General features: G+C 37.9%; 5 protein-coding genes across 9 annotated transcripts; 4 read left to right on the top strand and 1 right to left on the bottom strand.

Annotated features, from left to right (window-relative positions):
* The first annotated feature begins 636 nt into the window (after positions 1-636).
* Positions 637-15,833, top strand: lars1b (leucyl-tRNA synthetase 1b). The gene is made up of 32 exons (XM_066716854.1): positions 637-781; positions 2,642-2,763; positions 2,963-3,050; positions 3,229-3,309; positions 3,428-3,565; positions 3,857-4,018; positions 4,162-4,274; positions 4,547-4,610; positions 4,697-4,764; positions 5,028-5,253; positions 5,344-5,431; positions 5,962-6,038; positions 6,336-6,389; positions 6,487-6,627; positions 6,894-6,971; positions 7,176-7,261; positions 7,517-7,582; positions 7,920-8,002; positions 8,144-8,282; positions 8,495-8,707; positions 8,998-9,055; positions 9,142-9,205; positions 9,873-10,056; positions 10,209-10,299; positions 10,536-10,676; positions 10,963-11,103; positions 11,747-11,857; positions 12,515-12,625; positions 13,084-13,188; positions 13,356-13,451; positions 14,038-14,170; positions 14,375-15,833. The coding sequence occupies exons 1-32, from the start codon at positions 776-778 to the stop codon at positions 14,578-14,580; spliced, it is 3,534 nt and encodes a 1,177-aa protein (XP_066572951.1). The 5' UTR covers positions 637-775; the 3' UTR covers positions 14,581-15,833.
* A 1,045-nt stretch (positions 15,834-16,878) lies between these two features.
* plac8l1 (PLAC8 like 1) lies at positions 16,879-19,316 on the top strand. The gene is made up of 4 exons (XM_066716862.1): positions 16,879-16,983; positions 17,109-17,301; positions 17,650-17,786; positions 18,229-19,316. The coding sequence occupies exons 2-4, from the start codon at positions 17,175-17,177 to the stop codon at positions 18,358-18,360; spliced, it is 396 nt and encodes a 131-aa protein (XP_066572959.1). The 5' UTR covers positions 16,879-16,983; positions 17,109-17,174; the 3' UTR covers positions 18,361-19,316.
* sh3rf2 (SH3 domain containing ring finger 2) lies at positions 18,507-45,542 on the bottom strand. 4 transcript variants are annotated; one of them, XM_066716857.1, is made up of 11 exons: positions 45,452-45,542; positions 41,470-41,894; positions 34,073-34,327; positions 30,402-30,707; positions 24,996-25,129; positions 23,809-23,979; positions 22,691-22,953; positions 22,346-22,438; positions 21,900-22,222; positions 21,016-21,284; positions 18,507-20,658 (listed from the first exon to the last, which is right to left on the bottom strand). In XM_066716857.1, exons 2-11 carry the CDS (start codon positions 41,851-41,853, stop codon positions 20,478-20,480), a joined length of 2,379 nt encoding a protein of 792 aa, XP_066572954.1. In that variant the 5' UTR covers positions 41,854-41,894; positions 45,452-45,542; the 3' UTR covers positions 18,507-20,477. The 4 variants fall into 4 exon arrangements, with proteins under 4 accessions (XP_066572954.1, XP_066572953.1, XP_066572952.1 ...); XM_066716856.1 differs by having other exon boundaries at positions 45,380-45,502; XM_066716855.1 differs by lacking the exon at positions 45,452-45,542 and adding an exon at positions 42,857-42,962.
* grxcr2 (glutaredoxin and cysteine rich domain containing 2) lies at positions 43,587-45,777 on the top strand. The gene is made up of 3 exons (XM_066716859.1): positions 43,587-44,150; positions 44,944-45,150; positions 45,468-45,777. The coding sequence occupies exons 1-3, from the start codon at positions 43,803-43,805 to the stop codon at positions 45,633-45,635; spliced, it is 723 nt and encodes a 240-aa protein (XP_066572956.1). The 5' UTR covers positions 43,587-43,802; the 3' UTR covers positions 45,636-45,777.
* Positions 45,778-46,844: 1,067 nt separating this feature from the next.
* On the top strand, positions 46,845-111,607 carry LOC136763119 (PRELI domain-containing protein 2). 2 transcript variants are annotated; one of them, XM_066716860.1, is made up of 6 exons: positions 46,845-47,001; positions 49,659-49,716; positions 52,430-52,503; positions 53,574-53,734; positions 56,873-56,978; positions 111,326-111,607. In XM_066716860.1, the coding sequence occupies exons 1-6, from the start codon at positions 46,927-46,929 to the stop codon at positions 111,392-111,394; spliced, it is 543 nt and encodes a 180-aa protein (XP_066572957.1). In that variant the 5' UTR covers positions 46,845-46,926; the 3' UTR covers positions 111,395-111,607. The 2 variants fall into 2 exon arrangements, with proteins under 2 accessions (XP_066572957.1, XP_066572958.1); XM_066716861.1 differs by lacking the exon at positions 111,326-111,607 and adding an exon at positions 62,396-63,772.
* The last annotated feature ends 5,720 nt before the right edge of the window (positions 111,608-117,327 follow it).

Below are 117,327 nucleotides of genomic sequence, written 5' to 3'. Positions count from 1 at the left end.
CTCCTTCCTTTAAATGTGTTTTATGGACCTTTTAAAATATTATTATTGTTGTTGTTATTTATGTATTTGTCTTAAAATGTATTTTATTTTTCTTGTCATGATTATTCTTGTAAATGTGCAACAATCTGTTTCTGTACTCGTACGACACACACAGAATAGCCCATTTGAGGTCAGCGGTCGTGTGCTGCGGAATCCCAGCGATCCCATTGGTGCAGCAGCGCAGATCTGCGCAGAACTGCGGAAATCTGCGTCACACGACCACGACCAGCGTTTGCACGTTCGTGTGCCCTGCACACGTCTAGCGTGCCCGTGACGTAGCCTTACACATGTGTTGCATGAGACTGATGCAACTTTTTACCACTGCATGCAAGCATTCCGTCTTAATTGTATTTTATTTAAGAATCTTTATTTACGTCTTTTCGAATGTATGCTTTTAATACTACTTAAGAAATTAATGAACGGCAAAGAAAAGCACCAACCAAAAACACTTTCCACATTTCAATGCGACCAAATGTGTAGTCTCACTGTCACTGACGCATTCTGGGACTTGTAGTGTGTTTTCTCCTTGGCCTTTATTTGAGCCATAGACATCAGTCTAGATCTGAGGAGTGAACACAAAATATAGACTACAATTCCCAGAAAATAGGGGACTCGTATTCTTTTTCCGGTTGTGTGCGTCATCACTCAGCGCTGTTTCAAAGCCGGTGGCGTGGACAATTTAAAATTTTCAGCTATTCAAAGTTTCAGAGAAAAAGGTCAAACATAAAACAGCACCATGACGGTAAAACAGATTTTCTTTCAATTTGAGTAGATTGCATTTATTTCTTAATTATTATTGTTTAATTATATGTTAGGCCTAGTGCTGTGAATTGGCTCGTATGGGTAAAATGTGAAGTGTCAATGCATGCACGATCTGCCATCAAGACATGATATTGTTATGCAGGTTATTTTTAAGTTGTGGTTAAATTGGAAATGTTGAATGAGTGCAATCATATTCCGCATTTAGTGTTTTCCGAAATCATGGCGTACATTAATTCATAATATGTATGTCCATGCTTGTGGACAATCTCTTTACACAGCACACCATGACAGTACATTGGAAGTATCTTTGTTTTCTGAATTTCCTATGTGCTAATTTACACAAACGCATACAGTGCCTTGCAAAAATATTCAGACCTTCTCGCAGTTTTCCCATTTTATTGCTTTAAAGTTGCAGTCATGACACTTAGAAGTAAGAATTAATTTTATATACACAACCTACTCCACACATTCGAGCCAAAAACAAAAGGAAAGAAGTAAATGGGTAATTAATATTAAATATAAACGAAAAGTCACGATTTCATAGCTATTCAAACCCATTACTGCGGCAAACCCAAATTAATTCACTTGCACAACTTGACCTTAACAAGCCACACAATTAGTTGAGTGGCCTCTGTCTGTGGTATAATAACCATAATAGTGGTTCTCATGATTTCAGACTAATAATAAATAAATAAATAAATAAAATATTTTTGAGGTTCCTTGGTCAGGTAGTGAATTTCATGCAAATATTCAACCATGAAGACCAAGGAGCTTTCAAAGCAAGTCACGGATAAAGTCATTTTAAATCTGACTTTATTTTATAAATATTAAAAATATCTCTTGAGTGGTCTTTGAATGTCCATGTGAACACAGTCTACTTAATCATAAAGGAATGGAAGGTGCATGTACCACCCAGACACTGCCTAGATCAGATGGGCACAAATGGGGACACGAGGGATGCCACTCTGAGGCCAATGACAGTTAAAGAGTTGGTAGAAAGTGTGCATCAGTCAACAATATCCAGAACACTTCACAGAACTGACCTGTATGGCATGGTGGCAAGAAGGAAGTCATTACTAAAAATATGCCATGTAAAAGCACCGGAGTGATCCTGCAAAAATGTGGCAAAAGGTGTTGTGGTCTTACGAGACCAAATTGAAACATTTTGGTCTAAATGCCAAGCACTAAGTGCAGACCCAACACAGCACATCTCCCATTCAACACCATCTCTGCAGTCAAGCATGGTGGTGGCAGTATCATGGTTTGGGGGTGTTTCTTCTCACCAGGGACTGGAAAGCGTTGTTTCGGTTCGGAGGAAAAATAGATGGAACAAAGTATATGCACATACTAGAGGAAAACATGTTTGTCTGCTAAAGACTTAAAACTGGGGTGAAAATTAACAGAACGCCAATGATCAACTGCAGTGGCTTAAGAAAGTGAATGTTCTCGACTGGTCCATAGTCCTGTCTTGAATCCTATTTAGAATCTGTGGATAGTTTTTGAAAATTGCTGTTCATAAGCAATCCCTTAGCAACCTGAGAGAGCTTGAGAATATCTGCCAAGTAGAGTGCTTTTACCAAATATTGAGGTCTGAATAAGTATGCAGTCAACATTAAAACAATTATTTAGTTTTTGCTGACATTCACTGCAACTTATCTTACCCTTAAAAGTCTTCAGTTTTAGCATTCAAGTTTTGCATAAAATATTAAGTAAAATAAATAAATGTGTGCACACCATAGGAAGGGTCTGAATACTTTTGCAAGGCAATGTATACATATGTTTATTTTTCTACCCTGTATATATGTTTGTGTGTATATATTGTTCTGTTACTCTTTTTCAGGAACGAAAGGGAACAGCTAAACTCGACTTCATTAAAAAGATCGAAAGAGAAATCCAGCAGAAATGGGACAAGGAGAAGGTTTTTGAATCGGATGCCTCCAGTCCTGACAGTGGAAATGATAGGTAAAAGTTCATCGTAACACTTTTGCAAATACAAAACCGAGACTGTAATGATTTGATATGAATGCCTTTAAATCGGAAATAGCTTTCCGAATATTGGCCCATAGCCCTGTGTTGATCGTTATTGAAGGTATGCTAATGCAGGTCAGATTCCATTTTAGGGATCACATGCATGTTTTAAACTTAACATTTTCTTTTACAGCAAAGAGAAGTTTTTTGTCACCTTTCCCTACCCGTACATGAATGGAAGGCTGCATCTTGGGCACACATTCTCCCTTTCAAAGTGTGAGGTAAGGTAGATTTCTATCTAACATTTATCTTAATGAAGATACTTTTATAGTTTTTAAAGTTTTTTTCCCTGCAAGAATTAGTAAGGATTTAAATGCCCCAATGTGAAGTATAATTTAATTTAGTGCATCTGGAAATACACTGTAGTATGTAGTAACAGACCTGTGTTTGTGTGTGCAGTTTGCTGTTGGATACCAGCGCTTGAAAGGAAAACAGTGCCTATTTCCCTTTGGGCTGCATTGCACTGGGATGCCAATCAAAGTAAGTGGTCTGTTGTTTTTTTTTTTTTTTTTTTTTTTATAGATGACCTGATGACTGTATTTGTTTTCAGTGTTGTACCTTTTGTAAAACGTCACAATTACAGTGCTTATTTCTCTAGGCCTGTGCAGACAAGCTGAAGAGGGAGATGGAGCTTTATGGCAATCCCCCTGAGTTCCCAGATGAAGAGGATGAGGAACAACCTGCAGATAAAACAAGCGAGGAAATTGTCATTAAAGACAAAGCCAAGGGCAAGAAGGTACGTCGTAGGTAACCAGGTGGTTTCATATGAATGAATAACAGAAGATTGACATTCAACAACCTTTCCTTTCACACCATCAAGCTGAATGAGTACAAAGTAGCGAGTCTGATTTGCATTTTTTTCCACTTTTTTCAGCTTTTTCCACTTGCTGAATTCCCACATTTTTCAGGGAAGATTAAAGATAAGGAAATGAGCTATGGCTAGATTGATAATCGAGTTGCTAATTACATTTCAGAATTTAATTATTTAAATTTTGTAAACATGCTTGTTTTTATGTGTGTCCTTTAGAGCAAAGCTGCTGCAAAGGCTGGAGCTGCCAAGTATCAGTGGGACATCATGAGGTCTCTGGGCCTGCAAGATCACGACATTGAGAAATTTGCTGAGGCAGATTTTTGGCTGGATTACTTCCCACCACTGGCTGTTCAGGATATGAAGAGCATGGGTGTCAAGGTAAACTGACAATTTGTAAATGTGTAAATATAGCATCAAAAAAATAAACAGATGTCCAACTTATTTTTATCTTATTGGCTATGCAATTTCTCTTGTGTGCACTGAATTCATTACATGATTATTAACACTAAATCATTCTTCAGGTGGACTGGCGTCGTTCCTTCATTACTACGGACGTGAACCCATTCTATGACTCCTTTGTAAGGTGGCAATTTGTGACGCTTAAGGAAAGAAAGAAAATCAAATTTGGGAAAAGGTCAGTCTCCTTTTGCTTTCTGAAGAGACACTAGAATGGGATTGGGGGGTTATTTAGGAAATCATGAATAACTGAAGTGTCTTTAGAATAACTAACGCTGTGTATTGAGTTGGCTTTTGGGAAAGAAGAGTATTCTGAAGAAGATCAAAAGGAAGGAGAAAACCAATGAACACTGAAGCACAATGGTCTTGTATTATAATGATTTGACATGCAATTACTTAATTTAAGTGTTTTTGCTAACCAGTTTTTAATTCCACTGCTTATGTATATAGATATACCATTTACTCACCAAAAGATGGACAGCCTTGCATGGACCATGACAGACAGACAGGGGAGGTGAGAACACGGTCGACCATTGTTATTTTGATTGATTAATGTCATCACAGGCTTTGGAAAACTCACTCTTATTCTTGTCTTTTCAGGGTGTTGGTCCCCAGGAGTATACATTAATTAAAATGAAGGTGGTTGAACCATATCCCTCAAAACTAAGGTACACATTTGTGTCTGGTGTGGTTTGCAGAAAAATAATTTGCTTATAATAATCACTTGTGACTGGACTGCCAATTGCAGATTACAATCCCAGTAATGGCCTGGTTTTCTTTGGCAGAAACAAGGGTGAAATATTTTCTTATTGAAAATAAACAAATTAAAAATTGTGTTTTATAATTTACAACCTGTGGAGGGGGTTTATGCATTGGTTTAGGCCAGATCTTACTTTGTATGTTTGATCCTATTGAATTTGTTTTTGTACAGTGGCCTTAAAGGTAAAAATATCTTCTTGGTGGCGGCTACTCTCAGACCAGAGACCATGTTTGGGCAGACAAACTGTTGGGTCAGGCCCGACATGAACTACATTGCCTTTGAGACCGTCAACGGGGACATTTTTATCAGTACTCGGAGATCAGCAAGAAATATGTCCTTCCAGGGTTTCACTAAGGAGAATGGAGTAGTTCCTGTGACTGTGGAGCTCTTAGGAGAGGTAATAAAAACAACAACAGTGCAGTATTTTATTGTAAAGCCTCGTCTTTAAAGATGAAGGAGCTAACGAGTGACCCTGTTTGCTTTTCAGGACATTCTGGGATGTGCACTAGTGGCCCCTCTCACCTCTTACAAGAAGATCTATGCTCTGCCAATGCTCACGATCAAGGAAGACAAAGGTATTTGACCTGTTATTCAGTGTTTTGTAACTATAAGGGGATACAGAGATGCAGAGGATTGTGGATTTGGGTACATTAAATCTTGTATACAATCTTTTGTTTTTTTATCCCATTTTACACTAACCTGAAAAGAGGAGCATGTATTTCCACCAATTTGAGTTTCACTTCAAATTCATTTCTAATTTTGAAGGTACGGTGCATGAGAATAAAATGCAATTGCAGCAAAAAGGAAAAATAAAGTCACAAAGTTTTATTCAGGTTATGGCATCATCTTTGTATTGCACTCATATTACCTCGCTTGAATGGAGTAATTGAGCCAAGGTATAACGGGGACCAAGTGGTTCTTGTTTATTTCTAACTGCAATTGACCTATTTATTGAGTTGCCAAGTGGAAGACACCGAAGTTCTAAAAGATTCCAGAATGTTGGATTTCGTAAGTGTCAGATTTCACCGATGCCACAGAGCGGGGTGAATTAAAGCACTGTTCTCTGTGTTGGCTGAGACTGAATTGTCCCTAATGACGATTACAGGCACCGGAGTGGTCACCAGTGTTCCCTCTGATGCTCCCGATGATATTGCCGCTCTCCGAGATCTGAAGAAGAAGCAGGTGAGTCACAATACCATTTGAGCGGCTTGGCAGTTACTCATTCAACCTCCTCACCAGTGGGCCACATAACATAGTGCGTGCTGGCTTTATTTGCATGTATCCTGATAGTCCTTTTTAACTCATTTAAAGCAATTTGATGTTTTCTTGTTCAGTACAGGGAAATGAGTCTGCTTTACTAGAGCATTTTTCTACAGTAATAAACTGGGGACTGCACTCCAGTATGCAATACAGGATTTAATCTCTCGCAGGTGTCAAAATGGTATCTTTTCCTGAAGTTCATGTCAATTCCTTTTCTAGGCACTCCGGGAGAAATATGGGATCAAGGATGAGATGGTTCTACCATTTGAACCAGTAAGTTCAATCTGAATTCGTTTTTTTTTTTTTTTTTTTTCTGTTATGACCATTAATGCTACATTTCCTGTCTTCCTGTCTGTGCTGTAACATTCAGATCCCCATTATTGACATCCCCGGCTTCGGAAACCTGTCGGCTCTGCAGGTGTGTGATGAGTTGAAGATCCAGAGCCAGAATGACCGAGAGAAACTGGCAGAAGCAAAGGAGAAGGTGTATCTGAAAGGATTTTATGAAGGAGTGAGTTTTAATATCCGTACACTTCTGTCACAGAGTTCACTTATCTTGGCTTATCTTGTCTTATCTTGTAGAGTAATGGATGCCATCAAAGGTACATTTTTGCAATAATTAACATGCTATTTACTCCTATATTGGTGGGGAATTGCAAAAATATATTTATTGTGGAAGTTCCTAGAAGGCCTTAAATAGTAGTAAAATAGTTTATGTAAACTGTCTTGTACTATTTTGGATTGCATAATAATGGAATATATTTGCCCTATTAACAGATAATGTTGGTGGATGGATACAAGGGACAGAAAGTTCAAGATGTGAAGAAACCTATTCAAAAGAAGATGGTGGAGGATGTAAATATGCTTCAGATTCCTAATTCCCCTTCTTTTAGTTCCCCGGAAATATGGCTTTGATGTAGTACATTAGTTGAAAAAGGGGGTTAGCCTAACTTGTATGTATGTATTGGATCTATCTGAGGAGAATGTGTCCAAGCTAAGTACATAGACTACAAGTAAGTAGACTACAGTGTGAACAGCAGCACTGTGCTCTTCCTGTAGGGTGAGGCTCTGATCTACATGGAGCCGGAGAAACAGGTGATGTCGCGCTCAGCAGATGAGTGTGTCGTGGCTCTTTGTGACCAGTGGTAAGTTCTTAAACCTCTCCCAAAATCCATCTCTCTATAAACACCTTAATCTCTACCACTTCCCAGCCATGGGGAATATGTGTATAAATGTACAGGCGTTGTTTTGTATGTATGTTGGCTCTGTAGTGTCAATAGATGTGACAGCCAGGTAATTGAGCTCTGTATCCTCTTAAGGTGCTTGCATTTACTGTTAATTTGCTAAGCTGTTGCAAGGGAGAAATCCTGTACCTTATTTGTGTCATGGTGTTTTGCCAGGTATTTGGACTATGGAGATGCCGAGTGGAAGCAGCAAGCATGCGAGTCCCTGAAATCTCTAGAAACGTGAGTCCTCTCGCCTTGAACCAGGAACCTCATGGTAATACAATGTCCTGTTTGGTCCATAGAAGTTTTATATTCAAGTATTAAAGCTCAATCCAAAGGCTTCCGTTATAATCAGGATGTATCTTTTCAAAAAACAGCAGACGTATATGGGAAAATGAAATGATCCGGGGTTTAATGGTCTTTTCAGAATTTCTGTTTGTGGACAGTCTGTGACTTGATGCGATCTTTTTTGTTCTCCATTATCTTTGAGTTTCATTGTTCTTATTCCCATCAGGCAGTGTTTCTATTAGGGGTGTTGGAGAGTGTGTTTCACAAATGCTTTGTTGATCCCCTTCAGGTTTTGTGACGAAACCAGGAAGAATTATGAGGCCACTCTGGCTTGGTTGCAAGAACATGCCTGTTCTAGAACCTATGGCTTAGGTGAGCGGGCACTGAACTCCTCTCACTTAAAAGATAAATATATTGATACATCTAGAAAGGATGAGGAAAAAAATAAATCCCTTCAGGGAGTGTCTACATTTCCTGTCTCGTCATTTATGTTTTTTCCTGTTTTCCCCACAGGAACTCGTTTACCATGGGATGATCATTGGCTGATTGAGTCCCTTTCAGACTCCACCATTTACATGGCCTACTACACTGTGGCTCACCTCCTGCAAGGGGGAGTGCTCAATGGACAGGGTCCCTCACCTATCGGAATCCGGTACGGCTGCTTCTCACGTTCAGTACTCTGGGAGACTTCTTAAATAAGACATCTGATTATATGACGCTTTTGTATGTACCAAGATTCTCTTTGCCATTTGAGCCGTCTTGTGTTCAGAGTTCAGCACCCTGCTGGCTTCTAGAATATAGAACTAATCATTCAATTTTGAACATGTTGTTGAAAAGGTTTTGTGTTTTTGTATTATTACACAGACCAGAGCAGATGACAAAGGACGTGTGGGATTACATTTTCTTTAAAAACTCGCCCTTCCCCAAGACCAGCATTCCCAAGCAGCACCTGCAGAAGCTGCGGCATGAGTTTGAGTACTGGTATCCTGTAGATGTGCGAGCCTCTGGAAAAGACCTTGTGCCTAACCACCTGTCATACTACCTCTACAACCATGTAGCCATGTGGCCTAAAGATAGGTTAGTACTACTGTACAGTATCTCGAACATTGATACCCTGAGGTTTAACGATGGATGACTGCAGAGATTATTATATGCTGGCGATATTACAAAGAAGCACCAAGCCATACCAAATTAGCAAAATATGTGTGTTTCACAAAGTTAATAAATCAATATAAATCAATCCTTCTTCAAACCTGGGCTAGGTAATTGCTTTTTATGATGCATGATTCACTTTCAGTACTCAGTAGTTTTAAGGTTTGATGTGACTAAATGAATCAGTGTAACGCTTGTTTCTGTGTGTTACACAGTGGGAAGTGGCCAGTCGCAGTCAGAGCCAATGGACATCTTTTACTGAATTCTGAAAAGGTAAAGCTTCATCCGAATATCCATTTCATTCAGTAACAAGGGTGTCTTTGTAAGGGATTAAGTGTCTTTATATTTTTACTCCTTAGATGTCAAAGTCCACTGGAAACTTCCTCACCTTGAGTCAGGCTGTCCATAAGTTCTCTGCAGATGGTAAGCTTTGAAAATAAATGTTTTTCACATTCTAATGAAGTAATTGTTGTCTATTTATCATCTGGGAATGCTTTCTTTTTGAAGCTCGAGTTTGTTATAGTTAAATATAAAGGAATACATACACTATTAATATTCAAGAAATTCATTTTTTGTAGATGTATATACATATTTAGAATATAGTCCTCCGTGATTAATTATCACTGTCTAAAACCAATGTGATGTCAAAGTTCTTCTAATTAGTCCCCCATGCTAGTATTAGTTGGTTCTGCATATGAGCTTAAAATAAGTTATGTCTTTTAATGAAGGTTTCTTTTCAGCCAGGATATATTTGGATTTTCTGAATGGTTGAATTCCTTTCATTAACCCATTGATTGGGTTTTCTCTGCTGCTTTCATCACCAACCTGTAATGTTTTGGACAAAGAGGCGACCGTATATTTTCCCAGTTAGGAGTGGAGGATTTTATCATTTTGCTTTTGATTATTTCTCAAAGGTAACCTGAAATGCCTTACATTTTTTGGGCCAATTAAAAATGCACCCCACCCTGGCAGCTTTTGACTAGCAGTTTCACGTCCGCGGCCGTGATGGAGGGAGGCCTGGTGGTGTATTTCTGTATCTGGGAGCAGCCTGTGTATCAGCTGTGTGCTGTCTGTTTGGCGTGTGTGGCAGGGATGCGACTGGCCTTGGCAGACGCCGGGGACACGGTTGAAGACGCCAACTTCGTGGAGGCCATGGCCGACGCTGGCATCCTGCGCCTCTTCACTTGGGTGGAGTGGGTGAAGGAAATGATCGCCAATCAGAACAGCCTGAGAGACGGCCCCGCTGACACCTTCAATGACAGGGTCTTCGCCAGGTACTGAGCGCTCGGCTGCAAACCGAGCACTGTAATGTCAGGTTATGTAACGTGAGACATGCATTAATACTCCTGTGCAGGTGTAGTGTGGTGGGTGGGTCACATTTCGGGAGTATCTAATAGCACCTGATGTATATTTTTCTTTTGTGCAGTGAAATGAATGCAGGCATCATCAAAACAGAGCAGCATTACGAGAAGATGATGTTTAAGGAAGCTTTGAAAAGTGGCTTCTTTGAGTTTCAGGTGTGTTTGTATTGTGTTATAAAGTACTATATTGGTGTCCTATTTAAATACACATTTGTAAAGAAATGCCTTTGAAGAACAAGATATTGTTTGAACAAGGGCTCTTTGTCACTGTGTTTATATACCTTACTTGTTGATACCAAAGTCATTTCAAAAGCAATACAAAGGAACTTACTAAAGCCACTGTGCAGATGTATTCAAGGTTCGTTTTTTGACTGTCTGGTATCTTTCTGCAGGCAGCGAAGGATAAATATCGAGAGCTGGCCATTGAAGGCATGCACAAGGACCTGGTTTTCCAGTTCATAGAAGTTCAAACTCTCCTGCTGGCTCCAATCTGCCCACACCTCTGTGAGTACACCTGGGCACTGCTTGGAAAGGTAAGAGAACAGCATTATGTATGATCTATAAAATAAAGTTTGTTGTGGCAACAAAACTTGTGTGTATATGTATAATTTATTTATTTTTTACCATGGAAAGGGGTTTCTGTTTTTGTCTCAATGCATAAGTGGATGAGGTTCGGAGGGCCCATCCCAGGTATGGCTAGCTAATGAAGCCCTGAAATGAGTATTGAAGTATACACAAGTAGGCTGTTGCACGTAGCTTTGTGATGCCCTGTTTCTGTTCGAGTCGGGCTCTGACCTCCCTTGCTCTCGGCCCCTGCAGAGCGAGTCGCTGATGAAGGCCTCCTGGCCCATTGCCGGCCCTGTGGATGAAGTCCTGATCAGATCCTCTCAGTACCTGATGGAAACGGCCCATGACGTGCGCCTGAGGCTGAAGAGCTACATGCTTCCCGTTAAGGGAAAGGTAACCACAGGCACCGTGACACGTTTCCAGCAGCATGCGACCCACAGCACAGGATGAGCCCCTTCAATCAGCTCCTTCAAACAGAGGAGCTTGTGCTGAGGATGTCCACGAGCTTTTTGCACTGCTTTTACTTTTGAAGCACATTGTTCATCTCTTTCAACAATGTTTGCATTTAAATAATTCAGTACAATTCCCAAACCGATTGCCTTTTCTTTTTTTTTTAAACCTTGATTATACTGTCCTTTGTAGTCCTCTGTAATGTTAAGCTAACTAAGGTTTTCAGCATTGGTGCACATCAGCCCTCTCCCCCCGATGTGAGAGAAGCCAGTTAAAAAGTATACTTACTGTGACTTGAAGCAACTCGACAGCTGTCATGTAAAATGAGTTTACGGGTACCCAAGCTGTGTTTTGCTGTGCTTTTAAGAGAAAACACTCCCCCTCTTTATTCCAGCGGATTATATAAATTACTTGCATACGAAGGCTCTCATGAATCATTAAGAAACGCATTCCCTTTTTGGTTTTGTATTCCAAGCATTGCAGTATTGGACATTGTAGCATATTAAAAATACTTTGTAGCTTACATTTTGTGTTGTGTTACTGCATTAACTACTTCCCAACCCCTCCTGCCCCTGTTTTCTCCCAGAAAGCAGACAATAAGCCCCCGCAGAAGCCCTCACACTGCACCATCTATGTGGCCAAGAATTACCCACCGTGGCAACACAGCACTCTGACTTTACTGCGCAAGCACTACAAGGCAAGTCTCTCTCTCTCTCTCTCTCTCTCTCTCTCTCTCTCTCAGCTAGTGTTGGGTAATTGATTTCCCTTTCTCACTATCCAACTCCACTTTCTGAGGTTTGCTTCTCTTGATGTGTTATTAATGTGACTCTAAGCCACGTGTTTCATCCATGTCTTGAAATATTGAGAAACGGAATGACTTCAAACTGAGCTGCTGACATACCAGTGCTGTTTTAAATCCACTGCTCTGTGAAAATACAATTCATTTATAAAAGCAAAAATATATCGCACAAGTTCCATAGTTTAAAATGGCATATCAGTGCAAATTCAATTTATTTTAATTCTCCTAAATGTTAATAAGGCTGTTAGAATGCATCCTTTCCTTATTATAAATTAACAATAGACCTGCAATTCAACTGAGCTCGTACATCTTTTCCTTTGAACTGAGATCAAATACAAAGACAATTAGGTTTAATGCAGTATTATAGAAAAGGTGAATATTAACCTGTAGTGCCCTGAAGGGGAGTCAGATTTGTATGTCCCGTGTTGTTTGGCTTGTGGTGTTATTAAGGATTTAATGTCCTGTGTGTAATTGGGTACTGATGGATTTGTGTTATTTATGTGATGTGTTTCTGTAAGAGAGAAAATCGAATGTAATACTTCATTGTATTATCAGGCAAACAATGGACAGCTTCCAGAGAACAAAGTGATCGCTAGTGAGCTGAATACGCTGCCAGAGCTGAAGAAATACATGAAGAGGGTGATGCCGTTTGTCGCTATGATTAAGGTAAGCCGGGGATTTCGAAGTTTACAGCTAGGCTTCTATAAGCGGCACAAAGACCTGCACCTCACAGTCAGAGCAGTTAATAGCTGACATGAATTCCCTAATCTAGATTCCACATCTTCAGCACCCAATTCTAAGAAGCACATTTATTTTATGTACACAAGGTTCCGTGGTACAATGAAAAGCATATCCAGTAAATCCGTGGGCCGAAGAAAGCAGAATAATTTGCTGTCGTATTTAAATAATTGTTTTTGTGCATTTAATTGTTTTTCCTTGTTCACATTTATGTCACGTAATGAGAGAAATGCTCTCATTCTGCCTACATGAAAATGAATTGTAAGATTAAGTCTGTTTTTGCCAAGACTGACAGCGTCCTCTGCAAGAAAGCCAAAGAAACGTTTGAGGATTTTAGAAAATAATTCCCACAATCTGAAGCTTCAACTGAGCACTTTGTTCTGCAGGAAAACCTGGAGAAGAATGGAGCTCGGGTTCTGGACCTTCAGCTGGAGTTTGATGAACGTGCCGTCCTGCTGGAAAACATTGTTTATTTAACCAACTCCCTGGAGGTAATTTTACTCCTATATTAACTGCTTATGTTTCATCTGATTGGAAAGTTGTTTTAAAAATAGTTGACACATTCGACAAGTTCTTTTTTGTATGCATGGCTTGTATGTTTTACGCAGCAGATGTTACTCAAATATTTGTCGCTGACGGTTTCCTCTTTCTTGTGTAGCTGGACCAGATAGATGTGGTTTTTGCATCAGAAGCAGAAGACAAAATAAAGGAGGACTGTTGCCCAGGGAAGCCATTAAGTGTCTTCAGATCAGAGGTAAAGTATAAAAACAAAGCTTTTATCAAAGAGGCCCCCTTTATTCTCTTTGTTACCTTTTTATTTATTACAATTCAACAACAAGGAACAAACGCATTCCTCGTATCTCCCTGCCTCTTTCTAGGCCAAATTAATTTTTCAGTTAGACTTGTTGGCCTAGTGATATGCATGTCAGTCAGCGTTTTTATTCAACCTATTAGTCTTGCTCCATTGGATTTTCCATTACTGGTTTCCTGGGGATGTCTTTGGTAATATTGTATTTAAAGATTATATTCCCGTGTGTGTAAAGCAAGGAGTGTGAGTGTCAGGGGGCGGGGGGGTAGATTCAGTATGGTTCATGGGAAGTGATTTGTTTTTATAAATAATGTGGCTGTGATCAGAGGTGTGCTGTGAAAGCTGTGCATAACTTTGGTCAGCTCCACGTGATCTAGATGAAATTCCAAATAAGAGTTTGCCATCCGTACTGCCATACAAATGAGTCTATGTATCCAGTGTGTGACGGTCCAGAACCCTAGCTCCATTCTCCATTCTTTTTTAATTCAAAGTCTGGGTTTATAAGTGGTTTTCACCCCCCTGTGTCCCACAGCCTGGCGTCTCCATCACCCTGGTGAATCCCCAGCCTGCAAACGGCCTGTTCTCCACCAGGATTGAGATCAGGCAAGGAGACAGCAGGGACAGTGTAGTCAGAAGGCTGGCCAAGGTAAACAGAGCCATCAAAGGTACGTTGCACCTGGTAGCTGTCATTTTGACCCATCGGATCTTCTCACTCCCAGATTACTTGAATAAATAATAAGTCTCCAAGAAATAACCAAAAAAAACAAACCGCTTGTATACAAAATCTATAATATTTTTCTCTAGAGGAAATCAAGCTTCCTTGTCCACTTACTGTTTTAAAGATGGCCCTCTTCCCCTCCATATTTCAGACATGTCCAAAGTCAAGCTGATGAGGTACGACGATCCTGTCCGCGGGCCTCGCCGAGTTCCCATTCTTGGAAAAGAAGAGCTGGCGAAGACGTCCATTTCGGAGAAGTGCACCTTTCATGTCGACCTGAATGCCAGGAAGATTCACATTACAGACAACGGGCTAAAAGTGGACATCGGAGATACTCTGGTTTACTTGTTGCAGTAGTCTCCGAAGAGGAGATGTTGCCTTTACCTTGTGACCGTTTAATTTCACGGTGAAGTTGTGTTCGATGAGATGGGAGAGAAGCCAAGGGCTGACAGTTGGTGCTTCAGAATCTGTTACCTACCCTTCAACTTGTTCATTGACCTTTAAGTGCCCATTTACCTATTTCTAATCCTACAACATTTCAGTTCACATTGCAAATTAAGATCACACCCTTGTCCTTTATATCCTGGGGATTACCTCCCACTACCATTCTAGTTACATGTTCATTCCACCCTGCTTTTATAAATACAAGCTGAGGAAACCAGTTTAATATGACCAATGACAACAAATCCTTTTAATAATGAATCTTTAAATAAATCGTTAACTTTAAAGTTACTTTAGCCTGACCTTGTAAGTATACAGTTGTGTTCACAGGGGAAATAAGAACACAGATGTAACTACTAATTTCACTAACTACTAACAGGATGTAATAGAAAACCACTGTACCTATAAAGCAATTCATGATTAATTCTTTATTTTTATATACTACTAAAAAGCCATGCTCTAAACTGCACCTAAAAATACTTTTAAAACGGGAAACACTGAAGCATGTTCAACTCTATTACCCTTCTAGGCTGTTTTTTGTATTTCTAGCTTACTGGGATTGTCAAATGTGCTCAAGTTCAGAAATGTTGGCTATTTAAAGAACCATTGGATGTCTTATCTATCTTATAGATGGTCCGATTCATAGTCATTTCCAGATATTGGAGTGTGTTTAAATCTGGTTTGTTTAGATGACAAAGAAGGGGCTGAAGTGCTTATAAAGTGCTTAATTCAGACTTTGTGTGGGTAGTCCTTATGTTACCATGATCATGAAAGCACCCATTCCTTCACAGCTGCTCTTAATAATTGTTGGTGCTTACAGAAGCATTGGGAAGGAGTAGAAAGGACTTATTAATGTATGAATATTTAACTTTTTAATATTGGTTTGTAATGAATGCATTAGTTTAAATGGTAATGTCTGAGCATAAACCCTGTCTTTGGTATATTCTTTTGGCCTCCCAAGGGATACTGCAGATGTATCTCCTTCCATGGAAGTTGTTCAGAGTTTCATCCAGCACAAACCTCGAATGACGTTACATTTTATTTTCCCGAGCTTCAGCCTGTTTGCCTCCAACAGGATCCTCTAACTGCATAATTCAGATGAGGCTTCAAAGGACAATTTCTGTTCTGTTCCCCAAAAAATAAAGGCATCTCGTGTACATTGTTCACAACTTGAATGTTTTATGTTGTTTTTCAAAGGTGGAACCCATTTCATCTCAAATGTACTAAACTAAAATGTTTGAATGATTTGACTTATTTTTGTTCACCAATGCGTTTTCAAAAATTTCACTGAGGGGAAAGGGAAGACGCTCGATTTGAAGACTCTCGCTGCCTGTGTCAGTACATAGGAGCAGTTGCAGCGTGGGCGCGATGAAAGGAAGTGCTTTAATGCAGGATCCACAGTGGTACATACATGCTCTAAATCCCCCATGGGTGTTTAGGGTGCACTGGACATGAATATTTATATGTAATGTGTGGAGACTTATTTCTGTCTCCAGGTTTTGAAATGTATATTTTATATACTTCAATATTATTTTATATTAATTTAAATGTTTCTATACATGTGCATTAGTTTTAGCCAACAGTGCCATTGTGTTCAATGCAAACATTTGCTGAAATTATGCATGCTGCCTCTTGGACTGTTACTGGCTTAAGCTCAAAATTATGAAATCTTTATCTCTGACAGTTTTGTCTTGTTCAGCCTTCGTTTTGATAGAAAATTATTGGAGGAACTCTTAAGATTGGCTGTATATATGTTTCGTCAGCTCTCATGTCTGTTTTATACGTTTTCTGGAAATACTTTAAATGGCACAGATTTGTACAATTCTGTATTTATATTATTGTGTATAATACTAGAACTAGGCATATACTTTAAGAAATCACCAGTTTTTATGATTGGAGAATCACTGAAAATATATACATATTTTATTTTACAAATTTACTGCAGTGCTTCTTAGAGAGCAGAATGTCAAACGTTTGTTAAGTATTCACGTCTGAAGGTGTGCAGTGGGCAGTATGTGATATCTGGGTTATTTTTAGATCTCTTAGTGGGATGCTTTGTACAATTAGTCTGCTTTACAAAATAAATAAGTTCAACGGTCCAGGCCTTCAGATGTGGAAAATAGTTGTTATCTACAGCAGCCAGATGCTGGAATATCTGAAAATGGCAGCCCTTGCGCTATCTGTTGTAACACACCCGTTTTCAGAGAACACGCTCTCTCTTCCCCATTCTGGTCTGGTTTCTTCCAAATTCGGTCACAGAAGTGTTTGCCTTCAGTCGTACAGCTTCAATGGCAGTGCAGTTATGACCCCAGTGATCAAGTAAGTTTTTTTTTTTTTTTTTTTTTTTTTAATTCTGTCAGCATGATATATATTTTTTCTTTAATTACATACAAATAGTGTATAACTATAATTGTGCTTATTTTCCTTGCCTTTCTGCTTGCAAGGCTTAATTTGAGAGACTCCGATGCCTCTTGTATCTGACTGACTTGGTCCCTGAATATACGGGGACGATGGCAGACCTTCCTATCGTCACTCAGCCGGGCCTGGGCGTCACCACGACCACTGTGACGACCATCACTCAGACGGGGGGTGACTGGAGCACGGGCCTCTTCAATGTGTGCAGCGACAAGACCATCTGTAAGACGACCCCCAGACCCTGTTCATGCAAATGGACTGACCGTGACCGTGCTAAAAACTGTTATAGTACATTAACTTGCATGAATACCCTGATTCTAAGGGCTAATATTTACAGAACAGTATGTGTAGCCAGTAGGTCTCAGGGGGGTTGCATTAATAATTTATCAGTCAGAGAACTATTTTTCTGTTCTTCAGCCATCATTATGTACACTTAATACAAATAATCTGCTTCAAATGGACTCTGTTTAGCAAAGCAAGTCTTATTGTCTTCAAAGTAGAGGGAACACATTGTGAAAGTCATTTAATTTTGTTGGATCAAACCATATATATATTTTTTTAATGTTTTAGGTGTTGTGGGTGCAGTGTCCCCCTGCTGTTTGGACCTTAGCTTGGCGAACCAGTACGGCGAGTGCCTGTGCTTACCGCTGCTCCCGGGCTCCACGTTTGCCATGCGCGTAGGGATTAGGGAAAGATACAAACTACGGGTAAGATTCAAATCGAACCTACTTGGGTATAACCGCTGTGTGCAGGGAAGGGATCGCAGTTTGTTTCTGCTGTATCATGTCTTAGCAGATGCCCTTATCCAGAGCAATTTACAATGGTTACAATATATCACTTTATTTTATACAACTGCCCATTTATGCAAGTGTCCCCCACCTGGGATTGAACACGCAAACACGCTCCACTCGAGTCCTGAATCCTCCACATTGCTGCCCTTACAATGCTCCACAGTGTGATGCGGGAATGCAAATGTCTACATTTACAATTATGGGATAACGACCACATGCAAAAGGATTGCTACTACACATTTTCTAAGAATGGTTAGCTAGTTCATTTTCAATAGAGGATTACTTTTGTTTTCATATGTCTACTGCAGATTATATAGAAGATGACTCCTCTCTCATTGTTTCTGACCATCCTTTGCAGGGCAGTGTCTGTGGGGACTGGGCCGCAGTGTACTTTTGCTATCCCTTAGCAGTCTGCCAGATGATCCGAGAGTTAAAGAGAAGAATAAGGACACATATCTACCACGTTTCAACAACCCTTGAGTGCTCCTGATTCTCCTGGTCCATCAGACAGCTCACCTTTTCCCTTTCAATTTAGCTTATTACAGAAAATGAAATCTAATTTTCTTTGAAATCTCTGTGATGTATTCATAATCAGGTACAGAGTATGGGTGGTGATAGAATCCATTCAGATCTTGCTTAATTGTGACAAAACAGTTTAATCAGTATTTATACACTTATGTTTTATGAATGCAGCATCAGATGTTTAGGAGCAGTAGACAACATGGCTGAGAAATTGAAAACATGCAAACATATTTAGTTTTATTTTCTGAAATTAAAAATAAAAACTGCTGACCTGTCCATACCTTGTCCAGTATGCACTTGGTAACAAACTCCTTTAAATCTCCCTCCATATTAAAAAACATTTTCTCAAATGTACAAAAGTTTCATCTCTTCTAGACATTTCATTTGGAGAAAATCCTCTCCCCCATAGCATTTCATAAATATTTCACATTCAACTTTCAATGACAAAGGATGGAATTTCTCATGGAGATCTATATTACAAGTGTATATTTACATAGTCTTTTCTATTCTATTCTGTGGCATTTTGACATTTAAGAAGGCTGACAACATATTTAACTTAGACATTTTACTCAGATGAAGCCAGTGTGAAGTATGAACTGTTGAAACAATATTCTGCTTGTTGTCTGTGCTTATCAAAAATATTTAAGTTACTGCTATTACTTATTAACTTGGCAAGTTAACATTAGTATTGCTAGTGTCACTTTTGACTTCCTCATCACTTTCCACATACCCCACAATAGCTCACATTTTCTCTTTTGATTTCAGTGTTAGACTTGCATGCATTTTAATTTATTTCTTGGTACTTCTGGACAGTTTTGACACACTGATTGTTACGCATTCAACAAAACAAATTCTAGTATTCCTTTGTTAATTTTTTTTAACATTATTGCAGTATCATAAGAATAAAATGTATTTTAAATGTAATCTATTGCAATATGTTGGACTTGTCGTCATGAGTTTAAGAAACCCATCTGTTAAAGTGTGCATTTTACAAATGTACAGCTTTGTTATGATGACCACAGTATGATACATATTAGCATTCATAAATGGCATTCATGTTTTTAATGATTGTTGGTGTATATTTGTGCACTGAGTGATATGGTTCAAAGTGCAGTAAAAGGATAAGGAGTTTAGGATCATCCTAGCCCTTCTTTGAAATAGTCCAGTTACATCAAAGACTCTACCTCCTGGTAAGGCAGAAACCTCACAAATAAGGTGCATTTTAAGTGCATGGAAGAATAACTAGGATCCTAAATATAAATAATAATGTAAATATCCAAATGTATACTTGAGTCACAGAAATACACATTTTCAGTTTTCCATTTAAATAGATATTATGGCTTGCAAGGCACTAAAACAAACTGTTCACTGACTGTTTTCCCCACCAGATTTTGCCATGTCCATGCACTGGGAAGGGTAGCGTAGATTACGTTTACAATGAGCTTACAAATGTCCAGATTAATGATGATGCATTTTAAACTTTGGTGTACAGCCATCGTTTACAATGGAAAAATACCCAGTGTGAAAATATAATGCTAAATTATACATTCAAAGTAGGCACTGTGGGCTGCATTTGAAATATTAGGCAATCTGTATAATGTGAAAGGTATTAGGCAAGAGACTCTGCTATCACATAGCGTACAGTCCAAAATCAGCATCTCTACCCAGGTCCACCACCTCCAGCTTAGAGATGTATAGTAACAATTACGCTTCTAGTGATAGGGGATGTTCACTCCAACAGGGGTGCTGACTGGACAGAATCTGGTATGTGCAGACTGGAGGTAGAGTTCACTTCCTTTAATGCTGTAAAAACATGGGCTGGCCCAAGCCCAGCTTACTCTATATCAGTATTTTGCCCCACATCATAGTTTAGGGATTCCTCCGTTTGTAAACCAGTGGCAGGGATTTCATGGCCCAGTTCACACAGACTTTGATGACTATAGTAGTGCAGTTGTGTTTAACAGTGATAAACATCAAAACATATTTTAAGTGTTTTGGACACCCGTTTACTATATTGAAAAAGGGTCCTTCTGTGTCAAACTATTTCACAAACTGAGAACAAATATCTTAAAAGGTGCAGATCAGTCAGCTCTGTTTCTCTAGAAATTCCAAGATGTTACTTTGGAAGAGCCCGGTTTTCCCACTCTTCTCTTGGGTGACCAGTAGCCTGCCTTCTGGTCGTGTTTTCTGTACCTGGACACAGTCTCCTTCCTTCAGGTGCAGTTCAGCATCACTCTGAGCTGTATAGGGCACTGCCACCCTGTATCTGAAAACCAAAAAGGAAAATGGCTTGCTGTCAGAATTGTATCACATTTATAATCATGGCATATCCGAGACAGGTACAACATGCTGCAAGCTGCTAATCCCGTTTCCAAAACATCTTTTGGCAGCAATGACGAAGTGTTTGTTTCCAGCCCTGGCTATATTCCAGTGCAGCTGGAGGAATGACAATCATTATCCTTTTTGGTTTGCTACACTGACCAGGGTGTGGAATATAGACAACAGAGTGTGAGAATGGAAGTAAAATGACCCCACCGAAACCAGCACAATGTAGCCGTTGAAAAGTAAGTTTTCCTAACAAGCAAGTCACATGCATGGTAGTTAATGCAGGTAAAGGTGATACCTGTTGGCACTGGAAGATGGCTTCTGGCCTTGTGGAGGGAAGTCTGGACTAGAGATGTCCAGTGAGCTGCCCTTCTTGAGTGTTACAATCTTAGCATCTGTGCCTGCTGCCCCCCTGCTCTGGTAGACAGTGGCCTGGCTGCCCCGGGGCTCCTGCACGGATGGGCCCGGCCTTGGGGTGGGGCTCTTCTGTGCTGCTGGTGGCTGAGAGCTGCTCTTCACTGTCGGAGGAGGGGAGTCTCGGGTCCGAAACCTCACCGTTTTCATAGGCTGCACATAAAACACGTTTACTACAGTTTCACAAACACAACCTTTGAAAAGAAGTATATACAGTTAGGAACATAAATATTTGGACAGTGACACAATTGTCATCATTTTGGCTCTGTATGCCACCACTATGGATTTGAAAGGAAAATCAAGATGTCCTTTAAGTGTAGACTTTTATCTTTAATTTGAGGGTAGTTACATCCAAATTGCATGAACGGTGTAGGAATTACACCCATTTTTATATGTGGTCCCCCCAATTGCAGGGGCTCAAAAGTATTTGGACAAACTCACATAATCATGAATTAAATTGTGAGTTTCAATACTTGGTTGCAAATCCTTTGCACTCAATGACTGCCTGAAGTCTGGAACCCATAGACTTTAGTTCCTGCTTGTTCTTGGGGTGTTTCTTTTCAAATTCATTGTGGCGGCATACAGAGCCAAAATGATGACAATTGTGTCACTGTCCAAATATTTACAGACCTAACTGTAAGTAGTGGTTTTTCTTACATTAATATTAACAACAACCATGCCCACATCTGTACTGCCTCCTTCAACTAATAGTGTTTTGACATTTGGAATACATAAAGGGACTTAGCCTACAGTCACAGCAGTCGTTACCTTTTCAAAAATACTTTTGTAGGAGTCTGGCTTAACCAAGATGGACTGCGGAGGCCCTGGCGGTGCTTTACTAGGTGCTTCTTTGGCAACAGTGTCTCTGGTGTCCAGTGTCAGTGTGTTTCCAGCAGAGGGCGCTGTGGCCTCAGTAACCCAGCACAGAGGCCTGGCAGAGTGGGTGGGTTGGTTCTGCTTCACTCCAGCTGTAACAGGTGCAGGGCTGATGCTGTGAGTCTGTGCTGTGGTCCCGCAGGGCTGAGGCTGCTGGGGTCGGATAACAGCTGAGGAAGCCTGACGTACAGAGCCATTACTCGGCAGCGACGGCCCTGACAACACATTAAAACTCACATTGATACAGTTTACTGTAATGTGCAGGCCCTGCTAAAGACCTAATCAGCGGCTATCATTGCTGAAGTGCCTCTGAGGTGAAATTAAATCATGAAACTTACAACTTGTATACACTAGTGACTGACCAGATGTTACACATCTGAAAAGGGCAGGTATGTTTTGCTCCTCGGGGTGATTGTGGGAGTACTCTGCAGCTGGAAAGTAACACAGGTATTTAAATGTAATACCAACACAACCTCTCTGAATGACAGGTCAATCCAGAGTCAGTATTTATACTTTTCCTTGGTTTTTGATTGACACTTTGCTGTACACTTCTATAACGTATGTAACTAGGACAGGCCTGCTCCCCTGTGCACAAGGGCTGTGTGATTCGGGGAACAGGCTCTTCAGCACAGTCTCCAGAGCACTGACGGCTGCCTGTGGGAGTGTGCGCCGCCATTGCTTACCCCTGTGAGCAGCGAAGGCTCGTCGCACCGAGCCTCTCCCTAGAGCCCCCTCCTGCTGGGCTGCCGCTCTGGCTGCGCCGGCTGACATCACCGGGGCTGCCATGGCAACAGAGTGCACCTGGCTGACTGGCCGCGTCGTCCCGTTTGGAGCAGCTCTATCCAGGGCAAGCACTGCAGCCGGCGGTGCGGATGACAGGGGCCTCTTCCCTGACACGGCAGGGGCGGCAGGGGCCAACTGGGGATCAAAGAACCTGGCCGACGTTCTGTTTCCAAGACAGTAAAATGAGACGGTTCTCAAAATAAACACTTCTCAGAACAGGTTTACCTTTTTAAAGAAAGCTAAAAAATGTTTTTTCTTTTTACTTATATTTGTCCACAGCCTTCCACTTTCTATACCATTAAAAACCTTCATTAATCACACAAAACTGACCTGTGTACCTGGGTAAGGACTTAGAAAGGCAGAAACTCCTGTTAAAATGTGTCCAGTAATGACAGGAATTATAGGTTTACAATTATACTGTACAGAAACAATGTTTTTAGCATTCACAATAGACCAAATCCGATGTAATAACCACACACAACAGTATTACCAAAATGTTAATCTTAAAAGTAGTCCAGAAGAGAGATCCCATCTTTAATGCTGCATTAAGAGAAAACCATAGACTATACATCAATAAGAAGTGCGGTCAATTAAAGTAAATAGGAAAAGACTAATAGTCTTGCCTGCTGGGCTTCCACTTAAGTGTGTCTCTTTGCACAAGGAACATTATTTTTCACCAGGCAGAATTAATATTTAATTGGTTGCAGACGGGCGGACGTTCTAGGTCTCCCTGGCATCCTTTGAAGGATAGCAGGCATCAAATTGATGTCAGACCTCCCTTCACAGAGGACAACAGGGGCCTACAGCATTACATTAACTCCCTGCCAATGTCAGCCTTCAGCCGACTCCGAATGATCATTAAAACTATTTGCATTATCAGGCTATGAATAGCTGAAAGCTCTTGAAATGTCTCTCTGTCTTTACATGTATATCTTTCAAGCACTTGACTGAGCACTGATATAGTAGGTGAAATAATTTGAAGTATTTGACACTGACAGTTTTGAAACCAGCATCTTACCTCAGCACCGGGGTGACATAGTTACCCGGGAGGATGCCAATTTTGCCCGTTCTCAGGGAGAGGCCTCTGAGCCAGCCCTCCTTGTACTTCCCATAAACTCCCACCATCTCTCCCTTGCGGAGCTCCAGCTCCTCCGGGCGGCGGGGGGTGTAGGAGTACAGGGTGGCACATCTGTGAATCACACACAGGCTCAGAGACTGCTGCCCTACTGCACACGCACTGCAGGTAAAGCACTTGAAAATAACCCTCTGAATGTTTTCATTTAGAGTGATTGTTCATTGAAGAAAATTAAAATCTGGTATTTGTTGTACCAACATTAGGATTTGGTCTAGGCTTTAGACTCATTCAAAGCTGTCATGAGGAGAAAGGCTGCAGCCTTCTGCAGAGAAATCCACCAGAAAAGAAAGCTGAGAACAGCTAAAAAGACAGGAAACTTTTTATAACTTCATTCAAGGAAACTTGTCAGACAAAATCAGTGTTCCGCAAGCAGCTGTTTAATATTTGAAGTGTGTTGAGATTAAGTGATACAGTGCCATGCTACACTGGCTTATTCTAAGTGGCTAACACTCATTAGCATTTCACTGTGGTCTATAATACTTTCTATTTTGGGGAGGGTAAAAGGAATAGCAAAGAGTGAGACCTTGTTTATTTCCCTTTGGGGGGAGAAGGATGCAGGCAGATCGTAAATTGCCTGGGTGACTTGTGAATTTTCCTTAAAATGCAGACATAATTTGCTCACTCACTCATCTATTCATAGACAGAACATTTGCATATAGAAAAACAAGACGGAAAGCAATACACAATCAACAGACTGACAAATTGTCTTAATTTTGTATGTTTTCATTGTTATAGTTAATTGACAGAATTTCTTAGTTTGCAGCTTTTGTTAAAATTAAACATGTGCAAAACACCGTCACAAACAGGAGACCACGCCAAACATCCTGGGGCATCTAGAAAAGTATTTACATTTGTTCAGTAATGGACCTTTTCAGCAAAACTAATTGAGCTCCTGAATAGGGCTGTGTAACAGCATGCTTAGGTCATGCTTAGGTCTCTTAAGACAAATGTTTTTTGTTTGTTTATCTTTATTTATTTATTTCTTGTTCTTTATGGATCCTTAAAGAACATCCCTAATCAGGACATGCCAGTAGGGCCCCCAGCAGAATCAAATAGGCAGCATTACTTACACACTGATGGAGACTTGCTGGCGTGAGTATTTGTTCTCTACAGACATGGCATGGGACTGCGGGTTAATAAGAGCCATGGCGATGGCTGGTGAAGGCTCTGTGGCGACTGTTCTCTCTGCAGGAACACTAAGCATCTAAAAATCAAACATGTGAAACCACAGGAATTTACTTAATTTTCTTTCACACTGTGCACTCTTGTTAAAAAATATTGTTGATAAAGATGCTAACAGGCAGTACAAACACAATTATGGCTGTTCAAATCTAATCTCTTAAAACCTGAGTTATTGGGCGATTAAAGCTGCTAAATGGTTTGCAAAACAACTATTTCAGAGCAGTTGCACGTTACTAGACAAAGTACAGGTCAGTACTCAACTAGTTACATTTTATTCCAGCACATTCCTACGGATGCAAATATACTCCCTCTCCCGAAAAAAGCTAGGCAGGATTCCAGAGTGAGTAGGATTAGAGTTTCACTGTGCTGAAGTAATCACTTTCAGAAGTGTAGCCCTTTATAAGAAAAAAAAATATTGCCCCCTTGCATTCTTGCATGTTTGTGATACTTGCTTAGGAATTACGCTGACGAATGAATAAAGGGTGTAGTTAGATGGGGTGTTGCTTCCAATCAGAACCATTCAAAAGCTCAGTCAGAAAAAAAAGTTCAGGAGCTGGTCAAAATAATCTTAAAGTACCGTATTTCCCCCATGTACAGTGTGTAACATTCATTGTGCATCTAAGTGATGATGGGCTTCGATTGCCTGAGGCTTCATGACGTGGCGGGGCGTCTTATATCGCTTTCACATGCATGCTAGTTCAATCATTGAAGTTGATTGGTAGGTAAATACTGTGAACTGCCTGCTTTTTCAGGAAAATTGGAAAATGATAACCTATCACTCCTGGAGAGTCTGAAATATTCCAGGTTTGGCTAATGAATCTGTTGCTGCATCTGAATCATTGCAGACTTATAGCATTATTATTAGTAGTAGTAGTATTCATTTATTTTTTGTTGGCTGGTACCGTTTCTGGAGAGGAGAGAGTCTAAAATCCCCAGCCAGGGTGTGAGAATTATAGATCTATTAAGAAAAGTCCCAAGCGAAGAGTGGTTTTCACAGAGGGAATAAATCATTAGAGCACCACCTGGAGTGGACAGTTGTATTGATAGCACAACATAAAAACATCTGTGTCCATGCTTGAGAAAGGGAACATCTTCTGGTGAACTGTACACTTGCCAAGCCCTCTAAGACAAAACAGTATTAAATATCATTATCTTGTATGCATTCATCTTCTCTAGATGATATTTCTTCATCTAGAGTATAATTACTGAAAGAATGGGCCACATGGAAAGAGATGTTTGCTTTTTCTTAATTATTCCATTAATCTCCTGGCTGCTGACCAATCACTATAGAGGAACAGGCCTATAAATACTGTAAACAAAGCACATTTAATTAGCACCAGCAATAAACTGTTCATATCAAGGCAAACTAAAAATCACTGGCGTTGAATTAATTCCACTTATATCCAGTTTTGTTGAGCAAAGTAGCCATCCTTTAAGACTCTAAAGCAGGCAATTTGTACTGTCATTTAAAAAGGTGTCAATAATTGTTTGCCACAAGGGAGGGCAGCCTGGAAATGGGTCGAACTCAGGATATTGTATTGTGTAGTAAGATGTTATTGTCTTGTTGACAAACAAATAATGGTATTACAGACAAAACCAATGTTTCATATTTCACCCATTCCGTACTTACCAGTCTGAATTAATTGGGTTAACAAATGTTTAAACATGAAAAAAAGGACCTTGGCTAACTTATATGCTATACATAAGAGTGTAGCATGATTCAGTTGAGCAAAAATGTGTCTGATTCTGCACATGTAGGTTTCAAGCAAGCTGGTACAGGTAATCCAAAACATAGGTCAAGGAGAGTGAACAAGGGATGAAATTACATCACATTTGTGCTGGTTTCCATACTCCCGTGTATTACACAATATCTGTATTGGAAGCTGTGGTTTTCCACTTCGACTTAATGAAAACAGCTAGCAAAACCCTTGACCATTGAATATGGAACACATCACACAGATGAAAGGGGAGTCTGTTCAGACTCCTGACATGAATTCCACATGAGCTGCAGTGAGTCGGAGGGCGAGCGAAGGGGCAACGACACGTATGTGACGGATGACGTGGCTGATTTGAATGGAAGTCAGGTGCAACCAGCACAACATACTCTTAACCTCAAATGCATTATAATCCTCATCCTAATCAAATTGTTTGTGAAGCCCCAACCCCCACACAAATTAAAGCAAGCTTAAAAAGTCATCAGAAACACTTCAAATACTTTAAATTCTTTCCTTCTTTGTTTTTTGGGATAATTTATGATAAGGAATGTGAAGTAACCAGAAAAAATGATAAGGGTGTGCAGCTTGAAGGCAAAGCTGTGTATGCAACAATATTCACTGAACCAAGATAGCTTTTCCACTACAAGATGCCAACACCAACCAACCAAGCTCGATATACGCAATGCTAGCTTCCCGTCATCTCTGAGGATCAAGGGCATTCTGTGCACACAATGTCAGTAGAGCAGGCCTGCAGTATAAAATTACTAATCACTACCTTTATCACTCATCTAAGGTGCCACTGTTTAGCATCCTCCCTGTCATGGCAAATTTACTGCAGAGCCTCAGTACCACAGTAGATTGGTGAAGGATTTTCTTTTTTAAAGCCCTCACACAGCAGAGTAATTTCAAGTGCCGAGTCCCTACCTGCTAAGCTTTGGGTCGTGTGAAATGACAAGGCACAGGCTGGACCCTAAGAAACCTATTTGTAAATGCTTTCAGTGTGCTGTTGTTGAACTGTTATTTACCAGCATTTGTGTGTTGTAAAAGGCATCGCAATTCATATCCACTTTGCCTATTTTCAGTGCATTTTGTCAAATTAACATGATGCTGAAGTGTCAAGACTAGGCAGTTTTTGTCTCATACATGCCTTGCAGTTGAGAGTGATGGAATATTTGGCGATTGTATGTATCCAGGATGTCACTGCTTTCTATGCTAAAGGATCAAGAAGAAAAACAGATCTGTATAAACTTCCCTCTGGGCAGGTCAAACATTTGGTCCTTGATACACTTTTTACATCAAGTCCATTTCACTCCTTCATATAAATCAATTGCACAGCCTTCAATAATTGAAGATTTTAAACACAGCCAAACAGCTTCACAATAATCCCAAGCAAGTGAAGGAACAAACAAAAAGAAAACAAATATACAGCAGAATTCTTTCAGCGTGCCACTATATTTCCTGATTTTCTTTCCATAATATATTATCAATTTCCTGATTTCTTGTTTAACAATTGTAATGCAAAAAGTGGTTGTACTCATGAGGAAAAGGGAAAAACAAACACAATAAACTACTCTAATTAATCTGTACAAGACAAAATGCCCCATGCATTACTGTTCTAATTCATACACTTTTAAAAGCACTCCATGATAGAACAGGGAGTTGTCAGTTTTCATACTGTGCTGGGTTTATAATTTGCTTCGGTCCTAACCAAGCACTTTTCTTCCCTGACTCAGGGCTTTATTGAAGACAATGATATACATCATATTGCACCTTCAGATGCATTTCTTACTGTGGGGCTTGTAATTAAAATGCAGATGCCTTCCCAGATTGCAATCCTGACTTGGAAACCTGGCCGCACTCCCAACATGTGCTGACAGGCTGAAAACATCAGCCCAGGATTTTTAAGATGTTTTTATTTTTGCTCTACTTTTGAGTTTGCTTCCCACATGGTTTATACTTTCCTGGCATGCATACAGCCCTGTAATCTTGTATTAACCTGCCTCCAGTTTCTCCCACGCCTTAAAGAATGAGATGACAGTAAACAGTCATTATTAAAACAATTTGTAAATTACACTTCCACGTACACTGAAAAAAACAATGCATTATTTAATTGTTATTTATCGTTTCTAAGTTGCTAATGATAACTAGCCTTTAATCTAAACACATGAGGAAGGCAACTGTTCTACTAAGCTATAGTAGTCAGTTAAATAGGATGGGCAGCTCTTTTTAGGGTCGTTTACACAGCTGATAAACTTTGTGTCCAGCAAGTGATGTGGCCTTATTGGCGAGTTATAGGAAATATGTTGCACAGACATTTTATACATTTCTTTCTGTCCAGTTTTTCCACACACAGTGCACATTACAGTCATTTTCCTTTTAGAAATAAAATGTATGATAAGTCTGTTCAAAGACTTTGATAGATTGAACCTGCTGTAAAATCTCAAATTACATTTTATTTTTTATTTTTTTTATTGAACACTATTCTCTCTGTACTTTACATTTTAAGAGCTTCTAAGGCCTGCATGTTTTTTTTCTTTACTCTCTATCCTTTCGGATTGATGTGACACACCTAATCAGAAATGAATATTTGATCATGGAGGACTTGAAAAGAATAATACTTTTCAGACTGTGTGCTTGAGCTCTTCAAAGCCTGTTGCTGGGAGAGCTCTGTTTCAGCTTTCAAGCTAAAAGGAAAACTCTGGATAGACTGTTAAATTATGCAAAGTTTAATACATGCATTTTGGATCCTGTACAATTCTGCTTTCTTTGCCTGTCCCCATCACTCTCTCTCTCATATCCATTGACTGTTTTCAGTTTCAATAATAGTGATGAATTTTAATGGGATTATCATGTGGATATGTCATCACGATCCCCTGCCTTCCCTTTTCTTTACTGGACCTACGATCACATGCAGTGAAACCAAGAGAAAAAGGAAACACTGCAGATTCAAGAGTGAACATGTTTAGATATTCCTAGCCAGACAGTCAAATTGGTTAAATAATTAATATGCTTTGTCATTCACAGATCACTGCTATCATAACAGCCATGAAATTCGCATTGCTCACATAACAACCTAGATAATTAAATGTTTAAGAATGCAACACTATTTTCATATCCAGCACTCACAGGGTCTCTCAAGGTTCGAGGGTTTCTTTCGCTCTTTTTCCAATTCCAAAATAAACTTCAGCTAATCTTATCAAAGTATGCTTAAGATAATTACAAGAATAACGTATGTTCTATGTAGCTACATAACCTCTGGTCTGACATTCAGTATATGTTATGAAGATAGGAGAGTACATTTTGTCCTGGAACATAAAGCAAATTACCTTGATATTATGAGCACAGCATTCTTAAAAAATGAAAAACACACGATAGAATCCTGCAGCTGTTTTATGCATTTCTTGAAAAGAAAGTCTCTCAACCCCTAGGATAGACAGTGGTACTTTTTTAACAACTACTACATCCTACTAAATTCATGTTAAATGTAATGGGGGGGTGGGGTAAAATGCTGCATGGCAACTATATTAAAAATGGAAGCTTCCATGCATCCCCCCAGCTAAAACAAGCACAGGCAGTTACCTGAGCCAGGGCGGCCGGAGAGCGCTCGGAGACGTGCTCGCTCGGCTGTGCCACGACAGCGGGGTTGCCGGAGCTGGTGAAGGCAGGGGTGCTGATCTCCAGGGATGGCCGCTCCACCGAGGGGTTCAGGGCTTGCCTGTTGAGTCGATTCAAGGTGCTGGTCACTGAAGTCTGTCTGGGGCTCCGTGGGCTGCTGTCGCCCAGCCTGTGGCAAACCACCAAAGTGGCTGTGCTGTTCCCCAAATTGCTGCGGCTTTCCGGGGAGCTATTCACCTTCCCTGTAAGCCTCACAGCAGCAGAATTAGTCTGAAAAGAAAATAAATGTTATGTTTCCTTTAACTATCACTATGTATACAGAAGAGGCAGCTTTTAGGAATTTCACTGCATGTTATTCTTGTTACTTTTATTTGTTCTCAACTTTCCGCATTACCCGACACCTTTCGCTCCTTAGGTCTTTTGGAGAAGCTTAGGGAGTTAGTTGATATACAGTGCTTTCTTGCCCTTTCGTTTACCCCTGCGCTACAAAGTCAAAGCTAATTGAGGGAGGCAGCCCAAGCTGGTGCCGTTAACCGAAAGAGGCAGAATGGACTGACACATTTAACTGAAACAGGCAGGCTGGATTGATGCATTCTCCTAATGTGCTGGTGTGCCACCGAGGAAAGAGGGGGGGGGGAAAGCTAAAGGGAAAGAAAAAAAGCATTTCTGTGTCTTAACGCGTCGGTGCCCAACACCACTGCAGTCACACAGACGCGGTGATGCTCATAAAGACAACAGAAGCCTGCGGTTGAGTTCTCCTTTCATCACAAACTGGCAGCAGTTGGTGAATTTATGGATATGGATGATGGACCTGCCTTGGCATATTCTATATAGTATAGGGTTCCTAATGACAGCAGGGTGAATTCTGCCTTTAAAAATACAGTCGATCAGAAATATAGCCTTTATAACCCAAGGCAAAAACCTCATTAGTAGAAATGTGCCGATTCCTGCAGAGGCAGCAAATGATGAGGAATCAACTGGACATTCCTATTTCCTTAAAGTAGGGAATTTACAGAAAACCTATTTAGATAGGTGTCCCAAGAGACACACTGGAATCAAATAGCCAGACATCCTCCTACACACCGAGAGAGAGAAATAATGGTGTTGCGCAGTGAGTGCCCTTATCATAAAGCAGCAGGGTGGATCAGTTCATCTCTTCAATTACCTCCAGGAGCTGGGAACAAATCCAGCTTGGGTTAAACAGGAGAAAACTCCATCTGATCTGATTGCTGTAAAAGGTCACATTGTAAAATCAGCTGTTTTTTTTTTCTTTTCTGTACTGGGTACCCATCATAAGGGCATGGGAGATTTAGGCATTGATTTTACACCAAAAAAGAAAAAGTTTGCATATCCTTGCACCACTGGTTTACATATGGACATGGATTTCAGTTAATTGCATCATCAGATAAAATACATAGCCTATATAAATAAATGAATTTAGTCTTAGGTAACCTCAGCAAAACTGAAGAGAAATATAATCCATCTTCATCTCTTTACTGTTCTTCAACTCAGCTCTCATCACTATTCCATTTGCCTGCACATTAAATGGCACTGTAACTATATACTTGGAGAGTGGCCATTTCCCACCCCTTTACTTATTCTATCCCTGCTAAAAGTTCTTCCACATGAGCACAGATGTGAGGGTTCAGGTGTGATATCAACAGTAAAAGTAAAAGTGGAAAAAGGCTGAATGTTGAGGTGTTACTATGAATCCTAAAGTCAGATCCAAATGGATTTAAGCAAGCCGAAGAAAGCTCTGGTGAAGTGAACCAGAAATAGCATCATATAAGGCCACAGTCTTATTCTACCAACAAAATATTCTAGTTAAAATATGGCATAAAGTTCCCAAAATGGAAACAGATGTCCCAAGACACTTGACTCTTGACCCACAGATTGTAGAATCATGTACAGCAAGCAAAGGCATTTATTCAAAATATGGACTTCTGATGTGAATACACTTTGTAAAGCTCCTGAGATCCATGATTCAAGACAGTCATCTAGAAAACTGACATGATGCATGCAGGGAAAACACAAATATCACTGCAGAGGAAGTGAACCAAACACCAGAACGGCACAGTCTTGAGTTTTCCAGAAGATTAATTAATTCTAAATGAAAAAGCACTTACCCCCAGCACACACAACCTAAAACAATGCTGTTATTACTGAAAATAGTAGAGGGACCCAGGAAACCAAACATACAGTATGTAGCTGAATTTCCATCACTAACCATAGCAAGCCTGCAGATCACATTAAGTAAAAGAAAAAAAAATAGAAGCTTATGATAAAGAAACACCCTTAGAAAAAAACCCATATAATAATAAAAAATTAAATCTTGGTACTTGGGCGACTTAATTGCTTTTACCCCTTTTTGGTGCTTAAAGCTACACAGTCTGATCATCATTTATAGCCTGTAATTAAGTGTAAAATATATATTTTGTCATTCCAAGTGAAGGCAGTTGCCTTATTTAGATTCTCATGTTGTCTACCTATGAAAAGGTACTAGATTACTACACTGCTAAGCTACCAAATTTATAAAATGGGGTACTGTAAAAGACTTATACAGGTTTAATTTGACACTCGTAATGCAAAATCATTTGGGGAAGTCCTGACGAATACATCTGTGACCTCTCTGTAATGACTAATACAAAATACATCTCTCTCTGTCTCCTTTACCTTCTCCAATAAGAGTCTCACAGTACACTTCAGGTGAGTGATTACTGATGTTCAATTCAGTCTTAAATCGCAAAAGCAAAAGAAAATCTCAGAAGACATGTAAACTGTAACGTTTCATCAGGTCTCAGTGTTCTAAAGAAATGTTTGCTTTTCACAGAGAATAACAACCTGCAGCCTCATTACAGAGCATTCATTTCAGGCTAAAAGTGTCTCAGTGTGCACAACAATGTTCTACACTGTTCCTGAATTCACTGACACACAAAGCTGCAGAAAACATTCTGAACAAAATGCGTTTCTTGGCGATTTCATTCCCCAATGTGTCATGTAAGTTTTGTTCTTCCCCCCGGATTATGAACTGTGATGGCAAGTATTTGTGAGCATTAATGTATAAAATAAATAAAATGCCATCTTTAAACATCTGGAAATTGATAAGGTGAACTTACTGCCTCAAAAATCAATGACTTTACCCAAAGAATCATTTCACCTTTTTCTCAAGCCTCACATCTCACACTACGAGTAAAAAATGCTTAGTCCTTAACATAAACTGATGTTTGTTTTACTGTGGGGTCTGAAAATAGTCAGAGTAAGCTTCTGCGCAATACGCCTGTATGTCATGATTTGCAGAAAGGTATATGGTTTCTTCTTAGTAAAAGTTCTCAGTGGACATTTTACAAACGTATTCCTGGGAACATATGTGCAGTCTTGCATCTAAAACAGTGTACCTTACAAATGCAGATCCAGAAGGATAAACTGAATCACCTGAATTAATCATCCAGCAAAAAAAAAATCGAACTTCATCAAGTCTGGCAGTACACTACAGACCACCACCTGTATCTGCCTCCTCAGTGCTACCAGCAGTATTTCCCAACATTGCAACACCAGCCCTCTTTCACAACAGCTCTGTTTCAGCATGCCACACAGTATTTACACTAACTCCACATACATGGTAACCAAACACAGACCTTTAGGGACATCAGGTTGTTCTTATTTTCATCCTTGTCCTCAGAGTCAGAAGGGGGTCTGAGGTGCAGTGTCTGGGCCAGCGGATGGATGACTTGGACAAAGCTGGCAGGGACAAGACCACTGTTGCCATTGGCTTCTCCGTGGTACCAATCATCATCAACTTTTTGCCTCAGGATGATGAGATCTCCTGGTTTTACAGTCAGCTCTCCGGGGCTGGTACCTCTGTAATGATACAAAGCCCGGGCACATGGCACCTGGAAATAATAAACAAAGATACATTGAGTTCTGCAGCCCAAGCTTAGGTCTCATTTATTTTGATAACATGGCAGAATGGTATAATTCACTTAGTCTTGTTTACACCCTGACATGTTTTTAAATGTATGGAGGCCAAATTCAAACACTTCTATATAGGTTGTTTCTCCCAAAGGCAAATATCCTTAAAAAATGTAAAAACAAAATTAAATAAATCTAAATGATCAAAAACCCCATCATCCTCAAACTGCATGAGGATCATCAACTATAGTTATGAAACAGATATACTCCCAGTTGGCAGTCATACCTATCTCTTTACCTCTTTCTTTGAATGTAGCATTTATTTAATTATTATACATTTTCTATAAAAGTTTTGCCAAACATTTAATAACCAAAAGGGACACATCGACTGGCCACTTTGGGTTACATACGTGGCAATACGGTACACAGGGTTACATAGAGCAGTGATATTTAAAAGCCCAGAACTTCTTCTGTTGCCAGCTATTTAGATGCCTGCAGTTATTTTAAGTAGTTTTCTTTGATAAATACTCAATATGCTGACAGATGGTTGGATGAAGTCGCAACTTTTCAGATTAGTTTTCATCATAACAGCTGACAGGCGAAAGTTGCTTGTTTGTCCTTGCTTGCACTTGGCTAGTGATATCCTGGGAAACTCCAGCTTTTATTGGATGCTGGAAGTGCTTTTGAACAGCATTCACCTTAAGGTTAGTCTATTCTGATAAAGGTAATCCAAAAGGCATTTTCCAGGATGTCATAATGTAAAAGCCTATTGTTTAACATGTCAAGGACCTAGAGAACATCTGTGGGTGTCTGAGGAACATCACCTTTCTTTACAATACCATAAGATTTCTGTTTTATCAGAAGCTGCAGATCCTATAAAAGACCATGCTGTGCGCCCTGCGAACTGTGATTTGCATGGCATTTTATGGCAACAAAATATACAGTACGCAGATACACAAAATATTGAATATAAATTTAGAGAACCATCTGTTTTATTTGAGATAAAACAAGCCACTTTAAGCACTCAACAGCGTTTGCTTAACAATATAGTGAAAAACAGTCCTGCAGTTTAGAAGTCTAACAGCAAGGCGCAGGCACTCATTAATAAAACATACATCAAAACACACTGGCACACAAGATAAATAATTGATAGGTGGCAATTCACAAATGGAAGGAAAATATTTAAATAAATAGTCTAGGACTGGAACAATCCAAGCACACGTGAATGCAAAAAGAAAATGTTTAAGTGCAACAAAAGTGTGGTTTTAGGGCTTCTTCTGAAATATGAATACAATATACATTTATAGAGATTTGGTGTTTGAGGGGGCATGGGAAGGGGGAAATCACCCCTAGGCACTGTACAGGTCAAAGCTACAATACAGTTTAGAACTTTGTTAAACATAAAAGGAATATGAATTTTCGTATTGATCTGGCATATATATATTATTCTGAATGCTCCCCAAGTCTAAGAGCTACACATTTCAGTCAAACACTCAGAATTATCATACATCCCTTTCGAAATAAAGCCCACTGAATACAGCCTACCCACACACCGGTTCACACAAGAACTGGGTGACTACTGCTTCTAAAGTTGTGGTACAGTCACTTCATTTTTTATAATCCACAATATGATTATAAATCTCCAGATATGCTTTTGCTTCAGTGCTGCTTTTTGAACATTTTAGCTGGAACAACGGTCTCCCTAATCAGAGTGGTTTGACCGTCCCTGCACTCAGTCTTTCAGAGCTAATGAGGAAACTGGCAGCAAGCACAGACTGGTAGAGAACAACCCCTTTGTAGGAATGTGTGCTTCTTGGCTCCCAGCTGCTTTCCCTTATCTCTAAAGGGCTATCTGGTGGATATCTGATCTCATTTAACAGCATCTGTGAGCTTCACCATGCCAAGACTGTGAATTCAAAATAAAGACCTGGCTTTTATATTCACAGCATTCTTCTGTGCTACATACACTCAGATATTTCCTCTTCTATATACATTTTTTCAGGGTTACCATAAGAGAGACAGTACTTTTGCTGTAGTTCCTCAAGGAGTCTGCTTGTCACTCAGTCATTTTATTAATGGTCTGAAGATAAGTTTATCTTACAAACTCCGCATCTGTCTATCTGTAAACTGGAGTAAACTTTAATCTAAACTCTATCAGGCCACACCCATGGGGGCTTTTGATTCATCCAAAAATAATGACAGCACTGAAATGAGCTCTGCCTCCACAGTAAGTAGTAAGTAAATAGCCTAATGCGGAAACGTTTCTCACTGGATTGGTTATCCATTTATTATTCCAAGCTGTCAAAAACTATTATAATACTAATACTTGAGAAGCAATCAGTCTTTTTTTAAATCTTTGATGAGGAAATTATTTATTCACGTCATATTACCAGTCTAATAAGTGACATGCCTTACAGTGGTTAAATATTTCATGCATTTAAACTCCCCCCTTACTGGATTGTTCAATATGTATAGCCATCCATAGTAAAGGTTACACTGTACTTTTTTTCCTCTTCTTCAGAATAAACATCCTCTACTCCATCATTATGCTGGGGGTAATTTTCACCCTGATTCCCAGTCCCAGGTTATTACATGTTAGCTTTATTTACAGGTAATTTAAAATGCATATGAATATTTCATGTTTGCTGTAATGTTTTCTACTGGAGCTGAACTACGGTTACTATTCTGAGATAATTCCCTTTGCTGTATCATAATTTCCTCAGTACACTGGATACACAGCATGAAACAAGTCACTTTGAGATGCAGACATTAAATACATTCATGTTAGAGACTTTTTTCATAGGATACAAAGGTAATCTGGGACCACACAGGAAACATCTCTTGACAACATTATCATAACCCGTGTTGTGAAATTCACATGGGCTAGTGCAAACCAATCCACAATAAGTATGTAAACTTTTCAAATTAATCATTCATGGTCTTTTATGATCATCGGCAACCTCATTTATTACCATAATCTACAGTGTGTGTGTATATTATATGGCACTGGACAAATAAGACACAGAGGATAAGAACTGCAGACTGAATAATGAAACTTAATTCCAGTTACTAGTCTAGGAGGGAACTTCCACTCCAGGTATACTATTTGGTGGATTGATTACACCACCCAAAACACTGTGCAAAGCAACAGCTAAGAAACAAAGCAAAGATGTAACAAATAATTGACAGGTTTGCCTAATATGTATACATTTGTGGGTAGCCAAGAACCAAGACGTTAACACAGTCCAAACAACCAAGACTAGTTTCACAAATACCTAACCAGACAAAACATTTACATTCTCACAGAGGCATGCAAACTACCTACAACTTGTAATACAACCTAATCCAAACTGTTACACAGATCAACTGCTGAAACATGCAGGGACCATTCAGGACACCAACTAAGAAATAAATGATAAATACAGTAAAGCACATTTGAGCATCATAACACTTCTACACAGGTGCAGTTTTATGAGGATTTGGTTTATTTTTTTTAAACAATTCTAGGATCTTATCAAAAGCATTGTGTGTGTGTGTGTGTGTGTCATAGGCTTAATATAAGTTTTCAGATCTAATTCTAGGATTGTATCAAAAGCCTTGTGTGTGTGTGTGTGCCTCTCTCTCTCTCACACACAGGCTTAATGTAATGTATTGAGTTTGAAAGAAAAAAAAGAAGAAAAAAAAACAACAAGAACAAAACAACTAAAAAAACTGTATATAGCATAAACAAGAAAAACAAATGGCTACAATATGTTCCATAGCAAAGCTCTTGCATGGGAGCAGGTCTGAAATGTTGTTGTCATAACAATTACTCTGGCCTCTGAACTTCAAAATTGACCTACTTCCTTTATTTACAAGCACATCAGTGTAAGCATATATGGCATTGTAATCCAAAATAGAAGCGTGGTTTTTAAAGCAGCCCAATTTATAACTGTGACACCCTAACATCTACAAATTTCTAAAAGGGATTTATAAAAAAGGCAAGGGATAGAAGACAGCTATTTTTTTCCAAAATGAAACAAGAATCAACATTCCTCCCTGTGCTGAAACCAAAACCTGACCAAGTCTGACAAAAACCCTCTCTCTAGTCTCTACTGACCATTTAGTATAGTCACGCCCCACAATAATAAGATTACAAGATTAATAATGGTAAAGGTATTGCAAATGTGTTCCCCACTGAAAAGGATGTGAATTGTTTACTTGCTGGAACAAAATGAAAATGTATTTGTCAAACTCAGGGCCCAAATGTCTGGGGAAATATAATGAGTTGGAGTACCTTGACATATCAATACAGAGAGTGTTTTTTCCAAAGACATCCTCCATCCTCCAAGATTTATTAAGACTTTATTTAGAGAACAATAAATAATTAAATAAATAAACAAACACAAACTAATGACAAGGCCCATATGACTAAATTCCATAATATATTACAAGATATCTGAGGGGATTTCAATCATTTTCAAACCATTTTAATGTATTATAAACATAAATGACTTTTCTCACATCAGAGCTCGCATTGTTCTGCTACATATCAGATTAGCTGGATTCAGAAGTAAAACATAGCTATTGCAAAGAAAAGGATCATTTATGCATTCATTTAGGGAACAAAGTTAGCAGAAATAACAACAAGACTGAGCTCGTCATTAAAGGTTGTTGGGTTAATGGCTGATACTTGTTGTAACACAGTTGGTATCTTTTATTTATTTAATAATCTGGAAAACTACTGACACAAATGCTTTTCACAGATCTTAAGTGAATGATGTCATACGCATTATCAGCATCTGGTGTTATTATTCCTTGTGTGGTAGGTCTTATTATGGGTGTCTAAAGTGAGGCATTGTTATATCTGTTTAAAGAGCAGAACAGCGCTGTACTCTGAACTGTGTGCACCTGCCACATTAACCACTCTACCTTGCAAAACCAGAAAACAGGAAGGCATGAAGTGTGTTTTAGTAACCTCAACTATCATGACCAAACAGGCCTTCTCAGAAGTTAGCTCCTAATTAGTAATTTCACAAGTACTGCAAAGATATTATTGCCAATAATATATATGAATATGATCCTTCTGCAGAGTTCACATTGATATAAATGTCTGCATAAAAAAATATATTAAAAAATGCTTTTATGTATGAACATTATCATTTAGGCCTAAGTGGGAGGATTACTGTCACAAATCAAGATAAAAATTCAGTTACAAATCCAGTTTGGAAGCAATTAATCTTATTTAGAAAACACTTATTGTGTCCAAGTGCCTGAAGCACACTTCCATTCACCCCCAAAATTCAATCACTTTCCCTTTAATTAGGATGTGTCACACAGTGGGGGAACAGGATTGCCCGGGTGCGAGACAGAAGGAATAAATCTTGCTTCTAACCGTCTTAGACACTTTCCTCTAACAAGAAGTAAACCTGTAAATCATACTCTTTCACATAAAGAAACTAGGTCAAACCTGTTTCACTGTGCTGATTGGATTCAGAACACACAACAAGAGATGTCTATAGGAGAGAGTGGCTTTAGATGTTCTAGCTGTTATACTGCACTATTGATTAGAAAAAAATATTTGTTTTAAAATGTCTTTGTTTGCACTGATTGCATGTATAGAACTGCTTAATATGATCACAATAAACAGACACAACCATACACAAATCGTGTGTCATACAGGATGCCTAAAAGGGCCTTCCTTCTCTTCGCCACTCACAAAGCAGGATTCATCAGTGGTTCACTTTTGAAGACTGACACTGAACTTTACACAAGAGGCAACTGGCAGGAATTGATTGTCTTCTGAATTACAATTAAGAAAATCAGGCTGTATGCTGAGGGGCAGTCAAAGGACAACTTCTATCATCACTGCATCCAATAAAAACTCACAGGTGAACTCCAACACTGTAACCACACAGTGGAAACAGTCCCCAAGACAAACTAAGCAGTTTAGATGTGCAAGTGTCATATGGGACATCAACTTAAACTAATATTTATTATATGCTTTGCTTTGCATTCACACTACAGCACTCATGTAATTTTAAGTCAAGGTTCACTGTTTTTCTTCTTAATAATGACCAACAAAATAAAACAATACAACTTTAACATTTTAATGAATTCATGGACTCAAAAGACGATGTTCTCCACAACACTGCAAGACAATTGTGATTTTGTGCCAAAAGATTTGTTTCCTTTGTAGCTGCATTACAAATGGATGTGCACAAAATAAAATGGCCAAGTTTACAATAATATGAAACAGACTGACACAGTCAGTCACAGGTCTGCTTTGTCAATGCTCCTGCTTAGAAAACAAAACTTTATATGCCACAGTATTGGTGCTACTACCAGCTGAGAAATATAACTAGACTAAGGGCATTTTTGTCTGCGATGGTAATTCATGTTTTTATTTAATCGCAGCTACACTACTGTAATTCACTTCATACCCATCTAAGTTGCCAACCCTCTCACGACTGCAGTTGGTTCAAAATTCAGCTGCGAGGTTTCTCTTGAAGAATAGCAAGAGTGCACACATTACCCCAATCCTTGTGTCTCTATTCTGGCTTCCAAGTGCTTTTAGAGTTGATTTAAAAATTGTATTAATTACTTTTAAGGCAAGACTTGGGATTACAATACTGAGCTTTTAACTCCTTAGAAAACTGAACGGCCACTCAGATCAAATGATAAAGCCGTTCTGACTATTCCAGAATCCAGGCTAAAATCCAAAGGAGACCATGTATTTTCAGTTTAGTCTCCTGGGCTCTGTAACAGTCTTCCTGAAGAGATTATAGTGGCTAAATCAGTGTCTTCTTCTAGGACACCTTTAAAGATATTTGTATAAACTTGCTTTGAACTGTGAGTAACCTCTTGCCTTTTTATTCCTTGTATTATTATTATTGTATTCCTTGTATTATTGTATTTTATTATTACTTATTTTAATTTCTCAGTGTTTTCTTCTGTGATTGTGCCTTTTTCTGTAACTGTTAAAAATGTCTGTAAAGCGCTTTGCACACCAGCAGGAAAAGTGCTGAATAAATAGTTATTATTGAGTTGCTAAGAAAATGAAGCAAAGGATGGGAAAACAAAAAAAGTGTTAATATGGTGTAACATACAAGTTCACAGAGAGACTGAATCCAGAGATACTTGCCCCATCTAGTGTGCTCCGACGACTTAGTGTCAGCCTACGCTGGGAGGACTGGGAACTGCTGGAATCTCTGCCTCTCCGCAAGGACTGATTCCGTGCCAGGGAGAGCAAAGATCTCTGGGAAGTGCCCGCCTTCGTTCCATTCTGGAAGCCCTGTCGCATTCCATCCAGAAGACGAACCAGGAGGACGTTGGCAGGCAGCTCCTCAATCCCACAAGATATCGGAGTCCGGCACTCGGGGCACCGCAGCCCCGGTTTGGAGTACACCATCCTTTGTAGGCAGGGCTTACAGAATGTGTGCTGGCACGGTAACACTTTGGCTGAAACATCGAGTCTTTCGAAGCACAAAGGGCACTCCAGTAGATCCAGCAGGGCCAAGTCCTCCATCCTCCTCCAAGGTTATCAGCCATCAAGTCGAGTGCCGCATTCTTAAACGACAGTGAGGGAGAGACCATACAAGGATGAGGCAAACATACTATTGAGCATGATATTCAGCAGTCGTTTCCCTCACGACTTTTACAATGCCATGTATTGTGCCACAGGCTGATGCCAGAACACATTAACATTTCCTTTATATAAAAATAGTTTAAAAAAAAGGAGCACAGTATACTATAGTCTAACTAACCGAGCATAATTATAAAGTGAATTAAATAGGATTTTTAAAAAACAACACCAAAAGATAAATATTGGGCTAATTGTAATAATTAGTGTTTCATAACAGTCCAGTTGCAAATGTAAGTTGCATATTACATAGAACAGGAGAGCAAGCAGAACAGGATTTATAGGACATAAAATATCTGACAAGGCTGTAACATTGTGATGACCAGCCCAATACAGCAAGTACAGTCAGCCTGACGTCACAGACGACACGCCCACATACCTTAATTTTTGTACATTTATGGATTAGGTGGATTATGTTTTATTTCTGTAGACTACAATGAAAAGCAAATTGACCGAAATCAAACAATGAATAATTCCACGGGTCACTTTGATGTGTACATATATGCCACAAACTTTGAAGCAACCATTATTGTGGAAAACACAACAGTCATACCTGAAACCACGGACAATCACACGCCTTTACTGACGGCAAGCGTCTACGCAAACCAACCTGACCACTATAAATCTCAGCCGATTAAAACTGGGGAAATTACGCATACAAAAGTTTGAACTGGAGAGTTCATCTAAACGCGATCAATATTCCTCAAACCTTCCTGGGAATAAAACACTTGTTAAATCAAAAGGTCGACTAGTCTAAAGCTAAATAACAAACCCGAACTTCCCTAATCGCACGCACTTTATACCAAAACCTGTATCCGCACAGTGACAATCGTGTAAATACACACATTTAGAAATACCAACCAGGCGTAAGTAAGTAAGTAGTACTAACCTTATGTTGCGCTCTTTCAGCGGGTAATTACCGCAGGGACGAGCTCTCTCCTCCAAACAGGGAACAAGTTCAATACTATGCACTTACTCACTGGCATCAGCTTACATGCGACACCTTAACCCTTGACAAGCTACATTTGTAGGACTTGCGTACAACGGAAAATACAGAAATTGCCAACGAACAAAGGGTTGCTTCCAAATCAGACAAACCATGCGTGGAAAGTAAAGGACATTCGTTTCGTTTTTGATAAAGAATAACTTGAACAAACATCATTATGCGGTTGCAGATAATGTTGTATGCAAAGGTCTACCTTTATGTGGGATGAAGGTACTCAAAGTGATGGAAACAAACCACACACACATATTATATATATTCCACTTTCAACCAAATCTAGCTTGAGGCTGGTTAGTTTAAGTGAAGTTTACCATTATTCATTTCCGTGTCAATGTATATCTAAATAAACAAGACACCAAAAGATGGTATTTTTTAACCTTCACTACAGAAGGGGGAAAAAAATCGGTAATGGAATCAATATCTGTGTGCTACTTCTAAAAAAAAAAAAAAGCATTACAAACTTTGTATTATTATTAGGATATTGTGGGACTTGGGAATTGCATTGTGTGAATGAGAGGTAATGTGAAAGACAAGTCTTACTTTTTTGTTACCAGGTCATCTGATTAACAATGCTTTTTGAAATACATTTATTCTTTCTTTCTTATGCATACATGCTTATTGTGTGTTTACTGTTCTTTTTTTATTATTACCATGCTTACAGATAATTACGCCTTCAGGTATCAGGTTAGCAACTGCCTTTGTATACCTAATACACATACTACATTATTAAAAGACGGAGGCTGATCTTACAATAATGCTGAAACACTAGTATAGGCAAGAGCAGTCAGTGTTTGTACCAGGAACACACTGCAAACCACAAACTTGTTTTAGGATGGAAGAGCTTCAGAGAACGATTAACCAGAGATATGAAAACAAACCCAGAAAAGTGAGATTCAAAATTGCATCTTCCTACAGTGGGAGAGTTTTAAAGCATGTGTACGAAGATGGACAAGAGTTAGAGAGCCCAGAGGAAGAATACCCACGTAGCTTCATCCATGGAAAACTTCCCAGACATTTGGAAACTGAACACCTGTATGGTTTTGGAGAGCTTCAAGACCCAGGACTTTATTCACCACCTGGTTTAATAGCTCAGAGAATTAATGTATATAGAGGTGGAACTAAGTACAGTCATACAGGTGACCCACCTGTTTTCAATGATTTATCTCCAACGGACACCAAAGTGAGTAATTCATTTGCTATTCATATTAGGCTAAATGCAACTCCCCAAAGCATTTCTCAAAGTTGTATCTAAGTAATTCAAATCTGACATCGTTTAAAAGTTATATTTTAATTTGTGTGTTATCTAAAACCTGCAATTTAAAAATAAAAATAAATATAAATACAATATTATTTATTACATTGAGCAGGAATAATCTTGGTTGTATATACAAATAGTACAAGGTAAATAAAAATCACTTAAAAGGCAGACAGTGTCCTAATTTATTTAACATGTATAGAAATACACTGCCAGAAAGCAATAATAAAACTGTTTATTCTTGTTTATTTTTCATTCTCATTATTTATTCTGTTTTATTTTAGAAATAGATTTTAATAATGAAAGCCCTTCATTTAGAGAAGCTAAGCACCCCCCCATTTTGACCTGATTATACTGCGTTGTGGTGATCCCCCTCTAGTGGCCAGTGAATGTACCTGCAAAGAACAGGTGACTAAAAGGGAGCTTTATAATAAATAGCTTAATTAACAGCACAGTAAATTGCAAAATTGCTTTTCTACATTTTGTTTAAGCTGAACTTAAGACTTTAAAATACAACACTGTCAAGATTCTGTACCCAAGTGCAATGTCTCTCAATTATTCATAAGCACAATGTTGCAATATACACAATCAATACAATCCTAGCGATTGTATTTTGTTTTCAGCCTTACCAGAAGTAGGACTTCTCAACAATACTGTTCCTAATATATCACCTATTTATCCACGACCTCAATGCCTTTCATCCCGTGCTTCCTTGCAGCCGTCTGTTTTGGACTTCGGGAAGATAATCATCTACACTAGCAATCTGCGAATTATCAGGTCTCCCCGGGGAAAGAAGGAATTAACGAAGAGCCTTCTCCAGGACAGAGATGGAGAGCAAGATTACAGAGGAGCACATGGAGGACAAGGAGAGGCGCAGGAAGATGCCCAGTGTGTTCTTGGGGATGATAAAACTACAAACATTAAGGTAATACTTTTATTATTATTATATACAAATACTTCTGTTAAAGAGGGAAGCAGCCATTCCTGCCATCAATTCTTCTGCTGTTAATTGCCTTTCACATGAGTAGAAGCGTGCATAACCCATAACAGTGGGTGGAGGTAGAAAAATACTGTGAATACATAGTGCAACAGCAGAGATTAGGAATGTGCACATTTTCCTACATTTAAGATGCCTATTTGGGGGCGTTTCTCACCTCTACCTGTATTGTTCTGCACCGGCATTATCCCCCTCTAGTGGATGGATTCAGAACAGCTGAAATGTTCACCTTGTCTTCTTCCCAGGACGTGTCCGGCTGCCTCGTGTGTGGGGGCTCAGGGTGTGCCCCCTGCGCTCTGTGCCATGGAAGCAAGCTCTCGATGTTGGCCAACCGCTTCAACGAGTCGATCAGAGCCCTCCGGTGCCCGGCCTGCAATGTGGATGGTCTCCAGCCCTGCCACTCCTGCATATAATAGAAATCGTAGGCTCGTACCTCAACACACAACGAACGTCAGGCAGGGTCTAGTCCCTCTGTTACATAGCCTACAATGCAAAGCCTACTATTTACAAACCGATTCTTTGAAAAATGAATGTAATTGCAATGCAACATGAAAATAAAACATGAAAAGAAAATGTGTTTAATGTCAAGTTACTAAGCCATCCCCTGGGAAAGAAGTATTTGGGCCCATGACACTTGGGATGTTTAACTGCAAAAGCCAGGACACCAGATTACAAATGTGCCTCTGACAAACCAAAGGGATACAAGCTTGTGCTCCATTTCATGTTTAGATAAAAGCTGTCTGGTAATCAGGACAGACTCAAACGGACACCCATTTATACAGTTTGAGATCTCAATAAATCCACATTAAGTTCAGTAGATCACGTGTCTGCATCAAAGCAAATCCCCCTTTCATAACCTGTCTGGTCTGACATGTACTCTTAAATGATGAGCATCAATATGTTATATTATATCACACAGTAAGTAATCTAGTAGTAGTTAAGCCTACATTATTACGGAGACTACGTAGCAAAAGTGGTTATGTTAATTCTGTCGGGCCAAACTAATTAATCATTTTATTGACAGATAACTGAATTAATTAAACTGGCAGGTGTATAATAATAATAATAATAATAATAATAATAATAATAATAATAATAATAATAATAATGTATGTGATTTTATATTCCAAACTGCATTTAACCATGACGAAGTGACAGTGTAACGTTACGTCATAGATTTACACCGGTACTCCCAAAGGGGGGAGCAACAGGTAAACGGTCTTTTATATACATATTTTATATAAAGTCAGTCTATACTGAAAAAACGTAAAACCCTAGAACAACCACCACCAATTATTAAACTGTCTATCAGTAAACTAGTACAGAATGAGTAGAAACTTACCCTTTTGTGCAGCGGTTATGCTCTTTCGTGTCGTGTGACAATCATCCTACGAGCTCGGGGTGTGTGTGTTGTAGAAATACATGCTTGTGTGGAAACAATTTTTTTTTTCTCAGTATAAATATGCACGGTACATGTGTAAACAGGTGCAATAATAAAATATACTGCTCTTCCGTTTGTCTCACACCCCAGAGCAGGGAACTAATAAAGTTATTCCGTAGGTTGAGCTGGAACGCATAGGCACGCTTCCTCCTCGCACGGGTGACGTCAGCGCCGGGTGACGTCAGCGCCGCGTCTGCGTGCTACGGGAGCAGTTTTGCCAGCCTTTCTTTCTGTTGCTTTCCACGTTTCTCCAGCTGATAAGCATGGTCATTACAGTGGAAATAAGGAAGATGTACAAGTATCCCTTTGAACGCGTGGTAGATATGCACTTTAACAAGGTACAGTATACTTTTGAAACGAGCGTGTGGCAGCCGCAAAATGGTGATTCAGAAGTTGTCTCTGTGCATGGATTATATTATTATGAAGTTGTACATGTGTTCATATACAGTTCAGTATCAGTCATGCTTGACATTATGGCAACTGCTGTTATACGAATAACACGAAACGACAAACAAATACTCAAATCGGGTTGAAATCGGATGCGTCTCTGTCCCGTTTCTCCCGTAAACTGAAATGAAAGAAACGCTGCTCGTCACATGTCACAGCTGCTGCACGACGGTGCGAAACAGGATGTTACTTCGTCCCCCTAAACTATCATTTCGCTGTTCAAACATGATGCAACGGTTTCACTTGATTTCACGCATCATTTCGGCATTTTGAGTGTCATTAATAATCCTGTCCACACACTTTGCACAACTATAAAGTGCATGTTTCATACCTCTATCGCAAGCCACGGTTTCATGACTACAAATTATGAATTATGAACATGCATGCTGTTTGTCAAATAAAACTACAATACTCGTTACGCAGCACTTCCTGCGTTGCAAATCCTTACTAAACATAAAACCGTTTTCGTGGCCTTTGCTGAAGTTTGCAAACTCGTCCAGTAGATGAGAGGGGGCGGCACACATGCGCACTGCACTGCGCAGACTCCTCTACTTTAAAACATGTAAATGAGATTAATATTGGTTATTGGTTTTCTCCCCCCCCCCCCCCCCCCCCCCACCAAGCACGAATCACAAATCCACATTTAAATCTTAATATGGGGTCTTAATATGAATATTTTTGATACAGGCCTATGCTATATTATTTAAAATGGCAAATATAGCCGCTTGAGGGCGCTGTAGATCTGTGGGAGCCCGCACCCTGACCAGCAGTGGCTTCTGCCTCATTTTTTCTCCTGTAAGTAAGGTTAGGAACAGTTGAGCATCTGAAAATACTGCAAACCTAAATGTCATCAAATTTAAGCTAATTGTATGTAATTAAGTAGGTAATTAAAATTAATGATGGCATCAACGCAGAATGAGCAAGACAAAAAAAAAAATCTATAGTGGTTTATTTAGTTTAATTACCAACACCCACAAACAAAATACTATTTTTTTTTTTGTAATGCATGTTACATAAATTGATACATGTTGTGTGCCAGTATTTCAGCGCCGAGGTTATTATAGATAGCATAAATAATCCTATAGCTGCAGAGCTGACGGCTGACCTGCGGCGAGATTGTGTCACATAAGCGACTGACATTTATTAATCTTTACTGCCCTCATTCTCTGTTTACTAGACACCGACGATTCCTAAAACACTGACAATCTCATCTTCATCAAAGTTGTCACCTATAAAACATGCTGCCACTGTTGTCTTGTCAGGGCAGTTCAGCAACACACTGATCTCAGTCTGTCTTGATAAGGTTTAAGCCTTTACCTAGAAAGCAATGCTGTAGTTGGGTTACAGTGGCTTGTTTGTGGAGTTTTAGTAGTTTTAGTTTAGGGGAGACAAATGTAAAACCTGAGTTTAAATGTAGGCTTATGCTTATTGCTGCTGTACTCTCGGTTTAGCCCTAACTGGACTTAGAGACAGTTAAATGCATAAATAACAGTATGTTTGATTTATGTGAAGGATTCATAGGGCTTTTCAGAGACAACTATGTACAGTTAAAGGCAGTGAACTTAAAATGAACTATTAAAAAGTAATTACAAAGAGAGTAATTCAACTGGATGCAGGATTGAGCACATCTCTTTCCCGAAGCCATTCTCGACGTTTATTAGAAATAACAGATCTCCGAGTAATCTTGCAAACTGTTTAAGGCCTGTGCAGCCACATGTTTGCCATCATCAGGAGACAGAAGGATTATAGCCGATTTGTCAAGAAGAGCATCAAGGAGGCATCTTCCCCACCAGCGCATGCTGAAGTGTAGTGGTTTCACTAACCTTTGGATCTGTAAAGCAGGCTCCTGTTTGCTTCTGTAATCCCTCCTGTATTTCTGCTGAGAATCACTAATGCACAGCTAAAACCACAGTGTTAGATTAAAAATAACATAACAAAACATCCCTAACATACATATATATGTTCAGAAGATGGGGCTTACATTGCTGTGGATGGGAGCTATAGGCTACATGTATATAACCACAGCTAAGGTCACTCCCAAACTTTTTAATTGAGTTAATGTGAAGTTCACACAAGGACATTTTCCTCTACCATTTATTGATAACCCATATTTCTACCAAATCCAGATATGGCAGAAATCATCCCCCCATATTCCTCAAATGAATCTGCAACTGACTGGTGAACTTGTCATAACTTAATTCAGATTTGTCCTTTTCCCATTTAACAAAAGACAGAGTGCTCCTTGCTTTGAAATAGAGGGATGTGACCTTCAATAACTACAATCTTTTTAAACTCCATAGAATCCGTTATTTACCAATATTGATGAACGTTTGGTACACTGTAGATTAAGGTGTCATTAATAAATGTATAAAACAGTTAGGGAACATTTAATAGTTTAATTTATAAATTATAAATAAACATTTAAGATGTATCCTATATAAGTAGCTGAATTGGTGTTGAGGGGAGCTATACATTTACATACAATTAGTATATACAATTATGTATATACAGTATATTTTGTTAATGTGGTAAAATGTTTATATTGCAGTATCCTACTCCTCTCGAGGAACATGTCAGAGGCATTCAAACTGTAGAAGAAAAAATAGGTATGTATATTCAATTATATTTCTAAGGGTACAGACATTTTGTTACACACAGAGATTAAGTAGTCATATACAATTCTGAAAAAACTACCCACAGTGAGATATTACTATTTGCCAATAAAACATATTGAGGTAAGAAGGTAGCACTTAAGTTATCAGGAATTACACTACATAAAGAGGAAAATGTCACCAAAAATGTATGATCGGGTTATTTTTGTAAGATGTATCACTATTAATTTGACTACAGATAATGATTTGAATAAGCACTCTCTCCCATTTGTATTTCTGTACTTGCACTTTACATCTCTGGGTGGATAATATTGATTTTGCAGCAAATGCAAGAAATATAGTAAAAGCAAGTATCAGGATGAACTTACTGGAGCAGGAATGGTTTGTACCCAGTCCACCAAGTCCCCATTCCCTGTGCATATTCATCACTAACAAGCAATCATACTGCCGCTGAACAGCTGTAATAGATATTATAGATCTTTTTCTTCTTCTGTGCAAACAATATGCACCTTATGCTATTTCAGGTCCTGCTGGCATTTATTTATTTAACACTTTGCTTACACACATAATTATAAAGGTAGGCAAATATTTGACTTGCTGAATTAATTTGGCTCATAAGTGATGTCATTTAAAATTATTAAGAAAGACCCATCTGTGGATCTGATCTAGTCTTTAAATAATTAGCACCAGATTTACTAAGCTCTGCCATCAGTACACTGAATTTAAACCAGCTAATCATTCTAGCGCTGGGTGTTAAAAGCTCATTAAGTCAATTCCTACGCACTATATACAGTGAGGGAAAAAAGTATTTGATCCCCTGCTGATTTTGTACGTTTGCCCACTGACAAAGAAATGATCAGTCTATAATTTTAATGGTAGGTGTATTTTAACAGTGAGAGACAGAATAACAACAACAAAATCCAGAAAAACGCATTTCAAAAAAGTTATAAATTGATTTGCATGTTAATGAGTGAAATAAGTATTTGACCCCTTCGACTTAGTACTTGGTGGCAAAACCCTTGTTGGCAATCACAGAGGTCAGACGTTTCTTGTAGTTGGCCACCAGGTTTGCACACATCTCAGGAGGGATTTTGTCCCACTCCTCTTTGCAGATCTTCTCCAAGTCATTAAGGTTTCGAGGCTGACATTTGGCAACTTGAACCTTCAGCTCCCTCCACAGATTTTCTATGGGATTAAGGTCTGGAGACTGGCTAGGCCACTCCAGGACCTTAATGTGCTTCTTCTTGAGACACTCCTTTGTTGCCTTGGCTGTGTGTTTTGGGTCATTGTCATGCTGGAATACCCATCCATGACCCATTTTCAATGCCCTGGCTGAGGGAAGGAGGTTCTCACCCAAGATTTGACGGTACATGGCCCCGTCCATCGTCCCTTTGATGCGGTGCAGTTGTCCTGTCCCCTTAGCAGAAAAACACCCCCAAAGCATAATGTTTCCACCTCCATGTTTGACGGTGGGGATGGTGTTCTTGGGGTCATTCCTCCTCCTCCAAACACGGCGAGTTGAGTTGATGCCAAAGAGCTTGATTTTGGTCTCATCTGACCACAACACTTTCACCCAGTTCTCCTCTGAATCATTCAGATGTTCATTGGCAAACTTCAGACGGGCCTGTACATGTGCTTTCTTGAGCAGGGGGACCTTGCGGGCGCTGCAGGATTTCAGTCCTTCACGGCGTAGTGTGTTACCAACTGTTTTCTTGGTGACTATGGTCCCAGCTGCCTTGAGATCATTAACAAGATCCTGCCGTGTAGTTCTGGGCTGATTCCTCACCGTTCTCATGATCATTGAAACTCCACGAGGTGAGATCTTGCATGGAATCCCAGACCGAGGGAGACTGACAGTTATTTTGTGTTTCTTCCATTTGCGAATAATCGCATCAACTGTTGTCACCTTCTCACCAAGCTGCTTGGCGATGGTCTTGTAGTCCATTCCAGCCTTGTGTAGGTCTACAATCTTGTCCCTGACATCCTTGGACAGCTCTTTGGTCTTGGCCATGGTGGAGAGTTTGGAATTTGATTGATTGATTGCTTCTGTGGACAGGTGTCTTTTATACAGGTAACGAGCTGAGATTAGGAGCAGTCCCTTTAAGAGAGTGCTCCTAATCTCAGCTCGTTACCTGTATAAAAGACACCTGGGAGCCAGAAATCTTGCTGATTGATAGGGGATCAAATACTTATTTCACTCCTTAACATGCAAATCAATTTATAACTTTTTTGAAGTGCGTTTTTCTGGATTGTTATTCTGTCTCTCACTGTTAAAATACACCTACCATTAAAATTATAGACTGATCATTTCTTTGTCAGTGGGCAAACGTACAAAATCAGCAGGGGATCAAATACTTTTTTGCCTCACTGTACAAGTAATTTAGGCCAAGCACTTCAAATATTATTCAGGTTGGATTTCCTATGGACAACGGAGCCAAGTTCATTTCTGTATCTTAATGGAACTGCTCTTTAGTATTTTCAGATCTGTTGTGCAAAATAACTGATAGAAAATTAGCTTCCATTCAGCTTTTGCAGTGTATTAATAAAGTTTTAAATTAGTGTGACACTTATTTGTGGTTCCAAGGATTGCTGACAACCTTAAAGATAAATTGGAGAATATCACAGACTAATGAAACTGGACAGGTAGGGAAAGTGGTCCTTAGGGGATGTGCAAGAATGCTTGAGTTTATATTTATCTTTTGTTTAGACCGCATTTCAGGAATTATTTACAGAAGGAGGATAGCAACCTGCAACAATGTGCTGCCTAACTTCTTAAAAAAGGTATGTTGACTTGGTTCTTCTCACACCCCGACATTTCAATAAATCCACTGTGCCGTCATCCTGTTGCTCCCTCCCCCACACTGAATAGCTGCATTTATATTTTAAAGTAGGTATCTAGTCCTCAGGGTGTGGAGAACACTAAGGTTTACATGATATTGTAAACAGTATTCTGTGGGTATATAGTTTTCTCTCTCTCTCTCTCTTTTTCTCTTTTCTCTTTTTGTATTTTGCATAATTTACAGCTGGGTAGTGTGAAATCATAAATCGCATACACATGCTTTGACCTATTTAAATGGTGCTTTTTATTACTGGCACACTGAACTTTGGCCAGAGTCCACTGATCACATTTGTGCAGTATTAGTTGCAACACATTGATCTACTGTTTCACGGTTCTCTTGAATGTAAGAAAATAAATATTTGTTAACTTAAAAATATAGAATAAGAATTGGCAATCAGAATGCCCCCACCAAACATGCTAATGTAAATATGCATGATGTGTTTCTCAAACAATGCACAGGTGTTCATTTCCTTACGTATTAGGCTTTGAATCACAGTTAAAAACCTGTTAGAGTTTACTGAACATTTCTCACAATAATTGAATCAAACTGTTGGATCTGAATTAAAGAGTGCAAGGAAGATAGAGGGCCTCGCAGGATTTAAGTAGTTTGAGGCGTTCTCTTGCTTTGTTCTCTATTTCCTGTTCCCCAGACCTAGATCTTCAGCAGCAGCGTGTTTATATAACCTCTTTCAGTGCAAGGAAATAAAAACTGCAAACATGTTTACTGAATGAATGAAATGAAAAGTGATGAATCAATAAAGAGATGCTAATGAAGGGAACTAATGTGTGAAAAACAAATGTGAAAGATATCCAGTCTAGGAACACCTTATTGCTTCCTTATTGCTTTTTATTTAAGGATTAGATAACAGGGCTGCGTGCTGTGCCTGAGATTAGCAATAGACCAGTTTAGCGTTTGATCGCCTGCAATGTTTTCATATGTACTTACTGAGTTACTTATACATTATAGCAGAGAGAGTTCCTTTCTGACTGAATCACTGTGATTGTTTTTCAGGTTAACATCTTTAATGTTAATGACGTCTATCTTGAAGAGGAATCCTGGCTGGATAGGAAGCAAAGAATTATGAATGTAAAAAGCCATTGTCTAACATGGACCCAGTATGCAACCCTACACGAAGTGTCTGTTTTCAGAGAAAGTGCAGCTAACCCAAACTGGTAAAAAAAAAAAAAAAGTTAATAAATATATATTTATTGTTGTTGGCCTTGTTACAGAATTTTTCAACATGCTTTACACAGCAAATACTTTAAGCCAGTTTCCCCTCTAGGCAGCTGAAAGTAATGTATCATAAAATTATCTTGGCATTTTGTATTTATTGTGCCATGTTTTACACCAACAAGAGCCAGCATTGTAATCAAACACAATGTGTGTTACATTTTTGGGGAAAACAATAAAAGAAGAAATAGCAAAATAACCCCCCCCCCCACCCACAAAATAAAAATAAAATAAAACAAGGATTTAGAAACGGCAAACAGACCTGTACAAGAATCCGAATCAATTCAGTGCAGTGCATAAAGCTGCACTGGTAACCGTTCTGGGAATTCATTGCTTCAAGTGGAGTGTTGACCTACTGACCTTGGCATGTCATGCATCTGGTTGGTTGGCAAAGTGTTTTTCCACTGACAGCCTGAATCATTATTCCATAAAACCAGTCAAGACAAATGGCTGTTCTATGACCTTTTATAGCTCACACCTGCCAGATGCATGGCTTTCTGATGCTTTTGGATGCATGCATGTATCAGAAATCCTCTTGCTTTGAACCACTGGACTGTGGGCAGCGCTCCTCCATCCCCTGTAAACACACTTTACTTTACACTTTAAGTTTGCTCAGTCAAGCCCAATGAATTCTAGAATAGATCTCTTCAGTAAAGCTGCACAAAGATCCATTTGGTGGGATGTACTATTTTTAGATTTTATAAAAGCTAATGCATTAACTGGATGTGTGCTTTCCCTGTTATAGTTACATTCCTGCCATGCTAATGTTTAATTAAATAAATGTTTCTATAAATATGTTGCTACAAACACAGATAATTGCTGAAAATAATGACGCAAAGCCTGTACTTACTGACACCTACACTATACTGGCATCAAGCAGAATATTAAGAGAAATCAGCTCCTTGAATCTATTCAATATTTATGCAGATGGCTTTCATTAATAGACTTCCTAAGGTAACCCGGTCATCCTAATGATGCACTCTGGATGTCTTTGTACTGTAGGCATTGATTTTTGATCGATATTCCCCAATGAACTCTTTGTCTTTGCTGCCTTCCTCTGAATGCAGGCGAACAAATACTTTACAGAAACCAGTTGAATGAACAAGTACTGTACCAGTGGTGTGAAATTCTTCTATAGCAAAACATACTTGGCCTCTGTTGGAAAGGATGAGAAGAATTAATACATTGTTAAAGTTTTCTAACATATTTATACGCTGGTGATTTTTCTCTGTAGTATTGTATGGGATTTGGATGATTCCCTCCCTAGCCATGGTCATGTTATGTTTCATTCACATTTATACAAATTAGATATTTCTGTGGTAGAATGTGTTACTATAAACTGAGATTGATATGAACAGAATGCACTAGAAACATGCATTAGTTTGCAAAATAAATACTGTGTTTCAGGCTGGGGGAGATCCCTGAAAACATGTATCTTACCATGACTAACTGTTTTAAACTTGGTGAATTGCTCCTATTTACTTCACCTATGGTATATTGATTGTAATTACACAGTTTTATGTTACTCTGGATTTAAAAAAAGAACCCCCAGTAAGCAGTGTGATTTTGATAGTGCACAATAACAGAAGCACTCATCACTGTATAGAGCATTTTAAAAGACAAGCTGGCTTTACCACTCAAATGGCTCATGTAATAGACTGTAATTTTCGGGTAGTTAAAAATGACAGCAGTGGTATAGTTGCCAATGGGCCATGCAGCAGCTTTCTCAAGATTGAATTGTGCAGCAGTTTATAATGCAATTTATTATCAGTGATGAGTAAATTAAATTTGGTATTCCTTTTTAAATAAATGGTGAAATATTAACATAGAAACTAGCATTGTAAAGCTATTTTGTTATCAGATAATAAAACCAAAAAATCAAACTATTTGGTAAAAGTAGAATAAGGGCAGTTAGTAGTGTTTCCTAATAGGGGTTTGCAAAGGTTTATTCCAGTTATTGGATTTTTTAAATAGTCTCTCATTTTAAGTCACTTGTGATAAGAAACTACCAATAAATATTCCCCAGTTTAGAAGTGCAAATCATAATCCCTCTGCAGACATCACAGTGTTCATTTAGATGCTGTTTTGGTCCTGGTAGATAAGTTTGAAAAAACTTTCAAGGTGTGATTTATGACAAATTATATTATCTAAACATTCAGTCAGTAAGTACTGCAAGTTGATTTACTGAAAGAGTATTGACTCACTTGAACTGAAATGCTGGCAGGATTTTGAATAGATGGAGTAATTAGTTACTGATTAAACACACTTATTCCAAATATGTTTGGAGGGCTCTACTTTATTTTGCATCATCTTCAAAGCAAATGTAAATGTAAACAATTTCACATCTTGTGTTCAATAGAAATTTGATGGGAGCTTGTTTTGTGTTCAAATTAAGTGCTTCTCTGCTTCGAGTCTGAATGCATTTGATTGCAGAAAATACTCAAGCAAGTGTGTTTTGATTATGGTTTACAGTTTATTTTTTGTACAGTGGAAAAATCCTGGCTTCAGTTCAGAAACATCTCGGCACCATCTTGTTTTATGAAATTGCAATAGCCTTGACAAAATAACTGCAAATTGTTACTATAAAATTATTTAGTATGTCCAAAAATCGATACCTTCACCCTAGGACTGCTGGACTGAGACATCTGTTGTCTGGTGTGGTAATTCAAAACAAGCCAGAAATACATAAGTGAAAGCTCTGAACTGTTTTGATTATTCAGATTCAGATTCCAGTCAAGAGTGGGGACATGTCTCCTTGCTACCTCTCAAGAAATATTTGTATTACTTTAGGGATACCAGTTCATTGGCTTTCATGTTTTATGTAAAATGCTGTCTACCTCTCCGACTAAGCTACTGAGTGTATAAAATTGTTCTTCCTCAGGATATGCAAGCAGTGTTTTGCACAGTAGAATGTAGTTAATTGCAGTTTGCAGGTCTTGTGCTTTACAGAAACGATATCATTGGGGCAAAAGTATTAAGTTACTTTACCATCTTCCAGAATATACTTAAATTAAACACAGGCATCACATTTATCAAATGATGATGATGAGGTGATTCTTTTGTATTATTATTATTTGCAGGACTGAATTCTGCCAGCAAGGAAGTATCGCGGTCACTGGTGTTGGTAAACTGAACAGGTTGATTGAAGTATTTGCCAAGTCATTTTTCAGCAAAGGAGTGAAAAAAGTGAGTATTTCTTTCTTTGTTCCAGCTTATTAAGGTTTCATATTTCTTAAAAATGCCCACATTTCTACTGTATTTGATATCTGCCTATGGACACATGCTGAACCTTAACGCAACACAATGACTGATTTTATATACATGTTTTTTTTTTTAACTCTGCTGTTCTGCGTATAGGCTAAATCAAGCGGACTGTGACCAGGATTACCTGGGGATCGGAGTGGTGTGCTGATGAACAATTTTTCAAATCCATATTAGTCATGTATGAAAGGGAAAAAAGACAAATGCTCAGTTTTGCAAAGTAAACTCATATTGGATTTCTTATTTACTTTCTTATGATAACATTTAATGTATCATGAAATTACAATCTATTACCAAATGTACACCAAGCCAGCCTACATGTCAGGTGGTATGAGTGTCAAAAGATTAATGTAAATGTCTCAATTCTTAAGGGCTTATTTTAATTTTAATATTTGTCAAGCTATTAACCAGTGGGAGGTAAATTCCCTGCACACTAGCAAGCCATCCCATTTGTCAGTGTTACTTTCTGCTAAAAGCAGCTCTTTCTTCATTTCCACAACTGCCCTGTTATTTATGTTTAGAAGGAAAAAAGGTTTTATCATTGTCAAAAGGCAAGCCCATTGAGAGTGGCAAGTGGAAATCTACGGCCAGTCAGTATTTTGTGTTGTTTTGTTTTGTGTTTTTGCCGTTTGGCAGACATCTCTAAGGCTTTTGCTTGTCAAACTCTTTCTGAAGACAACATCCTGGGAAGTGCTATGAATTGTAGATGGTACACAGTTGAATTTGGGTGTTTAGTTTTGTGTACAACTTATGCCAGGATGTGAAACTTATTTTTTTCCATTTGCTATTTTAGGAGGGAGATATCCTTCACTTTGTTGCCAATTGAAACCCATTACAATACGATCAGAAATTGAATACTGTAGACGGCTGTAGATTCCGTGCATCTATTCATGAATTCTCAAGCACAGCAGTCAGCAGTTGTAGTTGTTTTTTCTCTAGTTTAAGTTGCATGATGATAGCTAAGAATAAATTGAAAGAAGAATGAAAGATCTTATTACAATAATTTGAACAACAAGCAAAATATTCTGAGTGGTATACAAAATATATTTGGAGGGAAAAAGGAAAGCATTACTGTTTAATATAGACTATACACCCATATAATCCATAACACATAATGCTGATTGTTCATATATATAAAAGTGATTCGATATATTTAACCTGGGTGTTAAAACCTTATCTGCTTAATCCATGTTTGATGGGGATTTAACTGTCGGTCTAATAACAGTTTAATTAGTCTATGTGAATGTAATTAATGTGTTCTGTTGCGGCAAGTTAATCTCTCCCAAAGTGACATTACTACTTCCAGCAATTCCAAAGCACTTATCAAACTGTTCTGCAAGTCGTTATAGTACCTAGGGTGTGTACGTTTACACCATACTGATCTTAAATAAGGCCCTAAGTTTTGGCTGGGGTTGGATTGTGAAGGTAACATAAGTCCGGGAACAATGCATTTGATGCCAGCATGTTAATGTTAAAATACTGAACACGTTTCTGTCAAATTAATGTGCACAACTGCCTGTGCGTAAGAGAAGCAATAGGGATAGTACTTTGTACACAGCAGATAGCTTGGAAGCATCTTAAGTTTGCAACAGCACTTAAGAGAAGTTTTGATGGGTGACGGCTTGCATTTAGTACTGCAGGAGAGTTCCCTTAAGAAAACAATCTAGTGTGTAAATGGCTGGATTGTCAATTTGGATAAACTGTTTCATGCTCTTCTAAAAGCGTTATTTCTAATTTGGAAACCAAATGTGCGTCAGCTTTGTGGCAGGAGGTTTTGTGACGAATGCCCTTAATATCCATCTACAAATGCAGTCGCATGCTGAGGGGATATACTTAAAGTCTGTCAAGGCATTGTTTAACAAACCCCAATTTGCAGAACAGATTTTTTTTATGCTGGCAGCAGATTAAATTAGTGTCCACCACAGAGCAAATTACTTGTGAAATTCTATTTGAATTGGTACCTCTTTTGAATACACTTATGTCTAACAAAGAACAAACTTTAAACTCTCCTTTGGATTTGCATGCCTTCCCTGGAGCAAAGTAGCCAATCAAGCATGGTACAACCTGTTTTTCTATAAACAAACCAAAAAATAACAGTATGAATTGAACCAACAGCAGAAGGAACTTGCATGTGTGAAGAAAAAAATACATTGATGTGTTATTCAAAGTGGAAAAATACGTTCTTTGTTAGTTTCGGAGCTTGTAGATATCAAATTGAGTGCTTCGGGGTTACCCTCTCTCTGCTTTCTTTTCTCCGCTGTCACTGCTGGCCTCCGAAGCTGTAATTAGCATTATTAATCCGTGCCTGTTTCTCAGTCAATTCAAAGAAAATCTGATTACGAACCATGCGTTTATTAGTAATTGCTTTCCATTAAAATTGCTAGCTTTAAACTGCAATCAGGTGATACACAGCAGTGCACCTGTTAGAGTAATAAACGAGTGAGTGTGCTGTGACGTAAATCTCTGATGGAAAAGAGAGACCTTTTAGGATCAAATCTGTTCAGTTGAGTTGTTTCTGAAAAAAAAGAAAAATGAAAACGACTTCACTAGTGTGATTTGCTCTTGGGAGTCTTCCATTTCACTACAAGAATTGAAGAATTTCACCACTGACTGATTGACTACTCTGTAGCACCTGTTTTTGCAGATTAAACAGCATCAATTCAATGACAAAAAAATATTAATAAATACACGCATCAGATCTCTGTGATTTTACAGAGACATGGACACAGATGACTAACGCTTATTACAGCTTTGAAGACTGAACTTGACAGCAGAAATAACCATTGAATGTAGGCAGTGCTGTTGTGGATGTTTCCCATTGATCTTTGCATTTGGTGTTGACAGAAGGAAGTATGTTTAAGCCACTTATGATGTTTCCATTGTTTCCAGAGATTTCAGCCAAATGTTCACAGTGAGATAATGGCTATGCTAAATTTCAGCTTTCAGCAGGTAAACTAGTGCTAATGTTCATGGATGCTTAAAGGATGCAAGTGCTAGATCATAGTGAGAAAAACGTATTTGAAATACGAATTGAAGGAATCCTATAAATAGTATGCAGTATACTGGCTACTTTAATATTGGATTTTCAGAAATTTTGAAAGAAGGCATGTGTAGGAAATAGTTGAAAACTGACCTGTAAAAGCCCTGCTTGCAAAAGAAATGTAGATTATACATTTTCATATACTTAACTCCCAAGTGTTGCTTTTATTTTACAATTAACTCTTAAATATTGGTCTAAGTGGCATCCTGATTTCCTCTTCCTTCAATTTAATCTTTCACACTTTAATTCTTGAAAGAACTTAATACTTTTTTCCCAGCGGGCTGATGTGGGGAATAATTGCCTATAGCATTTAAAGACCATTTCTAAAATGAATCTGCTATTTTGGCCGTCTGTAAAAGCTTTTAAAGTGAATAAATACGAAGGTGGATGATGAATGCTGTGGTGTCACTTAAGGAGTGTAAATTAAGACCCTTTAATCTCAGATCCATATGGACTGCACATGTTTGAAGTTTACATGAAAGAATGTGTATTGATTTGTGTATCGATTTCATCATCCTTTACCAAAACGATGCCCTGTGATGACTTGCAGTTGTCCTTTCATAATCTTCAATCCTTTCAAACGCATGTGTTGCATTATGGCAAAAGTCACAAGAGGAAAGGTAATTGAATTGGAAACAGGCTCCTAGACAAAATCTGTTGTATATGTAAAGAGACGTAACTGGTTAACAAGCACACTATTCTTTCCCTCTGCTTTCAAGGGACATGTATTGGGGGAACTTAGTGGCAAAGCAGTCTAAAGACTTCTCTTTCAACGTGAGATCAAAACCATGAGCAAAGAGCTTGACAGCACTGATATGTTCCTGTGTATTCACAGTGTGTGACATTTTCAGAGAAGGCAGTGTGCTATCAAAGGATTTAATGGCTTTTTTTGGAAACCAGCATTAGAAATAAGACTGTCATATTCACATGTTTATGATTACCATATCATTACAAACTTAACTCCAGGGATGGTTATGATCATTAAAATGAATCCACAAGGTCTACTTGAAAGTCATGAGATGCTTTTGTTGTTGGGTTATCTTGACATATTGTAACAAAGTAAATGATGAACAATATTCTTTCGATGAGTGCATGAAAACAACAAAGGGGTCAGTGACATGTTCTTAATGCCCTCTAGCTTGAAATTGTTTTTCCAGAAGGGGAAATGGTTTATTGTAAAGAACTTTAGTTACATGTACAGCCATGTTATCAGGAAACACATTTTAAGCATGAAATTGTAAAATGAAAAAACAGAAAGAGTACAAGACATAGATTTCAAAGTTTAAAAAACAAACAAACACTATAGCCACCTTGCATGTGCGGTGGCTAATCAACTTGTTTAATTATTAGCAAGAATTTAGGATGTGATACCGATTAAATAAATAATATGAATACATTAAAAACAGGTGTGTAGTATTCTCTTTGTTAGCCGGATTGCAAATTTCAAAAGTCAATTGAATTGAATTTTCTGGCCTGGGCTGACTCTTGCCTTCTGTTCTCCGCATGTACATCTCCCTGTTATATGCAGTGTTCAATTTATTTGTGTTCAACAAGTATGACTATGTGACGCGATTAAAGCCCTCTATCCAGCATAGCTTTTGCAGCTTGCCATCACTGCCCACAAGCTGCTGCTGTGGTTTTGCTCTTTACAGTGTTAACAAAGCAGTTATTCTGTATTAAAATCCTTTAATACTCCATCATCTTTATTCCCTCTGACACAGGCATGACATATGCTGCTGACTTTTTGTTTTAATAACTTTGTTTCTTTTCTGCTTTTGCGTGTGTGTCGGCGTATATTAACCGAGGATATTACAGACGGTTATCCAGCAGCACAAGTATTATATATGGAAATCAGTGTAAAAGTGCGGGTTGTGCATACAGTCTGTATTGTGTGGTTGACAGTCTATCAAAATGAAACTGGAAGCTGGAAGCATGACTGAACAATGTCAAAGAAAAGGCATTATGGAGTAAAATTCGAATTGGCAATGAACAATAGGGAAAAATAAATACTCCACTATCTATAAATGCACATATCAAGCTTTATGGGCGGGGGGAAAACTGTTTGCAAATCCTGATTTTTTTCTCAAAGATGGTAAATGTGAAAAATCCAATCTTAAAATCTATATTTAAAGCAATTTGCACCTTCTATAGAATATAGTAGAAGAGTGAGGTGTACCAGCAATTTATTTATTTGATTTGTAATCCTCAAAATGCAAATACGATCAATTTAATTTGTCTGTTTTACTCCTACTCATTGAAACATGTCCACAACTTAATGCATGGTGTGTGTCTTGTATTACAGAGTGTGCATATAATGGAGACCATCCTGGAACAAAGATTTGGACGTCCCTTTTCCTAACAAATACACTCTCCCATTAAAAGACTGATCTTTTAAACCAGCTGTTCCGGAAGTAAGGAAAGGAGTTAAGTTGGCAGACGGCGAGCCTAGCTAACACACAGGCTATTGAATTCAACCACACAAGGACGGACCACACGCTTCATCTTATTATGCTTACCTAAAAGACACTTCCAATGTCTAGAGGACAATTTATACATATAAAGTGATTTTTTTTTAAATTATAAACCGTATTGAATAACATCTTTCTTAAATTAAAAGACCTGCAATCACATCTTTATGATTATGATAACTAGTAGTATGATGATTAAGTTAAAGGTTAAACATGTTAAAGCTTACATGACTTTGCCCCCAAATTTGATTGCAGTACAAAAGATCACAGAAGATACAAGGTGTTGTAGAAGAGGGTTATTAAAGAGCAAGCTTGTCAAACTCTTTTTTTCTAGGGCCTGTGTGGTCCTGCTGATAAGAGGACCCCAAGAGTTACCCTAAGTCCATTTAGTAAAATTTCGGTTCTTGATTTTCATTTCATGCCTAATTGGTATCATTTTTAGAGTATCTGTACATTGTCTTTTCAAAGAAAATATAGAAGAAACATGAAAAACCCTAAAACATTAAATTGACATGTCATTTATATTTATTCATAGTGTGCCCCAGCAATATTAGAATGAAGATTAGTTAACCCAATGACCTTGCAAAAGAATCACAGAATCTGTACATGTTTCACCAAAGGCAAAAAAGACTATATATTTGTATTTTAAAATGTATTTTCTAATTTTTCCTAATGAAAAAGACATGTTGATAGTATTTTTTAAAGTGTTATAAAAGCAAGCAGTAGTTCGTAAATAATAATAAAAAAAACTGCTACAGGATCATGTTTTGATTGGTTTTGATGCACTGCATAATAAAATCGCACATTGCAGTAATTTATGTTAATTAAGTTCAACACAGGCAGGAATTTAGCATTTTGCAGCGCGGTGAGGAAATGCAAAAACGTTCCTCGACAGAGCACTATTACCTCTATCAGGGAAATGGAACCTTTTGGGAACATAAAACATTTGAAATTGAGTATATATGGTACATCTTTTTTCCTTTTTCTTTCTTTCTTTTCGTAATTCAGCAGTACATTGCAGCAGAGCCATTTTCATATTCAATAAGATTTTCTGGTTTGCATATGCATTTATTGCTTTGCAAATGATGATCTGAGAGCCACTAGCCAATGTTTATGAGCACAGATGCATTGAGGTTAAAAAAGTGTTGTTTTAGTATTTGCTTAAGGAGTATATGTGTTTACAGAAATAAACTGCTGTTTTCTGAAGTGTCGCCCTTCTTGTTGTAGAACACATTTGTTTGAAATATTCATCATCATCATCATCATCATCATCATTATGAATATTGTCACAGTCCTGGATTAACTAGATTGAAGTTACTACTGCAGTTTACCTTGTTCATTCCTATATTCTTCCCAAAATTATTGTTTCTCCCAGTGTGTCACAATTACTCATGGCCTTCATTCTGGAAATAAGACTAGTTGTCCTTCTTTTTTTATTTTTGTGGCACATTTACCAGAACCTGATACAGCATTCAAAATTGCCCTGAAAAGAGGATCCTACAGTCCATATAGTCAAACCTTGGATCAGGTATAAGTACAAGTATATTATTGGAAATGTGTTATTTGTATGGTAGTATGCAGTCTAATATCAGTGATAGTTTGTAATCAATGTAGTAGTACTATAATGTAGTTGAGGAGTAGTATGCATCAGTAATAATATGTAAAAGTAAGCAGGTTTGTATCTGTAGTATAAAGCCAATTCATGTTCATAGTAGTATGCAAGTTACTATATATGAAAGTATAATAATACAAATATTTAATCCAAGCAAATCTGAAATAGTATTGGGGACTTTACCAACACTATATTTCCAGAAAGAGATTAACAGTCTATTATAGCCATGTTCCAGTGACTGAAAAGATTTAATGAACCACAGAATTTTCAACCCGTCACCCGAGTTGGTCAATAAAGTTTTCCACAGTGCCGCTAAGAACCATGATGATTCCACAGCTCTCTATAAATCAGGATCTTCCCTTAAAAAAAAAAAATTGTCTGTTATTTACCTGTTGGGAAATGCATAAATGTGTACAAAATACTGCTGATGGGTCGGAAAGAATTGGTTCTGATAATTGCAACACATGGTCCCAAAACTCGGTGAGTGACTGGGCTGGGCTGATTAGCCTTGGGTCAAAAGATAATGTGCTGTGATTCTCATCGTCCAGAAATTGAATGTCAGCTTCAGTAACCCTCCTAAGTAGTACTAAGATGCTACTTTCTAATTTAAATCTGTATTTCTATTCTTTTGTGTGAACTAACTAACTTTAATTGTGTTGTCGTTTCAGAGAAATACCTTTCTAGGTGTGCGTTAAAGCTTTCAGTGCTGAGTATAAATTCGGTCACAGTTGGAACTCTCATATAATGTGTTTTCTTGTTTCAGACATCCACTAGAAGTAATGGTATGTCTAAGGCTTAGAAGAATTAAAATAATAGTCGGTTTATCCTTTGCATGTGTAAACTGCCAGTATACCAAGACAGCTGTCTTAATGGAAGGCATGTATGTGCTAACCTAAAAATAGGACATTCACTTCAAGGCATATGCTTTTCCATCCTCAGGCCTCTTTTCTCACTTTGAAAGGCTTAACTCCTACTCCTCTCTACTTTTTCGTCTCCTTGTCTTATGTCTCTTTCAGGGAGTAGGTTATTAACATTGGCCAGATCTAGTCAGTTACTCGAGGAAAAAGTGGACTAAAGTTATAACAAACCCGCCCCCCCTTCATTTGTGGCTTATTAGCAGGTGAAATTGGAAGAGTGTCTTTAATAACCCCCACCACAACTGCTGTCAAAACTAATTAGGTTTGCTGAAAGAGCTTTCTCTGCTTATTTAACTGCTTCCCAGGGGAGTTGTTTTTCAATGCTTACAGTGCCACCACACGTGGGCTCTGCTCTGTCTGGTTGGGTATATTGTGTGGTAGTTCCTTGTACATCATGGACTAGGTTATGATTTCAATTGTTAGGTTTCACCTGATCAAACCCATATAAAAAGACATTGGTAAAAGAGTGTAAACTCATTGAGAATGATTTAATCAAAGGCCAGTGACCTCAATTTCCAGGCATCGTGTCTCCAGAAGCACTTGTGATGGACTCCTAGCATTGTTTCTATGGTGCAGTAGTTGTCAAACCTCAATTTGATTTCTTACTTAGCATCATGTGGAATTTCAGGGTTCTGGAGTTGATAGAAATATTGAAAGTCTGATTGGAAGCGGCTGCAGTGTTGCCTGTAGTGAACAGAGAATGTCTTAACCTTTTCACAATGACACCGACTGGAATCTGTGGTGTTTTCTTACAGTTTGATGGACAACTGAGATTAAATTGCTTCTTATTAAGGCAATGCACCAGTGACCTTGAACCCGACCTTACACTTATCTGGACCTCATCTGTTTTAATTATCAATCTGAAATCATAATCAGAAGCTGAATCAAAGCTATGCTCTTTCAGTCCACTTTTAATTAGGGCCATCACTGACTAATTAACTGTCATATGACTGCTCCTCAATCACTACAGTTATACCTCGGTTCATCTCTCGGATTGTCCAGCAGAGGTGCTGTACTCTAGGCCAGCAATATTCTTTGTTTTCCAAATGATAACCGGAGAAAATATAGCAAGTAACCTTTTGTTTTGTTTCATCTGCATTCTCTTTTTAAAATCGGAAAATTGTACTGTATGCTGTAATTGGATAATATGTTTACATCGAGTATTTTAAAAGGTTTCCCTGTGCCGTTGCAAATGAATTGATTTGGAGACAAAATCAGTTCTTGGGAGAATTAGTACAGTTAATTTGTTTGTTTTATTGTCTGAAGAATTTTGCATTTGTTGGAAAGGTTCTCAGTTATGATAAGAGCATCACTTAACTTCCTCCGTCACTTCTTCAATCCTGCTCTGGCGGAAGCCTACTCATATGAGCTTAGTGGACATTTGCTATTAGTTACCATGCTTTGACTTATTTGTGTGTCTGTCTTATGCTTTCAAATTTCACTTTTGTATTCTTGTGTTATTCTGGGATGGTATGTAGTCTAGTGGGCTGCACCAATAATTTAAAACACAAGTTAAGCTGAATTTAAAAACATTTTGGTGAAAATACTGAAATTGATAACAACAATTTGACCACAATTCTGTCTAGCAAAAGGAGGTAAGGCACAATAAAACTTAATCTCTTTAAATGAATGGAGACAATTTATCAACATGCCATAATGATTTGAGATTTATTATTTCTGTGACTAACTGAAATATTTGTCAACTGCTGGTTTGGAAGCAAAGAATCTATCAATGTATAACAGTGGAGTTATTATCTGAACCTTTTCATATAACATGTTTTTGTTTGTTTGTTTGTTTGTTTGTTTAATGGTTTATTCTGGAGAGATATAAATATCTTTCCATGGATTTAAACAACACAACAATGCTTGTCTTTCATTCATCAGCAGCACAAAGGAACATAATGGTCACGTCTTGCCTGAATACATACTAATGCTGTAGCACTCCAGCCCCCAGTCTTCAGAACCACCTACCACCCAAGATGCTCAAATTGTTTCTTTTTAAGGCAATATTGTAGAGCTGGCTGTTAATGTATTGCTTGTGCAATGTCAATGTGGTAAATGAAAAGGGAACATGTCAAAAAGACAAAAGCTAAGCCCTCTGGGACATCTTCTTTATGTCTCAACATTAAAGAAATGCACCATCCCCCAGTGAAGTCATTTGACAGAGGAGCAAAAAATGAAAAAAGGGTTACAATACATCCAGCACTGGCAGGGCTTTGCATTCTTTCTAGTCCAAATTGTTTGTCTTGTTCACCAGCATGGCTCTTACCATCATGTATATACATTTCCTATGTGAATGAAGGATGGCATTAAGATTAAAGTCATTTACGATTTTTCTTCTTCTTTTTGTTACAATGAACCATTCATTACTACCCATTCCATCAAATTGGGGCACTGTACGGGTATTCAGAGAAGTGCACCGTTTAACCAAGACAAAGCCATGGAAAAACAAACAACAAACATGCATATTTTCAAAGATGATAAAACAACAACAATAAAGTCTCTTTAAAGCGTGCATTCAAAAGAAAAAGAAAAAAGCCTTTATGATCTATTGAAGACTGTACAAATGCATCTTGGGTATATAATTGCTTCAACCATTAATTTCATGCACCGCCAAGTGAGATGTTATGTGATGAAGTCTAAAACATAATGGAAAATAACAATAGAAAAAGAACATCAACGGCAGGTTATAGAGCCCTTTCAGAAGCCGTGTTTTTTTCCCCTGCAGCTACTCCTCTATGACAGTGCTTTAATTTTGCAGAGATGTTCTTGGTGATGTCTTGTAGGTTGTATGTAGATGAAATGGCAGCCCCCCTGCACAACCGCCAACTCTCAATACATACACACTTTGTCATACATTGTGGGAAGTTGTGGACTGCAGACTGCTTTGATGTCATGTGTGAGACTGGCAGGGCTTGCTGAGGGCACTTTGCAATTGGTGCTGCCTGCAACTGTCAGCATTGCTTCCCTGGTGGAAAAGAAGAGAGAAATTAGTGAATCCAAACATTATAATCGGGTGTCGTTATCTATTGTGTTAGCCAGAAACAAGGGAGACTTTTCTCCCTCTCCCTCTCTCTCTCTCTCTTCCCTCCCTCTAATCACTATAATTAGAGTATGCTGCTCATTTACTTATAGAATTAAAAAAGACACACACATAACACATAACATAACATAACACACAGACCCCTCTCCCTTGGATGAAAGTGTTTTCCCAGACTGGACTGGTCTTTCCTACATTTTGTACACTACAATGGAAGTGTAACTTGCAGTACTGACAATTACAAAAAAGTGTTTCATACATACAGTATTTAATTCATGGGACAACTGTTTTGGGAAGGACTGGCTTGGTTATTCACTTTATTATTATTATTTATTTCTTGGCAGACTTTCCCACATTACTCTGTTATCATGCTAATTATATAACAGACCCCTTCTGGTTACATGTTCTGCTTAAATGTCAACATAATACACATTAATCAACCTACAAATATGTGTCATACTGCTGTAATTATAACAATCAACTAACCTACTTTGACTTTTTAGTTTCTGCAGAATATTTTCATTTCAAACTTTTCTTCTCTCCACCCTTAGGTTTGTGACTTTCTAGAACTCGACTAATGCAATAGTAATTAGATTTCCCTTGTAGATGACACGCTGAGAAGAAGAAAAAAAAAACATAATTACAGAGCATGTCATTCCCCAGGAAGCAGATAACTGAAAAACTAGCTCCCCTACGGACTTCTTCAGAGCATTACCTACAGCAATTTCTATTCAAAACATTTGTTAACACAGGGATTGGTTAAGGTCTGCTGGGGTCAATAATGGGTGGTGGCCTCAACCAAAATGATATGGGTGATTGAGTCTGAAGATCGAAAATGAGAGGCATATTTGTTAATTATTATTATTTTTTGATTGCTGTATGTCTGAACTGGTTCCAGGGTGAATAGAAACGTGCTTCTACTTACAACTTCATCATGCATATACGGTTGCTGTAATTAAAATTAAAATGTTAATAAAGGTTGAATATGACTTATCAGTCAAGCAGAGAATTGATATCAACCAGCAAAGACTGTGAATGTCGAAATGTACACAGTGTGCTACAGGAGAGTCACTTGTAGGAAAGCAATAAGGTGAGCTAGATCTCTGATACTGAGACATTTTGGCGTGACACTTCTTGTGTGCATTTTAAATGAGTGGCGATGAAGCGGTAGTTAATTCAGTCACTCAGAGTTTTATTATTCATGTATTCATTCATATCCCTGTGTCTTTTATTTATTTATATATTCCTATTTCACAGGAGTCAAGGATCATCAGCGCCATTACCGTAATTGTTATGGTGGAGAATAAGAGAGGTCCGCGGTTAGTAAATGCAGTGACAGTTTTTGGTAACAATATGGTTCAATATGACACTGACACCAACACGAACGCTGAATTCTAGGTTTTTTGGAAAGGGATGACAAAAATAGTAAAGCAGTATTGGGTATGACATTCTTCTCAACATAAGCTTCACTTTTCTTTGTAACCACCTGTAACCAAAATACATGACTGGTCTACAGGCGTAATTATTTGATAGTTGTGAAAACTGAAAAGAGTAGAAATTTTTTGTTTTGGAAAAATGCAGCACAATTAAGAACTGCCTGTATTTTCGGATCTTCTGAATCACAGATGCTGTAATATTTCCACGAAGAATAAATCAGGGGGTGCCAGACTATATACAGATGATTAAATATTAAATTAGCAGGGTAATTGGCTACATCCAAACAGAAACAGGAATTCAAGGTTAAAAACATTACTGTCAGCCCAGTGGATGTACAGTGTGTGTTGACAGATGCCACCATGCCAAATAAGTGCTGTTTCTCTCAGTCCATTACCATAGCGACACTGTTCAAGTAGCACTTTCTTTTTATTTTTTCCCCCGAGAGACAGCTTTATCACAAGCCTAGCTGTGACTCTGCCCGGGGTGTCGCTGAACATTAACATGTTGAACTGAACATGTTCTGGAAGTAAATGCATCCCAGTTGGCTACAACAGCAATACCGTTTACTACCTTAGTATGGAAATGTACACATTATTAAAGGGAGGTATACAATGCAAAGAAATGTACGGTCTTGAAGAAATAACTCGGAGAAGAAATAACCCAGAAGAGCTAGTACCATACATAGTATTCACTTTGTGGTCAATAGTCATGGGGAGTAGAAGAATTTAAATGGTTAGAATCATATCAATCATGAATTGTCAGCTAGTTATAGCTCATTAATATTTTTTAGGAAGAATTTAATCAGGAATGATTCAGCATGTCCTTCATATCAAGAGAGAGGTTTTATTAGACATACGTCAAACATAGCAATGACCTGACTTTCATACAGACCCAAAGGCCTAAATATGTGTGTGTGTCTGTGTGTGTCTGTGTGTGTGTGTGTGTGAGTATAGATAGATACACATTTTATCAGTATATCATGGAATCATTTACAATATTGAACAATATAGAGAAAAATCGAAGGACTGTATGCTGGGTATATACTAAACTGTGTTTGCCCCAGCACATCTGTTGCTCTTGCCATCTGATTTGAAGGGCACTGGACAATGAATAATAATATGATATCATTTTTAGTATAATATCCTTTTTTGAATGCATAGCTCTATGTGAATTCTCCTTTTATTAATGCATGGTCGATTTTTCCTGAAATGCATTTCCTTCATAAATAAATATATAAAAAAATCTTATATCATGCATTTCAATGAAAGGCAATCCTTTAATGGTGTGCATAGCTAAGTGAGGGACAACAAAAAGAAGTCTATTGTGCTTAATGTTTTTGCTTGACTGATGCTGTACCCTCGATGTCGAGCAAAATTCATATCAGGTTGTCTGCTTGGATATAGCCTTATCAACGGCCTAGAATAACGTTCAGTGCAGCTGCCCAGACTTCCCTTGCAGGCAGCTATTTGAAAAAGTACATGCATGTCGTCATACTGAATACAGTGAAAAATAAAGGCTGCTGTCCTCCACAGCTGTGATTTGATACATAATCAGTCATCTTGCTGAGGGTTATTTTTGCATTTCTGTTGTTATCTACTTTTTCCAAATACCAGGACATCCCCCCGAGTAGCCTTACCAGCATATATATTTTTTTTTTTGTCTCCTTTTCTTTTTTCCCTTTGGTTGGTTATGTTTGCAAATTCAACAAACAGATGATTACTGAATCTCAAAATAAATAAATTAACAAAGGAGTACATGTCTTGCCAACCAATGTGACTGAGCCTATGGCTGTATCTGAAGCAGCTAAGGATCAAGTAAGAAAAACAGAAAAATCTTTATTAATGAGCATAAATAGCAAAGCCCAGGCTGTGACTGCTGCCAAATAAGATCTCAAAGCTTAAGTATCAGTTTGATCATCACCATGTGTTCCTTACTATTAAGTTACTTTTCTCATCCTAAAAGCCTAAAACTGTCTAAACCCCTTATTACCTATACAAAATAGATGGGTTTTACTGCTAAATTGAAGACTGTAGTATTGTAACATTTGTATAGTTACTATATATTGATAGTTGTATGATACTCTTCACATGGAACTTACCGTCATGCGTCTCTCCAGTTCATACCTGATCAGTGACATATTCCATTGTGCTGTTCTGTCATTATAGCACGGGAGAGTTCAATGTCAGGAATCCTTCATGAAATGTATTTCTTACAAGAAGGGATATGCCATCCTTAGCTTACAGCAGAATTTGTCCACTTTTTTAACCAGTTTGTACAGTCATTATCTGCACTTTTCATGTTAATCATTCCATCTGTATTCTTAGCTGCCTAAGAAACAAATTTTAAGGAGGTGGTATGATGTTAGGATTTAGACGGCACTTTAATGATCTTTTTAAACATGCACATGTCTTTTGGGAGAATAGGTGTCAAATCCTACAGAGCCTTCTTCAGATTTTTGATGAGTGTGAATTAAGATTATTTAAACAATTCCACTAGGACAGCAGTGTATTGTGCTGCTCAGTTCAATATTTTTGGTTGACTTATCCTGTCTGAGCATAACATAAAATAATTTCCAATGTATCTTCTTGCAGTGCAGTGTGGCATTGTTTTTTTTTTTAGCTAAGAGTTCAATTCAATGCATTTGCACTTTGTATCTAAGTACATTGCAGTATTTTACATAGACTGAATCTGATCATCTGAATGTGTCTGCCTTTATCAAGCTATCTATATCTATCAGTCTGTCTCTCCATATATCTATCTCCCCATCTGTTTCTCTCTTTCTGTTACTAGAAGGTGTTTAAGAAAATGCAGGATTAATCCTTTGAGCTCTATCATTGTGTTGCACATTTTTTTCATAATTTAACAGGATCAGCCTTGTGGCCATTTTCCATATCAATCCTCCGGGCCCCCACAGGCCGCTGCTCTTCCCGGTTGTTTCGTGGGTGATTCCACAATTTTAGGAGGCCTGTGCAATTCTTAGAAGAGTCCTCCATCACAATTATGTCTCCAGTGCATTACACTCTAGTGATATATTTTTGCAAGCAGAAAACGCACAGTGACACAACAAAAAAGGCAGAGCAGTTAATTAAAGTACAATTTTCTCAGTATTTAGCTCAAGATGCCGAAGTTAAATCAGTCATGCTTATCCTATTTCTATTTTAAAAAGCAGGCTTTCATTATGTCTTCTAAATCACAATCCCTTGCAACAGCTTAAAAATCTATTAAAATGTTCTAATGGGTTTTCTATTTGACAACCTTAATAATATATTACATTAATGAAATGAAAAGCCTGCAGTGTTGGAAGGCGTGTGTGGTGCATCTGCATGGATGATTCATTTCTAAAAAGAATTATACTTTAATTTATCAAAATAAGCCCCAAAGCATCCGTGGCTTAATCTAGATTATCATTAAATATCAAGGTAAACAGCAACAAAAGAAACTTTGGTCTAACCCTTTTGTTAAAAGTCTGATCCTTTATTTGATATATAAGTAGGGCAGTTAACTACATAGGCAGATGTGCCCAGCATGTTCTAATGGACTTTATTAACCATTGGTCTGTAGAAGTGTTTCATTCAACCATTTAATTACGTCATCCTGCTGCACTGCAGGGTGGCAGGGTCTGTTTGAGAAAAAAAAGCCATTTACCCCATGGAAAAATGTGTGAAGCTACTTCCTTTATTTGACAAATAATAATCACCCTTACTTTCTGAAGTAAACAACACAAATTCTTTCACGTCATTGTCAATTTCTCACAACTAAATTAAGATCTTTCAAGATCTTATCTTCTGGTAAGTTTGTTTAACGGAGGAATAATGAAGAAAAGGTTTGCAGTTGTAATTCTGATCATGTTGGCTTTTTAACTTTTTAACCCTAATCGTTATTTTAACCCTGCTGTCCTGAGCTCCAACTGGTATGCACTTTAAAAGCTTTTCTATTACCTAATGTTTGTAGCACCAGTCACTAATAATAAACCACCGTGTAATGGATAACTTTCTAATGTAAGGCCTGTGTCGAATTGACTCAGAATCTCACAAGAATATCTCACAAGAATATCTCATATTGGTGTGAGATGCATTATTTATATATATATATATATATATACACCCCCTCCTGTGTTTTAATTAAATTATCGAAATAGCAAACCTTGGCACAGGACAAGACAAGTAAGTATGGTTAAGTATGTTTACTTTAATTGATTGCGAAATGTGGTACATAAAATAGATTAAAAACTATTTAAGGACTTTTTACTTTAAAGGGAAATCGTTTATATCCAGGTGACAAGCTATCTCTATCCCCCTGTCCCCCTGTGTCTGTATGTCTTCTGGAGTCTTTGAGATTAATGTGAATTGTGATGGATTATCCTGTAAACTAGGATTACCAACCTTGCAGTTTTGTTCTAGAGTCTGTAGGAACTAGTGGTGAATTGCGAGGACACTGCTTGGAGAAACCCAGGAGATTGCACCTTAAGAGGAAAAAGTAGTGATTTAGATTGATGCGGTTTATTAACTTGTTGGTAGTATATTACCTAAGTGTTTGGAATGGAAAATTAAATTGCAACTGCTCCCCTCTCACCATCTCATTGGTTTTTAGTGTTCAGACTAAGGCTAGATTTTGGGGTTGACAGGGTTTAAGGCTCAATTTCCCTAGGCTTTAAGCCTTCCATTAGTGTTGTTTGAGGTTTAGTTTGTACTTGGTGATACATTGTTGATTGGGCATAAATTTAAAGTAAATAGGATAATTTTAGTTACGACTGTTGCTGTTACAGTCTAGCAGTTTACACAGAAGTAATAGGACGCTGTAAGTAGTCGAACCATTTAAAGTAAGTATCATTCCTGAGTGGTACTTGTTAAAAATATGTTTTGATTTCCCAAAATACATTGAACATGGAAAAAAGAAGTTGAAAATGAAAATCTCAACAGCACAGATTATTCAAAGGGACTTCAATAATATTCAGTTGTGGGCCGACACCTGGCAGATTCAGTGTGGACAAGTGCAAGGTATTACATGCAGGTAATCAAAATGTTCACTATAATTACACTATGGGAGGAATAGAACTAGATGAAGTAACGCATGAGAAAGACCTAGGAGTCTACATGGACTCCTCACTTTCTCCATCCAAACAATGCGGGGAAGCAATAAAAAAGGCAAACAGGATGTTAGGGTATATTGTCAAAAGTGTAGAATTGAGAACAAGGGCAGTGATGTTCAGACTGTACAATGCACTAGTTAGAGCTCATCTGGATACTGTGTGCAGTTCTGGGCTCCACACTTCAAGAAAGATATCGCTGCTCTAGAGGCAGTTCAGAGGAGAGCAACCAGACTTATTCCAGGTCTGAAGGGAAAGTCCTACTGAGAGACTGAGGAACTGAACCTTTTCACCCTGGAACAGAGGAGACTATGTGGGGACTTGATTCAAGTCTTCAAAATCATGAAAGGCATCGACCACATCAAACCAGAGGAGCTTTTCCAGATCAGCAGGGACACACGCACCCGGGGACACAAATGGAAATTGGGCTTCAAGGCATTCAAGACAGAAAACAGGAGACACTTCTTCACACAGAGAGTCCTCACAATCGGGATGTGGTTGAAGCTGAAAATTTGGGAACATTTAAAAATAGACTGGATAGGATCCTTGGATCACTTGGATGGGCTGAATGGCCTCCTCTCATTTGTAAACTTTCTTATGTTCTAATCTGTATAGAGCCAGGATGCAGAAGAGTAGGGGAGTTCATTAACCTATTTTTCTTCTGAAATTGCTAGTTGTAAGTTTTCGAGTCAATTTCATAATTGAATGCTGGAAGACACAAATTTTCATGTGCAACAACAGTATCCAATGAAAATGAGATAGTCGACCCTAGGTGGACTTGATAGCCTTCCCAAGAGTGCTGTTGGTCTCTTCTTCTACTGCAGGTTGTGGGGTTTTGGTGTATGAAACTGTTGTGATATTGACATTACGACACGTGCATTCTGTGTCTTTTCCAAGGAGGTGGAGCATGGGCTTTATAATAACCAAGTGTGTACCCTTTCATTCACTGGAGAGTGCAATCGAAGCAGAATGAAATCACTAGATTTTGAAGAGTGATGACAGATTTCTGCACTTGCTATTGCTGGGCTTGACAAACTCTCCACTTTACTGATGGCTAAACGGAATGAAGAATTGGCGTGGGGGGGGTGTAAGCTATTAGGACAGAGCAGACAAAACCTTCTGTAGTTGGAGAGGAGAAAAAACAACAACACCACTGTAAGAGTATCAGGAAACTCAGATTGAAAGATATTTATTTGTCTCTGTGTACAAACAGTGAATCTGGTGTTGCAGTGTATTGTTTTATTTAATAGTTTTATCTCTGCCGTGTCAGAAGTGAGGTATGCATTGTTAATTGCTATACACGTAGGCACATACAGAATAGGACTACTGATAATTTGAGCTATAGTCATGTCTTATTGTTCCTTTAATAATTCATGTATAAAGTAATACCATCTTTCTGAATTTCAGATTGGTACTGCACATGAAATAAAAGAAGAAGAAAAAAAGAGCTACTGACCCCAATAGTCCATAGCCCCAATCTACTAAATGACTTGCCGATGGTGTATAATTATGAACAGTGTGTCTTGTCTATCAGTGAGACAACCTCTGGCATCTTGATGGTGCAATTGAGAGAACCTCATCAAGTAAGTGGTCGAGCTCAGCTGTCACAACTCTTTGCTTTGACTATTGCCTATTGTACTCTGCATATATACACAGTCCATGTATTCATGTGGAGAAATTACAGAGCAGTGTGAGGTTGAAAGATTAAAATGTACTCACTCCCTGCATATAAATTTGGGTTATATAAGAATTGTATCGGTGTTGTTTTGCCATGTTTCATGGAACTGGGCAATGTTAATAACCATTAATTGCACATTCTACCTACTTTCTGATGTGAGATATCAAATAGTTCAAACCACATATATTTCTATTTGGGGTTTAATTAATGTGTGTAAAATGCATATTGTAAAGTAATATCACACAAATGTAATGCTTCCTTAGTTTCCAGAGTTTGGATATCTGCTTAAAAAAACAAATAATAATAATAATAATAATAATTATTATATATATATATATATATATATATATATATATATATATATATATATATATATACACACACTACCGTTCAAAAGTTTGGGGTCACTTAGAAATGTCCTTGTTTTCCATGAAAACATATATGAAATGAGTTTGAATAGGAACTATAGTCATTGACAGGGTTAGAAATAATGATTTTTAATTGAAATAATAATTGTGTCCTAACTTTGCTTTCATCAAAGAATCCTCCATTTGCAGCAATTACAGCCTTGCAGACATTTGACTTTCTAGTTGTCAATTTGTTGAGGCAATCTGAAGAGATTTAACCTCATGCTTCCTGAAGCACCTCCCACAACTTGGATTGGCTTGATGGGCAGTTACATGAAAACACAACACAGCTTGACTGCTTCAGACTAGTTCAGTTACTGTGGATACTGGACAAAAACATTTTTAGATGGAGAGAAAGGGGGTAGCTCCTAACTATGTGAAATTAAATCTCTATCATTTTTCTTTCTTTCTCTGTCTAATACATTAAGGACTCCTACAATATAGGTCTGTTATATTTGGTGATATATGTCCTGGAACATTTTCAATTTAGATTTAGTAAATGTAGTCCATTAAATATGAATCAACACATCACTTCTGTATTTGAACTGATGGCCTGATATTTGATCTGATATTTAGTTTGATCCTGCTAGGTACCTGACTCAGTTACTTCATGGGCAGGAGGTGAGATTCTAATTGAGATAAGATTAAAAGCCAACACACCTATAGAACACACAATCCATCATTCAAGGCTTGTCAATTAAGGTTTACAACTTCAATAAAGGGGTCCTGATGATGTCACTATCTGGCTTCCTGGCCATTTGCTTAGTCTTTCGGAGAAGAGCATTTGAGAAACTCTTAGGCTTAGTGTTTTTCATTATGAAATCCTGCAGGACTGTCTTAAAGAATCTCAGATCAAAGAGAGTGGCATCATTAGGATTTGCTGAGCTTTGGTGGTACCTTGCTGTGATTAGAATGCATAGTTATTCCCACCCATTCACATTTTTCTTTTTTTTTTCTGGATTCTGTTTGCTGGTTGCAAACTTTCATACAACCTGCGGTACAAAGTGTATTCAGATACAACTGAACTAGAGAAGAGAGTGCTATCAGCTCTGCAAGATTAGCTGATTTTAGGCAGGTGTGAAAAAATGCTCTAAAGTAAGAATGCTTCCAAAAATAGACATGTTAATAGATTATATTTATCAATTAACTAAATTCAAAGTGAGTGAACAGAAGAGAAACAGCATCAATTCTTCTAGGTACACTTGCACACAGTTTTTGAAGGAACTCGGCAGGTAGGTTGGCCCAAACATTGGAGAACTAACCACAGTTCTTCTGTGGATTTAGGCAGCCTCAGCTGCTTCTCTCTCTTCATGTAATCCCAGACAGACTCAATAATGTTGAGATCAGGGCTCTGTGGGGGCCAAACCATCACTTCCAGGACTCCTTGTTCTTCTTTACGCTGAAGATAGTTCTTAATGACATTCGCTGTATGTTTGGGGTCGTTGTCATGTTGCAGAATAAATTTGGGGTCAATCAAATGCCTCCTTGATGGTATTGCATGATGGATAAGTATCTGTCTGTACTTCTCAACATTGAGGAGACCAGTCTGACCAAATCCCCAACTCCATTTGCAGAAATGCTGCCCCAAATTTGCAAGGAACCTCCACCATGCTTCACTGTTGCCTGCAGATACTCATTTATGTACCGCTCTCCAGCCCTTCAGTGAACAAACTGCCTTCTGCTACAGCCAAATTTTGACTCATCAGTCCAGAGCACCTGCTGCCATTTTTCAGCACCCCAGTTCCTGTGTTTTCATGCATAGTTGAGTCGCTTGGCCATGTTGCCACGTCGGAGGCATGACTTTTTGGCCGCAAGTCTTCCATGAAGGCCACTTCTGACCAGACTTCTCCGGACAGTAGATGGGTGTACCAGGCTCCCACTGTTTTCTGCCAATTCTGAGCTGATGGTACTGCTGGACATCTTCAGATTGCGAAGGGAAGTAAGCATGATGTGTCTTTCATCTGCTGCAGTAAGTTTCCTTGGCCGACCGCTGTGTCTACGGTCCTCAACGTTGCCCGTTTCTTTGTGCTTCTTCAGAAGACCTTGGACAGCACATCTGGAAACCCCTGTCTGCCTTGAAATGTCTGCCTGGGAGAGACCTTGCTGATGCAGAAGAAACTACCTTGTATCTTGTTGCTGTGCTCAGTCTTGCCATGGTGTAGGACTTTTGACAGTAAACTGTCTTCAGCAACCTCACCTTGTTAGCTGAGTCTGGCTGTTCCTCACCCAGTTTTATTCCTCCTGCACAGCTGTTTCTGTTTCAGTTAATGATTGTGTTTCAACCTACATATTGAATTGATGATCATTAGCACCTGTTTGGTATAATTGTTTAATCATACACCTGACTATATGCCTACAAAATCCCTGACTTTGTGCAAGTGTACCTAGAAGAACTGATGCTGTTTTGAAGGCAAAGGGTGGTCACACCAAATATGGATTTGATGTAGATTTTTCTTCTGTTCACTCATTTTGCATTTAGTTAATTGATAAATATAATCTATTAACATGTCTATTTTTAAAAGCATTCTTACTTTACAAATTTTTTTCACAATTACCTAAAACTTTTGCACAGTACTGTATTTATCTCAAAATGTGTAACATTGATGTTGTGATCATACTAAATGCAATGTTTCGTTTGATAACAAATTTGTTTATTTGATTTTGTTATATAAAGTATCTGTTTGCCGTGGGATATCATGATTTTGCCTAGCATTGATCTCTGCAATGCCAGTAATTGGACTACATGGTTTGTTAATGGGTTCTAATGAATGTGTCTAAGGTGAGACTGATTTGTAGCACTTATTGTATTTTCCATTTCCAAACAAAAAAAAGAGATTTCCATCATTAAATTGACTAAATGAAATGGATGGCTTGAGATGTGTGCATGAATGCGCAATATTAATTATAGTGGAAATGTCTATGATGTGGTTTAATTTAAAATGCCTCACCCTAGGTTCAATACCAATATCTTCACTTCAGTTCAACTCCATAAGTTGTTCAACTCGTACTAACTAGTATTTTAACTGTACAATCCCCCTTACACATAGCAACAATGTTTCCACTTTTTCTCATCAATGAGGAGTGTGAAATGTGCCGAACGGTTTGTAGTAGGCTGTGAACCAAGATGAGTCACTCGATCCGTGTAACAAGGGATTTCTTAATTGAGCCCTTAAGCTGTTTCTGCCTGGTTCTTGACAGTTCTAATAATTTCAGCAAGATACCTGGAATTTTCAGACTTACAGGATAATTTCTCTGACCTTTAGACACATACCAGTATCCAGGCCTATTAACTCACCCAAAGGCTACCATCTCACTGTTTCCAAAAATGTACCACTTGCAACCTCCATGAAATCTTTGTTTCTTAAAGTAGACGACCATCAATAATATATTAATTTACAATCTAATGAATTTAATATTTTATTTTATTCCACAAATTAACGTTCAGTGAAAGTACACTTGAAGTGTATGTATATTGTGTCAGTCCCTGTCCTGTCGGGAGACCATGCTTTTGCAGTGAATCAGACAAGTATATTGGCTAATATATGTTGAAAATACCCATGGCATTGCATCTGTACTTGTAATTTCTTCTGACTTCATGATTTCCTAAATCTCAGGCTCAATTTTTTTGCAATATGTTAGGCCTTCTGTCCCATCTAACTCTGGACAATACCAGCCAAGCTTTGAGTAAGATTGTTTATTGCATTTTTCCCCTCTTTTTATTATCACATGCATTCAGAAGGTTTTTTCCTATTAAAAGGTATTCATCTGGATGGAAATTGTGTTGCATTTCAACACGATTTTGTTTTTATGGAAAAGCAAAACCAGTAAGCGGCATTCCCAGCTTACACTTTCAATTTCAGGGGACAACAACAGGAATACGAGCCGGGGATCTGCTTCTATAAATCCTAGAATAAGAGATTAATTTGCCCAACTACCATTATCTGTACCACATCTGCTGCGAACAAATGACAACAAGATGGCACAGTTTGAGAGTGATAACATTGGGATAATGGTGCTGTTTAAACATAAGAATTGCAGAATCACATTAACAGAAAAATGCAGGCTTCACTACTTCAAGTGAACTGATCTTTTTTAAACTTGTGGCAAAAACAACTAAAATTGAGCTCATCTATGTAGCCTTATTTTAATTAACCTATTATTCCCTGAGTACAATCATAACACATTAGTCCTTTCCCTTAGCCAAACCAGTGTGTAATTACTGGATGGTTGTTACACCAGTTGTATTTTTTTTTTTAAATAACATTCAAAATAAGTTTCAGTAATCATGAAAAAAGACACTATCTCAATTTAGACTCCAGCATATTGAAAGTAGCAAACAAAACAGAAAGTTGAGTGTTTATGGCAGGTATACCCACTCACTGCAAAAGCCAGTAAAATCCCTTTCAAACACCACAGTGTTTATAGTAATTCTTGTTAGTCTTAAAAATGAGCACGGCAGACTGTTTAAGTGCTTATGAGATTATGGGTAATAGAACCTTACTGGAATATGAAAGTAAGCAAGAAAATATGCTGTAATTCAGTTTTGGATTAAGGGCTAGACCAAATCAAAGCTTTGACCTATCCACGAACCGCAGGGTACAAACTTGTATCCAATCATGTTTTAAGTTATTGTCAGAAGACACTTTTCGCTACTATCAATCAAAATGAGACAGGGTCAAAGTTTTAATTTGGTCTAGCCCTAAGACACACCTATATCTTGTAGTTACCTGCAGGCAGGAAGAAATAAAAAAAAATAAACCCACCAGATATGAAATAAATCCAAGATGTTCACTTGGCGACTATATATAATCGTTGAAAATGTGTCAGTTGAAAGTCCTCTTAAAGCATATATATCTCAATTATGTAAAATGCATTGAGCCCACTCCTCTCTGCTTCAGAAGATACAAATATAAAACAAATATCTTGAAGACAAGAGTAATAAAACAAAAGATGAAGTCAAATGCCCATTAATAAATGATTTCCCAGCACAGTTATTATGTTTATATACTAGCTTAATGCACAGGTGCTGTTGAAGACTTTTGCTGTCTCATACTTGATATTATCCTGAAGCAAAATGCATAACCAATGAGGGGAGTTTAACGGCTTTAATGGGACACATTTCCCTTTTGGTATTAAAAATGGATGGGCATTGTCATGCTGAAGAAACTTTATGCGCTAGTGCTCCCCCAGGATGAGCTGTATTTTTTGCTTACCCTGCATCAGCCAGTTCTTATTTGTATCATACAACAAGGTCTTCTAAATTATTAGATGGAAAAACATCTTGTGTAAATCTCTTATTACTCTTAATAATGAATGACATCCCTCTGAGCCATTTGTCTATTGAGGCCATGGCTGAAAAAAATAAGTACAAAAAAAGAACTTTAGAAGAGAAAATGTTTCTGATGTATTTCTACATGTTGATATTACAGTGGAAAGGTCACTTCTCGTACCTTGAAATGTTTGATTGAAATAAAGTGGTGCCCCAGCAAACCATTTTGAACACATTTATGGAATACATATCGTGAATACCAGTCACTCACTTAAACATGACTTCTATGTTATGGATCAATTCAGGTGGAAAGAGTTATCCTTTACAATTGTAGGAAACATGATTTAATGTGTACCAAGCTCTACCTATTTTTGACCTTCCTTTAATAGATCTAAAGTGGGATTCGTAGCGTTTCTCTTTTGCCATAATTAATATAGAAGTGATGAGCACAGCAAGGAGAATCAAAGTCAGCAAAATTATTAAAGATCCCACAGTGATCGAATGCAACACACCGGACACTGAGACGGTCTTACAGAACTGAAACGGCTGGCAGCACTTATCGAAATGTGAGTCAGGCTGCATGGCACGTGATCATACAGCCCGCAGAGCCTTACCTTATGGTTTGGCATATGCATTGATCAAATACTTTTCTCTTCAGGCTAATGGGTAAATTTCCTATCTATATATATATATATATATTCCCCCCAGTGATTCATATTTTCACTTGCGCACTTTGAATAGGGTGAAAACTTACTTAGAGGTGCAGCAAGCACTATTGATCATATCAATAAAATGGGGAGGCATGAGTCTCTGACATTTTATCTATTTAAAGATTTTAGTAGATTGAATTATGTGATTATTATCAGTACATTATTCTGAATGTATCTAACTGAATTGGTCAAGAAGAATAAAAAGTGCAAGAAGTAAAAACTTCAGAATACAAAATGCTCTCATGTGTGAATAACAGGATAATAATGTGTGATATAATGAGCCCTGTTTATCCCAGAACATGTATCTGAAAATTATTTGACAGTAGACGTAATGCATGCAGTTTCCTGTTGCAGTTTAGAGCTGAATTGCTGCCATTTCTTACGGCTGTTAAGTGTTTATTTTTTATACATACTACAACACTGTTTCAGTTAATTTGATTGCTTTCTTATTATATGTCACTGGACTGAAGCATATAGATGAAGATTCAAATCTATATTATTAAATTCATGCATACGGAAAATCCTGGAGATGCATTTTAAAATATTACATACTTTGCTATACACTATTTATGTGTTGTATGGGGCCTACTTTGAATCAATTTGATATTTTATGGTGGCTATAAAGCAATTGTAGTAGCATGAAATGAAACAAAGCAGTTAGTTGTGGTGATTTGTCATGGTGCTTTTCAGAACAGAAAAGAGCATGAGAAACTTTAGGCGGTATTCCTGGTCAAGATCAAAAGCCAGGTTCAATACAGCAATCAGGCCAGTCCACAGTCAATAACGGCATTCACATCACACGCCAGAAAATAGTCCGAAATCAGGATAGTCTCCATACTCTACAAATGCTCACTGCCACGCTTCTTGTCCGTCCCTCAGTTTATCTCACAGAGAGCTGTTTCTCTACAATTAAGTTGACCGGCAGTTAAACATGCAGGCATAAACACACCTGCTTGGAAAAACAAGAAGAGAGGAAAATAAATGAATGTATCTGGATAACAAACTAAATTATCATTATTATTTACATCAATGAATGAGTTAAAATGTTAATGTTATATGTAAATGTTATATATACAAACACACACACACATATAAATAAGATTCAGAGGTCATCTAAAAGAGGAACAATAAAAAACAGTTTCATCCCATTTGAATAAAATACTTTTATTTTTGCTCAGACATCTTTCAGTGTCATTTGAAGAAGACTCAATCTGCCTGTCATAAGTAAACCCACCATTAGTTAGTAGCTCCAGGTACTAATCTCACAACACTGTGTACTGATCCTGCAGATGGGAGTAATGAGGAGAACAGTGCCTAGGGACAGCAGCATGGCGTGACACTATACCTCATTAGTTCCCTCACATGCAAGTCCTGGTGGAACAAAATTTTCCATAAATCTTATTCTGCCTTTCTAGGTGGGTATCCACACCAATATATAACAGCCTGATTAAAATAATAATGGGGTAGGCCATAGTAATAATAAATGCAACACAGGAATTAACCCCTTCTTACTTGGCAGCATACAACATCTGACTGCTCCAGAAAGAGGAGTTTTATATCCTCAGGTATAATATCCCCACTAGCAATAGGGCACACTAACCACTGAGCACACTGTCCACAGACTAAAAGGTTACAACATGTTTTATGTCACATCTGTTCTTTTTAATTAAGTTTTTAAATACATCAAATGAAAATGCATGTCCATAGTATAGAGTCCATTATGACAAGTCTAACAACAGACACAAGTTGTTATTCATTCACAGACATAGTCAATAATGCCCCCCATTAGAATTAGAAGAGTGGAATAACAACCTTAGAAAATCACGAGCGTGTTCAAAGACTGGAGTCGGTTGCCTTTCTTTCTTAAACCTCAGATGAATTGAAGCCAGTGAGCAAAATAATCCTATAAATACTCGGCATACATTGTTTCCGAGCTTCAGCTCCCATGAGATCCAAGGGAACGGAGTGAAAATGTGCTGAGAGGGATTTTTGTACTCATGTGCTGTAATATCAGTTTCCCCCAAAATATATTTGTAGCCCAAGTCATCTCCTTGAATACTTTTATTCATCCATGATTTAAAACAAGAAAACAGATCCTGTATTCATATATGTTTTGAAGTCACTTTGACATTTTGTTTAACAGACTTGTAACTTGAAAATGTTACTTTTGCCCAAAGGGTTGCAATAATAATAATAATAATAATAATAATAATAATAATAATAATAATAGTAATAGTAATAGTAATATGTGGTGAGTACATACATTAAACAATCAAGGAAAAATAAAATAAATCTATAAATCATTCAGAGATATATTTTAAATGGTTGTGGCATGATTTATTCAAACGTGATTAAATGTATTTTGTAAAACATATGCTTTCATGTGAAGCAATACAAAACCAAAGGGCCTTTTTTATAAGGAGAAGAATCAAGTCCCATAATTAAATTTTAATCGAAGACATTTTAATAATTTAAGTTAACCCAATTTACATACCAAAATGTAGGCTGGGTTGATCATTGTTATTCATAATGCTTGCACTGGTCACATACAGCGCCCTTTTACACTGTGGCCTTATAATATAGACCGATTCTATGTATCTTTGCTCTACAACAATTGTCCCATGGCCAAATCTTACCATTATTATTAGAAGTATTTGTATTATAATTTTTCTCCCTTCATACACTTAGATCTGGTGTATTATAGGTCCATGCTAGGTGATTAAGGGTTGTGGAGGCCATGAGTGGGGTTTATATCTGAATTGTGTATTCCCAATTCTACAGGCTCCCCATTAGACAAGCAGCAGGCATACAGGTATGACTCAACTGTCGGCCAGTTCATTACATACTCCAGAGGTTTGAGCTTTCCATGACGTATCGGGCTGTTTGTAAGTGGGAAGGGAGTTTCTACAACATTCAAAGCCTCTATGAAGGTCTCACTGGATTTCATTATTACTCCTTCCTTATTTTGTGAATGCATACTGCGATATTATCCACGGGGATAGTAGCTTTCCACACGCACTGAAAAAACACTGTAACACTTCTCCATATTATCGACCTTGCTCACATTACTTTAATGATACATGTCAGAGGGTTACAAAAATGCAATATCACGCATGTTATAAACATGTAATTTCTACCAGTCAGGATTCTCTTCCCAACCACTTATACAGAGAGGAGGGGAGAAGTTAAATAAGCCAACATAATCTTCAAGTGCTAAGTGCATCTCAACAGACTGTCATAGCTTTGCTTGTTAGTATCCCTATAGTGCATTGTGAGCCAGTCCTCTTAGCTTTTCAAGCGTCCGTGGCTTTTGAATGAAAGGAATTGTGTACTAATTGTGTCCCATTGCTAGTGGCTAGATTATATGTGTAGTGCATGGGGATTTGAGTTCCTGTCTGAAGTCTTCGCACTACAGAGATTAAACCAAACAAGGCAGAAACGGAAGCTCTTTTTTCTTCACAAATGGTTGCAGACAAAATTAAATATGCTTTACCATGTGAGTGTATTGTTGTGGTGTATAAACTCTAATTCGAATTATGTTTAAAAACAAGTTTCATCCACACACAGCTTTGTTGTCTGGGTAGGAAAAATAAATATGCACTCAGTTACATATATTAAAACCAATGAGGGACTGGAATTAATATATGAGCTTAATATATGAATCTTTCATGTGTAGAATAGCATGGCTTAGAGGTCTAACAGTTTAAAATACTCTAAGTGTTACTTTTGTGTGAAAAGATATATGAGAATCTTGAAGTTCTTTGTTTAAGAAAAAGCAAATGGCTCAATATTTTTTTAGAAATAGATGGGTCATCATTTGTCTTCAGACGATGGAAACTGAAGTTCCAATTCAGCAGCACACACTGGAGAAATGAGGTACAGTAAATGCCTGGGTCCCTTGTGAATACTTTCCCTGTATCGGGAACAAGCTTGCAGTTAGCGACAAACTATCATATGAGGATCCATATTTCTCTCAAGTACCACTGGCAGAAAGCTATTTAACCAAGTGTGTGCTCTTGCCCAAGTGTAGAATATCTTCAAACACAGCAGAGTTCGGACTGAAGCCACTGTTCTTCTATCGATCAATATGTGTCTCTCGATCAATTATTAAACACAGTTACTGATTATTGAGTGAAATGACTTGACAGTTTGAAAGACAGGACAGAATTGGAACAGCCAGGTTTGTTTCCTGGATACTTTCTGCAGACAAATGATGATTTGCATTTTAACATAATATTATATAAAATTAGTTTATACACCCAATAAACAAAGGCTGTTTCTACAAATTCCTACGCTGTGGGAGGTAAAGCTGCCACACACTTTCTTTCACTGGGCGTGGAGTGGGGGACTAATCGCCAAGAGAGTCAGAATTATGTTTTCCCAAAGTAATGAGCTCCTTATTAAATATTTCAGTGTTTTTATACAGTAATATTTAAATAATTAATCTTTTTATCAATGCAAAATTGTCAGTTTCAGAAAGCAATCAGTAGGGCTGATGGAACTGACAGCAAAGCACCTGCGTCTATTATCTGGGAATGGCCGTGACAGCAGGCACAGTGGCATCGTTCTCCTGCAGAAGACTGACTGCCTCTATTGAACAAACCAAGAAAAGGCGAATAAAATGTATAATTAATGATTTTAGACATGCAAACAAGCAATAGAAATCTATAATAGGCAACTTAAACTTCTAAAATAATAATGAAACCTTAACAGTGTAGCATTTTTTATTTTCATTTGCTGCTATTGTTAAAATTCAGATTCATAGTTTGGCTGTTACACTGTATTCATTTTATCGCCATGCCCGAATTAACACTTGGCAGATTGTTACCGTACAACAAAATGGGTTAACAGAAAAGTTAAAAAGAAAAGCACCACAGTGACTCTATACAAATGAGGGTTGGCATATACTAAGCATAATTAGGATTTGAACATGCTTTGAACACCAGAAACCTGGGATATGTACAAATACTAGCCAAAATCTAAATGTGACATTTGTTACATCTGTCACCTGACTCAAACAAACACAAATGTTTTCTATATAATACAATACATATAATAATACTATAATACAATATATGATCAATGTGTATTGCTTATGATCATGACTGTTACATTACACTTGAATTTGCTATAATGTCATACACATACCTATAGTTACTCTTTTACAGAATGGTTTCCAGTTTTAACCATGACAGACATTATACATGTAAAAAATAGAATGCTTGTCTAGGATTATTCATTCAGCTCTAGAATATTGGGGCCATTAATTAATTTAATGAATGACTCTAGTTCTTGAGAGTTCCAAAATTTACCATTGGGAAATGATTAAATATTAAACAATGGACCTGCTTAATCATTAACAATGGTAAACGTTATTTCAGGATTTGTTTCCAGTTTTTACTGCTTTTCTTGAAGTGTTAGAAATACTAAACAGTAATGTGATGCTTTTAACATTTAGCCTTTTAAGTCAGAATCACATTTTCATGTACAAGGATATAATATTGAAAAACGTTCTGCTTGATATTTTTTAAAATTGCATTTTTTTTCCACTGCAGGAAATAATTAACATACAAGTCTACTATCTGACTTTTTTCTCAATTATTTTTGTGTTTGGAATTGATAACACTTAATATTATTTGTCTTAAATGTTGTACAATGATACATCATATATAATATGGCAATATTCAACCAGACGTGATATTCAACAAGACTGTAATGCATACAGTGCATCCGGAAAGTATTCACAGCGCTTCACTTTTTCCACATTTTGTTAAGTTACAGCCTTATTCCAAAATGGATTAAATTAATTATTTTCCTCAAAATTCTACAAACAATACCCCATGACAACGTGAAAGAAGTTTGTTTGAAATCTCTGCAAATTTATTAAAAATAAAAAAACAAAAAAGCACATAAGTATTCACAGCCTTTGCCATGACACTCAAAATTGAGCTCAGGTGTATCCTGTTTCCACTGATCATCCTTGAGATGTTTCTACAACTTGATTGGAGTCCACCTGTGGTAAATTCAGTTGATTGGACATGATTTGGAAAGGCACACACCTGTCTATATAAGGTCCCACAGTTAACAGTGCATGTCAGAGCATAAACCAAGCCATGAAGTCCAAGGAATTGTCTGTAGACCTCTGAGACAGGATTGTATCGAGGCACAGATCTGGGGAAGGGTACAGAAAAATTTCTGCAGCATTGAAGGTCCCAATGAGCACAGTGGCCTACATCATCCGTAAATGGAAGAAGTTTGGAACCACCAGGACTCTTCCTAGAGCTGGCCACCCGGCCAAACTGAGCGATCGGGGGAGAAGGGCCTTAGTCAGGGAGGTGACCAAGAACCCAATGGTCACTCTGACAGAGCTCCAGCGTGTCTCTGTGGAGAGAGGAGAACCTTCCAGAAGAACAACCATCTCTGCAGCACTCCACCAATCGGGCCTGTATGGTAGAGTGGCCAGACGGAAGCCACTCCTCAGTAAAAGGCACATGACAGCCCGCCTGGAGTTTGCCAAAAGGCACCTGAAGGACTCTCAGACCATGAGAAACGCAATTCTCTGAAACAAAGATTGAACTCTTTGGCCTGAATGGCAAGCGTCATGTCTGGAGGAAACCAGGCACCGCTCATCACCTGGCCAATACCATCCCTACAGTGAAGCATGGTGGTGGCAGCATCATGCTGTGGGGATTTTTTTCAGCTGCAGGAACTGGGAGACTAGTCAGGATCGAGGGAAAGATGAATGCAGCAATGTACAGAGACATCCTTGATGAATACCTGGTCCAGAGCGCTCTGGACCTCAGACTGGGGCGAAGGTTCATCTTCCAACAGGACAACGACCCTAAGCACACAGCCAAGATAACAAAGGAGTGGCTACAGGACAACTCTGTGAATGTCCTTGAGTGTCCCAGCCAGAGCCCAGACTTGAACCCGATTGAACATCTCTGGAGAGATCTGAAAATGGCTGTGCACAGACGCTCCCCATCCAACCTGATGGAGCTGGAGAGGTCCTGCAAAGAAGAATGGGAGAAACTGCCCAAAAATAGGTGTGCCAAGCTTTAGCATCATACTCAAAAAGACTTGAGGCTGTAATTGGTGCCAAAGGTGCTTCAACAAAGTATTGAGCAAAGGCTGTGAATACTTATGTACATGTGCTTTTTTATTTTTTTATTTGAAATCTTTGCAAATTTATTAAAAACAAACTTCTTTCACGTTGTCATTATGGGGTATTGTTTGTAGAATTTTGAGGAAAATAATGAATTTAATCCATTTTGGAATCAGGCTGTAACATAACAAAATGTGGAAAAAGTGAAGCGCTGTGAATACTTTCCGGATGCACTGTATATACACCGATCAGCCATAACATTATGACCACCTGCCTAATATTGTGTAGCTCCCCCTTTTGCTGCCAAAACAGCCCTGACTCGTCGAGGCATGGACTCCACTAGACCTCTGAAGGTGTGCTGTGGTATCTGGCACCAAGACGTTAGCAGCAGATCCTTTAAGTCCTGTAAGTTGCGTGGTGGGGCCTCCATGGATCGGACTTGTTTGTCCAGCACATCCCACAGATGCTCGATTGGATTGTGGTCTGGGGAATTTGGAGGACAAGTCAACATCTTGAACTCGTGATTCATCAGACCAGGCCACCTTCTTCCATTGCTCCGTGGTCCAGTTCTGCTGCTCACGTGTCCATTGTAGGCGCTTTTGGCAGTGGACAGGGGTCAGCATGGGCACCCTGACTGGTCTGCGGCTACGCAGCCCCATACGCAACAAACTGCGACACACTGTGTGTTCTGACACCTTTCTATCAGAACCAGCATTCACTTTTTCAGCAATTTGAGCTACAGTAGCTCGTCTGTTGGATCGGACCACACGGGCCAGCCTTCGCTCCCCACGTGCATCAATGAGCCTTGGCCGCCCATGACCCTGTCGCCGGTTCACCGCTTTTCCTTCCTTGGACCACTTTTGATAGGTACTGACCACTGCAGACCGGGAACACCCCACAAGAGCTGCAATTTTGGAGATGCTCTGACCCAGTCGTCTAGCCATCACAATGTGGCCCTTGTCAAAATCGTTCAGATCCTTACGCCCATTTTTCCTGCTTCTAACACATCAACTTTGACGACAAAATGTTCACTTGCTGCCTAATATATCCCACCCACTGACAGGTGCCATGATTACGAGATTATCAGTGTCATTCACTTCACCTGTCAGTGGTCATAATGTTATGGCTGATCGGTATATATATATATATATATATATTTTTTTAAAGATTCAAGCCCATGCTATCACATTAAAGCAGTATATCTATTTGTAACTTAATGAACTGACACCTCTAGATACATCTCTTGTGATAACATCCCATTTTGCAGTAACTAACACACTTCTCTTAATAATAAATGACTCCAGTGGCAGACATACGACATCCCTTTTTCAAAATTATCAAAAACACATTTCATACCTTGACATGTACTCGATTGTACAAGGAATGAAGACTGAAACCAGAGAGAGAAGAAAAACAATTGCAATATCTGTAGTACGTGATGCACTTTACTAAAAGACATCTTCCTGTTTGATCTGTCTCTGCTTTTGTAAGTGGCAGCTCAAATCAATAGGATTGGTTCCCTTTTGTATAATGCACATTAAGTCTGTTTCTGGTCTCATCAATCCCCACTTCCTATGAGTTATAAAGGTTACACTCATCAACATTCATTTCTTTGATGACTGCTTTCATTTAATTGATTTCAAGAGCTGGGTGAGCTCTGCCTTTTATAACCGTGGTAGCAAAGGCAGTTATCTTGCTTTCACTCACATTCCTCCCACAATGTGCTTTCCTCCATTTCTCAGAAAAAAAAGTTGTTACTAATGAATATAGGACGTTTTTTCATTAATCGTCGTTTTTCGTCACCTGTCCTCACAGAGTCGGTAGCCGCTTTTGACAGCGGCGCTACAAAGTTACTCATTGGTCTACGTATCGGCCCGGGATGGTGGCCAACAGATATTATAAACCGATGTGATTACAGTATGAAAATAAGAAATGAAAAACCGGAGCAGTCAACAGCGAGCTGCCCCGCACTACTTCTCTGAACTCCTCCTATTGGCTCTTTCCAGTCTTATTAGTTTCTCCAACTACAGAGACTGTAAAGGTACAAAATAAGTATTGTAAACCAAATCTTAAAATTGTAACTGTTGCTAGACTCACACTCACAGCGTGCCACAACATTGTGTGTTCTCAGCCTGTGAACAGTGATCCTGTGCGGTTAGTGAACGTTTTACACTCTCTCTCTCTCTCTCTTTCTCTCAAATCCATGCTCAATTTTATTAATAATAATGTCTTTAATTTTATTAATAGTACAAATTATTTCTAATGCCTTGATTTTACATAATGAGATTTAATGCTTTGGAGATGTAAGTAAAAAGTGTTGGTGTTTAGAAACAGTACATACTATGTTAGTGTAATTCACTGAGGTCCTACAGTAATGATTACACATTTATTTGTATCTAAAATTAATGTTGTAATGAATTATAAGAGTGGTTTATGGTGTTTGAAAGTCATTTGGAAATCCCCCAGTCCCAGATTGCTACAATATATTATATATATATATATATATATATATATATATATATATATATATATATACAGTGGGGGAAAAAAGTATTTGATCCCCTGCTGATTTTGTACGTTTGCCCACTGACAAAGAAATGATCAGTCTATAATTTTAATGGTAGGTGTATTTTAACAGTGAGAGACAGAATAACAACAAAAAAATCCAGAAAAACGCATTTCAAAAAAGTTATAAATTGATTTGCATGTTAATGAGGGAAATAAGTATTTGACCCCTTCGACTTAGTACTTGGTGGCAAAACCCTTGTTGGCAATCACAGAGATCAGACGTTTCTTGTAGTTGGCCACCAGGTTTGCACACATCTCAGGAGGGATTTTGTCCCACTCCTCTTTGATCCTCTCCAAGTCATTAAGGTTTCGAGGCTGACGTTTGGCAACTCGAACCTTCAGCTCCCTCCACAGATTTTCTATGGGATTAAGGTCTGGAGACTGGCTAGGCCACTCCAGGACCTTAATGTGCTTCTTCTTGAGCCACTCCTTTGTTGCCTTGGCTGTGTGTTTTGGGTCATTGTCATGCTGGAATACCAATCCACGACCCATTTTCAATGCCCTGGCTGAGGGAAGGAGGTTCTCACCCAAGATTTGACGGTACATGGCCCCGTCCATCATCCCTTTGATGCAGTGCAGTTGTCCTGTCCCCTTAGCAGAAAAACACCCCCAAAGCATAATGTTTCCACCTCCATGTTTGACGGTGGGGATGGTGTTCTTGGGGTCATTCCTCCTCCTCCAAACACGGCGAGTTGAGTTGATGCTAAAGAGCTTGATTTTGGTCTCATCTGACCACAACACTTTCACCCAGTTCTCCTCTGAATCATTCAGATGTTCATTGGCAAACTTCAGACGGGCCTGTACATGTGCTTTCTTGAGCAGGGGGCCTTGCGGGCGCTTCAGGATTTCAGTCCTTCACGGCGTAGTGTGTTACCAATTGTTTTCTTGGTGACTATGGTCCCAGCTGCCTTGAGATCATTAACAAGATCCTGCCGTGTAGTTCTGGGCTGATTCCTCACCGTTCTCATGATCATTGAAACTCCACGAGGTGAGATCTTGCATGGAGCCCCAGACCGAGGGAGACTGACAGTTATTTTGTGTTTCTTCCATTTGCGAATAATTGCACCAACTGCTGTCACTTTCTCACCAAGCTGCTTGGCGATGGTCTTGTAGCCCATTCCAGCCTTGTGTAGGTCTACAATCTTGTCCCTGACATCCTTTGGACAGCTCTTTGGTCTTGGCCATGGTGGAGAGTTTGGAATCTGATTGATTGATTGCTTCTGTGGACAGGTGTCTTTTATACAGGTAACGAGCTGAGATTAGGAGCACTCCCTCTAAGAGAGTGCTCCTAATCTCAGCTCGTTACCTGTATAAAAGACACCTGGGAGCCAGAAATCTTGCTGATTGATAGGGGATCAAATACTTATTTCCCTCATTAGCATGCAAATCAATTTATAACTTTTTTGAAATGCGTTTTTCTGGATTTATTTGCTGTTATTCTGTCTCTCACTGTTAAAATACACCTACCATTAAAATTATAGACTGATAATTTCTTTGTCAGTGGGCAAATGTATAAAATCAGCAGGGGATCAAATACCTTTTTCCCTCACTGTATATATATATATATATATATATATATATACATACAGCTCTGGAAACAAATAATCAATGTTAAGTGGTCTCTTAATTCTTTCCAGAGCTCTATGTATATATATATATATATATATATATATATACACACTCACCTAAAGGATTATTAGGAACACCTGTTCAATTTCTCATTAATGCAATTATCTAACCAACCAATCACATGGCAGTTGCTTCAATGCATTTAGGGGTGTGGTCCTGGTCAAGACAATCTCCTGAACTCCAAACTGAATGTCTGAATGGGAAAGAAAGGTGATTTAAGCAATTTTGAGCGTGGCATGGTTGTTGGTGCCAGACGGGCCGGTCTGAGTATTTCACAATCTGCTCAGTTACTGGGATTTTCACGCACAACCATTTCTAGGGTTTACAAAGAATGGTGTGAAAAGGGAAAAACATCCAGTATGCGGCAGTCCTGTGGGCGAAAATGCCTTGTTGATGCTAGAGGTCAGAGGAGAATGGGCCGACTGATTCAAGCTGATAGAAGAGCAACTTTGACTGAAATAACCACTCGTTACAACCGAGGTATGCAGCAAAGCATTTGTGAAGCCACAACACGTACAACCTTGAGGCGGATGGGCTACAACAGCAGAAGACCCCACCGGGTACCACTCATCTCCACTACAAATAGGAAAAAGAGGCTACAATTTGCACAAGCTCACCAAAATTGGACAGTTGAAGACTGGAAAAATGTTGCCTGGTCTGATGAGTCTCGATTTCTGTTGAGACATTCAGATGGTAGAGTCAGAATTTGTCATAAACAGAATGAGAACATGGATCCATCATGCCTTGTTACCACTGTGCAGGCTGGTGGTGGTGGTGTAATGGTGTGGGGGATGTTTTCTTGGCACACTTTAGGCCCCTTAGTGCCAATTGGGCATGGTTTAAATGCCACGGCCTACCTGAGCATTGTTTCTGACCATGTCCATCCCTTTATGACCACCATATACCCATCCTCTGATGGCTACTTCCAGCAGGATAATGCACCATGTCACAAAGGTCGAATCATTTCAAATTGGTTTCTTAAACATGACAATGAGTTCACTGTACTAAACTGGCCCCCACAGTCACCAGATCTCAACCCAATAGAGCATCTTTGGGATGTGGTGGAACGGGAGCTTCGTGCCCTGGATGTGCATCCCACAAATCTCCATCAACTGCAAGATGCTATCCTATCAATATGGGCCAACATTTCTAAAGAATGCTTTCAGCACCTTGTTGAATCAATGCCACGTAGAATTAAGGCAGTTCTGAAGGTGAAAGGGGGTCAAACACAGTATTAGTATGGTGTTCCTAATAATCCTTTAGGTGAGTGTATATATATATATATATATATATATATATGAATTTTGTAACTATTTGTAGATCTCATTATTTCTTTTACACATAAAGCAATGCTGAAAGTCATATATTATACCAGTTAAGTTTAACATTTCATAACATTTTGGCCCACCTGCTATAATAGCAGACTATAATATATTATTGATGAACAGAATGAAGAAGCATCTTACAAAAATGGAAGATGCAACTGAGTACAGTTTTGTAATTTTCTATTCAAGCCTATCTGTTTTAAGGGCTACTTCATCCATGTTTTTCAAAAAGTCACCCACTTCAGGCCTTAATAATGTTATTTACAAGGCTTAGAAGTGTGTCCAAGCAGAATCCAGCTCCCGACTCCCACATTCCCAGTGGATCTGCACCTTTTGGGGAAGTGGTTGAATGTGTGGATGGGGTGTGGAGTGATTAACGTTCAGTTCATTCCCAGCATTACAAGTGCAAACTGTTATTATATCAAGGTTTATTTTATTGCAAGGGAAGATTTTTCTTATGAAATCCCCATGCTTTTCTGTGGCTGCACTAATAACCATAGGAGTACACTTTGACTAAGGAAATATTATCCTTTTCAATATTGGGATTGGGATTGCTGTGGCTACCTGCATGAATTTGATTGTATATAACACAGAAAAAATATATACATCTCACTGACAAGGGTGTCCTATCAAGAAGAGGGACAGGTGATAGCTTTGTAAAATCAAGATCAGGCCTTACAGAAGAAGAAGGTATTTTACAATAGTACAATACAGCAATAAAACAAAACCATTGCTGACAACTAATGATTTAATTGGTATACATTTAAAATAACATAATTAAAATTAGCATGAATAATAACATATTATTCGTTTAACATAATAATACCAATTTAGGACATGCATTAAAGACACCTCATTTGTAATAACCACTGACATTAAGGAAAGTCATCCAGCTGTGCAGATCTTGCTGAAGGCCAAAGTGGCCACGATTCCAGCAAATCTTTTTCCGTTATGTCTCTGCAGCTTCTTTACTTCTTCCGTCATTTAACCTGTTTATTCAAATGGCACTAATCATTTGAAACATGCTAAATATAACATTGGCAATCATGACAAACTGATACATCATCCAACCCTTTAGGGATTCCATGTTTTTGGCCAGATTTCAACTTTCTGTCAGATGTACGCAAGTCTTCAAACATCTCCAGAGGTACACTGCTAATGAGACTCATCACACGTAACTCCTCTACCTATTAATGTGTTTGTTTGTTAGACCTGCTGCTTACCTAGGGCAATTTACATCTGAGTTTTAGATTGGTGTAATAGTGCACTAAAGCTACCATCACTATTCAGAACATTATTTAGGCATTATTTTAACATTATTGTGCTAGGCTAATTCATAGTGATTCCTGAGGGAACTGAATCCCTGGAATTTTAAGAAACTTTTAATTAGTAAAAAATAAGAAAATATATTTGTGAATTTGGTAGACTAATTCTACTTACTATGCAATCTACATTCAAAAATGTCTAATCTTATTAAGATGGAATTTGTAAGCGCAAATGGATCCCCTCCGTATAAAAAGTGGGATCTTCCACTTTTGTTAATCCCACATTTCAGTGCGGTTCTCCCTTTCCTACTGATATATGGCTCGGGTCCAGTTTGCGAGCTGAGTGTGCAAAAACTGATCGCTGCTAAATTTGTGATCAATATAACTTCATTGCCTTCTTAACTACATATTGTTTTGTGCATCTTTTTAACAGATCTAATCTTAATAGCATATCCATCAAAGCCTAAGCTTACAGTGTTGCAGACAAGGTAATGGACCTATGTCAGCTTTTTCAAGAAACATTAAATATGATCACTTATGCTTCAGCAACCTCAGATGGTTTAAGATGCAAGGCTCTTGTGTACATTTACACTTAAAAAACTAAAATAATCATATATTAATTTGCATAAACACTCGACTAGGGTGCTGCACACTTGCTTAGTTGGAGTATAAAGTGGATTAGCCGATATGGAGGACTCATATATTTATAGTATTTATAGCTTCAATTTGAATTAGAATTGAGTTTGAAGCTCAGACTTAAGTTTTGTGGTATTAGGTTCAGTATTAGATTACCTTGTACACTTAAGTGTTAGGCTTTTGATTGTGCTGGGTCATTAAAAGGCAGCTTGTGTGTAGCTCAAGAGTTTGGTCTCCGCTGTGGGCTAGGGGTCTGGGTGTAAGCCAATTATTTTACGTTACAGGAGACCACACACAAATGATAAAATATGACTATCTTTTATAACTTAGAATTACTTCAAATAAACCTATGTGTATTGGTAAGGGTTTTCATAAATTGCGAATTCCAATGAGCCACAAGTTTGTGCGCCTTCACAAATAGTAATATATATATATATATATATATATATATATATATATATATATATATATATATATATATATATATATATATTATCAAGTGTGTGTACAGTGTTGATGTAACTGATATAGGGCCAGTGGGGGCGAGGCTGTCAAATCTTATAATAATTATGTAATGATCCTCACATGATTACATGGGGCTTATGTTTTTGTTGTGTGGAGCCTTACAATCGGTAAAGATAAAAGCCCACATCCTCTGTTTAGAGTTTTTCTTTTCCCTCTGTACAGCTGCAAATCTTTAAGCAGCTGATGGTTTTCAATTCTCAGGCAGCAATATCTATATCTAAGTAGGCAGTGTATATTAAATAATGTTTAATTAGCTTGCAGTGATGAAATGTAATCATTCTTCATTTCCTCTTCAGATGGAAACTTATTAGTAGAACAATTATAAATTCTATACTTCTGTGAGATAATTGCTGTCTTTTACTGTATTTTGAGGAATTCATGTACACAATGTTAATGTCCTAAATATCTTAATTGTAGGTTTGGATTACAACAGCCTGTAATACACATGCATCGATAAATATTCAGACAACCTGACTTATAAAATATTCGAAGTTAAGCGGCTTAATAGGCATTCATTAAAGATGTGCCCTTTGCATGGATCTGTAGTTATTATGTTTCACGTCATTCATTTCCTGCAGAAAGGAAAGCACTGCAGTGACAGAAGGATTGTCAGCTCAGGTTGGTTTGAATGCTGGGTAATATCTGCAGATTCAGTCCTCTTCAACTAAATTAATTCAGCTCTGTTGCACACAGCTCCTCTCACTCAGTGCATTATTCTAAACTATTTTTTTTATTATTAGGAATAGGAAGGGAATACAGTACCTTAGAGAATATATTGTATCAACTGTATAGATGTGCATAATATCCTCCAAATAAACCACTTCAACCCAACAGGCGATACTATGTCAAGGAATTCAAGAATGAAATGAAAAAAAAAACTAAAACAAATAAAACACAAGCTTAGACACCATCTTGAGGATTATTTATTTATACTCTAGAAAACATTTGTTTTGTAACTCAAACATATGCAGGACGAAAGCTATGTCAATAACCTGTGTCAGCAGGCAGATTCAGGGTTGTGTCTTCACAAAATGGTTGGTGTTGGATAATGTGTGTTACAATGAGATTTATAAGTTCCTGTTACTAAAATGTGCATTGAGAAAGTAAGTTAAACCATAGTTACAAACACACAACACTTACAACAAGCCCCTGTCCTCTTTTTAAACCAGCTCAGTCAACAATCAACACAATCGAACATAATGCCTGGCGGTAATTTGTTTTCTTCTGGTAATTGAAATTTTAAAAATCCATTGGCTGTCTATGTGTAGTTATAAATGTCAATGTTTCCTTCACATTAAGTATTAATATTTTCTAATGGATGCTGTAGTACCTAACCATGAGGAAATGCATAAATCATACCCTAAAACTAATAAACATTTGTAAGCTTCAGCCTTGTAAGTTCAAACTGAATCAATACTGTTAAAGGGATTTCAGTATTTACTGGCCTATTAACTTCTAATTTAACTGAAACATATTATTTTTCTTTTGCCTTTCTGAATACCTAATTATTCAGAAATGTGAGGATACATGGGCAAGCTCGTGTATTAATTGTATGGATGGCTGATTTCATGTTATCATTCAAATATTTATCTTTTTATTTGTAAGCACATTTTATTTTCTTTGACAGGATTTTTTTAAATTAAGATGACTTCACTTCAAGTCACTCAGAACTTGTATTTTTAATTTAAATACTCACTTATCGGACAATACTCATATTTTACACAATATGAAGTCTTGATTTGGCTCTTTGTACAATCTTTATGGATTTTTAAATGGTATTCATTCTTGCACTTTTAATATGGTAGACTAAATGGATGTGATACAGAAATCGTTCTACTTTCAAAACACAGATATATGATGAGATGCTGTGAAGGTTATAAATTTGGGGAAATGCTGCATCTAGGGTAAAAGCAGATCTAGAGTTCTAAAGCAATTTGTCTCAATAAAAACAAGCTTCATGGTAGCATTAGTCTACTGATAGATAGTCCCATGGGCTTATGGTGACTTAATATTTCAAATGCTATCTCCGGGAAGTCAGCTTAGAATTACAATTTTTGTACTGTAAAGCTGTCCCTAGCTTGTTGAGGTGACATATTAGTGTCCTTTACTCGGCTGTGAGTCTACATTTAGGGCAAACTCCTTGAAAGCTGCATTTCCTAATTGAAAAGCTTTACACTGCACCTTCACATTCATTTATCCAGCATTTTCTTGTGGAACTAAATGCTTGTGTCTGTTTCACTAGGGTCAAAGAGAAGAAGTGTATATTTGAAATGGTACAAATAGTAATTGGGAGCTAGATGTGTTTAATTGAATATTTAAATAGTTGAATGTATTCTGTATGTGAAGTTTGTTTTAAAATTGTTATGACCTTCTGCTGCTGTAACGATTTTTTTGTATCATAGAACTAAAAGTGTTTTTTAAACCATTAGGGAGCAAGTTAAATTTTAGAAGTCAATCAGAAACGCAAATACTTCTACCGAAATATGAAATCATGTCAGGAATACTGATATGCTTTAAAGGCCTGCTTTGTATACTTTTCATATTGATTAATTTATTTAACAAATATAACCTAGTAAAAACAGATTACAGGTTGTGGTACTTCTACAGAGAGGTATAATTAATATTTTGTAATAATATGAAGAGGATTTTAAGTATCCATGTAAAGAAGTTTAGTTTGTGTGTTGTTAAAAAAATAAACAACTAAAATGTTTTTATAGACATGAATAATGTGAATAATACCTGACGGCTATTTATTAAGATACACTTTTATATTTGTATTTAGTGCTTTTATAAATATTGAGGTTTTTGTTCAGTTGGTTTTAATAATAGAAAAGTAAGTTTATTAAGGCTGGAGAAAAGTCAGAACGTCTACCAAATAATTTTTATGTTTTCATTAATTACATACAAAATTATTTTGTTAATGAGTTAGTAGTTTGACTTTAATTCTACAAAGATGAACAAGTTGATCAGAAACATTATTTTTATAACCAAGGTTTTGCAAAAGATATTTAACTGTAACTTACAATTATGCATAAATAATGTAGTTAATGATTATTTTATTAAATCTACAGCAAGATAGACAGTCTGTTTATTATCATATATGTTACATGTAAAGCTTGAGGCATTTTATTTTATGGTCCGAAGGCCTTGCTTTGACTGCTATTGCAGAATTGGGAAAATACACTTGTCAAGCTTCTGGAGTCTTCCCAAAAGTCTGTTTAATTCTGGAAAAAAATCATACAAAGGCCTCCTACAGTTCTTCCTCAAATGTTTTGTTGTCACAGTTAGCTATAATTATGTTGGAAAAGTACAGTGCCAAAAACAAATTCTGTATGTAAGGTGCTGTCAATGAATTTCTTTTCTTTGGCCCAAAAAATATAATTATAATTTTAAACCATTTACGGCACATCATTTTAACAGAAAGACAAGAATACACAATACTCTTAGTTCTCTATGCCATATTAATTCTGTGGGGCCTATCAAAAGTTGTTGTTTCTTCACTAAGGGGAGTCTAAAATTATCCTCTGTCCTGATTATTATAAATGCTTTATCCAGCTCACTAAATCATATTTGCACAGCGAGGACTATTAAAATAAACGTATTCATAATTAGCAGTGTAAGAAAATTGAGAGTATTATATAAATCCAAGTGCCGACAACAAATTAATCAATGTACATAAAGGCCACAGAGACGGCCCTTAAAAAGGTCACTTGAGAATGCAGTTTGCTGTGGTAGTGAGTTTCAAACCAGCTTAGCTCCTCGAGACTATTAAAGATGTTTTCCGTCCCTGAATGCACATCTGTGCCTTACAATGACTGTACTCACGCTAAAATGGAAGCTGTTATTAATCTTATTGCGGACTCTTCTCTTTGCCCACTTTAGATGTTGTCTCTGCCCCTTATTTGTCTACTGCCTGTCAAAAGCCATTTCACAGCGTCGAGCACTCTGGGTTTTAGGACAGTGTGATTCACTCTTTGGCAGTTGCGAATAATTCTTCCCTCTGGGATTCTCCTTCAGGTTTATATATGAGAATACTCAAAGCTTAACTTATGGCTCAAGACACTCTGAACTGGATTCACAACATATTAGTATTCAAGTTATTGCACTGGAGTTGTAAGCATTTTAGTGCCACGGTAACAATTTATGAAGCCCCTCTCTTGTTCTGCCTTAGTATTTATAAGGAGACATGACCTTGTAAGTAAAAAATATATATAAAAAGATAAATTGAACCCTATGAACTACCATAAGTGAACAACACTCGAGCATTTCAAGGCCAAATTATTTCCAGTGGTATAATACAAATTAAGCATAATTTGTTTGGGTATCCCCAAGGTAGAATGTTATTCTAAAAACATATGCGTACATGTTTACTACATTCATAAACACTGCTGTTTTTACATAAACACATACAAGTTAAAACATTTATAATACTTGGGAATATTGATGGTTTGACCAGTATAAATATGACAAATATTTTCTGTATGAAATTAGCAGGATTGTGGTCCAATTCAGAAGAGCAGACACCGTCCAGAATAAATTAAAAAAATGTTATCAGTTAGTGAGATTGACACAGTGATTAAATAAAAGGTCACAATAACCCTAGCCTGGTGAAGGAAATACTGTATGCTACAAAAAGAAGCTGATACTAAATTCATTCATAATATGAAATTCAGTTAATTCATGTTTATGGAATTTCAAAGAACTCAGAACTGTTATACATTAAGAAATGTCTTTTATTTTCTCCCTTGTATTAATTTGAGAAAATCAATGTCTGACAGATAAAGTATATTTGACTGACTGTAAGTACTTGTTTTGTTGACTCATCATTTTCTATATATTTTTTGTTGTGTGAAGTACTGGAGCACTTTGTTTAATGCTGAGTGATATGCAGTTAATGATGCTTTTTTAATTTGTGTGGTAAACGGAAGAAGAAAGTGTGCCGGTAAGCCAATGAAAAAGCAAAACAAATAAATCTAGAGACAGACTACTGAATTTGCTTTTGATTTCCAGTCCACATGATCAAAAGAATATCAAAATAAAATATCAATTATGTTTTACAGAAGATAATATGATGGAGAGAATTGTTTGACAGTTTGGTGCACATATATCAGACACTAGCTAGCTTTTAATACAGTTATACTGGGAAAATAGATATTAATAACCTTTGGAAACCCAAATCTAGTCTATTTCCTCTGCTTATTTTAAGCTTGGTGTGTTGATATGTTTTTTTAAGCCAGTAAGTGGTTTTAGCACTTTGTGGTCCTTGAATATGAATATTGCCATTTGTCTTAACTAGAAATTCACAATGCCTCTTTCCTCCATTTCTCTTGTTCTTGTGTGTGCAATGGATCGTGACATTTCCCTTCCTCTGCACTGTGGTTTCACAATGACATACCTGTACGTTTTTTTTTTCTCCTCAGATGTGTCAAAATAGGCAACACTATGCTTGAACACATTTTAAACTGAAGTCTAAATTCCTCCATGCAATTAAACAGGTCTGTCTGACCGTTAGCCCTCTGGGATTTTAGTAAGAATGGGATTTGACACAAGTGAACTATAAGTGCTGCTAATCTTTTCTAGTACTTTTTTTTATTGTTCATAATGAACAGTTCTGGTGCAAAGCCAATGCCACCGCAGTGTCGTGCACAGAAAGGAAAATGCATTAGCCTTCCAAGTATATATACGCAGTAAAAAGAAGTAGTGTGCAAAAACAGGTTTTATTGTTTGGTCACCTATCGTGTCTTTGAAAAGACTCTGTTTTAATGAATGTAGGCTTTTGGAACCTTTAAACGATCCTTGAACCTGCATTCTAAGTGGTTTTATTGTGAGGGACCATAATGTTCTGTGGAAAACACCTGTAATTTATTCTAAAGAAAAGAAACAATGAACAATAGGAATTATGTGAAAAGTTAATAGTGTTGCCTTCTCTGTATTACCTGAAATTCATTTAGTTTTATTAGATTCTTGATTCAATTATTGTAGCACTTTCCCCATGTAACATGAAGCAACTAGTGCTTCAGCACAACGAGCGCTAGATAAGGCAGAATTAGCTGCAATAACAGAAACTATATTTTTTATCGAATGTTAACTTTCAAAACAGAAGGACATTAAAGGGCAATACATACCCTAGATTTAGAATGGCACATCTGGCAAAAAAACAGAAAAAGAAAATCAGTTCCCCCAGCTTGCTGACTGTCCTTGTCTTCGGAGGGCTCTCTGATGCTGAGGTTAAAAGAGTAGCCACCCCTGCAGGGAAAAGGATTACTGGGGGATAAGCAACTGCAAAGGCACTGAATAGCAATTTAACAAAACAGACGCAAGGAGGAAGAGGAAATTGTACGGCCGCTAGAATTTAAGTTTCTACAGTTTATGTCCATCTACAACTGACCAATTTAATATAACGTTACCATGCTTATGTTTGTTGTGCACACTGGGAAGGGTGACCTCTGAAATGTGACGATCTGGGTGAGAGAATATACACTGCTGTCATTTCCTGGGTTAGATTTGACCTTGAGAATACACACCACGAGCTGGACAAAGACTCCACATCCATTTATAAAGCATACCAAAGACGTCGAAGACATGCGTAAAGAATTCAGGATCCCTACTGATGTCTCATTTGCGTTTTTGTTCAGCAATAACAGCTTGGATTAATGAAAATAAATATTATGTCTTAAATAAAGAAAAACATTATCCGGAGGCAGCAGACAGTCAGTGGGACTCCAGAAACACATCTGGGAGCCTATTATTAAATCTAGCATAAGGCCAAGTACAAAGTCATCTGATAACAATGACAGCAACCCACAGAGGTGTGTCGGCCTGTCGTGTGTTACTTACAGCAAGATAACCATGATGAATTCACTTGGCCTTTGGATTTCCAACTGTGGAGGAGCTGCCCTATTGTTAAGTAGAGAGAGAGAGACAGAGAGAGAGAGACTTACTTGAAAAATAAATAGGTTTGCCCTGCTAGGAATCAAGTGAGTCTCAGTTTACTCTATAATTCTTTCATCAGGTAAAAAAAAAAGGATGATTGCAATGACTAAACTTTAATGTGGACCAGCTACTGTGTGATGGGGATGTTTGACTTGTCATTGTTCTGACATGCCATTGTTCGATATAGGCTTCAATCGTATGACCATGTGCAAAAGAAAACAAATGCCTCCAGGGCACACAGTCTCCTGTTATTAAAAAGCCAAGAATCACAAGCTTTAGTTTTATCGACTAAAAGGTAGAGGATAAGAGCCAATTGTTCCCAGTGTGGTCAGATTCCAAATCAAACTCTCATCATTACTTTTCTATAAAAACAAATCTCCTTGCATGTACACATTTTCAGTCCACACAAATCAATAGGAAGCCTCAAATCCTAATTAACATTTCAGTAAAAGTAATTGCACATTATCAAAGCTTTGAAAATCACAAATATTGCATGCACAGGATAATTACAGTGTATTGTGTTTTGCACAACTATTTCATAACCTTACTTTACAAACTACATTAAAACTAATCAGTAGCGATTGGAAATGTACATACAGCACAGAGTACTTTGAATATATAGCAGTTATTTCTATTTTTTTCATATCTCATTCTTTAGTAAACAGTGAATGTCATTGAAACTTCTGTTCCCAAAGAAGAACATGTTCGAGTGGCACATCAGAAATAAATTACCTCCAACCCATGCTCTAGACCATGGGTGCCCAACCTGGTCCTGGAGAGCCACAGGTTTTTCTTTGATCCTGATCATTAACTGCTTAATTGAGCAAATTGTGAGTCTTAATTAGGCAAAATGTCCCTGTGTTCAAGGTATCCAGTGATTGGTGATTTAGAGTGACCTGGAAAACCTGCAGAATTGTGGCTCTCCAGGAACAGGGTTAGCCACCCCTGCTTCAGACCCCAAATCCATTAGTGCTTATTCTCAAATTGATAAATGCATAATGTGCTAAAATCCGGTAAAAATAGCTGTGCTCAGTGTACTACTCCTACCCAAATGCCTGTACTAATTATAATTTGAATTATAATCCATTTTCATTGTAATAGTAGATAATTGGTATGAGGATTGTCCCCATCCTTCAAAAGATGGCTTGAAATATCAGGCAGTTTAGTGTGTGATTCGTTTCCAATTCTCAAAACACATGCAGGGCCAAATCATTGAATGTCAGCCTGTGCTGAACTTGGCTCAGTACAGACAGCGGGCAAGAGGGTTTGAAACACCACCGGCTGAAGCTAAGGCCGAGTGGTCTAGTAAATACAGTTGTATTGCACGTTAATGCATGTTGAGGTGTTGAGAGGTGGTGTGGGAGGCAAAGAATAATTTACAGACTGATCACTTTCATTATTTTCTTGACACTTTGATAAATTGCTTTGATTTGAATGGGACGTTTTATGCCTGATGTTCCCATTGAGTAACTTAACATAGACATCAATTGATGTAACATTTAAAAATACACAGGTAACACTTTACAATAGGTCTCCCAAATTACAGTGTGTTAACATAGTAGGTACTCAGTAACTATAGTGAGGGAAAAAAGTATTTGATCCCCTGCTGATTTTGTACGTTTGCCCACTGACAAAGAAATGATCAGTCTATAATTTTAATGGTAGGTGTATTTTAGCAGTGAGAGACAGAATAACAACAAATAAATCCAGAAAAATGCATTTAAAAAAAGTTATACATTGATTTGCATGATTTTGCAGTACTTGGTGGCAAAACCCTTGTTGGCAATCATAGAGGTCAGACGTTTCTTGTAGTTGGCCACCAGGTTTGCACACATCTCAGGAGGGATTTTGTCCCACTCCTCTTTGCAGATCTTCTCCAAGTCATTAAGGTTTCGAGGCTGACATTTGGCAACTCGAACCTTCAGCTCCCTCCACAGATTTTCACTGGGATTAAGGCCTGGAGACTGGCTAGGCCACTCCAGGACCTTAATGTGCTTCTTCTTGAGCCACTCCTTTGTTGCCTTGGCTGTGTGTTTTGGGTCATTGTCTTGCTGGAATACCCATCCACGACCCATTTTCAATGCCCTGGCTGAGGGAAGGAGGTTCTCACCCAAGATTTGACGGTACATGGCCCCGTCCATCGTCTCTTTGATGCGGTGCAGTTGTCCTGTCCCCTTAGCAGAAAAACACCCCCAAAGCATAATGTTTCCACCTCCATGTTTGACGGTGGGGATGGTGTTCTTGGGGTCATTCCTCCTCCTCCAAACACGGCGAGTTGAGTTGATGCCAAAGAGCTCGATTTTGGTCTCATCTGACCACAACACTTTCACCCAGTTCTCCTCTGAATCATTCAGATGTTCATTGGCAAACTTCAGACGGGCCTGTACGTGCTTTCTTGAGCAGGGGGACCTTGCGGGCGCTGCAGGATTTCAGTCCTTCACGGCGTAGTGTGTTACCAATTGTTTTCTTGGTGACTATGGTCCCAGCTGCCTTGAGATCATTAACAAGATCCTCCCGTGTAGTTCTGGGCTGATTCCTCACCGTTCTCATGATCATTGAAACTCCATGAGGTGAGATCTTGCATGGAGCCCCAGACCGAGGGAGACTGACAGTTATTTTGTGTTTCTTCCATTTGCGAGTAATCGCAGCAACTGTTGTCACCTTCTCACCAAGCTGCTTGGCGATGGTCTTGTAGCCCATTCCAGCCTTGTGTAGGTCTACAATCTTGTCCCTGACATCCTTGGACAGCTCTTACTTATTTCCCTCATTAACATGCAAATCAATTGATAACTTTTTTGAAATGCGTTTTTCTGGATTTTTTGGTTGTTATTCTGTCTCTCACTGTTAAAATACACCTACCATTAAAATTATAGACTGATCATTTCTTTGTCAATTGGCAAACGTACAAAATCAGCAGGAGATCAAATACTTTTTTCCCTCACTGTACATGCTAGTTACTCATATGAACAGTGCAATTATGCATTTGTTAACATGTACTTCATGTGTAAATAAGTCTGGTATACGTAAGTACATGGTAAGGATGCCTTTCGAGCTATACAGGTGTAGGTTTAGGGGGCTTTAGGTTGAGAGAACCTTACATTTCCCCCGCAAACATTGTATGCCCGGATCCATATGTGTAGGGGACACGTATTGACAGCGTCCCCCCAGTTCTGAAATGAAACGAAACCTAAGCCCCTGCTGGACATGGCCCATTTTTTTACACATGAAGTACATGTTAACACACATTACGTACATGTTAACAAATGCATAATTACAATGTTCTAATGAGTAACTAACATGTAATTACTGAGTACCTACTATGTAATAAGGGAGACCTAAGTGTACCAAGACAGAAGATATATTCTAAAAACTTGTTGGGGAAAAAAGGATATAACAGAAGCCTAGTATAAAAAATAACACTTTAATTAAGCTATGATAGTCAAAAGAGGATTATGAGTGATTACCGAATGGTTTTGTAAGTAATTGTTGAGCATCTGTAGTTGAGCCCTCACTGGACCAATGCAACTCCCTTAATTAAAATTCTGGTGAATAAAAAAAAACAGTATTCCACATTAACTGGTGTAGTCTGTGTTAATTTCTAGTTCAAGTCCCTGGTGAGGTTGAGATGCAAGTCAGCAGAATTGTTATTAGTTTTCAACTGAAAAAGTAAAAAAAAATAAAATAAATAAATAAAAAATATATATATATATATATATATAAAAAAAACTTCATAAAATATTTCTCATTGAAACAAAATTGCTTATAGGCAAGTTTCATTTTAGAAAGTGCTGGAAATAAACGCATGCCGTTTCCTTAAACTGAATGAGTTCAGTACAACATTTAAGATGACAGCAAGACAACTCTCACTTTTTGGAAACAAAAAACACAAAACAATTACAACAAATCTGATTGGTTTGGTACCAAAAACACATTTTGAAATGCTGAGCAATTCTGAGAAACAAATGACGAAATCACTAAAAAATCTTCATGGAAAGCAATCTAAGAATTGATTTGGATGAAAGTGTATTAGCTTTCTCAAAATGCAACAATGCTGTTGTCTTGCTGCAAACTTTTGTCTTGGAAAGGAATGAACTGAATAAAAATGTTTTATTTTTCTTTCCTTTTAACAGTGTGGTCTTGTGTGCCCCATTACTAAACGTGTCAACTTTTGATCTAAGTAAAGCATAGATCCAGACATTACTATTAAAAGCTTCAGCTGCTTTGTTGAACTGATGGTTGGATGCTGGGATCCAGGTTTATTTTTCTGTGACAAGCAAACTCATTGTTACTAGGTAATTTCCTCTGGGCACTGTCTTTCTATCTTCTAATTCATTATAATTGAAAATGAATAACAAAAGTGTTATCGGGTTGAAAGGCTGTAAGCAGAATTATTGGAGCAGTAACAACAATGCTTTTAGGAAATAATTATTTTGTTGCGCAAATAGTTTTGATGCAGAAATGAATCAGGTTAACCGTATTGCCCAATAATTATGGTCAGAAGATTGGAAATGTGTGGTTCAATAATTACTTTGTAATTGGAGTCATTGATTATCCAATCACCTGGTGCAGTAAACCGTCAAAATAATCAGACATTTTAGTTTTGCTGTTTAACCAATTTAGTTTGTTTCAGCAAGTTTGGTCCTATTCTTTAGTGTCAGTCATTTAACCCATACAAATATCAATTTATAAATACCCTAATAAGAATTATATTAACACTGGGTCATAATATGAAGTTATATATGCGATAATTCAGGCAAGTCAGAATTATTAAGTGCTGAAATATTGATGCACTGAATATTATGAATATGCCCCTTTTATAGCTGTATTTCTTAGTTCTTTACATACATTACGGAAATGATATTGGCAGATCTGCTGCATTTGAAATGATACACAATATTACCTTTTTCTTGAACACAAATACTTAATAGGATCTATTTGAGCTCAGTCAGGTTGGTTGGGGGTGAGAAATGATTACTGTGAGCCACCCATAGAGCTGCCATTGGGGTAAAATAATTGTTTTTAATTAAGTTGATTGCCACAAAGAAATATTCCAAGGCAGATAAAACATAACTCACATGTCTGAGTTGGAATTCATAAGTATAATGCTATTTTTCCCCGTGTCTTGCTTTCAGAAGACTGTTATTAGTTTCTGAAGGGAATATAAATGTTCCTAAAAATACTATTATTCAAGAGATGGATGTTCAAACTCTCTTGTGGGTCAGAAACCTTCTGATGGCTGCACACATAATTAATGTTTTTAGAATGATAGCACATGCAGAATTGAGTACAAGCTTACAGCAACTTGGCTGCCTTCATGATGCTAATTAAAATTTTAAGGCCTGTCAGCAGGCTTACAAAAGAAAGACCTCGGAGATCTTATGCCCTACTTTGATCCAACTCAACAAAAGTACAGAAAACTACTAAAGTAGAGAATAATCTGAAATAAGTTGAAAAATAAAACAAAAAGAATTTGATTCAAAATTAAAATCATGAATTGGAGATTAATGTAATTGGTAAAAATGTTCCAATGCCATCAATAATGCATCTGTTGATGATAGTAGATTCCAGGCTATTGAATATTAGGTCCCTATAGTTGAAAGCTTAATTTAAGTCAATTGGGAGCAATCTAAACCATTTGGTGAAAATAAAATACAACTTTCACAAATAATGAGCAACATCTAAGAATACAAATGTAAAAATCATTTCAACTCTTTTAATCAATCTATAAAAGGAATGATTTGTCTTCTGAAGTGTTATTTATGGACTACAAAAGACATTCTTGTGTCCATGTCGATGCATACGTGTTTAGCATGTGTAAAGACAGGCCCCAGTAATTGACTCTAATTACAGAATGGGAAATGTATCAAGCTAGACAATGCAGGTTTTAATTGTCTTGATTCTAGATGCTTAGTTAAGCCTGAAACTTAATTTAGTCAACTCTTGAAACCTGTAAGTGATTTACTGTTGACATTAACTAGTGTGCTTATTTTGTACACCTCTAATTCTGTTTAAAGAATGCATCAAATCTGTGTCTCTGAATTTAAATAAATTTGGATATTATCTCCATGTACTCAGGAACACGGAAGACAAAATAACTCACATGTAATAATATTAAGGCATGATCAAATGCTGTTTGGACAAACTCACTTTACATATGTAAACATGAGGTTCTCTAAAGGCATTGTCATGTGATTACAAATGTAAACTGCTGCAAGAGGAAAGGTTCCTGATACCCAAATGATGATGTGACACTGCAATAAACCCAGAGCAAAGTGAGGTTGTGGAGGCAGAAATGTGTGGACCCCAGGGAGTTTTTGCCAAAACAACCTAAAACAATGTTTTATATTGGCATAGATAACTACATTGAAGAGAAAAATAAACAGAATCCCCAGTTTCAGAAAAATGATCTAACAAAATACACTGTACATATGCATGCAAAACAAATAGGTATTTGAAAGACCTGAGGTATTGTCAGAAATTTAAATACAATAAAAGACAAATCAGCTCTGCATAAATATTCAAATGTATATGAATATGTATATATTTAATTGAATGGAATATGTAAAATATTGTGTTGTATAGTTTTGTCTGTCTCTCTCTCTCTCTCTCTCCCCTCCACAAGCACAGCCACTTTTCTCTCTTTTTCTGGTTCCACATGCAAAAACACGTGGAACAACTCTCCCCCCTATAGTCCTTTGTGCATCCCAGAATGCTTTGCGGAGGAAGTGGTGACGTTGCCCCGCTGCTTGGAAGAGGAAGTAGATGCACATCCGGGACACTGCCCTGATTGGACATTAGTCACCTTTTGTTTTGAACTGTATAAAATGCAAAACCCAGAAGAGAACTGTAAGAAAGCTGTTTGAACACGAGACTGCCTCGCGTTCGCTCTGTTGTTCATCCGGGCTGGCCTGCAATAAAGACTTCTTTTACATTTGCACCACAACTCCTGCGCTGCCGTTTCGTCCTTTTAAGAGGGTTTCTTCAGTATTCTTCCAGAGAGAGACCTATGATATGTGCAGAGATTGATATTATGCAACAGACAGAAAATATTACTGACTCTCTGCGGGTCAGGGTAGTACATCTGTGCAACATTTTTCTATCATCATATTTGTCAGAACCAAAATACAACCAAACAAAAACCCCATGCAATGTTGCCAGAAGGAAATGTGTTAGCTGGGTAAAGGGCAACACGAAGAGTTAGAAAATTAACTGAATATTTGTTCTGTAACTTACTTTTTTTTTGGTCCTGCATGACTAATACAATTCCCTGATGCCATCTGTTCCAGTCTTGTTTAATCATAGGAACATTTATTCTCTTTTCTTAAATGTCCTTGGCAGCAGCTTTATGTTTTTTGTATTTGAAGAAACTAAAGGTCTTTAGTCATATCCATACTTAGCATGTCAGAGAAGTAAAGGTGGTCCATTGCAACAAGTTATCCCCGCTGGTCTGATAACGCATTCTGGGTTTGTGAAGTTTGTTTGTTGTCTACGCTCTTTCATTTCTATCGGCTGGTGGGTCCTTTATTTCACACTGCAATGTTCTACTGGCACACATATCATTGATTGTACTCACTTATGGACTATTTCCTTCTTTCAAATATAATATATCATGCATGGGTTTGTGTTTTCTTTACACTCCGATGAGCTTTTCCTTGTTTATTATAAAGTGTATTTGTTTATCTTAATGCAGCAAGAATAAATACATACATAAGTGAGTGTATACTTGCACATTTCCAGAAGGTCTATAAGCCCTGTGATAATTACTAACAAGAGAAGATACTGATATATATTTTTTAATTTTGTATGTGAATCCAATATACCCAGGATGACTACTGAGGTCTCTTTCCCCAACGACTGTGATTTGCTTTCCAGTATTTGAACAGAGAATGATTACACCATGACAGATGTGACCATCAAATACAAACTGAATTGAGGCTCAGCCTGCTAGCTTGTTTACAAAGTTACTCAATTCACATATTAAATATTGTAAATGAAACAGATTGCTCATTATATACAGTATGTCACCTAGGGTTCTCATCATATGAGGCAAAGATGGAAATGTAACCTTAGCTACCATACTTAGGTACCATCTATGCAGGGAGGTATACCTGCCCATAAATTAGCAACATCTCAACATTTTTAACTGATAGAAAAACTCTTTTTCAAACTAAAATGATTATTATTTTCCAGTGAATGCAGTCTCTGAACAAGATTCCAATTATCACATTAAAAAAAAACAAAATAAATGGGAAGAAGTAGGAGTCAAGCTTCCCATCGATGAAGCATTGAATTCAATAAGAATTATGATGGATTTTCCAGCCAAGTTTCCAAATACTGGCTATGAAGTAAATATCATTTGTTTTGTTTCTGTTTTTTGATGGGTAGATAATAGTTCACAGCAGGTGGCTAAATGAGAATTCCAGACCGTGAGAAGAACAATTTACCCTCCTCTCTTTACCTGTGATGCACAGCAATGGAGATTTATGTGAGGGTGCTGATCCACAGCCAGTAATATAAGAAGCAATAAATATTAAGCACCCAATGACCCTAATATTGTTTAAAAAGAATCTGCGACAGCATCAAGGTAAGCCTGAATCTCAAGGGATGGCCAAAGGGATGACTTTGTTTTCACAGCACTATATTTACGAGATTAACTGAGATATTGGAAATTTAATGTGTTCTCTAAAGCTATGTCTGCCCATGGCAGTAAATATTTTACACCTTTTCGAAATCTTTATTTCAATTGTTGATTGAATAAAAGACACTTTTAATGTGTAAACAGAAAATAATGATATTAGTCTGTTCTTAAATCCTTTTGTCTACAGTTATTGCGTTAATCCAGAGCTTATGCAGAAAGGGCTGTATTAATATATATCCAGGGATACTGTGAATAATTTTTAAATAGAAATATTTCCTTCTAATACTATTTTTCTTTATTCAAGACCTGACACTGTGTGTAAAACAATCTAGTCTAATCAAATAAGGGGTTTGAATGGATTCGGAAGTGACAAAGTATATGAAACGCCTAAAATTGACTTTCTCTTTCAATGTCATTATCAATATCTCTGGGAAACATGGGAGGAGAGAGGGAGGGAGGGTTGGAGGCTGGGGGGGTTGTTGGGTTTTCAAAAATAATCTTTTGGTCCACATGGATATCCCCTTTGAGACACTGAACATCTGTTCCCATGAATGGTTAGGTTGCAATAAAAATAACTGTGGATAATTAATTCTGTGTAATGGCTAATTAGGATCCTACGCCAACTGCTGAACCACTTCTGCACTGTTCTCTGCATCAGCATGGTGTTGCCCATTTTTTGTTTGCCATTTTCCTCTTCATTCTCTTATATTTTCAAACACCCAGCAATAAGATAAATAGCTGAACTGGAAGATTTTGCCTTTTGTGAAATTGTGTGGGTCACTTTGAAATATGCAGATATGCAAACCGTCTTCAAAGTGTAAAGTGGGAAAGGTGAATTGGGTTTAGCAAATAGAATGGTATTTATGAGGTGGGTTTCATGACAACTTTGTGCTCTGTGAATAGTTATGTGAGTAATTGCCGATGACAAGAGATGCATCAATGGTGTTCTGAATAAATGCACAGAAAAAGGATCTTTATGACACAACAATAAGGAACATTTTCAGCTGACAAGACATCCAAAAGCAGTAACGTGTCATTTCAGTATTACTGCATGCAGATAATTACCCAGTAACATGCATAGCTACCAGAAAATCTACTGAAGCATGCTTCTTTTTTTTTTCTTTTCTTAGTCTTATTAATCAGATATTATTTTTTGGGAGGAGGGGAATGCTATTTTTAGAGTCAGCACAGTAAGGCATCTACAGAAACAGTAGAGTTCTTGTTCAACTTTGATCATAAAAATAGCACGTGGATGAGTGGGCTTTTGCTGCTCATAAGGGAGATCAGCAATATGCAAGCTCACGCCTCTAGCACTCTCTTTCCATATGTTGATACGAAGAGCAATCATCAAAGGTGATGATGAAAAGAAAGCAATAGAGGAGTGATACAGCTATGTAAGCACAAAGTCCAGAACCTCTGAGCCTTGTGTTTTCCTGTCCCAGGTCTCAGTGGCATTATTACCATGCTTTAATAGGCTGAGGCCCTGAAAGCTACGAATCCACTTCATTCATCACTTATCAGACAAACATCCCCGTAGAAAACAGAACAGCTCCCCTGAATTCTGAATGTACAGCATAAACAGATTGGCTGGGCTCCATTAGTCTCCTTATGCTACAGTGAAAGATGGGTCTGTTTCCTGGTTGCAACCCTGCATATAGCAACACTAATTATTTACTTTCGTTTTTGTGAAAGTGACAGTTATATTTAAATGGCTCATCCCCCCTCGACTAAAAAGCTCTCACAAAGGTTAACACTTTGATATACTTAAGAATTTCTGACGGTAATAATGTGGCAAGCAAGCTTTTCAGTAATTTGTTTAATTTTGTTTTATTTTAATGCAGCAAAGCACTGGTTTGGGCAGGGAAGCTTTTTTGAACCTACTAAATACAATTCAGCACTAAATAGGAAAGCACATCCATGCAACACGTTTTAGTTATGCTTACTATATGCTACCCTATTCTCATCAGTTTAAAGGGGCTAGTAAGCCATTTGGAAACGTCCAGTGAATGATAAAGGAGATATTTTTGAAGTTAGCTCAATGCTGTGCATTCTTTCTCTGTGTTCAGATACTTCTGCCTTCATCTGTTTTACAGTATTACAGTATTGACTGCTCCCCTCCTTCTTCCGCGGAGCTGGCACTCTTACTCTTAAATCAGGGGAACCTCAAAGAGTGATGCCAAAAGACAGAAAGAGAGAGAGAGATAGAGAGACAGAGACAGAGAGCAAGAGAGAGAGAATTTAATCCATACGGTTTTTCAATATTCTGAGTCTGCAGATAAAATTCTTAACTTCATAAATAAAAAGTATTTTCCCCAATGCTGGTGTCAGGCCATTAGTCAGGATTTTCTGTGTGTCGGAGGTAGGTTATTTCAAGGATGCTGTAATTTTACTGTTTAATATTTCATCCTTTCAAGACAAATTATCATACACTGGTCTCATAGTAATATATTTGTGCTCTTTAGAGCTGTTAAATAGAGAATTACCATAGGATAAACAAGCATTTTTCATTTTGCAGACGCCAAAGACAAACATTTAGATTTCTTGGAAAGTTTGCTTTACTGAAATGACACGTATGATTGCGTTAGGAGAGAAAATGTATCTCGGATGCCTAAATAAAGCATCACATTTGCACTGATGTGATACTCAACACAAAGTCATCATAAATCTAATCGGATCAATTACTATTTGGACAATTTATGCCTTAGAAATGCAATTACAAGTTTCTATGAAAATAGATGTGCAACATGAAATTATTGTAATGGTTATTATTAATACAAAAGTAAACTAAATAGTTCTGTGAAGCAACAGGGAAATCATGTAATAGTGACTTTTTGAAGTTCAGGGAATTGTTTACATATCTTTGTGATAAGATATTCATATGCATGGCAGCAAAATAGTCAATATTAGCTTACAATTAGTGCCTAGGATCCATTTTATAAATTGCAGAACTTGATCCCTTTGATTGTGAACTCTTTGAAAGTTTTGAATAGCCCATGGTTTTAGGTTAGGGTTTTTAACTACAGGGTTTTCCTGTGTTTATAATTCATAAAATGAACAATTAGATCCACATTCATTCCCAATACTTACATATTTCTGTAAGTGTTAAAGGGTTTTTGGTTTATCAGTGGTGTATCAGAGTTTGCTGATGTGTACAGCTCTTGTTGTGATTCTGCACTTGAATCTGCCCGTTAACAGACACTTGCATGGAGAAACAGTATTAACTTAACTGTGAATCAGCAGGTTATTTATTCCCTGTTGTCTTTCCTCATTTAAAAGTGCTTGTCCTGATTTACATCTAACAGAGAAGTATACAGCACTATCACAGTGGAAGATGCCAAGCTGGATGCGAATAGGAATAAGACTGTACCAAAGACAATTTATCACTGCCTGATAAACAGGCTGCGGACACCGAAAAAGAGTTTGATACCTGAGAACAAATGAGTTTGTTAATAATAATTGATTAATAGAATCCAGTTATAACCATTAACTGTAATTGAATTATGTTTGATTTGAAATTTGCACTTTTGTATTGCAAAGTAAGGGATATTGTAAGGGATTCTGCCAAGAAACACATCATAATAAATAACAGGCTTAATACCAGTTATACACTTTTCATCTTCTCCACGTTATAAATAAATCATAAATAACATTTTCCTAGATCATTTTCCTTGATCATTTGTGTACCTGAAAAGAAAAATAGATTGAAGTTCCTACATGGTGCCACAGTCTTCCACATGAGAGAACAGTAGTGCCTCCACGGGTTAAAACATTGTGAAAACTTTATCAAGTCCTCTGCGTTCAAAACGACAGCAGATGTTTGTGCATGCGTTTACATGTTGGCAGCTGACTTAATTTGTCGTCCTCATTAATTTTCTTCAATGCATTGAAATTGTGATGTGTGCTAAGTGCTTCCCTAAACTGCTCAAGATTGCCTATTTTGCTGCTCCTTGCAATTCAATAATGATTTCTCACACCTCGTTTTTTTA

This window comes from Amia ocellicauda, chromosome 11 (genome assembly GCF_036373705.1).
Source record: "Amia ocellicauda isolate fAmiCal2 chromosome 11, fAmiCal2.hap1, whole genome shotgun sequence".
Taxonomy (NCBI): domain Eukaryota; kingdom Metazoa; phylum Chordata; class Actinopteri; order Amiiformes; family Amiidae; genus Amia; species Amia ocellicauda.
Note: the sequence above shows the minus strand (reverse complement) of the source record. Positions and strands in the feature narration are given on the sequence as shown.

What these genes read in the sequence shown, in the direction of transcription:
- plac8l1 (XM_066716862.1), top strand. Translation starts at nt 17,175, where the DNA reads ATGGCAGACCTTCCTATCGTCACTCAGCCGGGCCTGGGCGTCACCACG. An exon ending in GTGCAGCGACAAGACCATCT is followed by an intron (nt 17,302 to 17,649) that starts GTAAGACGACCC and finishes TTAATGTTTTAG; the next exon opens with GTGTTGTGGGTGCAGTGTCC. An exon ending in GGGAAAGATACAAACTACGG is followed by an intron (nt 17,787 to 18,228) that starts GTAAGATTCAAA and finishes CATCCTTTGCAG; the next exon opens with GGCAGTGTCTGTGGGGACTG.
- LOC136763119 (XM_066716860.1), top strand. Translation starts at nt 46,927, where the DNA reads ATGGTCATTACAGTGGAAATAAGGAAGATGTACAAGTATCCCTTTGAA. An exon ending in TAGATATGCACTTTAACAAG is followed by an intron (nt 47,002 to 49,658) that starts GTACAGTATACT and finishes TTTATATTGCAG; the next exon opens with TATCCTACTCCTCTCGAGGA. An exon ending in TCAGCAAAGGAGTGAAAAAA is followed by an intron (nt 56,979 to 111,325) that starts GTGAGTATTTCT and finishes CCCCTCCACAAG; the next exon opens with CACAGCCACTTTTCTCTCTT.
- sh3rf2 (XM_066716857.1), bottom strand. Translation starts at nt 41,853, where the DNA reads ATGGAGGACTTGGCCCTGCTGGATCTACTGGAGTGCCCTTTGTGCTTC. An exon ending in AGCCTTCGCTGCTCACAGGG is followed by an intron (nt 22,439 to 22,690) that starts GTAAGCAATGGC and finishes GTTACTTTCCAG; the next exon opens with CTGCAGAGTACTCCCACAAT. An exon ending in CCATCTTCCAGTGCCAACAG is followed by an intron (nt 20,659 to 21,015) that starts GTATCACCTTTA and finishes TTTGGTTTTCAG; the next exon opens with ATACAGGGTGGCAGTGCCCT.
- grxcr2 (XM_066716859.1), top strand. Translation starts at nt 43,803, where the DNA reads ATGGAAGAGCTTCAGAGAACGATTAACCAGAGATATGAAAACAAACCC. An exon ending in TATCTCCAACGGACACCAAA is followed by an intron (nt 44,151 to 44,943) that starts GTGAGTAATTCA and finishes GCTTCCTTGCAG; the next exon opens with CCGTCTGTTTTGGACTTCGG. An exon ending in ATAAAACTACAAACATTAAG is followed by an intron (nt 45,151 to 45,467) that starts GTAATACTTTTA and finishes TCTTCTTCCCAG; the next exon opens with GACGTGTCCGGCTGCCTCGT.
- lars1b (XM_066716854.1), top strand. An exon ending in AAAAGAAGATGGTGGAGGAT is followed by an intron (nt 6,972 to 7,175) that starts GTAAATATGCTT and finishes CTCTTCCTGTAG; the next exon opens with GGTGAGGCTCTGATCTACAT. An exon ending in TAAGTGTCTTCAGATCAGAG is followed by an intron (nt 13,452 to 14,037) that starts GTAAAGTATAAA and finishes TGTGTCCCACAG; the next exon opens with CCTGGCGTCTCCATCACCCT.